At 45.3% G+C, this 117920-nt stretch overlaps 1 protein-coding gene across 3 annotated transcripts; it reads left to right on the forward strand.

Moving 5' to 3' along the window:
• Nucleotides 1-41577: 41577 nt before the first annotated feature.
• On the forward strand, nt 41578-98107 carry YDJC (YdjC chitooligosaccharide deacetylase homolog). Of its 3 annotated transcripts, none has more exons than XM_040416357.1 (6): nt 41578-41647; nt 68019-68205; nt 70082-70241; nt 75260-75359; nt 79629-79806; nt 97606-98107. In XM_040416357.1, exons 1-6 carry the CDS (start codon nt 41593-41595, stop codon nt 97940-97942), a joined length of 1017 nt encoding a protein of 338 aa, XP_040272291.1. In that variant the 5' UTR covers nt 41578-41592; the 3' UTR covers nt 97943-98107. The 3 variants fall into 3 exon arrangements, with proteins under 3 accessions (XP_040272291.1, XP_040272293.1, XP_040272292.1); XM_040416359.1 differs by lacking the exon at nt 41578-41647 and adding an exon at nt 41737-41798; XM_040416358.1 differs by lacking the exon at nt 41578-41647 and adding an exon at nt 53467-53502.
• The last annotated feature ends 19813 nt before the right edge of the window (nt 98108-117920 follow it).

Here is a 117920-nt window from a genome sequence, read left to right on the forward strand (position 1 = left end):
TGTCCAAAACCGGTTCTACACAGTCTTTTGTCCTGGAGACAATTGAGAAGTGATCCACTTATCTCCCAAGGACAGAGGCAAGACTCCATTAGCCACATGGTAGCAAAAGACAGCAAAATGCATGAACTTATATAACTATGCAGCTATTGCATAAAACCGGTGCATTCAACATGGGACTGTAATCAGATGGTAAGAGGCTGGCAAGTAGTTCTCTCCAAGTACTCGTGGCAAACTCAAAAGAGGGGAGTTTGTCACATATCTTCCCTTTGGGGTTAAGACTAAACAGGTATCTGACCGCCTGTCGGTCAGTACTTAGATTAGTCGGGAAGCCCACCCACAAAGAAACATTAGCAGAGTTGCCCACCCACGGTAAATAGTTAACAGGGTAGCTCACCCACAAGGGACAGTACTGGTCTGTAGGTCCCAGGTTGTGGTGAAACAGTTCAGCATCCTCAGTCTCCCTGGTGCAGCTAGGCAAACCGCTGGGGCTACTTGGGGGCCAGCGGCCAGCAGCGTTCTGCACTGATGCCAGCACTTCTGCTGGGGCGAGGGGGGTGCAAGCCAGTCCTGTAACAAGGGGGTCGGTGGAGCAGAGGCTAGCGGCGCTCTGCCCGGATGCCAGCTCTTCCGCTGGGAAGGGATCAGTGGGTATCGCAGGCTCATCCCCTGGCCCCAGAACTCGGTTGGAGGGATCAGTGGGTATCGCAGGCTCATCCCCTGCCCCCAGAACTCGGTTGGGAAGTAGCTGGGAAGGGGAGGGCTCGCTTACCTCCTCCTCCTGGTATCCCTGCGGAGATGGCTGGGGATCTGGACCGACCGTCCAGCATCCCTGTAGGACTGGCACAGAGCCCGCGGTCTTATCTGCGCCTGTGTAGTGGGGTTTGTGTTCCCCTTTTCCCGGTATCTCCGGCTGCTGTTGGAAGGTGAGGCCGGTTGCCTCTCCTCCCCAGGACTTTGGTTGCTGTAGGGCAGAGGGACCCAGCATCTCCTCCCCCTGGAACTTAGGTTGCCGCTGGGGAGAGAGACCGGTTGTCTCCTCTCCCTGTGATATGCACTGCCGCTGGAGATCTGGGCAGGTGGCCCAGCATCACTGTAGGGCCGGTAGAGAGACCTCGGTCCCATCTCCACCTGCCATTTGTGGGTCCTCCCAGGACAAGTCTATGAGGTTGCTCACCTCTGAGGTTGGTTGGGCAAAAGAGGGTATAATTTCCAGGCAATCCTCTGGGCTGAGGTATGGTGGTTGAGCTAGGTTGAACAGTTGACGGTAGCTCTGCTCCAGCTCCCACTCCATGGTGACTAGATGAATCAGGTCTGGTCCAAGGTCGTCCGCTCGGGGAAGTTCCAGCATGGTTTCCCTGATGTCGTGGATGTCCCAGAACCGACATTCTGTGGGGCATCCAAAGTCATCGCCCTCCTCAAAGGATTCCCACAGTAAGCCCGGACCATCATAATCCTCTCCTTTCGGCAGATAGTGGTTAGTCATCCATGGGTTGCGCTGGGTGGCATACCACTTTAGTGCCCGGTACGCTTTGTCCAGCCACAACTCCTTCCAAATCAGGTTCCATAGTTCTGTCACCCACTCAGCCAAGGGTTGCTCTCCTAGGAAGGGTGACCACAGGGCCACGAGTACCTGGAACCTCTGTTCCTCACCGGGAAGGCTCTCTCTCCGCCGCTGCTGTACATTCTCTAAGCCGTCATACCACAGCCCCTTTCGAGTGGCATCTCTTAAGTCCATTATGCCCTCCTCTGATACAGTAGTATGCCAGTAGTATGCACCGGGGTGATTCACAGCATAATAGCCCATATAATATGACTATTCTGAATGGTAATTCATATGATCATCACCCTGGTGCATAGCCACCAGATGAATCTCAGCTCAACTCAGAGTGTAAATAAGAAGAAATAATCAAACAATAGGAACAAGATGGTCCTAAACCCAATCCACAGCATGGGTCGAAATTGCAGACCATCTCATATAAAGTGCACTGTGCATAAAAACAATAAACAATAATACAGGGGTGATCCTACTTAGTCACTAGGTGAGAAAAAAATTGTATCGCCAATGTGATTAAGGCTGCAAAGCCAATACACAGTAACGTGATATGTTGTGTATAGCCACACAAACATTGTGATAGCTAGCATCACAAATCACATTAGCGAAACAATGCAAATAGTGTTATGAAGTGCTATATTATAGCCAATCGTTGTACAAACTAATATTGGCGTCAAAAAGGCCTAATAATAAACAATAAACCCAAAAATACATAAAAGTGAACAAAATGCATCAGGCACAGATCATAAATGTAAAGGTCCGTCATAGTGTTTCCATGATGGTCCGTCTTCAAGTTTACAATGTATATGAATCATCTCTCTCCTCACACTTCTCCAATCATCAGGTTATATGGCCACACAAGAAACTATGTAAATAAGAAAACAATTTAAATCACTAAAAAAGTCAACATAAAAACTAAAGAAAAATTACACTAAATGAATGTCACTGATATTTAGGATGCACAAACGTTATACAGGAGGTATAGCGCAAGTAATGTCGCTGTCACCAGCTGCTAAAAAAAAATTACACTAAATTAATGTCACTAATATTTAGGATGAACAAACGTTATACAGGAGATGTAGTGCAGGTAATGTCGCTGCCACCAGCAGCAAAAAAATTATACTGAATGTCACTGATATTTCAGATACGCAAACGTTATACAGGAGATGTAGTGCAGGTAATGTAACTGTCCGCAGCGGACACCGTCTACAGAAAAAGTACACTGGATGTCAGATATTTTTAGGCCCCTTTCACACGGGCGAGTATTCCGCGCGGATGCGATGCACGAGTTGAACGCATTGCACCCACACTGAATCCCGACCCATTCATTTCTACGGGGCTGTGCACACGAGCGGTGATTTTTCACGCATCACTTGTGCGTTGCGTGAAAATCGCAGCATGCTCTATATTCTGCGTTTATAGAATGGGGTTGCGTGAATGGGGTTGAGTGAATGGGGTTGCGTGAAAATCGCAAGCATCCGCAAGCAAGTGCGGATGCGGTGCGATTTTGACGCACGGTTGCTAGGAGACGATCGGGATGGAGACCCGATCATTATTATTTTCCCTTATAACATGGTTATAAGGGAAAATAATAGCATTCTGAATACAGAATGCATAGTAAAATAGCGATAGAGGGGTTAAAAAAAATAAAAAATAATTAGACTCACCTTAATCCACTTGATCGCGCAGCCCGGCATCTCCTTCTGTCTTCAGCTTAGCTGTGTGGAGGAACAGGACCTGTGGTGACGTCACTCCGGTCATCACATGGTCCATCACATGGTAAAAGATCATGTGATGACCGGAGTGACGTCACCACAGGCCCTGTTCCTCCACACAGCTAAGATGAAGACAGAAGGAGATGCCGGGCTGCGCGATCAAGTGGATTAAGGCGAGTTAAATTATTATTATTATTTTTTTAACCCCTCCAGCGCTATTTTACTATGCATTCTGTATTCAGAATGCTATTATTTTTCCCTTATAACCATGTTATAAGGGAAAATAATACAATCTACAGAACACTGATCCCAAGCCCGAACTTCTGTGAAGAAGTTCGGGTTTGGGTACCAAACATGCCGATTTTTCTCACGCGAGTGCAAAATGCATTACAATGTTTTGCACTCGCACTGAAAAATCGCGAATGTTCCCACAACGCACCCGCACATTTTTCCCGCAATGCCCGTGTGAAAGAGGCCTTAGGCTGCGCACACGTTACACAGGAGATGTAGCGCAGATAATGTCACTGTCACCAGCGGCAAAAAAAATTACACTGTATGTCACTGATATTTCGGATACGCTAACGTTATTGTCACGGCCTTTGGTTTTCGCTGTGACACTGTTGCCACACTTGCGGTTGCCCATGGCAACGTGTTGCTGTGAGAGCATGCGGTGGCAGTGTCTTGGCCTTCTGGGTGATTGCCGGGATATGGTTGCCACGCATGCTGTTGCCGGTGGTAACATGTGGATTGGTATGCTTGTGTGTGCACTTCCCCTTTATTTGGCTTCCATCCCTTGTCTGGTGTTGGAAGGGTTAACTCCCTTCCTAGTGTTTTGTTAACACTGGGTTTATGTGTTTGTGGGTGTGGATGCTTGGGCTATTTAGTGTCTGCTGGAAGCCTGTAGCAGATTGTTCCTCCAGGCTTGGTGTGTGCTGGTGGTTCACCGCTCCTGGCTTTACCATCTTTTCAGTGAGGGCCACCCTTGTGGTCATAGATGTACTTATGGTGTCTCATGTTTATTGCAGCTATGGGTGTCCTAGGTTCCTGAGTGTTTTGTGGTGTGTGCTGTGTTTTTTTAATGTTGGTGTGGACACCAGCACTTGTGCACGGGTTCCAGTCAGTGTGTCTGTGGCAGGTAAGTGTGTTACTAGTCTCGCTTACCTGCCATCTCTATAGCTGTATGTGTTCTTCTCCTTGCAGCCTAGCCTCAGATAGAGACTCCTGTTCCTCCATGACTGGGATGAACAGGTTGTCTCTCCCCTGCTCCTAAGTGAGGGATTACCAGGGCGACTAAGGCCCCTTTCACACGGGCGAGTATTCCGCGCGGATGCGATGCGGGAGGTGAACGCATTGCACCCGCACTGAATACTGACCCATTCATTTCTATGGGGCTGTGCACACGAGCGGTGATTTTCACGCATCACTTGTGCGTTGCGTGAAAATCGCAGCATGCTCCTCTTTGTGCGTTTTTCAGGCAACGCAGGCCCCATAGAAGTGAATGGGGTTGCGTGAAAATCGCAAGCATCCGCAAGCAAGTGCGGATGCGGTGCGATTTTCACACATGGTTGCTAGGAGAAAGTCTATAAACTGTATTATTTTCCCTTATAACATGGTTATAAGGGAAAATAATAGCATTCTGAATACAGAATGCATAGTAGGTGATCAATTGAGGGTTAAAAAAATAAATAAAAATTAACTCACCTTCTCCTCTTGTTCGCGTAGCTCCCGGTCTATTCTTTACTTCTCAAAAGATGAACTATCGGCTAAAGGACCTTTGGTGACGTCAGATCACATGCTCCAATCACATGGTACATCACCGTGGTGATGGACCCGCACCTTTTCCCGCAACGCCCGTGTGAAAGAGGCCTTAGGGTTTCTAGGAATCCTGAGTATGAGTCGTCCTACCATCGGGGTCCGCTCATACAGTGAGGAGTCAGGGAGAGGATTAGGGACGCGGTAGGAGGTGACCTGCTCCCTTATTACTCCTTTTGGCCAGGCTTATCCCCTTTTTCCTTTGACACCGCACGGTGGGGGGGGGGTTTCCCTCATTCCCCGCCGTGACAGTTATACAGGAGATGTAGCACAGTTAATGTCGCTGCCACCAGCAGCAAAAATTTTTTACTAAATGTCACTGATATTTCGGATACGGAAACGTTATACAGGAGATATAGCGCAGGTAATGTAACTGTCCACAGCGGACACCGTCTACGGAAAAAGTACACAGGATGTCACAGATATTTTTAGGCTGCGCACACGTTAGACAGGAGATGTAGCGCAGATAATGTCGCTGTCTGCAGCGGCCAAACAATTGCAAGCTATTTAGCGCAGGTTGTGCTAAAAATATATATTGCTGCCAGATACAACTATAGTCCTTAAAAGGACTTTTGGGTCTCTAACAAGTCTTAGCTATTTAGCACAGGTTGCGCTAAAAATATACAGGGTGGGCCATTTATATGGATACACCTTAATAAAATGGGAATGGTTGGTGATATTAACTTCCTGTTTGTGGCACATTAGTATATATGAGGGGGGAAACTTTTCAAGATGGGTGGTGACCATGGTGGCCATTTTGAATCCAACTTTAGTTTTTTCAATAGGAGGAGGGTCATTTGACACATCAAACTTATTGGGAATTTCACAAGAAAAACAATGGTGTGCTTGGTTTTAACGTAACTTTATTCTTTCATGAGTTATTTACAAGTTTCTGACCACTTATAAAATGTGTTCAATGTGCTGCCCATTGTGTTGGATTGTCAATGCAACCCTTTTCTCCCACTCTTCACACACTGATAGCAACACCGCAGGAGAAATGCTAGCACAGGCTTCCAGTATCCGTAGTTTCAGGTGCTGCACATCTCGTATCATCTGAAGGCAATCGTCTATGCTGTGAAGATACGAGATATGCAGCACCTGAAACTACGGATACTGGAAGCCTGTGCTAGCATTTCTCCTGCGGTGTTGCTATCAGTGTGTGAAGAGTGGGAGAAGAGGGTTGCATTGACAATCCAACACAATGGGCAGCACATTGAACACATTTTATAAGTGGTCATAAACTTGTAAATAACTCCTGAAAGAATACAGTTACGGTAAATTCCCAATAAGTTTGATGTGTCACATGACCCTTTTCCTATTGAAAAAACAAAAGTTGGATTCAAAATGGCCGACTTCAAAATGGCCACCATGGTCACCACCCATCTTGAAAAGTTTCCCCCCTCACATATACTAATGTGCCACAAACAGGAAGTTAATATCACCAACCATTCCCATTTTATTAAGGTGTATCCATATAAATGGCCCACCCTGTATATTGCTGCAACACACAACAATAGTCCTTAAAAGGACTTTTGGGTCTATAACAAGTATAAAAACTTAAATATTCCTATTTCACTCCCTACACTATCAGTCCCCCCTACACTATCTGTCCCTTCTGCTCCCCAGCTCTCTGTAAGGCCTCATGCACACGACTGTTCCGTTTTTGCGGTCCGCAAAACAAGTAAGCCGTCCGTGTGTCTTCCGCAATTTGAGGAATGAAACAGGCGGCCCATTGTAGAAATGCATATTCTTGTCTGCAGAATGGACAAGAAAAGGACAAGTTATATTTTTTTTGGGGGGCCACGGAACGGAGCAATGGATGCGGACAGCACACGGAGTGCTGTCCACATCTTTTGCGGCCCCATTGAAGTGAATGGGTCCGCACCAGAGCCACAAAAACTGTGGCTCAGATGCGGACCAGAACAACGGTCATATGCATGAGGCCAAAGACTGAGATGAACACGTGTCATCGGGTGCTATATAGCACCCGATGACGCGTTCCAGCCAGCCAATCACTGTAAGGCCAGTAGCCAACATGGCTACGGCATTACAGTGAATGGCAGTACTTACCTGCACTTTTATTGGCTGCGTAGCAGCCAACGAATGTGCGGGGAGGAGACTTGAGCAATTGCGCTCGAGCACACACGGTATTCGGACGAACACCGCGATGTGCCGAGCATTGCGATGCCCGAGTAAAATTAGTGTTCGGCCGAGCATGCTCGCCCAACACTAATCATAACCCCCATATCACATCTCAGATCAGATCCCCATATCAGATCCTCAGATCAGACCTTCGTTAGACCCCCCCATATCAGACTTCAGATCAGACCCCCATGACAGACTTCCCCAATATCAGACCTTAGATCAGATCCCCATTAGACCCCCATGTGAGACACCCCATATCAGACCTCCTTTAGATCCCCATGTCAGACCCCTGCATCGGACCTCAGATCACGACTCCATGTCAGATATCCCCCCCCATATCAGACCACAGATCAGACCACCATTAGATCTCCATGTCAGACCTCAGATCAGACCATAAAATAAATAAATTAACTTACATGTACCTACCTACCTATATTGGGCAGACTAGATGGGCCAAATGGTTCTTATCTGCCGACACATTCTATGTTTCTATGTTTACCTTACCTGTTCCGACGCTCCTCTCCAGGTCCGGCGGTTTGCCCTGCATTCTTCGCTCGCTGACCTTCTCTAGGCCCGCACTGTGCTGTCACATGACTATGTGCAGCGTCAGCTCATGGTGCACACACTACGTCCTGGCACTGTATGCAGTCAGGACAGTGCAGCGCGGCCTGGAGAAAACCAGAGAGGAGTTATGAGTATAGCTCTTTGCTCCCCCTGACTCCTGCAGACTAGTTAGCACTTCCATAAAGGAAGCGCTCACTAGTGTTCGCATTAAAAGATACACTGCATATTATAAAGGGAAAAATGTGGGCCCCCCTGGCTTAGGGGCGCAGTCACAACTGTGATCGATGCGACCCCTATAGCAACGCCACTGCCTCATACTGCTTGGTGAACGTAAAGTTAGTGCACAATCCAGTAATCTTGATAGACTGGAATACTGTCGGGGGGTAATAATTCAATTAAGAATTATTAATTATGGTCATAAAAATAATTAACCATAAAAAAATTATATTTATAAAATTTGTCATAAATTCTTAAAATCATGACCTGGTGAATTGTAGACAACCTAATTGATACAATTCACATCTGAGTCCGACTATTTCCTCAGATAAATAAGTTCTTTTTGACGTGAGATGACGTTAATGATAAAATGTAGTTCTGCATTATACAATAATACACAGGTATTATAAAAATATGCAGATTTATTGGTTACAAGATTATAAACATATATAAGTAAATAAACACAATGATACATGCAAATGAATATATATAGCGTTAATATAAAGCATTACAAGCTTAACAATACATGTGAGTGGAAATAACTTGTCAAATATATATATTATTATATCAAAATATGAACATACCGTATTTTTCGCTTTATAAGACGCACCTGATGATAAGACGCACCTAGGTTTTTGAGGAGGAAAATAAGAAAAAAAATATTTTGAACAAAAAGGTGTGCTTTTGGTGGGTTTTGAACTATTGGTGGTCTGTGGATGACACTGTTATGGGGGATCTGTGGATGACACACTTATGGGGGGGATCTGTGGATGACACACTTATGGGGGGGATCTGTGGATGACACTTATGGGGGGGATCTGTGGATGACACACTTATGGGGGGGATCTGTGGATGACACACTTATGGGGGGGATCTGTGGATGACACACTTATGGGGGGATCTGTGGATGAAACACTTATGGGGGGGATCTGTGGATGACACACTTATGGGGGGGATCTGTGGATGACACACTTATGGGGGGGATCTGTGGATGACACACTTATGGGGGGGATCTGTGGATGACACTTATGGGGGGGATCTGTGGATGACACACTTATGGGGGGGATCTGTGGATGACACACTTATGGGGGGGATCTGTGGATAACACACTTATGGGGGGGGATCTGTGGATGACACACTTATGGGGGGGATCTGTGGATGACACACTTATGGGGGGATCTGTGGATGACACACTTATGGGGGGATCTGTGGATGACACACTTATGGGGGGATCTGTGGATGACACACTTATGGGGGGATCTGTGGATGACACACTTATGGGGGGGATCTGTGGATGACACTGTTATGGGGGATCTGTGGATGACACTGTTATGGGGGATCTGTGGATGATACTGTTATAGGGGATCTGTGGATGACACTTATGTGATTATAACACCCATCATCCTAAAGAATACACTGATGTACTGTACATTGGTGTATTCTCAAGGATGAGGGGAGTTATAGTCAGAATAAATATAAACACTATCCAGGGACTGTTCTGTAATTGGCATGTGTTTATATTAAATATGACTATAACCCTCTCATCCATAGGAATCCACTCATATACTGCAGTACATGGGTGGATTCCTATGGATGAGGGGGGTTATAGTCATATTTAATATAAACACATGCCAATTAAAGAACAGTCCCTGGGCAGAGTTTATATTAAATACTATAACCCCCCTCATCCATAGGAATCCACTCATACACTGCAGTACATAGGGGCTGTATGAGCATAGAGCAGCAGGGCTGGCAGGCACAATAACAGAGGAGCTGGAGCACACAGTGTGACAGGCATCCAGCACATAGACGAGAAGACCGGGACTCTGGAGCTCAGGTCAGTGCCGGGGTCCCCAGGCAGCAGCTGGAGGGGACAGGGAGGAGAAGATTATACACTGCGTGCAGAATTATTAGGCAAATGAGTATTTTGACCACATCATCCTCTTTATGCATGTTGTCTTACTCCAAGCTGTATAGGCTCGAAAGCCTACTACCAATTAAGCATATTAGGTGATGTGCATCTCTGTAATGAGAAGGGGTGTGGTCTAATGACATCAACACCCTATATTAGGTGTGCATAATTATTAGGCAACTTCCTTTCCTTTGGCAAAATGGGTCAAAAGAAGGACTTGACAGGCTCAGAAAAGTCAAAAATAGTGAGATATCTTGCAGAGGGATGCAGCACTCTTAAAATTGCAAAGCTTCTGAAGCGTGATCATCGAACAATCAAGCGTTTCATTCAAAATAGTCAACAGGGTCGCAAGAAGCGTGTGGAAAAACCAAGGCGCAAAATAACTGCCCATGAACTGAGAAAAGTCAAGCGTGCAGCTGCCAAGATGCCACTTGCCACCAGTTTGGCCATATTTCAGAGCTGCAACATCACTGGAGTGCCCAAAAGCACAAGGTGTGCAATACTCAGAGACATGGCCAAGGTAAGAAAGGCTGAAAGATGACCACCACTGAACAAGACACACAAGTTGAAACGTCAAGACAGGGCCAAGAAATATCTCAAGACTGATTTTTCTAAGGTTTTATGGACTGATGAAATGAGAGTGAGTCTTGATGGGCCAGATGGATGGGCCCGTGGCTGGATTGGTAAAGGGCAGAGAGCTCCAGTCCGACTCAGACGCCAGCAAGGTGGAGGTGGAGTACTGGTTTGGGCTGGTATCATCAAAGATGAGCTTGTGGGGCCTTTTCGGGTTGAGGATGGAGTCAAACTCAACTCCCAGTCCTACTGCCAGTTTCTGGAAGACACCTTCTTCAAGCAGTGGTACAGGAAGAAGTCTGCATCCTTCAAGAAAAACATGATTTTCATGCAGGACAATGCTCCATCACACGCGTCCAAGTACTCCACAGCGTGGCTGGCAAGAAAGGGTATAAAAGAAGAAAATCTAATGACATGGCCTCCTTGTTCACCTGATCTGAACCCCATTGAGAACCTGTGGTCCATCATCAAATGTGAGATTTACAAAGAGGGAAAACAGTACACCTCTCTGAACAGTGTCTGGGAGGCTGTGGTTGCTGCTGCACGCAATGTTGATGGTGAACAGATCAAAACACTGACAGAATCCATGGATGGCAGGCTTTTGAGTGTCCTTGCAAAGAAAGGTGGCTATATTGGTCACTGATTTGTTTTTGCTTTGTTTTTGAATGTCAGAAATGTATATTTGTGAATGTTGAGATGTTATATTGGTTTCACTGGTAAAAATAAATAAGTGAAATGGGTATATATTTGTTTTTTGTTAAGTTGCCTAATAATTATGCACAGTAATAGTCACCTGCACACACAGATATCCCCCTAAAATAGCTAAAACTAAAAACAAACTAAAAACTACTTCCAAAAATATTCAGCTTTGATATTAATGAGTTTTTTGGTTTCATTGAGAACATGGTTGTTGTTCAATAATAAAATTAATCCTCAAAAATACAACTTGCCTAATAATTCTGCACTCCCTGTACATACTGGAGCTGCAGGCTCCGGTCCCGGGTGCGCACCAGACGCGCGGGCTGGCAGCCGAAGGAGGGGACAAGGGGAAAAATTTTCACTTACAGGAACAGAGGACTCCTGTGCCGGGTGCGCACCGGACGTGCGGGCTGGCGGCTGGAGGAGGGGACAGGGGGGAAAAATTTTCACTTACAGGAACAGAGGACTCCGGTGCCGGGTGCGCACCGGACGTGCGGGCTGGAGGAGGGGACAGGGGGAAAACACTTTCACTTACTGGAGCTGCGGGCTCCCGTCCCGGGCGCTGGCAGCAGTGGAGCATAAGTGAAGCCGCCAGCCTGCCCATCCCTGGTGCGGTCTTGTTAAGGAAGCGCGGGCTGGCGGCAGAAGCCTTCAGTGAAGCCGCCAGCCCACCCAACAGTTTAATGGCCACCTAATTTGCATCGCATTCGTTTTATAAGACGCAGTGACTTTTTCCCTCCAATTTGGAGGGAAAAAAAGTGCGTCTTATAAAACGAAAAATACGGTAAGTTATATACATTACTTCTGTTCAGAGAAAACCTCATGATATCAGGATGGGCATGTCTAATCCTAGACATCAATATAGAATGCTAAATACATTCTGCCCCCCCTAACCAACTACACATCACATGGCTTCAAGATGGGCACTTCCATCCAAGGATATAACTTAGAAGAGATAAATGTATCTTTCCGCCCCATCCTGGACTATTTTCACATATATAACTTTGGTAAGACTATTAAGACAAATAACAGGGATCTAGGATCTTAAATGGGAAGGACTTGAAACAAGTCTTTCCTGTGGGAATCTATCTCTTAACTTGGCGAAGAATGTTCTATCAATAATATATATATATATACACACTCACCTAAAGAATTATTAGGAACACCATACTAATACGGTGTTGGACCCCCTTTTGCCTTCAGAACTGCCTTAATTCTACGTGGCATTGATTCAACAAGGTGCCGATAGCATTCTTTAGAAATGTTGGCCCATATTGATAGGATAGCATCTTGAAGTTGATGGAGATTTGAGGGATGCACATCCAGGGCACGAAGCTCCCGTTCCACCACATCCCAAAGATGCTCTATTGGGTTGAGATCTGGTGACTGTGGGGGCCATTTTAGTACAGTGAACTCATTGTCATGTTCAAGAAACCAATTTGAAATGATTCGAGCTTTGTGACATGGTGCATTATCCTGTTGGAAGTAGCCATCAGAGGATGGATACATGTTCTCATTCTGTTTACACCAAATTTGGACTCTACCATTTGAATGTCTCAACAGAAATCGAGACTCTTCAGACCAGGCAACATTTTTCCAGTCTTCAACAGTCCAATTTTGGTGAGCTCGTGCAAATTGTAGCCTCTTTTTCCTATTTGTAGTGGAGATGAGTGGTACCCGGTGGGGTCTTCTGCTGTTGTAGCCCATCCGCCTTAAGGTTGTGCGTGTTGTGGCTTCACAAATGCTTTGCTGCATAACTCGGTTGTAACGTGTGGTTATTTCAGTCAACGTTGCTCTTCTATCAGCTTGAATCAGTCGGCCCATTCTCCTTTGACCTCTAGCATCCACAAGGCATTTTTGCCCACAGGACTGCCGCATACTGGATGTTTTTCCCTTTTCACACCATTCTTTGTAAACCCTAGAAATGGTTGTTCGTGAAAATCCCAGTAACTGAGCAGATTGTGAAATACTCAGACCGGCCCGTCTGACACCAACAACCATGCCACACTCAAAATTGCTTAAATCACCTTTCTTTCCCATTCTGACATTCAGTTTGGAGTTCAGGAGATTGTCTTGACCAGGACCACACCCCTAAATGCATTGAAGCAACTGCCATGTGATTGGTTGACTAGATAATTGCATTAATGAGAAATAGAACAGGTGTTCCTATATATATATATACACACACACACACACATACAGGGTGGGCCATTTATATGGATACACCTTAATAAAATGGGAATGGTTGGTGATATTAACTTCCTGTTTGTGGCACATTAGTATATGTGAGGGGGGAAACTTTTCAAGATGGGTGGTGACCATGGCGGTCATTTTGAAGTCAGCCATTTTGAATCCAACTGTTGTTTTTTCAATAGGAAGAGGGTCATGTGACACATCAAACTTATTGGGAATTTCAAACGAAAAACAATGGTGTGCTTGGTTTTAACGTAACTTTATTCTTTCATCAGTTATTTACAAGTTTCTCTTTGTTTACAGCCATTGACATGTCGCCGAGGTTAACACGTGAGGAGCGGATAGAAATTGTGTTGATGTCTGGAGATCGCAGTAACCGGGTCATTGCAGCAGATTTCAATGCAAGACACCCTACGAGACCACCCATCTCTCATGCTACAGTTAGCAAACTGCTTGCTAAGTTTCGTGAAACTGGTTCAGTGTTGGATTTGCCAAAATGTGGACGCATGAAATCTGTCTCTAATGAAGAAACATCAGTGGCTGTCCTAGCTTCATTCAGCAAGAGCCCACAGCGTAGCACTCGCCGCATGTCACTGGAGAGTGGCATTAGTCGAACATCCCTTCGGCGGATATTAGCTACTCACAAATGGCACCCTTACAAACTCCAGCTACTGCAGCATCTCAACGAGGATGACCCAGATCGGCGCACTGAATTTGCAGAATGGGCAAAACAAAAATTGGAACAGGACCCTCCGTTTACGCAGAAGATTTTGTTCAGTGATGAGGCAAACTTTTATGTGAATGGTGAAGTTAACAAACAAAACCACCGCTATTGGTCTGACACTAACCAACATTGGATAGATCCCCCCAAGACTGTTGGAACAAAAAAATTGATGGTATGGTGTGGTATATGGGGTACAAAGATAGTGGGGCCATTCTTCATCAATGGAAACCTCAAGGCCACTGGATATGCGAAATTGCTACATGATGATGTGTTTCCCTCTTTATGCACTGAAGCTGGCACGTTCCCTGAGTTTTTCCAGCAAGATGGTGCACCACCACATTATGGGCGTGTCACGACTGTGACTGATCCAGACAGGTCTGGGAGGAGAAGGTCGCAGCAACTTGCTACTCGCGATAGCTTGTGAGTTTGCTCCATGGTTCAGGGTATGTCATCTGGGTTTTGGCTTGTGAACCTTTTGGTCCTGACTGGGAGTTTTTAGGCATCCTTCTCAGGTAAGTCCTGTCTGCCACTCCCAGCTACTATATTAGTTTCACTTTCACTTGCAGTCATTGCCAGATATAGTCCTTACTTCCAGTTCTATTCTGACCTTTGAAGGAGATCGTTTGATGGTGTTGCTGTGGAGCTCTTGTCCGGCGTGGACTGTCGTGATTGGGATCGCCTTCTCTGCTCGTGACTGGATAAGTCTATCTCTGATATAGTTTGTTGCTGTCTTCCCCTGCTGTTCTCCTAGACATGAGTGATGGTGACTAGTGCTCCCATCGGCCTTTCCCCACTCTAGGCTTTAGGGTGACTGAGGGTTTAGGCATCCTGCTCGCCGCACGGGTTCACACCCCGTCTAGGGTATCAGGGCAGACAGGTGCCAGCTTAGGGTTAGTCAGGGGTGGCCATACTATTCCCATCCGTAGATAAGGGTCCCCCTTCCCCTCCGTCTGGTGCGACACGACTGCTGCTGGGGTAGCGGTCGTGACAGCCAGATGTCTCGCTTCCTTTTATTGTAGAGGTTGACGCATCAGAGGTGGGGGTGGGAGCGGTACTATCTCAGGGCCTGTCCCCTGGTGAATGGCGTCCGTGTGCTTTCTTTTCGAAGAAATTGTCTACTGCAGAAAGGAACTATGATATTGGCAACAGGGAACTTTTGGCTATTAAGTTGGCTTTTGAGGAGTGGCGTCATTTTTTGGAGGGGGCGGTTCATCCCGTCACAGTGATTACTGATCACAAAAACTTATTATATCTGGAGTCTGCTAAACATCTCACTCCTAGACAGGCTCGGTGGTCGTTATTTTTTACTAGGTTTAATTTTGTAATAACCTATCGCCCGGGGGCAAAAAATACTAAGGCGGATGCATTGTCTCGAAGTTTTCCTGGAGGGGGTGATGTTGAGGTACCAGAGCCCATTTTGCAAAAGGGGGTGGTGGTCTCTGCATTACACTCAGGTTTGGAGGGGAGGGTGTTGGAAGCTCAGGGGGACGCCCCGGCCTCCTGCCCCTCGGGTAAACTGTTTGTGCCAGAAAATTTACGACTGGAGATACTAAATGAACACCATAACTCCACACTGGCAGGACACCCAGGTAGTAGGGCAACCTCTGAGTTAGTGTCTCGTCGGTTCTGGTGGCCTAAATGGCGCCAGGAGGTGTTGAATTTTGTGTCTGCATGTGCTACCTGTGCTCGTTCTAAGGTAGATCATACTCGTCCGGCAGGGCGTCTTTTACCTCTGGCCATCCCCAACAGGCCTTGGACGCACCTGTCAATGGATTTCATTACGGATCTACCTATATCAGCGGGGAAGACTGTTATCCTTGTAGTTGTTGACAGATTCAGTAAAATGGTGCACTTTATTGCTCTTGCCGCATTGCCTAATGCTAACACACTGGCTCAGGTTTTTATTGACCACATCGTGAAGCTTCACGGGGTCCCTTCCGATATTGTTTCGGATCGTGGTACCCAATTCGTTTCTAAATTTTGGAAAGCTTTTTGTTCTCGTTTAGGGGTTCATCTGTCGTTTTCTTCATCTTTCCATCCACAGTCCAACGGTCAGACTGAACGTACCAATCAAAACCTAGAGACATATTTGAGATGCTTTGTTTCCGAAAATCAGGAGGAATGGTCATCTTATTTACCGTTAGCCGAGTTTGCCATTAATAATCGTCGTCAAGAATCCACCGATAAGTCACCATTTTTTGGTGCGTATGGTTTCCATCCTCAGTTTTGTACGTTTAGTGAGGGGGGGCCGTCTGGGATTCCCGAGGAGGAACGATTTGCGTCTTCACTTTCTTCAGTGTGGCAGAGTGTGCAAGAAAGTTTGAAGAGAATTGGTGGTAGATACAAACGTGCGGCTGATAGGAAGCGCTCTGAAGGTCCGGAATGACTTGGTGTGGTTGTCTACCAGAAATATCAAGTTGAAGGTTCCCTCGTGGAAATTAGGTCCGAGATTTATTGGTCCTTATAGGGTAATTAAGATCATTAACCCGGTGGCTTTTCGTCTGGAGCTACCTCAGACTCTAAGGATCCATAATGTCTTCCACAGATCTCTGCTTAAGAGATATGTAGAACCTCCTGAACCATTGCCACTACCGCCTCCACCGGTGGTTGTTGATGGCAGTCTTGAGTTTCAGGTAGAAAAGATTGTTGATTCACGATATGTTCGCCGCTCTCTTCAGTACCTGGTGCACTGGAAAGGTTATGGTTCCGAAGAGAGAATGTGGGTTCCAGCATCAGAGATAAAAGCGGACAGACTCATTCAGGCTTTTCATAGCTCCCATCCGGAGAGGCCTGGTCTTGAGGGTCCAGGGGCCCCTCGTAGAAAGGGGGGTACTGTCACGACTGTGACTGATCCAGACAGGTCTGGGAGAAGGTCGCAGCGACTTGCTACTCGCGATAGCTTGTGAGTTTGCTCCATGGTTCAGGGTATGTCATCTGGGTTTTGCCTTGTGAACATTTTTGTCCTGACTGGGAGTTTGTAGGCATCCTTCTCAGGTGAGTCCTGTCTGCCACTCCCAGCTACTATATTAGTTTCACTTTCACTTGCAGTCATTGCCAGATATAGTCCTTACTTCCAGTTCTATTCTGACCTTTGAAGGAGATCGTTTGATGGTGTTGCTGTGGAGCTCTTGTCCGGCGTGGACTGTCGTGATTGGGATCACCTTCTCTGCTCGTGACTGGATAAGTCTATCTCTGATATAGTTTGTTTGTTGCTGTCTTCCCCTGCTGTTCTCCTAGACATGAGTGATGGTGACTAGTGCTCCCATCGGCCTTTCCCCACTCTAGGCTTTAGGGTGACTGAGGGTTTAGGCATCCTGCTCGCCGCACGGGTTTACACCCCGTCTAGGGTATCAGGGCAGACAGGTGCCAGCTTAGGGTTAGTCAGGGGTGGCCATACTATTCCCATCCGTAGATAAGGGTCCCCCTTCCCCTCCGTCTGGTGCGACACGACTGCTGCTGGGGTAGCGGTCGTGACAGGGCGTCAGGTCCGAGCATTCCTAGATGAACAGTTTCCTGGAAAGAGGATTGGTCGTCGTGGGCCAGTTGAATGGCCCCTAAGGTCTCCCGATCTGACCCCCTTAGACTTTTATCTTTGGGGTCATCTGAAGGCAATTGTCTATGCTGTGAAGATACGAGATGTGCAGCACCTGAAACTATGGATACTGGAAGCCTGTGCTAGCATTTCTCCTGCGGTGTTGCTATCAGTGTGTGAAGAGTGGGAGAAGAGGGTTGCATTGACAATCCAACACAATGGGCAGCACATTGAACACATTTTATAAGTGGTCAGAAACTTGTAAATAAATCATGAAAGAATAAAGTTATGTTAAAACCAAGCACACAATTGTTTTTCTTGTGAAATTCCCAATAAGTTTGATGTGTCAAATGACCCTCCTCCTATTGAAAAAACTAAAGTTGGATTCAAAATGGCCACCATGGTCACCACCCATCTTGAAAAGTTTCCCCCCTCACATATACTAATGTGCCACAAACAGGAAGTTAATATCACCAACCATTCCCATTTTATTAAGGTGTATCCATATAAATGGCCCACCCTGTATATTTTTAGCGCAACCTGTGCTAAATAGCTAAAACTTGTTAGAGACCCAAAAGTCCTTTTAAGGACTATAGTTGTATCTGGCAGCAATACATATTTTTAGCACAACCTGCGCTAAATAGCTTGCAATTGTTTGGCCGCTGCAGTGAACTGAGTATGCTGCCATATAGAGCGGCGCCCGGGGATCTCACTGCACTTACTATTATCTCTGGGCGCCGCTCTGTTCTCCCGTTATAGGCTCCGGTACCTTTGCTCCTTAAGTTATAGTAGGCGGGTCTTCCCTTGTCCTGTGGGCGTCTCCTTCTCCTAGGCTGCAGCGCTGGCCAATCGCAGCGCACAGCTCACAGCCTGGGAGGTTTTTTTCTCCCAGGCTGTGAGCTGTGTGCTGCGATTGGCCAGCACTGCAGCCTAGGAGAAGGAGACGCCCACAGGACAAGGGAAGACCCGCCTACTATAACTTAAGGAGCAAAGGTACCGGAGCCTATAACGGGAGAACGGAGCGGCGCCCAGGGATAATAGTAAGTGCAGTGAGATCCCCGGGCGCCGCTCTATATGGCAGCATACTCAGTTCACATAGTTTATACAAGTGAAAGGTCCTCTTTAAATCACAAAAAGTACAACAGCAAGCGATCAAAAAGGCGTTTGCCCACCAAAATAGTGACAGGTGCACTCTGCGGTCTTACTAAGCCCTCAAACTGGTGTTAAAATGGAGAGATTAGCCAACATGTCCTACATGAGGACATGTCTGAGCCCAAGCACCGCGCCAAGGTTTCTCAAGTAGCTCGAGCTCAGACATGTCCTCACGTAGGACATGTTGGCTAATCTCTCAATTTTAACACCAGTTTGAGGGCTTAGTAAGACCGCAGAGTGCACCTGTCTTTGTTTTTGTTATATTATATATACTGTTTATCACATCCACACATTTGCTATCCTGTGTAGGATGTCCATTGTGGTACTTGTGGTCCGCTGCAGGCATCCTCCATTGTATGCATTTTTGCTGGGGATTGCCATTAGCAGAGGACCACAAGTGCAGGATCTGCCCCCCCCCCCCCCCCCCGGTATGAAGTGAGAGATGACTAAAAACACAGGTTATGTACACCATCAAACAAATTAAGATGGGAACCAAGGAAGAAATTTACAGTAAAATATGAAAAATGCACTCTATAGTATGAATTCCAAAAAACCGCATAGAAATCCTATAACAATATTGCAATCACTACAAGAGTCCACTAACAAGTACTAGCAACACAATAACATACCCATACCTGCAACATAAAGCATTTAACCCCAAACTAACGGTTTAAAAAAAACCCGCACTGAAACCGCAACAAACTGCAAGTACCACACAATGCGTTCAATATAATAGAAATGGCTCTTAGAACTCACTGTTGAGTCTCACAATATAGGAACATATTCCATTTATATTTGCAGCATGAAACAATTCCAACATACTACTATTTTCTCCATTACATCTCAAAATAAATAAGGTTACCAAAAGATCATTCAGCTGCTAATGCAATCCAGTCCAGGATTTCTAACCAACTCAACAGAATTAGGGCAACACCCCTTAAAGAAGACCGCACATAAATCCTCACTTGTTCCGGACATACCATTAATTGACCACTGAGGAAGGGACCAGAAAGTGTCCCGAAACGCGTCTGGTCTGAGGAAGCAGTGAGGACTCTAAAAGGATACAGCGACTTTAAAGGAAGATCATCCGATGAAAATATTCGCTACTGCGATATATATTTTTTCTAATTTCCCACAGATAATAGGATTGGCCAATCAGGCACCAGGTCCCGTGTGACGTCAAGCTGCATCACCATCACGTGCAGCATCACATGGTAAGGCAAGCGATCCCGTGGGGCGCCACGCAGGTCCTTGCAGGAAGGAAGACACCGCAATAGACAGAAGAGGGGTAAAGTACATCGCACCCTTTATTGTTCATTTGCATTTTATTGAATATACTTTGACAATGATATTGGCAACATTCAATAAGACTATCGGGAAAGCTTGTATGTAAATTCGAGTGAACCAGAAATCTATCAGAAGAGTCGCTCTCTCTTTAAAAGGCGGGGGTTTCAAGACCTGGAGAACCCGGTGAACACAAGATACTGCTACGTTCACATTATCAGTCAATCTACAGTATTTCATTACATGAACACTGCCTATGTGGCATATGTTTTATAAATTTTCTTAAAGGGCACTTTTATGCTTATTAATATTTTTGTTGTGCACAACACATTTTTACTCAATTGAGCATTTTTCACAACTTTTTTGCACGGACATTATACCTATATTCTATTGGACTTTTATATGTGAAGACATTGCACACCTTTCAAAAGATTACCACTACTCTACAGAATTGAATCAACGCAGTATGCACTACTTGTGTGACCATATATCCACAGACTCTAGAGCCTATTGAATGAACCACTTGAACACTTGAACATTTGAATACCAGCCCTATTAGGGATACTTTGATCCCGTCTATCATCGCCCACTTTGAATATATATTCCAGTCTAAACAGACTTCATCCCAAGTAACACTACGAATTGTTATCCTACTATTTTTATATATATATATATATAATTTTATCATCATTTCCAATTTTCTCATTTTTATCTACTATGATTCATTTCAAAACAAATAACATTTTTAACAAAATACTTTAATTAACAATATTAAATACCTTTTAATTTAAACCAAATGCGAGTGTGCCATCACAATTTCTTTGTCCTATAAAAATATAACATGATCTAACCTGTCAGATGAATGTTGTAAATAACAAAAATTTAAAACGGTGCCAAAACAGCTATTTCTTGTTACCTTGCCTCACAAAAAGTGTAATATAGAGCAACCCTAAACCCATGTACCCTAAACTAGTACCAACAATACTGCCACCCTATCCCGTAGTTTCTAAAATGGGGTCACTTTTTGGGAGTTTCTACACTAGGGGCGCATCAGGGGGGCTTCAAATGGGACATGGTGTAAAAAGAAAACAAAAAACAAAAAAAACAGTCCAGCAAAATCTGCCTTCCAAAAACCGTATGGCATTCCTTTCCTTCTGAGCCTTGCCGTGTGCCCGTACAGCAGTTTACGACCACATATGGGGTGTTTCTGTAAACTACAGAAACAGGGCCATAAATATTGAGTTTTGTTTGGCTGTTAACCCTTGCTTTGTTACTGGGAAAAATGGATTAAAATGGGAAATTTGCCCAAAAATTTAAATTTCATCTCCATTTGCCAATAACTCTTGTGGAACACCTAAAGGGTAAACAACGTTTATAAAATCTGTTTTGAATACCTTGAGGGGTGTAGTTTCTTAAATGGGGTCACTTTTATGGAGTTTCTACTCTAGGGGTGCATCAAGGGGGCTTCATATGGGACATGGTGTCAAAAAAAACCAGTCCAGCAAAATCTGCCTTCCAAAAACCGTATGGCATTCCTTTCCTTCTGCGCCCTGCCGTGTGCCCGTACAGTAGTTTACGACTACATATGGGGTGTTTCTGTAAACTACAGAATCAGGTCCATAAATATTGAGTTTGGTTTGGCTGTTAACCCTTGCTTTGTGACTGGAAAAAAATTATTCAAATGGAAAATCTGCCAAAAAAGGGAAATTTTGAAATTGTATCTCTATTTTCCATTAATTCTTGTGGAACACCTAAAGGGTTAACAAAGTTTGTAAAATCAATTTTGAATACCTTGAGGTGTGTAGTTTATAGAATGGGGTAATTTTTGGGTGGTTTCTATTATGTAAGCCTCGCAAAGTGACTTCAGACCAGACCTGAGTCCCTAAAAATTGGGTTTTTGAAAATTTCAGAAAGATTTCAAGATTTGCTTCTAAACTTCTAAGCCTTGTAACATCCCCAAAAAATAAAATATCATTCCCAAAATGATCCAAACATGAAGTAGACATATGGGGAATGTAAAGTAATAACTATTTTTGGAGATATTACTATGTACACTGCTCAAAAAAATAAAGGGAACACTTAAACAACACAATGTAACTCCAAGTCAATCACACTTCTGTGAAATCAAACTGTCCACTTAGGAAGCAACACTGAGTGCCAATCAATTTCACATGCTGTTGTGCAAATGGGATAGACAACAGGTGGAAATTATAGGCAATTAGCAAGACACCCCCAATAAAGGAGTGGTTCTGCAGGTGGTGACCACAGATCACTTCGAAGTTCCTATGCTTCCTGGCTGATGTTTTGGTCACTTTTGAATGCTGGCGGTGCTTTCACTCTAGTGGTAGCATGAGACGGAGTCTACAACCCACACAAGTGGCTCAGGTAGTGCAGCTTATCCAGGATGGCACATCAATGCGAGCTGTGGCAAGAAGGTTTGCTGTGTCTGTCAGCGTAGTGTCCAGAGCATGGAGGCGCTACCAGGAGACAGGCCAGTACATCAGGAGACGTGGAGGAGGCCGTAGGAGGGCAACAACCCAGCAGCAGGACCGCTACCTCCGCCTTTGTGCAAGGAGGAACAGGAGGAGCACTGCCAGAGCCCTGCAAAATGACCTCAAGCAGGCCACAAATGTGCATGTGGCTGCACAAACGGTTAGAAACCGACTCTATGAGGGTGATATGAGGGCCCGACGTCCACAGGTGGGGGTTGTGCTTACAGCCCAACAACGTGCAGGACGTTTGGCATTTTCCAGAGAACACCCATATTGGCAAATTCGCCACTGGCGCCCTGTGCTCTTCACAGATAAAAGCAGGTTCACACTGAGCACATGTGACAGACGTGACAGAGTCTTGAGACGCCGTGGAGAATGTTCTGCAGCCTGCAACATCCTCCAGCATGACCGGTTTGGCATTGGGTCAGTAATGGTGTGGGGTGGCATTTCTTTGGAGGGCCGCACAGCCCTCCATGTGCTCGCCAGAGGTAGCCTGACTGCCATTAGATACCGAGATGAGATCCTCAGACCCCTTGTGAGACCATATGCTGGTGCGGTTGGCCCTGAGTTCCTCCTAATGCAAGACAATGCTAGACCTCATGTGGCTGGAGTGTGTCAGCAGTTCCTGCAAGACGAAGGCATTGATGCTATGGACTGGCCCGCCCGTTCCCCAGACTTGAATTCAATTGAGCACATCTGGGACATCATGTCTCGCTCTATCCACCAACGTCACGTTGCACCACAGACTGTCCAGGAGTTCGCAGATGCTTTAGTCCAGGTCTGGGAGGAGATCCCTCAGGAGACCGTCCGCCACCTCATCAGGAGCATGCACAGGCATTGTAGGGAGGTCATACAGGCACGTGGAGGCCACACACACTACTGAGCCTCATTTTGACTTGTTTAAAGGACATTACATCAAAGTTGGATCAGCCTGTAGTGTGTTTTTCCACTTTAATTTTGAGGGTGACTCCAAATCCAGACCTCCATGGGATGAAAAATTTGATTTCCATTTTTTAATTTTTGTGTGATTTTGTGGTCAGCACATTCAACTATGTAAAGAACAAAGTATTTCAGAAGAATATTTAATTAATTCAGATCTAGGATGTGTTATTTTTGTGTTCCCTTTATTTTTTTGAGCAGTGTATTATAGAAGTAGAGAAATTGAAACTTGGAAATTTGCAATTTTTTACATATCTCAGAATGGCCTGGATAAGTCAAAGCCTTTTAAAGTTATCAGCACTTAAAGAGACACTGGTCAGATTTGCAAAAAATGGCCAAGTCCTTAAGGTGAAATAGGGCTGAGTCCTTAAGGGGTTAAAATAGGTGATCAATTAGATAATGGAGGGTTTAGGTCCTTCATGGAAATTCAAGAGAAGTTCCAGATCCCTAGCACAAGCTTCAATTATGTCATGCGTATGACACTACACTGAAAAAAGGCACTAGCATCATTAAATGAGATACGGCCCAAAATTTATTGCTCACAAGGGGAGATAAGAGAGGTCTGATATCTGCGCTATACACATTGCTAATGGATACGTTTTTGGATTCTCACCTGCTGTCACAAATGAAGATATGGGAGAGAGATCTGGGGGAGATTTCACAAGACGAAGGGGAAGACATTCTAGAGGCGGTCCCGCTGGTGTCATTGAGTGAACAGGGGAAACTGTCCCAACTTTTTATTATTCATAGAGTGTACAAAACGCCAATATTTTTACACCGTATTGGAGTCAGAACAGACCCAAGATGCTCACTGGAGCCAGCTGACTTACTTCACATGTTGTGGCAGTGTCAGAGTCTGGACGGGTACTGGAAGGGAATACTGGAGATAATATATCAGGTATTTTCGGTGAGAGTGGATAGAGATCCCAAAATATGTATATTAGGATATGTCTCTGAAGTTCGGACAGATGACTATAGAAAGGTCGCGTTGGGTAGGCTGTTTTACGTAGCCAGAAAATGTATACCCCTGCATTGGATACAAGAGAGTCCCCCAACACTGGAGGAATTCCGGATAAAAGTTCATAATATGCTGGTGTGTGAAAAAGCTATATTCCTCAAAAGAGGATGCCCACAAAAGTTTGATAAACTATGGAGTGACTGGTTGTCTTATAATCATATTAGGATCTAGAGGACGAAGTAGGAGGTGCACCATTACCGGAGTGAGAAAGGGTTTGGGATGGAAGGTTAGATTCAACTGTAAGTACAAATATTTTATTTAATGATATGCTTCAGTATGTTTATTGTGTATCTGATTAATCTTGTAAATAAAATGATTTGATAAAAAAAAAAAAAAAAAAAAGAAATGGCTGGCTATTTCTTCCACAGAATGCTAGTGTCACGATGGGGAGTGGGGGAACTCCCCACCGTACAAAGAGGAGGCAACTGTGAAGCAACAAGGCCAGGAGGAGGAATAAGGGAGCAGGTCACCTCCTACAGCGTCCCTAATTCTGACCCTGACTCCTAACCGTATGAGCCAACCCAGATGATAGGAGGGCTCATACTCCGGAACCTCGGGGCCCTACTAACCCTCAAGAAATCCCTGGACTAGGAGCAGGGTAAAGACGACCTGTTCCTAAAAAATACGGCAAAGCTGCAAAGAAAGGGGACCGAATACAGCATATGGAATTGGCAGCTAAGCAACGAATACAACACACTTACCTGCCACAGGCACACCGACTGGAACCCGTGCACAAGAGACCCCCTTCCGGACAGGGCCGGACTGGGGATAAAAACCAGCCCTGGAAAAAGTTGCATACCAGCCCCACAGCGTTGTGTCATTATTTACTTGTTTATAAAAGGGGAAAGCATTAATTTTAAAACACGTGTGTAAACATGAATATGAACTTTGCCCCACAATAGCTCTTTTGTAGAACCCATTGTTCATATTACCGTTTTACTGGCTAGGGCAGCGCTAAATCCCGGTCATCAGTAACGGTGACGTCACTGGGCTTCCTGGCAGCCCCATGGAGAGCCCCTGTACGTCACCAGATTTTCAAAAAATGCCTTTGCCCTGCGCGATTTAGCGCAGGGCAAAGGAGAGCATAGGAGCATTAACTGCTCCGATGCTCAAGTCAGGGGGGCTGCCTGGGTGAAAATGGAGGTATGTCCGGGTTCAGCTCTGAACCCGAACAACCCCTTTTAATTTATACTCAGATATAGTCCTCCTGTAAGTACCTGGCCTCCCCCCTCTTCCTCACCCCCCTCTTCCTTACCCCCTTCCCCTTCTGTCCCCCTTGAATGTATGTCAGCAGTAGCACCAGTAGAAGAACTGGAGCTGCAGGCAGCACAGGGGTAAGTGAGTGACTGGCAACCCCTTCCTGCTGTCACAGAGTTGCTAGATTCTCCTGGAAAAGTTGTTGAAGTGCAGCTGGTGGGCTCCAAGCTTCTCACAGCCACTCTGACCATCATGCATGGAGTTTCAGCTGCCTGGAAGTGACCTCCAGGCTTCTATATATGAAGGCACAGTAGACTGCTGGGAGCTGCCTATGTGGAGGCTGAGCAGCCTGCTGGATGCAGAGAGCTGTGTGATCACTGTCCCCTCCTGTACAGAGAGCAGCAAGGGAATCTCCAGGAGTGACATCGGCTGGGCAGATCCGCTTCTAGCTCTGTAGCCCTCACATGCTTCTTTATGCATCACAGCAAGGAGATTGGGGCAGTTGACAGCAGGGCTCTGGCTGGAGGTAGCAGTTTGTGAAAGGTTGTCAGGGGCTGGGAGTGGAGAACATCTTGGTGTGTAACCTGGTGTCACTGTGCTGTACAAAGGATCTGCTGGGCATGGTGCCTCCACAGTGGTCAGGGAATCAGATTGACTGAGGAGGGCTTGTACTTTGGAGAAGAATATGTGGCTTCATGTGACAGAGCAGAGGAATCGCACAGAAGAGTGTGTGGATGAGGATACGTCGTGTCTCCAGGAGCTCTGCCCCTGACATCTCCAAGTGACAGACACTGCTGGACCCCCCTGGCACCTTGCACACAGAGCTTTCCTGTATGTATGGCTGGTGCCAACTTGTGATCAGATCTGACAGTCTGAAGCCAGGAAGCGCTGCCACCCTGTCCCCAGGTCTGCTCTGTGCATGCACCCGGAGCCCTCTGTGCCCACGCCGGTGATGCCATGTCCCGCAACCATAGTGGAGGTGATGTGGGAGGCTCTGGGCTCTGGATAAAAAGCAGATCTGGAGGTAAAAGCAGGGGCAGGAACCGTTACTACGGCATGAAAGATGTGGAGTCGGGTCGGGGCAACAGGGTGCTGTTGAACTCCAGTAGAGGGGACGGGCTACTTCTCCTGGGCACCAGTGACACTGGCAAGGGCAGCGGTGTGGGACCGGGAGGGGGCTTGCAGGAGAGCCGCCGGGGGAAGCAGGGAGCTTGCATGAGCTTATTGGGGAAGCCGCTGTCGTACAACAGCAGCCAGAGCTGCCGGAGGAACGTGAAGTACCGGAGGCTGCATAACTACCTGTACAACGTGCTGGAGAGACCCCGGGGCTGGGCATTTGTCTACCACGTCTTTGTGTGAGTACCGGACACCGTGCTGCTGTGTATAATGCACCGCCACTCGCCACACGTGGGCATGGCCCTGGCATCCAATACATATCAGGGAAAGCTATACTGTGCATTTATAATGTTTGCAGGGTGCCAGGGGGGTCCAGCAGTGTCTGTCACTTGGAGATGTCAGGGGCAGAGCTCCTGGAGACACGACGTATACTCATCCACACACTCTTCTGTGCCATTCCACATGAAGCCACATATTCTTCTCCAAAGTACAAGCCCTCCTCAGTCAATCTGATTCCCTGCCCTCTGTGGAGGCACCATGCCCAGCAGATCCTTTGTACAGCACAGTGACACCAGGTTACACACCAAGATGTTCTCCACTCCCAGCCCCTGTCAACCTGTGTGACAACCTTTCACAAAGTGCTACCTACAGCCAGAGCCCTGCTGTCAACTGCCCCAATTTCCTTGCTGTGATGGCTACAGAGGGCCCATGGAGCCCAGATCCTAGAAGCGGATCTGCCCAGCTGATGTCACTCCTGGAGATTCCTGTAAACTGTATGTAAACTAATAGTATACATTACATAACCATGACAGCCTGCACAGTCACATGTGGGCACAGCCCTGGCATCCAATACATATCACAGAGAGCTATACTGTGCAGTATAGCTTATAATGCACAGTATAGCTCTCTGTGATATGTATTGGATGCCAAGGCTGTGCCCACATGTGACTGTGCAGGCTATCAGGGTTATGTAGTGTATATTAGTGTACATACAGTCTTATAATTTATAAGACCTTATGTAAATAACATACACTACATAACCCTGACAGCCTGCACAGTCACATGTGGGCACAGCCTGGCCCCTTCTTACCCCCAGTATTTGAGGCTCCTCAAGTCCTCTCAGGCTGTTTACATCGGTGACGGCGGCATACACACGGGTCGGGCTCTGCTTCCGGTCTGCGGCCTGGGCCCGGCATATTGAATGATGAATCTGGACTCCTGGAGGTGAGGCGGCGGGAGCCTGAGGCCACTTGCAGGAAGAGAGGGGCGGCCACACACAGGACAGCCAGCCAGGCCGGGCCAGGAGGATCACGGGCTGCCGCTTCGGTACTGAAAGGGACGAGCGAGCCTGCAAATCACAGCGACACCAGGTGGTCGGAGGGAGCAGTGCCGCTCCCACGGAGGCCGGCCTGCTCAGCTCCACCCACCACTACATCAGAGCTTTCGGATTCGGCCCACCGGCCGCCGAAAAAGTGCAGGCACATCTTAAAGCGGCCCCAGGGTCGGCAGCCAGTAGGCCAGACCGGCCCTGCTTCCGGAGGATACAACGTGAGACAGGGGAATGTCTAGCAAACATGCTGGACACCAAACACCACCAGACATGTAACACCAAACTAGACATACAAACACCCAGAACATAACCCACTCCAAACAAATAAGGAAAGGAAGGGAAGGAGACACCAGGATGACAAAGAGCTAGACGCATGCTTCGTACTGGTTTCCCGGCCCACCAAATAAGCCCACCGGAGCCCCCTGCCGATGAACTTAGCTGGTGTCCCCCAGTGGACTTTGAGCCCGAGATTCCGGATTTTGCTGGCAATCCAGGAATCCAGATTCCCACAGTGGGGTTTACTGAAATGGACTTTTTTAGTTTTTTTTTCAGTAACCCACTGGTGAATCTGATGGTGGAGCAGACGAATCTGTACGCCCAACAGTTCGTCGCTCAAAACCCGGGCTCATTTTTGGCTAGACCCGGTGGCTGGACGCCGGTCAGTGCAGCCGAGATGAGGACATTTTGGGGCCTCGTGCTGCATATGGGTCTAGTGCAAAAACCCAGTGTCAGGCAATACTGGAGTGGGGACATACTCTACCAGACCCCACTGTACAGTACGGCCATGACACGCTCCCGGTTTGAGGCCATCCGGAAATGTCTGCATTATTCCGATAATGCAGCATGTCCCCCCCGAAGTGATCCTGCCTATGACCGGCTGTACAAGATACGGCCGGTCATCAATCACTTTGGGGCCAAATTCATGGAGGCCTACGTACCTGGAAGGGAGGTCGCGGTTGATGAGTCTCTCGTTGCGTTCAAGGGGAGACTCAGTTTCCGCCAATACATTCCCACAAAGCGGGCGAGGTATGGCGTGAAGCTATACAAAATTTGTGAGAGTACCTCAGGGTACACTTACAAATTTCGTGTGTACGAGGGGCGAGATTCCCGGATTCAACCACCAGAATGTCCCCCCACTCTGGGTGTTACCGGGAAACTCGTGTGGGACCTTATGTACCCACTGCTGGATAAGGGTTACCACTTGTACGTGGACAACTTTTATACCAGCATTCCCTTGTTCAGGTCCCTTGCCGCCAGATCCACGTTCGCTTGTGGGACCGTGCGGAAAAATTAACGCGGCCTCCCTGCCCACCCCCTCCAGGTACCCATCCCCAGGGGTGAGACCCGTGCCCTTACCAGTGGAAGCCTGTTGCTGGTCAGGTATAAGGACAAGAGGGATGTCCTTATGCTGTCCACAATCCACGGTAACAGCACCACCCCCGTCTCTGTGCGAGCTACCGCGGCAACGGTCCTCAAGCCCGATTGTATCGTCGCCTACAATCGGTATATGGGAGGAGTTGATCTCTCTGATCAAGTCCTCAAGCCATATAATGCCATGCGCAAAACCCGGGCATGGTACAAAAAAGTTGCGGTCTACTTGGTACAGGTTGCCATGTACAACTCTTTTGTACTATCCCGAAGCGCTGGCAGCACAGGGACATTCCTCCAGTTCTATGAGGCAGTCCTCAAAGACCTGATCTTTTCGGACCGGGAAAGAGCAGGCCGGAGTACCTCGGGAACTGGAGGCGCCCGGATCGTCCCTGGCCAACACTTTCCAGGTGTGGTCCCCCATACTGGAAAGAAGGGACGAACCCAAAAAAGATGCAGAGTGTGTCACAAGAGGGGGATACGGAAAGACACCACCACTCAGTGTGACACGTGCCCCGATCATCCGGGCCTCTGCATTATCGATTGCTTCAGGGAGTATCACACTTCCATGGAGTACTAAATTTTTATAATCCCCAACAGTCCACTAGAGAACATAAAAAACTATGTCTCTCAGACTTTGGAGACACAGAAACAATTTTTCTTTCCCCAAAAAATATTAGTTTTAGTGCAGGCATCCTCAAACTGCGGCCCTCCAGATGTTGTAAAACTATAACTCCCAGCATGCCCAGACAACCTACAGCCATCAGCAGGGCATGGTGGGAATTGTAGTTTTACAACATCTGGAGGGCCGCAGTTTTAGAATGCCTGCTTAGTGTCTCCAAAGTCTGAGAGCCATACATATTGGGCATCGTCGCGTGCGTAAAAGTCGTCGCTATAAAAATTACTTTTGACCAAACGCCTCGGATGAACGGTGTTAAAAATATAAAATAAAAACGGTGCCAAAACACCTATTTTTGGGCAAAATTTCAATTTGAATCCATTTTGCCGGTAATAAAGCAACGGTTAACAGCCAAACAAAACTAAATATTTATTGCCCCGATTCTGTAGTTTGCAGAAACACCCCATATGTGGTCGTAAATGGCTATATAGCCGCACGGCAGGGCATAGAATGAAGGGAACTCCATATGGTTTCTGGAAGGCAGATTTTGATGGACAGTTTTTTTTTTGACACCATGTCCCATTAGAAGCCCCCCCTGATGTAGCCTAGACTAGAAACTCCAAAAAAGTGACCCCATCTAAGAAACTACACCCCTCAAGGTATTCAAAAGTTACTTTACAAACTATGTTAACCCTTTAGGTGTTCCACAAAACTAAATAGCGAATGTAGAAACAATTTTAGAATTTAATTTTTTTGTTACATTGCCTCAAAAAGAGTAATATAGAGCAACCAAAAATCAAATTTACCCCTAAAATAGTCCCAAAACAACAACCACCTTATCCCGTAGTTTCCTAGATGGGGTCACTTTTATGGAGTTTCTACTCTAGGGGTGCATCAGGGGGCTTGAAAGGGTACATGGTGTAAATAAACCAGTCCAGCAAAATCTGCCTTCCAAAAACCATATGGCGTTCCCCTTCTTCTATGTCCTGCCGTTTAGCCAAATAGTAGTTTACGACCACATATGGGGTGTTTCTGCAAACTACAGAATCAGGGCAACCCATTTTGAGTGTTGTTTGGCAGTTAACCCTTGTTTTACTCCTGGAAAAAATTGATTATATTGGAAAATTTTCCAAAAAATAGAAATTTCAAAATTGTTTCTCCATCTGCCATTAACTCTTGTGGAACACCTAAAGGGTTAACAAAGTTTGTAAACCCAGTTTTGAATACCTTGAGGGGTGTACTTTCTTAGATGGAGTCACTTTTTTGAAATTTCTATTCTAGGGGTGCAACAGGGGGCTTCAAATGGGACATGGTATAAACAAAACCAGTCCTGCCAAATCTGCCTTCCAAAACCCATATGGTGTTCCCCTCCTTCTATGTGCTACCGTTCGGCCAAAACAGTAGTTTACGACCACATATGGGGTGTTTTTGCAAACTACAGAATCAGGGCAACCCATTTTGAGTGTTGTTTGGCAGTTAACCCTTGTTTTACTCCTGGAAAAAATTTATTATATTGGAAAATTTTCCAAAAAATAGAAATTTCAAAATTGTTTCTCCATCTGCCATTAACTCTTGTGGAACACCTAAAGGGTTAACAAAGTTTGTAAACCCAGTTTTGAATACCTTGAGGGGTGTACTTTCTTAGATTCTAGGGGTGCAACAGGGGGCTTCAAATGGGACATGGTATAAACAAAACCAGTCCTGCCAAATCTGCCTTCCAAAACCCATATGGTGTTCCCCTCCTTCTATGTGCTACCGTTCGGCCAAAACAGTAGTTTACGACCACATATGGGGTGTTTTTGCAAACTACAGAATCAGGGCAACCCATTTTGAGTGTTGTTTGGCAGTTAACCCTTGTTTTACTCCTGGAAAAAATTTATTATATTGGAAAATTTTCCAAAAAATAGAAATTTCAAAATTGTTTCTCCATCTGCCATTAACTCTTGTGGAACACCTAAAGGGTTAACAAAGTTTGTAAACCCAGTTTTGAATACCTTGAGGGGTGTACTTTCTTAGATGGAGTCACTTTTTTGAAATTTCTATTCTAGGGGTGCAACAGGGGGCTTCAAATGGGACATGGTATAAACAAAACCAGTCCTGCCAAATCTGCCTTCCAAAACCCATATGGTGTTCCCCTCCTTCTATGTGCTACCGTTCGGCCAAACAGTAGTTTACGACCACATATGGGGTGTTTTTGCAAACTACAGAATCAGGGCAACCCATTTTGAGTGTTGTTTGGCAGTTAACCCTTGTTTTACTCCTGGAAAAAATTGATTATATTGGAAAATTTTCCAAAAAATAGAAATTTCAAAATTGTTTCTCCATCTGCCATTAACTCTTGTGGAACACCTAAAGGGTTAACAAAGTTTGTAAACCCAGTTTTGAATACCTTGAGGGGTGTACTTTCTTAGATGGAGTCACTTTTTTGAAATTTCTATTCTAGGGGTGCAACAGGGGGCTTCAAATGGGACATGGTATAAACAAAACCAGTCCTGCCAAATCTGCCTTCCAAAACCCATATGGTGTTCCCCTCCTTCTATGTGCTACCGTTCGGCCAAACAGTAGTTTACGACCACATATGGGGTGTTTTTGCAAACTACAGAATCAGGGCAACCCATTTTGAGTGTTGTTTGGCAGTTAACCCTTGTTTTACTCCTGGAAAAAATTGATTATATTGGAAAATTTTCCAAAAAATAGAAATTTCAAAATTGTTTCTCCATCTGCCATTAACTCTTGTGGAACACCTAAAGGGTTAACAAAGTTTGTAAACCCAGTTTTGAATACCTTGAGGGGTGTACTTTCTTAGATGGAGTCACTTTTTTGAAATTTCTATTCTAGGGGTGCAACAGGGGGCTTCAAATGGGACATGGTATAAACAAAACCAGTCCTGCCAAATCTGCCTTCCAAAACCCATATGGTGTTCCCCTCCTTCTATGTGCTACCGTTCGGCCAAACAGTAGTTTACGACCACATATGGGGTGTTTTTGCAAACTACAGAATCAGGGCAACCCATTTTGAGTGTTGTTTGGCAGTTAACCCTTGTTTTACTCCTGGAAAAAATTGATTATATTGGAAAATTTTCCAAAAAATAGAAATTTCAAAATTGTTTCTCCATCTGCCATTAACTCTTGTGGAACACCTAAAGGGTTAACAAAGTTTGTAAACCCAGTTTTGAATACCTTGAGGGGTGTACTTTCTTAGATGGAGTCACTTTTTTGAAATTTCTATTCTAGGGGTGCAACAGGGGGCTTCAAATGGGACATGGTATAAACAAAACCAGTCCTGCCAAATCTGCCTTCCAAAACCCATATGGTGTTCCCCTCCTTCTATGTGCTACCGTTCGGCCAAACAGTAGTTTACGACCACATATGGGGTGTTTTTGCAAACTACAGAATCAGGGCAACCCATTTTGAGTGTTGTTTGGCAGTTAACCCTTGTTTTACTCCTGGAAAAAATTGATTATATTGGAAAATTTTCCAAAAAATAGAAATTTCAAAATTGTTTCTCCATCTGCCATTAACTCTTGTGGAACACCTAAAGGGTTAACAAAGTTTGTAAACCCAGTTTTGAATACCTTGAGGGGTGTACTTTCTTAGATGGAGTCACTTTTTTGAAATTTCTATTCTAGGGGTGCAACAGGGGGCTTCAAATGGGACATGGTATAAACAAAACCAGTCCTGCCAAATCTGCCTTCCAAAACCCATATGGTGTTCCCCTCCTTCTATGTGCTACCGTTCGGCCAAACAGTAGTTTACGACCACATATGGGGTGTTTTTGCAAACTACAGAATCAGGGCAACCCATTTTGAGTGTTGTTTGGCAGTTAACCCTTGTTTTACTCCTGGAAAAAATTGATTATATTGGAAAATTTTCCAAAAAAAAGAAATTTCAAAATTGTTTCTCCATCTGCCATGAAGTCTTGTGGAAGACCTAAAGGGTTAATAAAGTTTGAAAAAACTGTTTTGAATACCTTGAGGGGTGTAGTTTCTAGAATGAGGTCATTTTTGGGAGGTTTCTATTATCTAAGCCTCACAAAGTGACTTCAAACCTGAACTGGTCCATATAAAGTGGGATTTTGAAGATTTCTGAAAATTTCAAAATTTGCTTCTAAACTTCTAAGCCTTGTAACATCCCCAAAAAATAAAATATCATTCCCAAAATGCTACAAACATGAAGTAGACATATGGGGAATGTAAAGTCATCACAATTTTTGGGGGTATTACTATGTATTACAGAAGTAGAGAAACTGAAAGTTTGAAATTTGCTAATTTTTCAAAATTTTTGGTAAAAATTGTATTTTTTTATGCAAAAAAATTAACTTTTTTGACCCAATTTTAGCAGTGACATGAAGTACAATATGTGACGAAAAAACAATCTCAGAACGGCCTGGGTAAGTCAAAGCGTTTAAAAGTTATGAGCACTTAAAGTGACACTGGTCAGATTTGCAAAAAATGGCCTGGTCCTTAAGGTGAAATAGGGCTGTGTCCTTAAGGGGTTAAATAAAAAGTTTAAAAAAACACCAAAATACTAAAAGTTTAAATGGCCCCCTTCCCAGTTTTACATAAAAAATTTACAAACAATAAAGAATAAACATATTACATATCGCCACATCCCAAAAAGTGTGAGCTATTAAAATATAAAAAAATATTTCCGCTCGGTGAAGGCCGTAACAGAAAAAAAAACCTAAACCACGCAATTCGCCATTTTTAGTCACCGTGTCCCCCAGAAGATGTCCCTGGATGTGAGAGGCATGTGGTGCTGTATTCTCCTATATGTAGTGCTGGCTCACTACTGTCACCTGCGTCTCATCTTCTCAAAGTCCTTTTTTCAAATTATATGCATTTTAAATTTGGCGACTAAAAAATGTAATTTGGCTCCTAAATTTTTTAGTTTAGGAGCCAATGGCTCCTGGTCATTTTTTTTTGTCTGGAGCACTGCACTGAATGAGGTGAGTTCTTTTTTTTTTTTTGCAAAAGCAGAGAAGGGGGCATTATTTATTATGGGCGCATTACTATGGGGCACTAATGGGCGCATTACTATTACTGGTGGCATTATTAATTCTGGGGGCACTAATATTACTGAGGGGCACAAATGGGGGCATTATTAATTCTGGGGGGCACTAATGGAGGCATTATTAATTATGGGGGCACTAATGGAGGCATTACTATTACTGGGACACTATTAATTCTGGGGGGCACTAATAGAGGCATTATTAATTATGGGGGCACTAATGGAGGCATTACTATTACTGGGACACTATTAATTCTGGGGGGCACTAATGGGGACATTATTGATTCTGGGGGGCACTAATTACAATTACTGGGGGCGCTAATTGGGGGCATTGTCAATACTGGGGGCACTAATCGAGGCATTAATATCACTGAGGGGAACTAATGGGGGCATTATTAATACTGGGAGCCACATGGCTACATAACACCTGTGTTAAATCATGCCCACACAACCACACCCCCTTTGGGTGTAGTTTATTTTGATATTTTTTGTTGGGAGAGGTGGCGACCTTAACCACTTCAGCCCCCAGTGCTTAAACACCCTGAAAGACCAGGCCACTTTTTACACTTCTGACCTACACTACTTTCACCGTTTATTGCTCGGTCATGCAACTTACCACCCAAATGAATTTTACCTCCTTTTCTTCTCACTAATAGAGCTTTCATTTGGTGGTATTTCATTGCTGCTGACATTTTTACTTTTTTTGTTATTAATCGAAATTTAACGATTTTTTGGCAAAAAAATGACATTTTTCACTTTCAGTTGTAAAATTTTGCAAAAAAAACGACATCCATATAGAAATTTTGCTCTAAATTTATAGTTCTACATGTCTTTGATAAAAAAAAAATGTTTGGGTAAAAAAAAAATGGTTTGGGTAAAAGTTATAGCGTTTACAAACTATGGTACAAAAATGTGAATTTCCGCTTTTTGAAGCAGCTCTGACTTTCTGAGCACCTGTCATGTTTCCTGAGGTTCTACAATGCCCAGACAGTACAAACACCCCACAAATGACCCCATTTCTGAAAGTACACACCCTAAGGTATTCGCTGATGGGCATAGTGAGTTCATAGAACTTTTTATTTTTTGTCACAAGTTAGCGGAAAATTATGATTTTTTTTTTTTTTTTCTTACAAAGTCTCATATTCCACTAACTTGTGACAAAAAATAAAAAGTTCTATGAACTCACTATGCCCATCAGCGAATACCTTGGGGTCTCTTCTTTCCAAAATGGGGTCACTTGTGGGGTAGTTCTACTGCCCTGGCATTCTAGGGGCCCAAATGTGTGGTAAGGAGTTTGAAATCAAATTCTGTAAAAAATGACCAGTGAAATCCGAAAGGTGCTCTTTGGAATATGGGCCCCTTTGCCCACCTAGGCTGCAAAAAAGTGTCACACATCTGGTATCTCCGTACTCAGGAGAAGGTGGGGAATGTGTTTTGGGGTGTCATTTTATATATACCCATGCTGGGTGAGAGAAATATCTTGGCAAAAGACAACTTTTCCCATTTTTTTATACAAAGTTGTCATTTGACCAAGATATTTCTCTCACCCAGCATGGGTATATGTAAAAAGACACCCCAAAACACATTCCTCAACTTCTCCTGAGTACGGGGATACCAGATGTGTGACATTTTTTTGCAGCCTAGGTGGGCAAAGGGGCCCATATTCCAAAGAGCACCTTTCGGATTTCACTCCTCATTTTTTCCTGAATTTGATTTCAAACTCCTTACCACACATTTGGGCCCCTAGAATACCAGGGCAGTATAACTACCCCACAAGTGACCCCATTTTGGAAAGAAGACACCCCAAGGTATTCCGTGAGGGGCATGGCGAGTTCCTAGAATTTTTTATTTTTTGTCACAAGTTAGTGGAAAATGATGATTTTTTTTTTTATTTTTTTTTTTCATACAAAGTCTCATATTCCACAAACTTGTGACAAAAAATAAAAACTTCCATGAACTCACTATGCCCATCAGCGAATACCTTGGGGTCTCTTCTTTCCAAAATGGGGTCACTTGTGGGGTAGTTATACTGCCCTGGCATTCTAGGGGCCCAAATGTGTGGTAAGTAGGTAAATGACCTGTGAAATCCGAAAGGTGCTCTTTGGAATGTGGGCCCCTTTGCCCACCTAGGCTGCAAAAAAGTGTCACACATCTGGTATCTCTGTATTCAGGAGAAGTTGAGGAATGTGTTTTGGGGTGTCTTTTTACATATACCCATGCTGGGTGAGATAAATATCTTGGTCAAATGCCAACTTTGTATAAAAAAATGGGAAAAGTTGTCTTTTGCCAAGATATTTCTCTCACCCAGCATGGGTATATGTAAAATGACACCCCAAAACACATTCCCCAACTTCTCCCGATTACGGAGATACCAGATGTGTGACACTTTTTTGCAGCCTAGGTGGGCAAAGGGGCCCATATTCAAAAGAGCACCTTTCGGATTTCACAGGTCATTTTTTACAGAATTTGATTTCAAACTCCTTACCACACATTTGGGCCCCTAGAATGCCAGGGCAGTATAACTACCCCACAAGTGACCCCATTTTGGAAAGAAGAGACCCCAAGGTATTCGCTGATGGGCATAGTGAGTTCATGGAACTTTTTATTTTTTGTCACAAGTTAGTGGAATATGAGACTTTGTATGAAAAAAAAAATAAAAAAAAAAATCATCATTTTCCACTAACTTGTGACAAAAAATAAAAAATTCTAGGAACTCGCCATGCCCCTCACGGAATACCTTGAGGTGTCTTCTTTCCAAAATGGGGTCACTTGTGGGGTAGTTATACTGCCCTGGCATTTTCCAGGGGCCCTAATGTGTGGTAAGTAGGTAAATGACCTGTGAAATCCTAAAGGTGCTCTTTGGAATATGGGCCCCTTTGCCCACCTAGGCTGCAAAAAAGTGTCACACATGTGGTATCGCCGTATTCAGGAGAAGTTGGGGAATGTGTTTTGGGGTGTCATTTTACATATACCCATGCTGGGTGAGAGAAATATCTTGGCAAAAGACAACTTTTCCCATTTTTTTATAGAAAGTTGGCATTTGACCAAGATATTTCTCTCACCCAGCATGGGTATATGTAAAATGACACCCCAAAACACATTCCCCAACTTCTCCTGAGTACGGCGATACCAGATGTGTGACACTTTTTTGCAGCCTAGATGCGCAAAGGTGCCCAAATTCCTTTTAGGAGGGCATTTTTAGACATTTGGATACCAGACTTCTTCTCACGCTTTGGGGCCCCTAGAATGCCAGAGCAGTATAAATACCCCACATGTGACCCCATTTTGGAAAGAAGACACCCCAAGGTATTCAATGAGGGGCATGGCGAGTTCATAGAAATTTTTTTTTTTTGGCACAAGTTAGCGGAAATTGATATTTTTAATTTTTTTCTCACAAAGTCTCCCCGTTCCGCTAACTTGGGACAAAAATTTCAATCTTTCATGGACTCAATATGCCCCTCACGGAATACCTGGGGGTGTCTTCTTTCCGAAATGGGGTCACATGTGGGGTATTTATACTGCCCTGGCATTCTAGGGGCCCTAAAGCGTGAGAAGAAGTCTGGAATATAAATGTCTAAAAAATTTTACGCATTTGGATTCCGTGAGGGGTAGGGTGAGTTCATGTGAGATTTTATTTTTTGACACAAGTTAGTGGAATATGAGACTTTGTAAGAAAAAAAAAAAAAAATTCTGCTAACTTGGGCCAAAAAAATATCTGAATGGAGCCTTACAGAGGGGTGATCAATGACAGGGGGGTGATCAATGACAGGGGGGTTGATCAATGACAGGGGGGTTGATCAATGACAGGGGGGTTGATCAATGACAGGGGGGTTGATCAGGGAGTCTATATGGGGTGATCACCACAGTCATTGATCACGCCCCTGTAAGGCTTCATTCAGACGTCCGGATGCGTTTTGCGGATCCGATCCATCTATCAGTGCATCCGTAAAAATCATGCGGACATCTGAATGGAGCTTTACAGGGGGGTAATCAATGACAGGGGGGTGATCAGGGAGTCTATATGGGGTGATCACCACAGTCATTGATCACTCCCCTGTAAGGCTTCATTCAGACGTCCGGATGCGTTTTGCGGATCCGATCCATCTATCAGTGGATCCGTAAAAATCATGCGGACATCTGAATGGAGCTTTACAGGGGGGTGATCAATGACAGGGGGGTGATCAGGGAGTCTATATGGGGTGATCACCACAGTCATTGATCATGCCCCTGTAAGGCTTCATTCAGACGTCCGGATGCGTTTTGCGGATCGGATCCATCTATCAGTGCATCCGTAAAAATCATGCGGACATCTGAATGGAGCTTTACAGGGGGGTGATCAATGACAGGGGGGTGATCAGGGAGTCTATATGGGGTGATCACCACAGTCATTGATCACGCCCCTGTAAGGCTTCATTCAGACGTCCGGATGCGTTTTGCGGATCGGATCCATCTATCAGTGCATCCGTAAAAATCATGCGGACATCTGAATGGAGCTTTACAGGGGGGTGATCAGGGAGTCTATATGGGGTGATCACCACAGTCATTGATCATGCCCCTGTAAGGCTTCATTCAGACGTCCGGATGCGTTTTGCGGATCGGATCCATCTATCAGTGCATCCGTAAAAATCATGCGGACATCTGAATGGAGCTTTACAGGGGGGTGATCAGGGAGTCTATATGGGGTGATCACCACAGTCATTGATCACGCCCCTGTAAGGCTTCATTCAGACGTCCGGATGCGTTTTGCGGATCCGATCTATCTATCAGTGGATCCGTAAAAATCATGCGGACGTCTGAATGGAGCTTTACAGGGGGTTGATCAATGACAGGGGTGTAATCAATGACAGGGGGGGTGATCAGGGAGTCTATATGGGGTGATCACCACAGTCATTGATCACGCCCCTGTAAGGCTTCATTCAGACGTCCGGATGCGTTTTGCGGATCCGATCTATCTATCAGTGGATCCGTAAAAATCATGCGGACGTCTGAATGGAGCTTTACAGGGGGTTGATCAATGACAGGGGTGTAATCAATGACAGGGGGGTGATCAGGGAGTCTATATGGGGTGATAACCACAGTCATTGATCATGCCCCTGTAAGGCTTCATTCAGACGTCCGGATGCGTTTTGCGGATCCGATCCATCTATCAGTGGATCCGTAAAAATCATGCGGACATCTGAATGGAGCTTTACAGGGGGGTAATCAATGACAGGGGGGTGATCAATGACAGGGGGGTGATCAGGGAGTCTATATGGGGTGATCAGGGGTGATCAGGGGCTAATAAGGGGTTAATAAGTGACGGGGGGGGGGGGGTGTAGTGTAGTGTAGTGGTGCTTGGTGGGACTTTACTGAGCTACCTGTGTCCTCTGGTGGTCGATCCAAACAAATGGGACCACCAGAGGACCAGGTAGCAGGTATATTAGACGCTGTTATCAAAACAGCGTCTAATATACCTGTTAGGGGTTAAAAAACACACATCTCCAGCCTGCCAGCGAACGATCGCCGCTGGCAGGCTGGAGATCAACTCTCTTACCTTCCGTTCCTGTGAGCGCGCGCGCCTGTGTGCGCGCGTTCACAGGAAATCTCGCCCATCGCGAGATGACGCATATATGCGTGACTCTGCGCAGGGCTGCCACCTCCGGAACGCGATCCTGCGTTAGGCGGTCCGGAGGTGGTTAATGGGCTTCTGTCACACCCAAAACACATTTTTCATTTTTGGGCTTGTTAAAATCCTTATTGAACGACTATTCCCTATATAGGGCTCTTACCTTTGTCTGTGGCTTCGTTTCATTAAAAATTTATCTTTTAAAATATGCAAATGACTTCACAACCAGCAAGTAGGGCGTCTACTTGCTGGTAGCCGCCGCATCCTCCTTTTAAAAAACCGCCCCCTCCTCCTGTTGATTGACAGGGCCAGCGAGCGCTCTCCTCCTCCAGCTGGCCCTGTCAGCATTTCAAATCCCGTGCCTGTCTTCATTCGGCGCAGGCGCTCTGAGAGAAGGACGCTCGCCTCCTCAGCACTCCCTCAGTGCGCCTGCGCCGATGACGTCACCGAAAGAGAAGAATGCGCCTGTTTGCACTCTACTTTTACGCCTGTTTCAAGGAATGGTAAACGTGTCGGGCCTGATACACGCAGAGGCTTTTTTCTGCCCATAACCCAGCACTCATACTGGAAAGCGGCCAGATCCCATTATAGTCAACAGGGTCTTCCTGTGAACGGCAGCATCCGGCTAGGCTGGATTCGGCAGAGAGTTAAAATGAAATGACTCCACTCTAATATTAAACTTGGGGTAAGCTGCAATACCAGTTACAGACCATGGATAAAAGTGGCGCTGTTTCGGTAAAGATAAGCAGAGCCTTTTAGTCCTAATGGAGATGGACAACCCCTATAACTGTGTATTGCAGACACCAGCCACGTGCAGAATAACTCCATGTCTCCTCACACAAATCCTGTCACTGGCCCCTGTCAGACTGTCAACGCAGAACGTAAGCGCTAAGGGGCGGGGCTGGTGTGACGTAAGCGAAAAGGGGCGGGTCTATACAGAAGCACTGTCCTGCAGTTGGAGGAAATGAAAGCTTCAGTTCGAAGAAAGCTGAGGAGAGCGCTGTGACCGCTGTAGTGTGCCACTGCCTGGAGGTGAGGAGCGGAGAGCAGCAGGGAGAGAGCGGGCGGAGGCCTTCACTCCCGTAATCCTGCTCATTCAGACATCTGCTGGCATAGCTCTGTCCGTCTCTGCTGTACTCTGTATCTCTGCACCCAGACCTGCTCCTGCTGTACTCTGTATCTCTGCACCCAGACCGGCTCCTGCTGTACTCTGTATCTCTGCACCCAGACCTGCTCCTGCTGTACTCTGTATCCCTGCACCCAGACCGGCTCCTGCTGTACTCTGTATCTCTGCACCCAGACCGGCTCCCTCTGTACTCTGTATCTCTGCACCCAGACCTGCTCCTGCTGTACTCTGTATCCCTGCACCCAGACCGGCTCCTGCTGTACTCTGTATCTCTGCACCCAGACCGGCTCCCTCTGTACTCTGTATCTCTGCACCCAGACCTGCTCCTGCTGTACTCTGTATCCCTGCACCCAGACCTGCTCCCGCTGTACTCTGTATCTCTGCACACAGACCTGCTCCCGCTGTACTCTGTATCTCTGCACCCAGACCTGCTCCTGCTGTACTCTGTATCTCTGCACCCAGACCTGCTCCTGCTGTACTCTGTATCTCTGCACCCAGACCTGCTCCTGCTGTACTCTGTATCTCTGCACCCAGACCGGCTCCTGCTGTACTCTGTATCTCTGCACCCAGACCGGCTCCCTCTGTACTCTGTATCTCTGCACCCAGACCTGCTCCCGCTGTACTCTGTATCTCTGCACACAGACCTGCTCCCGCTGTACTCTGTATCTCTGCACCCAGACCGGCTCCCTCTGTACTCTGTATCTCTGCACCCAGACCTGCTCCTGCTGTACTCTGTATCCCTGCACCCAGACCTGCTCCCGCTGTACTCTGTATCTCTGCACACAGACCTGCTCCCGCTGTACTCTGTATCTCTGCACCCAGACCTGCTCCTGCTGTACTCTGTATCTCTGCACCCAGACCGGCTCCTGCTGTACTCTGTATCTCTGCACCCAGACCTGCTCCTGCTGTACTCTGTATCTCTGCACCCAGACCTGCTCCTGCTGTACTCTGTATCTCTGCACCCAGACCTGCTCCTGCTGTACTCTGTATCTCTGCACCCAGACCTGCTCCTGCTGTACTCTGTATCTCTGCACCCAGACCTGCTCCTGCTGTACTCTGTATCTCTGCACCCAGACCTGCTCCTGCTGTACTCTGTATCTCTGCACCCAGACCTGCTCCTGCTGTACTCTGTATCTCTGCACCCAGACCTGCTCCTGCTGTACTCTGTATCTCTGCACCCAGACCTGCTCCTGCTGTACTCTGTATCTCTGCACCCAGACCTGCTCCTGCTGTACTCTGTATCTCTGCACCCAGACCTGCTCCTGCTGTACTCTGTATCTCTGCACCCAGACCTGCTCCTGCTGTACTCTGTATCCCTGCACCCAGACCTGCTCCTGCTGTACTCTGTATCTCTGCACCCAGTCCTGCTCCTGCTGTACTCTGTATCTCTGCACCCAGACCTGCTCCCGCTGTACTCTGTATCTCTGCACCCAGACCTGCTCCTGAGCTACCGGCTCCTGCTTTCTGCTATGTGTCTGCCACCTCTCTGTACCCAGACCGGCTCCTGCTTTCTGCTGTATCTCTGCCACCTCTCTGTACCCAGACCGGCTCCTGCTTTCTGCTGTATCTCTGCCACCTCTCTGTACCCAGACCGGCTCCTGCTTTCTGCTATGTGTCTGCCACCTCTCTGTACCCAGACCGGCTCCTGCTTTCTGCTATGTGTCTGCCACCTCTCTTCCCACTATTTTCCTATGTATCACGTTGTACCGGATTGTTATGCAGCTGTATAGGTGATGAGGGCACTTGCCTTGGCTTCCCCTGTGACTGGAGCATATGGCACCATAGAGGTGTCCTTGTCCTCAGGGTAATTCTGCCTGACAAACCTGTGTAGCCCTGATGTCTGTAATAGCAGATGGAAAATACAAGCCCTGTGTAAGGCTCATGCACGCGAATGTTTGCCTTCCAGGTCCACAATGCATGGGCACCGACTGTAGGGCCGCCGGACATGGACCCGTTCACTTGAATGTAATTCGCATCCAATAGTCCGCACCACAACAAAGTAGTGCATGCATGGAGAGAACCTAGTGCTTCTGTGGAGTTCCGTGCCTCTGTATATGTTGCGATTCCCCTTATGCTGTTTGGGGCTGCAAACTGCACTGTATTAAAACTGAAGCCTCACGCTGCCCCCCGACATGTTTCGCCGTGAGGGCAGAGTGTCTAACCCCTGAAGACGCCGGTCACGGCGAAACATGTCGGGGGGCAGCGTGAGGCTTCAGTTTTAATACAGTGCAGTTTGCAGCCCCAAACAGCATAAGGGGAATCGCAACACTGAATATACAGCATGCTGGCAGCGCGCAGCCAGCCGCATCAGTGGTGATTAGTAGTGACCTGTACCCTACACTAAGTAAGGGGATGCTGTACAACACTATAGCAAATGAAGAAGATGAGGGAGGACTGCGACACACTGGAATTTTAACATATAGTTAAGTTAGCAATCCGTTTTACTAGCATACTAATAAAAGTTAAGTATTAGGTATATTGGAGTAGGTGCTGGATTAACAGGTGTAAATTAGTCCTTTGGACATCAGTAATTATTATTTTGTGGAAAAACGCTGCATCCAGCACTAAGGGAAAGTTTAGTTTTGCCGTCTGTATATTGCGGACCCGCTGTTTGCCTGGCCAGCACATGAGCCCTAACTGTACTGGTTACAGCAGGAGGCATGCTGCACTTCACTGCAAGGGTCGTGGTCTGCATGGTCATAGAGCTAACTATAGAGCCTCATTCACGTGACGAAGAACCAATTAAAGTCTATGGCGCCAGTGAATAGCGGCCGTAAAAAATTAGAACATGTCCTATTTTGGCCTGAAAAATAGACAGACTTGCACCAGGACACTCGTTCTTGCGTAATGATGACAAAAACGCGCTGGGAGCGCAGGTCCTGCAGCTTCCAATAAGGAACCATTGCCACTGCAAGTTCAAGTGGGTGAGGTCAGTATATATTTTTTGTCTGCACTGTTGTGGGTTGGGAGCTAAAGTGGGAATTTTATGATACTGGGGGGGCGCAAAGGGGGCCCATTATCTATACTGGGGGGGAAGGCGGCGGCGGCAAAGGGGGCCCATTACCTATACTGGGGGGGGGCAAAGGGGGCCCATTATCTATACTGGGGAAGGGGGGGGCGCAAAGGGGGCCCATTATCTGAACTGGGGGGGCACAAAGGGGGCCCATTATCTGAACTGGGGGGGCACAAAGGGGGCCCATTATCTGAACTGGGGGGGCGCAAAGGGGGCCTATTATCTATACTGGGGGGGAAGGCGGCGGCAAAGGGGGCCCATTACCTATACTGGGGGGGCAAAGGGGACCCATTATCTATACTGGGGAAGGGGGGGGGGCGCAAAGGGGGCCCATTATCTGAACTGGGGGGGCACAAAGGGGGCCCATTATCTGAACTGGGGGGGCGCAAAGGGGGCCCATTATCTATACGGGGGGGGCGCAAAGGGGGCCCATTATTATCTATACGGGGGGGGCGCAAAGGGGGCCCATTATTATCTATACGGGGGGGGCGCAAAGGGGGCCCATTATCTATACTGAGGGGGGGGTGCAAAGGGGGCCCATTATCGATACTGGGGGGGGCGCAAAGGGGGCCCATTATTGGTACTGGGGGCACTGCAGGGGTTTGGATTTAAAAAAACAAAACAAACCTATGAAATTCTTCCTTTTTAATAGCTGTTTTGAAAACTGGTAAATGGCCAGGAGATGGACGCACACAGTGATGCAAAATGGCCACAAAAACTGACATTGTATCAATGTTTAACAGTGAGAAATACATGAGCGTGCACTGAGGACTTTGTATTTACAACGTAAGGGCTCGTTTATACGAACATTCAGTTTTTTTGCGGTTTGCAAATTGCGGATCCGCAAAAAACGGAAGCCGCCCGTGTGCCTTCCGCAATTTGCGGAACGGAACAGGAGGCCCATTAAAGAAATGCCTATTCTTGTCTGCAAAACGGGCACAGAGTGCTGTCTGCATCTTTTGCGGACCCATTGAAATGAATGGTTCCGTATACGGACGGTATGCGGAACGCAGAAAACGGCCCGTATACGGAACGCAAAATACGTTTGTGTGAATGAGCCCTAAGTGTGTTTATTAGTGCAGCCTGGTCACTTATATTTTATCATCTTACTATGAGCTGTGTGACATTTGACGCAGTAACTAATTACTGTTGTTAAACCTGCCCCTAGGAGAGTATTAATAAATCTATGTACTGCTTTCTTTAACCACCTCAGCCCCCATAGCTTAAACACCCTTAATGACCAGGCCACTTTTTACACTTCTGACCTACACTACTTTCACCGTTTATTGCTCGGTCATGCAACTTACCACCCAAATGAATTTTACCTCCTTTTCTTCTCACTAATAGAGCTTTCATTTGGTGGTATTTCATTGCTGCTGACATTTTTACTTTTTTTGTTATTAATCGAAATTTAACGATTTTTTTGCAAAAAAATGACATTTTTCACTTTCAGTTGTCAAATTTTGCAGAAAAAACGAGATCCATATATAAATTTTGCTCTAAATTTATTGTTCTACATGTCTTTGATAAAAAAAAAATGTTTGGGTAAAAAAAAAATGGTTTGGGTAAAAGTTATAGCGTTTACAAACTATGGTACAAAAATGTGAATTTCCGCTTTTTGAAGCAGCTCTGACTTTCTGAGCACCTGTCATGTTTCCTGAGGTTCTACAATGGCCAGACAGTACAAACACCCCACAAATGACCCCATTTCGGAAAGTACACACCCTAAGGTATTCGCTGATGGGCATAGTGAGTTCATAGAACTTTTTATTTTTTGTCACAAGTTAGCGGAAAATGATGATTTTTTTTTTTTTTTTTTCTTTTCTTACAAAGTCTCATATTCCACTAACTTGTGACAAAAAATAAAAAGTTCTATGAACTCACTATGCCCATCAGCGAATACCTTGGGGTCTCTTCTTTCCGAAATGGGGTCACTTGTGGGGTAGTTATACTGCCCTGGCATTCTAGGGGCCCAAATGTGTGGTAAGGAGTTTGAAATCAAATTCAGTAAAAAATGACCTGTGAAATCCGAAAGGTGCTCTTTGGAATGTGGGCCCCTTTGCCCACCTAGGCTGCAAAAAAGTGTCACACATCTGGTATCTCCGTACTCAGGAGAAGTTGAGGAATGTGTTTTGGGGTGTCTTTTTACATTTACCCATGCTGGGTGAGATAAATATCTTGGTCAAATGCCAACTTTGTATAATAAAATGGGAAAAGTTGTCTTTTGCCAAGATATTTCTCTCACCCAGCATGGGTATATGTAAAATGACACCCCAAAACACATTCCCCACCTTCTCCTGAGTACGGAGATACCAGATGTGTGACACTTTTTTGCAGCCTAGGTGGGCAAAGGGGCCCATATTCCAAAGAGCACCTTTCGGATTTCACAGGTCATTTTTTACAGAATTTGATTTCAAACTCCTTACCACACATTTGGGCCCCTAGAATGCCAGGGCAGTATAACTACCCCACAAGTGACCCCATTTTGGAAAGAAGAGACCCCAAGGTATTCGCTGATGGGCATAGTGAGTTCATGGAAGTTTTTATTTTTTGTCACAAGTTAGTGGAATATGAGACTTTGTATGAAAAAAAAAAATCATCATTTTCCACTAACTTGTGACAAAAAATAAAAAATTCTAGGATCTTGCCATGCCCCTCACGGAATACCTTGGGGTGTCTTCTTTCCAAAATGGGGTCACTTGTGGGGTAGTTATACTGCCCTGGCATTTTCCAGGGGCCCTAATGTGTGGTAAGTAGGTAAATGACCTGTGAAATCCGAAAGGTGCTCTTTGGAATGTGGGCCCCTTTGCCCACCTAGGCTGCAAAAAAGTGTCACACATCTGGTATCTCCGTACTCAGGAGAAGGTGGGGAATGTGTTTTGTGGTGTCATTTTACATATACCCATGCTGGGTGAGAGAAATATCTTGGCAAAAGACAACTTCCCATTTTTTTTATACAAAGTTGGCATTTGACCAAGATATTTATCTCACCCAGCATGGGTATATGTAAAAAGACACCCCAAAACACAGTCCTCAACTTCTCCTGAATACAGAGATACCAGATGTGTGACACTTTTTTGCAGCCTAGGTGGGCAAAGGGGCCCAAATTCCTTTTAGGAGGGCATTTTTAGACATTTGGATACCAGACTTCTTCTCACGCTTTGGGGCCCCTAAAATGCCAGGGCAGTATAAATACCCCACATGTGACCCCATTTTGGAAAGAAGACACCCCAAGGTATTCAATGAGGGGCATGGTGAGTTCATTGAAAAAAAAAAATTTTGGCACAAGTTAGCGGAAATTGATTTTTTTGATTTTGTTCTCACAAAGTCTCCCTTTCCGCTAACTTGGGACAAAAATTTCAATCTTTCATGGACTCAATATGCCCCTCAGCGAATACCTTGGGGTGTCTTCTTTCCAAAATGGTGTTATTTGTGGGGTGTTTGTACTGCCCTGGCATTTGAGGGTCTCCGCAATCATTACATGTATGCCCAGCATTAGGAGTTTCTGCTATTCTCCTTATATTGAGCATACGGGTAATGAGATTTTTTTTTTTCCGTTCAGCCTCTGGGCTGAAAGAAAAAAATGAACGGCTCAGATTTCTTCATTCGCATCGATCAATGTGGATGAAAAAATCTCTGCCAAAAAAAGAAAAAGGAGGGGAAAGGCGTCTGCCAGGACATAGGAGCTCCGCCCAACATCCATACCCACTTCAGCTCGTATGCCCTGGCAAAGCAGATTTCTCCATTCACATCAATCGATGTGGATGAATAAATCATTGCCGGGATTTTTTTTTTTATATATACAAAGTGTTTGCCAAAGTATATGAACACCGCCACCTCCTCAGCTCATATGCCTCGGCAAACGTATCTTTTACTGCAGAGGAGAAATCTCGTCTTGCAGCGCCGCATACACCGACTTGCGTGTAATCTGACAGCAGCGCAATGCTTCTGTCCGAATGCACATCAGTGCTGCAGCTAGTCGATCGGTTGGTCCACCTGAAAGGTAAAAAAAACAAAACAAAAAAGAAAAAACCAGGCCGCAAAGCAATAACTTTATTAACTTTAGAACAGAACATATTAACTTTTTTTAACTTTTTAAACTTTTTTACTTACCGGTAATTTTTTTTTTGTTTAGTTTTTTTTACTTTTATAGAACAAACCTCTCCTTCCCCATGGGACAATGTGCAAAGCGCAAATCGCCCAAAGATGTGGCGAAGTACGTTATGCACTTTATCCCAGGTGAAAGGAGAGGTTTGCAGCAGCTGTGAGAGAAAGGGCCCTAATAGCCCTGTGTGCCTGTCCTGGTGAGATGTGATCCCTATGCTAGGTGTACCTGTGTGTGGTACTTCCGGAAACACTCACCATAGCATAGGGCAGGGTGGTCCGGACAGTCAGGACAGAAATAGCGGGTGTCACGCCTTATTCCACTCCTGCTACAGACACGACATTTTTTTCGGGGTGGCGGTTGGGTGGAGGTACCAGCAACGACACTGGGGAAATGTCGCTCGTGTAGACGGCTAACTACACTGGTGGATGGGGCCACGGAACCTCCCGGATAAATGAGGTTCTCGATGATCTCTTCCTGGAATTTGAGGAAGGATCCTGTTCTCCCAGCCTTACTGTAGAGAACAAAACTATTATAGGCAGCCAATTGAATTAAATATACAGACACCTTCTTATACCAGCGTCTGGTTCTGCGGGAAACTAAATAGGGAGCCAACATCTGGTCATTGAAGTCCACCCCTCCCATGAGCGCATTATAGTCGTGGACTGAGAGGGGCTTTTCAATGACACGGGTTGCCCTTTCAATTTGGATTGTCGTGTCTGCGTGAATGGAGGAGAGCATGTAAACGTCACGCTTGTCTCTCCATTTCACCGCGAGCAGTTCTTCGTTACACAAGGCAGCCCTCTCCCCCCTTGCAAGACGGGTGGTTACAAGCCGTTGGGGGAAGCCCACGCGACTAGTTCGCGCGGTGCCACAGGCGCAAATCCGTTCTAGAAACAAATGCCTAAAGAGGGCCACACTTGTGTAAAAATTGTCCACATAAAGATGGTACCCCTTGCCGAATAAGGGTGACACCAAGTCCCAGACTGTCTTCCCACTGCTCCCCAGGTAGTCAGGGCAACCGACCGGCTCCAGGGTCTGATCTTTTCCCTCATAGATCCGAAATTTGTGGGTATAGCCTGTGGCCCTTTCACAGAGCTTATACAATTTGACCCCATACCGGGCACGCTTGCTTGGGATGTATTGTTTGAAGCCAAGGCGCCCGGTAAAATGTATTAGGGACTCGTCTACGCAGATGTTTTGCTCGGGGGTATACAAATCTGCAAATTTCTGGTTGAAATGGTCTATGAGGGGCCGAATTTTGTGGAGCCGGTCAAAAGCTGGGTGGCCTCTGGGACGGGAGGTGGTGTTGTCGCTAAAGTGCAGGAAACGCAGGATGGTCTCAAATCGTGTCCTGGACATAGCAGCAGAGAACATGGGCATGTGATGAATCGGGTTCGTGGACCAATATGACCGCAATTCATGCTTTTTAGTTAGACCCATGTTGAGGAGAAGGCCCAGAAAAATTTTAAGTTCGGAAACTTGGACTGGTTTCCACCGGAAAGACTGGGCATAAGAGCTTCCCGGGTTGGCGGATATAAATTGTGTGGCATACCGGTTTGTCTCTGCCACGACTAAGTCCAAGAGCTCCGCAGTCAAGAACAGCTCAAAAAATCCCAGGGCCGAACCGTTTTGAGCCGTCTCAACCCGAACTCCAGACTGGGCGGTGAAAGGGGGAACTACAGGTGCGGCTGAAGTTGGTGACTGCCAATCAGGGTTTGCCAGCACCTCAGGGATTCTAGGGGCTCTACGGGCCTGTCTGCGCGGTGGCTGCGACGGGGTAACTAGTGCACGTGCCACCGTACCAGCTTCAACTGCCCTTCTGGTGCTCGCCACTTCACCATGTTGTACGGCAGTGCTGGTACTAGGTCCAGGAAGGGCTGCGCTGCTGGTGTATGCCTCACCACGTGATCCGGCAGCAACAGCCCCACTCTGCTGCTCTTGAAGCGGATCCTGCATAACCTGTGGTCTAGCGACACGGGGCCGGGTACGCCTGGTGCTGCCAGGGACCTCCACCTCCTCGTCCGAACTTTGGGTCAGAGAGCCACTGCTTTCCACAGGTTCATATTCTGACCCGCTAGATTCGTCAGATGAGGGTTCCCACTCCTCATCCGACTGGGTCAGAATCCTGTAGGCCTCTTCAGAAGAATACCCCCTGTTTGACATTTTGGACTACTAAATTTAGGGGTATTCCCTGAGACTACCCAAGAAAAAAAGCAAGCCTGTCTTACAAAGGGGAGGCTAGCGAAGTACCGGAGGCCGCTGCGGTTGATAAAAAATATCAAAACTGATTTTTTTTATCGCCGCAGTGCGTGTAAAGTGAATGTGCAGTGATCAAAAAACTATTTTTTTTTTGTCACTGCGGTGGGGCGGGCGTGGGTGAACGCACGTGTGGGCGACCGATCAGGCCTGATCGGGCAAACACTGCGTTTTGAGTGGAGGGCGAACTAAGGTGACACTAATACTATTATAGATCTGACCGTGATCAGTTTTGATCACTTACAGATACTATAAAAGTACAAATGCTGATTAGCGATACGCTAAACAGCGAATAAAAGTGACTGCGGTGGGCTGGGCGCTAACTGATCGCTAACTACCTAACCAAGGAGCCTAAACTATCCCTAAAACCTAACAGCCAATACTAGTGAAAAAAAAAAGTGACAGTTTACACTGATCACTTTTTGTCTTTCACTAAGTGATTGACAGGGGGCGATCAAGGGGTTAATTAGGATGATGGGGGTGATGGAAGGTGATCAGGGGCTAAGGTGTAGTGTTGGTGGGTACTCACAGTGATCTCTGCTGGATCCAACCGACGAAAAGGACCAGCAGAGAAGCCATATAACAGATCATATTTACTAATATGATCTGTTATCTGGCTTCTGATTTGATTTTTTGAAAATCGCCAGCCTGCCAGCCAATGATCGTGGCTGGCAGGCTGGTGACGAAATACTTCTTTAACTTTTGCCGGCCCGCGATGCACGAAATCTCGCGTCTCGCGAGAGGACGCACCGGCGCGTCCACCCAGAACAACAGGACCGCCGCAAAGACGCAATCCTGCGTACGGCGGTCCTGAGGAGGTTAATAAAGTGGCAAACGCTGGCCAAATAAGTCATTGTAATTATTATGAATGAGACCAGAAATTACAATAAATATTTAACATACAAATATTTATGTATATAATATTTATAATAAGTATATAATATGTTATAAAATAATGTATTATGTAATATTTCGAAATGTCTGAACAAGTACAAGACTTGTTCCACTGCCGTTACTTAATCTACTGTTGTAGCATGTGATCAGCTGCCGGAGGAGGAAATGCTTGCGATTACGTGACATTTGGTAGAGTGGGCACGGCTTTATACATAGATACTAGGCAAAGAAACTGCAGCACTTCTTGTCTCTTTCTCTTTTTGTGGTAGTGGTTTATTTGAAACCTCGTCCTTTGGCTACTTTCACACTCGCATTTGGTGCGAATCTGTCATGGATCTGCACAAATGCATCCGTTCAGATAATACAACCGCATGCATCCAGAACGAATCAGTTTCAGTTTTTATTATCCGTAACATGGCCAAAATAGATCCGTCTTGAACACCATTGACTTACATTGTGTGCCAGGATGGATCCGTTTGGCTCAGTTTCGTCAGACGGACACCAATACGCTGCAGGCAGCGTTTTGGTGTCCGCCTCCAAAGCGGAATGGAGCCAAACTGATGCATTCTGAGCCAATCCTTATCCATTCAGAATGCATTAGGGGCAAAGCTGATCCGTTTAAGACCTCTTGTGAGATCCCTGAACAGATCTCCCAAACGGAAACCAAAAAACAGTGTGAAAGTAGCCTAAGGCCTCCTGCACACGACCGTACGGCTTTTTCAGTGTTTTGTGGTCCGTTTTTCACAGATCCGTAGTTCCGTTTTTTGTTTCCGTTGTGTTTCCGTCTCTGTTCCGTTTTTTCCGTATGGCATATACAGTATACAGTAATTACATAGATAAAATTGGGCTGGGCATAACATTTTCAATAGATGGTTCCGCAAAAAACGGAACGGAAATGGAAGACATACGGATGCATTTCCGTATGTGTTCCGTTTTTTTGTGGACCCATTGACTTGAATGGAGCCACGGAACGTGATTTGCGGGCAATAATAGGACATGTTCTACCTTTGAACGGAAAAACGGAATGCATACAGAGTACATTCCGGTTTTTTTGCGGAACTATTGAAATGAATGGTTCCGTATACGGAACGCAAAAAAAACGGCCAGTAAACGGGGAAAAAAAACGGTTGTGTGCAGGAGGCCTAACTTGGTGAATAAACCACCATGTTTCTTTGCTTTAGATCGTTGGCTAGGGCCAGGGTCTAAGGCCTCATGCACACAGCCGTGGCCGTATTGCGGCCCGCAATATGCGGGCACCGGCCGTGTGCTCCCCGCATCACTGATGCGGACCCATTCACTTGAATGGGTCCGCAATCCGGAGCTGCGGTGTGGAACAGAGGTGTGTAACCCCACTCCGGACCCGTTCAAGTTGAATGGGTCTCGATCTGTCCCGGCCGCCGCACGGACTTTGCCTGTGCATTTGGTCCCCAATGCACGGAACGGCCGTGTGCATGAGGCCTAACACTGTGTGCACCGCCACCTATTGCATATACATGGTAATACACGGTAGTGCTGCTATAGCCTCTTATCTTTGGTTTATAGACGGATATTCATTCCAGTCATTACCGGTATCTGCAGTGTAGGTTCCTTAGTTAACCAGGATCCGTGTAATTGAAAATAAGAGACCACCGGGCAGATCTGCAGGTACCTGGCTGTGTAGACTCCTATCATAATTCAGTTCACACTTCAGTTATCTGGTCAGTTGTTGTGCGCCAAAACCAGTAGTGAAGTCTCCACAGAGATCAGATGTAATTAAGGGCAAAACTGATCTTTTTTTTTCGACCTGCACCTGGTTTTGGCGCACAATAACGGATGGAAATAACTGATCAAATAACTGAAGTGTGAACTTGGCCTTACAGGGGTTGGCCTGCTCCCCTTTACAGAGCAGCCATTGCTCTTATGTCTTTTAGGCTACGTCTACACGACAACATTTGTCGCACTAATGTCGCGTGACGATATTTATAATGGCAGTCTATGGTGTCGCACTGCAACATGCTGCGACTGCGACGCAACAGTCGCACAAAATCCATTCGAGATGGATTTTTCTGCGACTGTTGCGTCGCATTTGCAGCATGTTGCAGTGCGACACCATAGACTGCTATTATAAAAATTGTCGCGCGACATTGGTGCAACAAAATGTTGCGCTACAAATGTTGCAGTGTAGTTGTGCCCTATCTGTCGCGCGACAAATGTCTTCGTGTAGACCAGTGCTTCTCAAATAGTGGGGCGTGCCCCCCAGGGGGGGCGCCAGGCTCCGTAAAGGGGGGATCGTTCAGGGCCGGACTTTGAGGTGTGCGAATTTCTTCTGTATAATGCCGGCAGGCAGGCCGGGCGGCCGGCGCGTCCCTCAGTGATGTCACGTGCCTGCGCCGCCTGCTTTATGAATGAAGCAGGCGACGCAGACAAGTGACGTCACTGAGGGACGCGCCGGCCGCCCGGCCCGCCTGCCGGCATTATACAGAAGAAATTCGGATATACGGTACTATTAGGAGTGAGGGGGGCATGTTTAATAACTTTAAACGGCGGTGGTGGGCACACGGAATCTGTGGATGGCACAGTTAAGGGGTGGGGGTCTGTGGATGGCACTGTTATGGGCTGGGGGGCACTGTGGATGGCACTGTTATGGGGTGGGGGGGGGGGGGGTCTGTGGATGGCACATATATAACAGTGCCAGCCACAGATTCCCCTGTAACAGTGCCAGCCACAGATCCCCCCATAAGTGTCCGTCATCCACAGATCCCCCCCATAAGTGTCTGTCATCCACAGATCCCCCCCATAAGTGTCCGTCATCCACAGATCCCCCCCCATAAGTGTCCGTCATCCACAGATCCCCCCATAAGTGTCCGTCATCCACAGATCCCCCCCATAAGTGTCCGTCATCCACAGATCCCCCCCCATAAGTGTCCGTCATCCACAGATTCCCCCCCCCCATAAGTGTCCGTCATCCACAGATTCCCCCCCCCCATAAGTGTCCGTCATCCACAGATCCCCCCCCATAAGTGTCCGTCATCCACAGATCCCCCCCCATAATTGTCCGTCATCCACAGATCCCCCCCCCATAATTGTCCGTCATCCACAGATCCCCCCCCATAATTGTCCGTCATCCACAGATCCCCCCCCCCATAATTGTCTGTCATCCACAGATCCCCCCCCATAAGTGTCCGTCATCCACAGATCCCCCCCCCATAAGTGTCCGTCATCCACAGATCCCCCCCCCATAAGTGTCCGTCATCCACAGATCCCCCCCCCATAAGTGTCCGTCATCCACAGATCCCCCCCCATAAGTGTCCGTCATCCACAGATCCCCCCCCATAAGTGTCCGTCATCCACAGATCCCCCCCCATAAGTGTCCGTCATCCACAGATCCCCCCCCATAAGTGTCCGTCATCCACAGATCCCCCCCCATAAGTGTCCGTCATCCACAGATCCCCCCCCATAAGTGTCCGTCATCCACATTTCTTTCTTTTTTTTTATTCTCTTATACGTTAATAAGGATACAGTGTTATGCAGAGGTGTACTTATAACAATTTTATAGACAAATGATACTATTTACAGTCGCGCGGGGGGCGCAAAATTTTTTCTTCTTCCTAGGGGGGGGGCATGACAGAAAAATAATTGAGAAGCACTGGTGTAGACGTAGCCTTAAAGTGTCATCTGGCCACCTCCGCCCTGGTGTCAGGACTAATTATCATGAATTACGGAGCATGTAATGGTAATGGTTTTCACACTAGTGAAACAGGCCCCTCTTATGCTCCCAAACCCTGCCCTGAGTGTGGGTCCTCTGACCCAAATTAACAGCCTCATAGATTAAATATGCACCTGTATTACTCATCTAATTCCGGTTGGTTTTACAGTTAGTTTTTTTCATGCTGGGAATTTTTGCCATTATTCTTCTTTGTTACATATGTTCTATGGGACAGACGGGTATTTTTTTTATTTTTTTTTGCAGAGGCATTTTTCTTTCTGCGTTCATGATGGTGTTTTTTTGTAATCTCAGCATGCATTTACATTTTTTTTTTTTTTTATTCCTCATAGCTATCATAGCTTTAAAAATGCATATGCAATGTGTTTCACGTTTTTTGCATTTTTTTAAAAAAATTGTTTATTTTATTAATTTTTGTCAATGAAAAAGTAATACAAATACATTGTCTCATTGCATATCCGTGAGAAGCAATACAGGTACAATGTTATATTGCATAACGTCAATATCAAAAATGTACATTAGTATACAAAACATACATTTTGCATCAGAAGCCAAAAGACGCATTGAGAGTTGAAACAACGAAAGGACATAGAACAATTACAACGATACGACACATAAGGAAAAAAAAAAGATAAACTGATATTCAGAGATCTCTTATTGTAAGTGGTCAAAAGCGTCATCCCATGCTTGCCAGGTCTTTGTAAATCTATCGACTGAGTTAGTAATGCATGCAGTTAAGTATTCCATTTTCCTAACTTCCCCCACACTGTGTATGAGGTCCATTCGGGTAGGCGCGTCTGCCCTCAACCAAAACCTCGCAATTAGGCGCCTGGCCGCCGTTAACACCTGAAGGACTAAAAGCAGGAATTGTTTCTTTAATGACATTTTTGGCATATTCAATAAGTAAAAAAAAGGTGTAAAAGGAAAATGAATTGCGAGGAGTTGAAAAAGGACCGACCCCATTATTCTCCAAAAGGGCACAATCACAGGACATTCCCAAAAAATGTGAAGGTGAGTCCCCTCACCTGTCATACACCTCCAACATCTATCAGAGATATCTTGGCTAAAGTGTTTTAATAGCTGTGGTGTATGATACCAAAACATAAGCACTTTATATGTGTTTTCCCTATATGTGACACATGAAGACGACTTCGCTGCTCGTTCCCATATCTGTTTCCATTCTGCATGTGCTATAGGATGGCCTAAAATTGCTTCCCATTTAGTCATGTAGGAGTGAGTAACAGAGGAGGATGATAGGATAAGGTAAACATCTGAGATGAGACCCTTCGTTGTAACAGTCATCTTACATAGTTTCTCAAATGGTGTAGGGGTTGACACCTTCATTGAGTGAAAAAGGTCCGAGAAAAAATGGCAAATCTGCAGATATTGATACCTAGAAGACTCCGGCAATTGATGCAAGGAACGTACCTCATCAAATGATAAAAAACCCAGAGACCTATAGTTTACAACATCCGCAAATCTGAACAGTTTCTTAGGAAACCATATTTTAAGAAAAGCTATGTGTGTTCCCAACTTAAATAGTGGATTATACAGAAAGGAGATCATAGAAGATTTTTCCGATGCAAGTGAAAACAATCTATTACATCTCAACCATATGTTACAGGTAAAAGACATGGGGCCTAATAGCTCAGGTCTAAGTGAAGGTTGCAGGGAATACCAAATGAGTGAATTCGGATGTACAGGGGCTATCCACAACTTCTCTATTTCCATCCATCTAGAGTACGCATACAAATTGGACCAGGCTGGCAGTCTTCTAAGGTGTGTAGCCCAGTAATATTTTTTAATATCTGGAACTGCCAGAGATTTGGGTGACATTAAAATTGAGCAAGCTATGCGATGCCTCCTTCCATTCCAGATGAACCTAAGTATACACGATTGAAAATCATGCAGCTCCTTCTCAGGAACAGGAATTGGAAGAGTTTCAAACAGATACAGTAATTTAGGCAAAATATTCATCTTAACTGATGCTATACGGCCCAATAAGGAAATGGGAAAAGGCATCCATTTAATCAGTAAGGCTTTGAGTTCTCGGAACATAGATGGGAAATTTTGAGCATACAACGAGGAATAAGTAGGGGTTAAATTTACCCCCAAATACCTCAGGGACGTTTCCTTCCATTGAAAGTGAAAGCTGGATTTTAAGGTGGTCAAATTATCAGGGGATAGGTTAAGGGGGAGAGCCTCCGTTTCTGTGGCATTAATTTTATAACCAGATAATCTACCATAAGTCTCTAGCAATTTAAAGAGGTTGGGGAGCGAAATATGCATGTCAGTTAATGTTAGCAGAATATCATCAGCGAATAGTGAAAGTTTGAATTCAACTGCATTCACTTTAATCCCATGGATATCAGGGTGAGAACGTATGGCCGCCGCCAGGGGTTCTATGCATAGAACGAAAAGCAAAGGGGATAGCGGACATCCCTGACGCGTACCATTTTTTATAGGAAAAGGCAAGGAATGAGCATGCTTCATTTTCACCATCGCTGTAGGTTGGGCATATAAAACATGGAGGGCTGTAAGGAAGGGGCCTTTCAAACCAAAAGCCTCCATGGCAGAGAACATAAAAGGCCACCCTAAGCGATCAAACGCTTTCTCTGCGTCAAGACTTAGCAACAAAGCCGAGTCTCTGCGCCTATTCGTGATGTCAATTAGATCAATGGTCCGCCTTGTATTATCTCCGCCTTGTCGGTCTCGGACAAAGCCCACTTGATCCTTATGGATCAGTTGGGGTAACCAGTCTGAAAGTCGGTTAGCCAAAGTTTTCGTGAAAATTTTCAAATCCGAATTAAGAAGTGCAATGGGCCTGTAATTTCCAAATTCTAGGGGATCTTTACCTGGTTTAGGTATTAACCACCTCCGGACCGCCTAACGCAGGATCGCGTTCCGGAGGTGGCAGCCCTGCGCACAGTCACGCATATACGCGTCATCTCGCGAGACGCGAGATTTCCTGTGAACGCGCGCACACAGGCGCGCGCGCTCACAGGAACGGAAGGTAAGAGAGTTGATCTCCAGCCTGCCAGCGGCGATCGTTCGCTGGCAGGCTGGAGATGTGTTTTTTTTAACCCCTAACAGGTATATTAGACGCTGTTTTTATAACAGCGTCTAATATACCTGCTACCTGGTCCTCTGGTGGTCCCCTTTGTTTGGATCGACCACCAGAGGACACAGGTAGCTCAGTAAAGTAGCACCAAGCACCACTACACTACACTACACCCCCCCCCCCCCCGTCACTTATTAACCCCTTATTAGCCCCTGATCACCCCTAATCACCCCTGATCACCCCATATAGACTCCCTGATCACCCCCCTGTCATTGATTACCCCCCTGTCATTGATCAACCCCCTGTAAAGCTCCATTCAGACGTCCGCATGATTTTTACGGATCCACTGATAGATGGATCGGATCCGCAAAACGCATCCGGACGTCTGAATGAAGCCTTACAGGGGCGTGATCAATGACTGTGGTGATCACCCCATATAGACTCCCTGATCACCCCCCTGTAAAGCTCCATTCAGATGTCCGCATGATTTTTACGGATGCACTGATACATGGATCGGATCCGCAAAACGCATCCGGTCGTCTGAATGAAGCCTTACAGGGGCATGATCAATGACTGTGGTGATCACCCCCCTGTCATTGATTACCCCCCTGTAAAGCTCCATTCAGATGTCCGCATGATTTTTACGGATGCACTGATAGATGGATCGGATCCGCAAAACGCATCCGGACGTCTGAATGAAGCCTTACAGGGGCGTGATCAATGACTGTGGTGATCACCCCATATAGACTCCCTGATCACCCCCCTGTCATTGATTACCCCCCTGTCATTGATTACCCCCCTGTAAAGCTCCATTCAGACGTCCGCATGATTTTTACGGATGCACTGATAGATGGATCGGATCCGCAAAACGCATCCGGACGTCTGAATGAAGCCTTACAGGGGCGTGATCAATGACTGTGGTGATCACCCCATATAGACTCCCTGATCACCCCCCTGTCATTGATTACCCCCCTGTAAAGCTCCATTCAGACGTCCGCATGATTTTTACGGATGCACTGATAGATGGATCGGATCCGCAAAACGCATCCGGACGTCTGAATGAAGCCTTACAGGGGCGTGATCAATGACTGTGGTGATCACCCCATATAGACTCCCTGATCACCCCCCTGTCATTGATTACCCCCCTGTCATTGATTACCCCCCTGTAAAGCTCCATTCAGATGTCCGCATGATTTTCACGGATGCACTGATAGATGGATCGGATCCGCAAAACGCATCCGGACGTCTGAATGAAGCCTTACACGGGCGTGATCAATGACTGTGGTTATCACCCCATATAGACTCCCTGATCACCCCCCTGTCATTGATCACCCCCCTGTCATTGATCACCCCCCTGTCATTGATCACCCCCCTGTCATTGATCAACCCCCCTGTCATTGATCAACCCCCCTGTCATTGATCACCCCTCTGTAAGGCTCCATTCAGATATTTTTTTGGCCCAAGTTAGCGGAATTTTTTTTTTTTTTTTCTTACAAAGTCTCATATTCCACTAACTTGTGTCAAAAAATAAAATCTCACATGAACTCACCATACCCCTCACGGAATCCAAATGCGTAAAATTTTTTAGACATTTATATTCCAGACTTCTTCTCACGCTTTAGGGCCCCTAGAATGCCAGGGCAGTATAAATACCCCACATGTGACCCCATTTCGGAAAGAAGACACCCCCAGGTATTCCGTGAGGGGCATATTGAGTCCATGAAAGATTGAAATTTTTGTCCCAAGTTAGCGGAACGGGAGACTTTGTGAGAAAAAAATAAAAAATATCAATTTCCGCTAACTTGTGCCAAAAAAAAAAAATTTCTATGAACTCGCCATGCCCCTCATTGAATACCTTGGGGTGTCTTCTTTCCAAAATGGGGTCACATGTGGGGTATTTATACTGCCCTGGCATTCTAGGGGCCCCAAAGCGTGAGAAGAAGTCTGGTATCCAAATGTCTAAAAATGCCCTCCTAAAAGGAATTTGGGCACCTTTGCCCACCTAGGCTGCAAAAAAGTGTCACACATGTGGTATCTCCGTATTCAGGAGACGTTGGGGAATGTGTTTTGGGGTGTCATTTTACATATACCCATGCTGGGTGAGAGAAATATCTTGGTCAAATGCCAACTTTGTATAAAAAAATGGGAAAAGTTGTCTTTTGCCAAGATATTTCTCTCACCCAGCATGGGTATATGTAAAATGACACCCCAAAACACATTCCCCAACTTCTCCTGAATACGGCGATACCACATGTGTGACACTTTTTTGCAGCCTAGGTGGGCAAAGGGGCCCATATTCCAAAGAGCACCTTTAGGATTTCACAGGTCATTTACCTACTTACCACACATTAGGGCCCCTGGAAAATGCCAGGGCAGTATAACTACCCCACAAGTGACCCCATTTTGGAAAGAAGACACCCCAAGGTATTCCGTGAGGGGCATGGCGAGTTCCTAGAATTTTTTATTTTTTGTCACAAGTTAGTGGAAAATGCTTATTTTTTTTTTTTTTTTTCATACAAAGTCTCATATTCCACTAACTTGTGACAAAAAATAAAAAGTTCCATGAACTCACTATGCCCATCAGCGAATACCTTGGGGTCTCTTCTTTCCAAAATGGGGTCACTTGTGGGGTAGTTATACTGCCCTGGCATTCTAGGGGCCCAAATGTGTGGTAAGGAGTTTGAAATCAAATTCTGTAAAAAATGACCTTTGAAATCCGAAAGGTGCTCTTTTGAATATGGGCCCCTTTGCCCACCTAGGCTGCAAAAAAGTGTCACACATCTGGTATCTCCGTAATCGGGAGAAGTTGGGGAATGTGTTTTGGGGTGTCATTTTACATATACCCATGCTGGGTGAGAGAAATATCTTGGCAAAAGACAACTTTTCCCATTTTTTTTATACAAAGTTGGCATTTGACCAAGATATTTATCTCACCCAGCATGGGTATATGTAAAAAGACACCCCAAAACACATTCCTCAACTTCTCCTGAGTACGGAGATACCAGATGTGTGACACTTTTTTGCAGCCTAGGGGGGCAAAGGGGCCCACATTCCAAAGAGCACCTTTCGGATTTCACAGGTCATTTACCTACTTACCACACATTTGGGCCCCTAGAATGCCAGGGCAGTATAACTACCCCACAAGTGACCCCATTTTGGAAAGAAGAGACCCCAAGGTATTCGCTGATGGGCATAGTGAGTTCATGGAAGTTTTTATTTTTTGTCACAAGTTTGTGGAATATGAGACTTTGTATGAAAAAAAAAAAAAAAAAAAAAAATCATCATTTTCCACTAACTTGTGACAAAAAATAAAAAATTCTAGGAACTCGCCATGCCCCTCACGGAATACCTTGGGGGGTCTTCTTTCCAAAATGGGGTCACTTGTGGGGTAGTTATACTGCCCTGGTATTCTAGGGGCCCAAATGTGTGGTAAGGAGTTTGAAATCAAATTCAGGAAAAAATGAGGAGTGAAATCCGAAAGGTGCTCTTTGGAATATGGGCCCCTTTGCCCACCTAGGCTGCAAAAAAGCGTCACACATCTGGTATCCCCGTACTCAGGAGAAGTTGAGGAATGTGTTTTGGGGTGTCTTTTTACATATACCCATACTGGGTGAGATAAATATCTTGGTCAAATGACAACTTTGTATAAAAAAATGGGAAAAGTTGTCTTTTGCCAAGATATTTCTCTCACCCAGCATGGGTATATATAAAATGACACCCCAAAACACATTCCCCACCTTCTCCTGAGTACGGAGATACCAGATGTGTGACACTTTTTTGCAGCCTAGGTGGGCAAAGGGGCCCATATTCCAAAGAGCACCTTTCGGATTTCACAGGTCATTTTTTACTGAATTTGATTTCAAACTCCTTACCACACATTTGGGCCCCTAGAATGCCAGGGCAGTATAACTACCCCACAAGTGACCCCATTTTGGAAAGAAGAGACCCCAAGGTATTCGCTGATGGGCATAGTGAGTTCATAGAACTTTTTATTTTTTGTCACAAGTTAGTGGAATATGAGACTTTGTAAGAAAAAAAAAAAAAAAAAAATCATCATTTTCCGCTAACTTGTGACAAAAAATAAAAAGTTCTATGAACTCACTATGCCCATCAGCGAATACCTTAGGGTGTGTACTTTCAGAAATGGGGTCATTTGTGGGGTGTTTGTACTGTCTGGGCATTGTAGAACCTCAGGAAACATGACAGGTGCTCAGAAAGTCAGAGCGGCTTCAAAAAGCGGAAATTCACATTTTTGTACCATAGTTTGTAAACGCTATAACTTTTACCCAAACCATTTTTTTTTTACCCAAACATTTTTTTTTTATCAAAGACATGTAGAACTATAAATTTAGAGCAAAATTTCTATATGGATCTCGTTTTTTTTGCAAAATTTTACAACTGAAAGTGAAAAATGTCATTTTTTTTGCAAAAAAATCGTTAAATTTCGATTAATAACAAAAAAAGTAAAAATGTCAGCAGCAATGAAATACCACCAAATGAAAGCTCTATTAGTGAGAAGAAAAGGAGGTAAAATTCATTTGGGTGGTAAGTTGCATGACCGAGCAATAAACGGTGAAAGTAGTGTAGGTCAGAAGTGTAAAAAGTGGCCTGGTCTTTCAGGGTGTTTAAGCACTGGGGGCTGAGGTGGTTAAAGTTATATAGGAGTGTGACATTGAAGTGGGTATTGGGGACCCTTGTAAGAAGGAGTTGAACAATAGTGTCATATACGGCAGAAGAATATCGGAAAATGTTGCGTAATAAATGTATGGTAGACCATCTGGCCCAGGGGCTTTATTATTGGGCAGTTGTTTCAGCACCTCCTGCAATTCCTCTACAGTAATAGGAGCGTTCAATGAGGCAAGAGCTTCTCCAGACAACTGAGGAAGATTGCATTTAGAAAGAAAGGAATCCAGAAGGAGTCGACTTCGCCCTGGGTCAGATGGGAGTTGTTGAGGAATAGAGTAAAGCGCCTTGTAATAGTCCTGAAATAAGTTGGAGATGACCTCTGGATCATATACTATTGCACCATCACTTCGCCTCATAGCAGTCGGAGTGTTTATAGTGCTAGACTCCCGAAGCTATCGAGCCAAGAGGGTATGTGGCTTGTTCCCCCACATATAAAATCTTTGTCGCGAGTATAGTAATTTTTTCTCAGTTTTATAAAACATTAGTTCCTTCAATCTGGCACGCAGAGTGATAATGCGTCTAAGCAAAGGTCGCGAGCATCGGGATTCGAGCATTCTCTCTAAATCCTTCAGCTGTGAGGTGATAATGTGTTGTTGCATAGTACGATCTTTTTTTAATCGAGACCCCATAGCTATACATGTGCCTCTAAAGACTGCCTTGTGGGCTTCCCATATCATAGATATAGGGGGACCTGAGGACTGATTTAAGGTAAAGTATTCTGTAAGGCCCTCACGTAACTCCTGCCTAAGCGGCAGCTGATGTAAAAAGGACTCGTTAAGCCGCCAATGGCAAACTCTACAGTGGTAACCTGAAGTTTTAATGTTAATTGAAACTGGTGCGTGGTCCGACCAAGAAATTGGTCCTATATCAGCATCTGCAAGCATCCTTAAAATTGGGACATTACCAAAAAAGTTATCTATACGGGAATGCGTATTATATGGATGTGAGAAGAAAGAAAATGTTTTTGCAGTGGGATAGTTAATTCTCCAGAGGTCATATAATTCGAATTTTCTAATAAGACGCCTAAAAAGACGTGAGTTTCGACATTGATCCCTAGTGGGCGGTCTATTCTGAAGGGTTAATCTATTTAAGCGCTCGGAAAAGGAGAGATTAAAGTCTCCTCCTACTAGCAATGCAGCTGGGAGCAACTTAGATAATTTCAAAAACACCTTATTAAGAAAAGGGATTTGAGCAGTATTTGGAGCTATAGATTGCACAGTACATGTGGGCTACCATTGAGTGTGGCTTTTAGTATAATATACCTGCCAGCAGGGTCAATAATAGCGTCTTCCACCTGTAAGGGGCAGTCAGCAGACATGAGAATGGCAACACCTGCCGCCTTCCTCCCAGAGGAAGCAGAATATATACGAGGGAATAAATATTGCGCAAACTTGAAAGAGCCCTGGTGATCAAAGTGGGTCTCCTGAAGAAAAACTATGTCAGCTTTTTGAGACTTGCACTCAGTAAGTGCCAAGCGTCTCTTCACATTAGAGTTAAGGCCTTTTACATTAAGTGAGACATACTTAATCATTTTCAAAACATGGGGTAAATGTACTTGCTATGTGGCTGTCACAGACCCTCTTCAAGGACAATGCCATAGATGAAAACACTTTAATGCGTTCAGTCGTTTGTGGGTTGGATTCTGAAGACCTGAATATAGAAAACAGTGAGAAAAGACACAAGAGGGAAGGGGGGGGGGAGACACAAGAGGGAAGGGGGGGGGGGAGACACAAGACCATACAAACAATAAAGATACACCATATAGTATCAGAACATTGGGTGCTGTCACCCAGATACAGATCAGTAAGTAGCAACTAGTAATAATAATATCAGCAAACTGCCGTCCCTCCGTCCCAACCAACAAAAGCTGGGGGGAGAGGGCGAAACTACTGGTCTGCTTAGTGGAAGCATGACTGGACTGGCACAGGATGGGCCAGGTTTCAAAGCTTATTAGAACTTGAAAGAACCAAAGAATTGAACAATAAACCAATTCTACTATCATAGGACCTTAAACAAAGAACCATAAGGCCGTCGCCTCTCGGCGAGTGAAAACAGTAGGAGATATAAGTTGAGCAAGTGAAGTCCATGCAGCAATCATGGGGGATCATCTTGTGGCTCACGTGAAGGAGTCCCTCCAGCAGAGGACGATCTTCTTCTCTTTTGTCTGGCAGGTTGCCAAACTGGACCCAGGGCAGGCTGTGGATCCGGTAGTTCCCAGTCCGTGATGGATGGAATCTCAATGCCCAAAGCAGCACAAAAATCAGGGAGGTCTGCATGCTGACGCAGGATGGAGGACCTGCCATTTTTCGTAACTATTAATGCAAACAGGAACCCCCATCTATAAGGCGTCTTCTTTTCCTTCAGCAGTTGCAATAAGGGCTGTAAAACTCTTCTTTTCTGAAGTGTCCACCAAGATAAATCCTGGTATAAATGAACAGAAGTGCCATGAAAATCAATGGAGCGTAATTCCCTGGCTTTGGACATAATGTTTCCTTCGTCTGGAAATCATGCACACAGCAAATGACGTCTCTGGGCTGCGTGGACGAGGACTTAGGCCGCAACGCTCTGTGAGCTCGATCAAGCTTGATAAACTGGGGTGGCTGTGTGCCTAATAAAGCATTAAAAAGCTCAGATAATATTTCCTGCAGATTTTCTTCCGCATTAGCTTCGGGCAAACCCCGCACACGAATGTTATTTCTGCGTCCTCTGTTATCCAGATCTTCTAAATGACGTGCATTGTCCCTGATAACTTGGGATTGAGAGGCAATAACAGATTGTAAATGTGCAACACTTCTACGGGTGTCATCATGATCTATTTCAATAGTGTCCATGCGATCTGCTAAGTGCTTCAGATCCTGCCTCAAAGATGAAATTTCAGATTTACAGGCGTTTCTGACTTCTGAGACCAGCATTTTAAAATCTTCCTTAGTAGGCAGATGCTGTAAAGTTTGCTGAAGTATTGCAGAGCCCTGGGTAGGTTGCAGAAGATCTTCCTCTCCCTCGTCCATATATTCATTCCCCTGCTCCCAAGTAGCAGCTTCTCCTCCCTCTCCTCTTCTATGAAGCGTTTGGCTAGGGGGATCATCAGAAGATTCGGCCCAGTCACGCCGCTTCTGGGACGGAGTGGCCATTTGCTTAGCCTGCTTAGCTGCCGATAATGGCGGCAGTGTCTCCTGCTGAGTATAACCCCTCTCTTGCTCCTGTGGGATTTAGCTGTGCCCCCTCAGCGCTGCTGGGTAGGAAAGTCCTTGCTAATGGGGACAGGGAGGAGGTAGGAAGCCGTAAGGCTGAATTGTAGCTTGTACCTGGTGGCGGCTGTGCGCTCGTCTCCTCACTCCCACACGCGTCGGAGGCCTGAGATGGAAGTAGGCCGCGACCAGACAGGACCGTGTGGAGTGGACGGCTGAGGTAGGAATCAAGCGTCTTGTTCACCCAGGCGGACGATCGGGACGAGCTAGAGGGCTTGACCGGCAGTTTTTTCCCCATGTGCTGCGCTGGCGTGGCAGGAGAGTCTCCTTTAGCGGCTAATGGCGGCGGAGCTCTGTCTTCACGCGGCCATTTCTGAAGACGTGCAGGCCACGCCCCCCGTTTTTTGCATTTTTTACCAATGCTTTTCTCCCTTCATCCAGCCCTCTAGAGTGGACACATACTTTCTTCTTCTTAAAATAAAAAATACTAGGCATGCAAAAACCGTCATCAAGAACGGCAGGTACCAAAACATGCTATATGGGCAAAAATGCCTCAAAAAGCAGCTGATCAAGTCAGGCGTGTTTTGTGGCTTTATTTTTTTTTACCTAAAAATAAGCTCTGAAAAAAATACTGCGCTTGGTTGATGTATTGTTAGCCGAATGCAGTTACCGCGGCTTGGTCGCTCCATACTGTGTAATTAAAGGGTTTTTCTCATCTCAGACATTTTATGGCATCTTCACAAGATATGCCAATATATACAAATGTCTGATGGATGTGGATCCCACCTTTGGGATCTGCACCTTTCTCTAGAATGCCGTCCACCGATCCTATCTGGTTTGGATACAGCAGCCAGAGGTGATCAAGACTATGCAAACGGCTGAGGGAATGGTGTAACGCTGTTTCCATAGGCGTGACCACCATATCCGGGGAGGGGGGGTCCCTGTTGTAGAGGTATGTGTGGGTCCCAGAGGTTGTTTGAGCCAAGCACGTCTTCTGCTGCGTGTGCATGGATTTCTTGCAGAGGTGGACTGTCCCATCTACTGTCTATTTAATGTCATCGGGTTGTGGGATTGGTGGAATTGTAGTGTTTGGCATAATGAACGTATGTAAGTTGTCACTGAGTCAGTACCATCCTTGACACATTTTACACCGCAGTAATGTGGGGAATGAGAATAATGAAACTTGTTGTGTATTCTTCACTTTTTTATGCCCACAGTCACCCCGGGCTGCAGACAGATGTCTGTGAACACCAGGGTCAAGCTGGTGGTGACAGGAGATGACTTTGGTTACTGCCCTCGCAGGGATGTTGGCATTGTGGAATGTTTCAACACCGGCGCCATTACGAACGTCTCTCTTCTGGTGAATGGCAGCTCTGCAGCGTGTGCGGCAGACCTAGCACGCAGGTAAGTGGCATGAACACGCTGAACAGTTTCTGAATGAGATGAAAGACAAACATTTGAAGGCTGATGAGTTCATGTTTACAGGAACACGTACGCAGGTGACTTGTGGCACCTCACATCACCACTGACGACATGTTTACCTCACTCCCAGTGACTCCACACTCGTGAAAAGAACAATGCCGGTCAATTGGCTGGAAAATCCCCGTAGGGGTCCTACCTATGCTTTATAAAACGACATACTTTATTGCTATCATTGAAACCACAATCCTATACTAATACAAATTAAAACTAAATTCTGGGATTATTTAGTTGCGATGCACCAGTGTGAATTACGGAGCCTTAGTCAGGAATTACTCCTATAATATTTGCCGCACGGTGAGCGATTGTGTTATTGTATATCACACAATGTTTGTGCTATGAGTGTTTTAGTACTGTATGATATACAAGAATTCTGTATACAGTGCAGCTACTCGGCGTATCCTCTTAATTTCCACTGTTTGCCACATTCTAAATGCAATTGAGCAGTTGCACTCTTTGTATTTGTATAGGATTGTGGTTTTAATGATAGAAATAAAGTATGTAGTTTTATCAAGCATAGGTAGGACCCCTACAGGGATTTTCCGGCCAATTGACCGGCATTGTTCTTTCCACACCCATGTGTCGCAAATATGTCCAACGTACAGCCCTTTTTCCATTTTTTTTATTACTACTAAAACCAAAAAGTGGAAGGTTTCCCCCAATCCCAAACATTGCCATATTATATGTCCATTTTGTATGCAGCCATAATTGAGCTCCCTTTCAAGTGCTTAGATCTAGGGCTGGGCGATATGGCCTAAAATCTATATCGCAATATAATTTGAAGCATGTGTGATATGATACATCGCGATAGATTATTTTCTTCTGTACGTATACAAATTACAAAACTCCATCAGCCCCATGCAATTGCCACCATCATCATGTCCCCCAGCCAGCGCCATCAGCCCCATGCCATAGCCATCCGACGACCCCCCTTCCGTCCCCCCCCCCCCCCCCCCCCCCGGTAGATTCGGGCCCCTGCTACTTATCTTTCCTGCACGGCTGGCTGATGGAGTCCGCAGGAGACGGGCCGCATCTTCTTCCCAGCATGCACTGGGAGGGTCCTGACGTCACACACAGCGTCAGCCAGCGCGCTGACAATGTGTGAACGCAAGGCCCTGCAGCGCGGTGCAGGGTCGGGAGACCACGGAGCGGTGAGTGAGAAGCTTCTTCAATTTACTACCGTTCCGTGGTCATCTATCACCATATGGCGATATAACTAAAATCTATATAGTCGGCCGAATTAATGACGATATTATTGTATATGGTTTATATCGCCCTCCCCTACTTGGATCCCTTAAAGGGGATCTGTCAGCAGTCTTCTGCTGCCCTAACAGCTCCAGTGCATACCGAGTCCTGATATTCATGAGCTCACGGCTCTCCCTGCCCACCTATGACAGTGTTTGTTTGTTTTTGTTTTGTTTTTTACAAGTGAATCAGCAGCAGGTGAGCAGGGAAAGCTAGGAGATTATGAAGAAACCAGGCGCACTACCAGATAGGTTTATCCTGCTGATTAAAATGATACCTGTCTTCTGAAGATCGAAGTCAGAAAAGACTTGCAAATGAGGGCTTCAGGGCACAGAGTGCACCTCAGCTCCTCATGTTTCCTGCGCCTCATACCCTTAAGTCTAACCAGCAGGCTCAACCCCACCAGGCAGTATACTTGGTTTCATAGAGTCGATCCTGCTGAAAGTGCTCTTTAAAATTAAAGTGTCAATTTGTTATCTTGCTTGTGGTTACATTCTGAGTGTGAAATGTGCCGAGAGCTGTCGTCACTGTTAAAGGGTCATGATTTATTTTTTAGGTCTAATATTCCTATAGGTTTGCATGCTAATCTCTCAGAGGGCATACCAGTATGTCGAGAGCTTCGTCAGAACTCCACTCTTGTCAATTCTCGAGGAGTCTTTCTTGGAAAGATGGGCATACGAAAAGCACTGGCACAAGGGCTCCTTATCATGTCAGAGGTGAGTCCATGATTGGATGTGAAGTCAAATAGATTGTGTAGAGCAAGCCAAAACATGTATTAAAAGTCTGAACAAGATGGCAGCCGATGCCGATTCTCATTTTCAGTAGTCTATGGATAGATATATTCTGACATGTATGCCAATTAACATCAATGCCTCCAGTGACTTTCTGACCATGTAATACATGGACAAGGTACGTCCACCATAACTACCCTCTATTCTAACTCACAGAGGGGGTCCTGAGTTTTCAACATCTTTTAATAGGTTTACTTTGGATACTTGGGGAGGGGAATATTTATCATTCCTTATGTCAGTTTTCTGGCATAAAAACCCTGTTTCTATGCCACCCTCTCCACTTTCCAAGAAGGGGGCATAATGAAGATGGAAAGGGGACAGGGCCACTGGGCACATTTATCTTTTACATTTCTGGCTCCAAGCTGCTGTACATTTCAGTTTAGGCGCACGGACTGCCGGAGGATGTGCCTAAGGTCTCATGCACACAACATTATTTTGCGTTCAGTATACTGGCCGTTTTCTGAGTTCAGTATGCGGTACATATACTGAACCATTCATTTCAATGGTTCAGCAAAAAAAACTGAAGTGTCTCCGTGTGCATTCCGTTTCAGTATTTCCGTACCGTGAAAAGATAGAGCATGTCCTATTCTTGTCCACAAATCACGTTGCTTGGCTCCATTCAAGTCAATGGGTCTGCAAAAAAACGGAACACATACGGAAATGCATATTTTTTTCTATGTAATTACTGTATACTGTATATGGCATACAGAAAAACGGAAACAAAAAACGGAACAACGGATCGCAAAACACTGAAAAAGCCATACTGTCGTGTGCATGAGCCCTAATTTACACCTCGCCATAAATTGGGTGCATCCTCCAGCAGTGGAACAGGAAAAAAAGTGCTGCATCTGGAGGAGGAGCCCGCAGCGTGTGACAGCGCAGCAGAGACGTCGGCATCCGGGGAGCGAGGTAGTGCAAGCTGGCACCATGTGCAGATTAGACCAAAAACCTGGGGAGCCCCTTTAAGACCAGGGTGCTTTGTGACCTGTGCCTGAAGCAATGTTTGTACTGAAAAGTACTTTATGCAAAGGTGTTCTTATCTGTTCAAAGGTAAATAATACAAAGTAAAGGTCAGACCTGTATGTCATATTGCTGCTCTGGGTCGATCTCCCACATCTTTAACCCCTTCCTGACTTTCTCCGTAAATGTATGGCGCAAGTTGGGTCTTTAAAGATGGCGCCTGCTCCAGAGCGGGCACCATAGCTGCCCAGTTTCTGCTGTTTCACAAATGCGATCAGCAGGCAGACATTTAACTCCTCGATTGTGACCATGGCGTCTGAGGCGCTGAGATGGGGGAAACGGTTGGTTGTAATAGGCTGGAGTCAGTATGAGACTACTGGATCTAACACTGTTATATGCAAATGTAGGGCTGCACGTGGCAGTACTGCATTGGAGTATGCTGAATTACACATAAACTACTGTGAATTATTACAATAGTAGATGTGAGAAGCACTCACATTGCCCAACAGAGAAGGAGCTCTAACACAGCTCCCTAGGTGGAAATAAAAAAATAAAAAATTATGGGGGTCAGAATAAGGTAATTGTTAAAGGGGATATTAATCATTGAAATTTATGCAAATCTCAATAATTAATATTCATAAATAGGCGTGAGTCATCAAGTGATGACTCCGCCTATTTATGCCTAAAATATACAAACACTACTGATTACCTAACTCTACACTGAACTCCCTGTGGCTATTGCTGCGACGCCTTACTACTACAAAAGACTACACACTGTGCTTAAATAAAAGGTATTTATTAACACACTACACGTCACAGTCTAATATTTGCTTATAATTATATATATATATATATATATATATATATATATATATATATATATATATATATATATATATATATATATAGCAAGCAGCACACAGCAATATAAGTAAATAATACATAAGTAAACAAACACACTAATACGGTCCTAACTACGCTAACACAGTCCCAAGTCCTCCCCAGGATCTAACTACAATTACAATACACTTACGTACATTCATTAGCAGCAACCCACCCGCCTGGCTACTCACTATCCCTATGGGGATAACAAGGGGTCAAAAACACAATTGTGGCACTGCAGGGGTAAATACATGCAGGCCAAGGAACACAGGGTTGTAGCTGGGAAATGCAGGGGTTAATGCTCTGCAGGGGTTAATGCTCTGCAGGGCAGAGCAGGGGCTGCAGGGGTACAGGGGACTGTGGGCTGGGGCAGCAGAGCAAGGTACAGCAGGAGTTACTACTGGGGTACGGGGCAGCAGGGGTTACTACTGGGGTACGGAGCAGCAAGGGTTAAGGAAGAGGCAGGGAAAGCGATACTTAGCCAGCTGCTCAACTTCTCAGTCCCTCTGGCTGCTCCGTCCTTCTGCTCTCCTCCTCTGGGCTGCTCTGGGTTCAACTTCTCTGGACTCAGCCCCCTCCACCTCTCTTCTGGGCGCTGCCAGCCTCTTCCTCCAGTTTGGGATGGTCGAGTATGTGGGTTAGCGCAGCTCCTTCCTTTTCAGCGCTGCCTGCGCTCCCTCTCTGTGGGGGGGGGGGGGGGCGGTCTTCTGAGCGCAGCACATCGCTGCCTGCGCTCTCCTTCTTGCAGGGGATGTCGGGCTGGAGACTGCTCCTGAGCGCAGCACAGCGCTCTGCTTCCGGGAGGAGGGTAGGGGTTGAGAGTTTTAGCGCCGGATGTGCTCTCCTTCAGGGGGGGTGCCGGGGTTCCTGTGTCTGAGCGCCGGATGCGCTCTCCTTCAGAGGGGGGTCCCGCTCTCTCAAGCGCAGTGCCGCTGGGATATTTAAACCCCGCGGCGCTCACTCACGTTTTCCCGGCCTGCAGGCGTGCGCACGCACGCCTGCAGCCAGAACCACGTGGGCTGGCGTGGTGATATGACATCACCGCACCAGCCCGTGCTCCCAGGTGGGGGGATCCTTTGATCCTCCCACCTGTAGAGATATCGCACATCTCTGGCGCTGTAATTACAGCGCCGGAGGTGAGCGGACACAGGGGCATGGGAACTCTTTGTTCTCATGTCCCTATTAGGCATACCATCTCCGGCGCTGCCGGAGATGGTGACAAAGGGCAGAGGATCTTTATTGATCATCTGTCCTTTGAAGAGGCTGAAACTGGACATAATTATCCAGTTGTCGGTCTCTTTCCCCCCCAGCAGGCACATTCCAGAGGGGGGGCATCCATGGGAGCTTCTAGGCACAGTTTAACTGTACATATATACTTATTAGTGTTGAGCAAACTTGTGTTTTAAGTTCGCGTCTAAAGTTCGGGTTCGGGTTATCGAAGTATCCCGTTATGGATTCCGCTACCATGGACCATAACGGAATTTTGAATCCATAACGGGATACTTCGATAACCTGAACTCGAACTTTAGACGCCGAACTTAAAACACAAGTTCGCTCAACACTAATACTTATAGATGCTTGGGGCACATCCATAAATATATGTGTATGTATGTGTGTATATGTATATGTATGTATATATATATATATATATATATATATATATATATATATAAAATATATAAATAAACAGGGCGTCTGAATGAGCAGCAATAAGCCCACCTACACATATATATTATATACATAGAGATGTATGCTGACGAGAGGGCAAACATACATCTCTATGTATACACCTACCACCTGGACTGGCCCATGCAAAAGGGCCAATATATATGCATATATGTAAGGGTATATATTTAAATCTAACACTTCACTCAACAGTAATACAAAGAATTTTTTTTTTTTTAAAGTTTATATATATTTTTTGCATTAAAACACAAGAAAAACTATATAAATGTGGTATCGCTGTAATTGTACTGACCTGGAGAATGAAGGGAGATCAGATTTTTGCTGCATGGAGAAGGCCATAAAAAAGGAAACCCATAAAACTATACTACCATTGTATGGCATTGATATATATATTTTTTTTATTGCGGGGCTGCGGAATGGACGAGAGGATGCGGACAGCACACGGTGGACAGTCCGCATCTTTTGTGTCCCCGTGGAAATGAATGGTTCCGCATTCAATTCAATCCGCAAAAGCTGCGGATCGAATGTGGACAGAAACTATGTCTGTGTGCATGAGCCCTTAGAGAATTGGATTTCTACAAGAAAGGTAGGCTATGTTCTCGGGCACCTGCCCTCCATGACTGCATGCTTACTTTGAAACTGAATTTGGAGGTGATAGACTCCCTTTAAAGGGAATCTGCAAAAGGGGATGTGTGAAAGGCCTTAGCTAGCATGTGATTGCAGGTGCCGTGTTACCATAAAATATATATACGCAGTTTTGATATAGGGTATATATATTTTATGGTAACACGGCTAGCTAAGGCCTCTTTCACATGAACGCTGTGTGCCTGTGGCTGTATTGCGGCCCGCAAACAGTGGGTCCGCAATACACGGGGCACCGGCCGTGTGCATTCCGCATCACGGATGTGGACCCCTTCACTTGAATGGGTCCGCAAATCTGGAGGTGTGGAATGTAAGCACTACGGAGTGCATCTATGAGGTTCCGTTCCGTTCTTCCGTTCTGCAAAAAGATAGACATTGTTCTATCTTTTTGCGGAACGGAGGGATCGCGGGACCCATTCAAGTGAATGGGGTCGCGATCTGCATGCAGCTGGCCCACGGTCGGGGCCTGTGCATTGCAGACCGCAATTTGCGGTCCGCACACGGCAATGGGGGACACATGTTCGCGTGAAAGAGGCCTAAGACTGTATGGCTGTTTCCTGATCTGTATACAGAACTCTCATTAAGCTCTGTGTGGGCAGGGATGGTAAATGTAGACCCTATTCAGTTGTATGTGAATTTACTGCCGCGCTGTGACTGCGATCCAATGAATAGGCTTTTTTTTTTTTTTTTTAGCAAACTCGAATTTTTCTTCTATCTTTGTTTAGCATATTTATAATGCAAAACTGTACAACCAGTGACCATCTTATTGGCAGGTTCGTCAAGAATTGAATGCCCAGGTCAAGCTGTTTCGTGAGTTGACCGGAGAGAACCCCCAGCATATGGATGGACATCAGCATGTTCATGTTTTACCAAGTAAGGCTTATTTAAAAAAAATTTAAGCAGTAAGTTTTGTTGGAAGCTAGTTGTTTTTAGGCCGTTGCCTTACGTCAGACATTCTAGATGTATAATGGGGATAACTGTATACAGTACACATCTGGAACTTGTACATATACTAACTTCCAAAGCCTTGTATATACATTACACACAAGTATATACCATCCATTACATTGAGCAGTCTGTCATTTACCTTGAGTGATTTCTTTTAGAAATTAATTTAGTAGAATATAATGTATGGCATCCTAACAGAATTTTAGATGCACAAAAAGTGGTGTCAAATGAAATTATTTTCATACACAGCAGCCAGTCTGAACGAGAAGAGCTGCAATGAAAAGTAGTGAGGAACTACAGTCTGTGGCGTAACTAGAAGCCAGACGGGGAGTTTTGATTCCAATCAACTCCTATGAGCCCTGTAGATAAGTAGCTACTGATCATAGCTCCTAACAGAGCTTAAAGGGGTTGCCCACCTTTGTTGTCCTTTTTTTCACACCTCCCCATAGTGGCCAGACCTGCAGTAGTAAGTATGCTTACCTGATCCTCACAGCTGCGTTATGACTCCATTGCTCTCCCTTGTGTGTCGGTGGTCCTGGATGTACCCATGTCAATATCTTGTTTCGCAGGTCACCTGGCCATGGTGGTGACATGTCACTCGTGTCGCGTCACTGGATCATCTGGAACCAGCGACGGGGATCAGGTTTGCTCACCACCATGTGTCTGGCCATGGAAAAAAAGCACAACAAAGGTGGACAACCCCTTTAAAGAGTAGCCACGAGCAAAAAAAATATAAAAAAATTGCAGGTAAGCACCACCTAAAATATAGTAAATTATATATATTTTAACTACTTAAGGACTGAGCATAAATGTGGCAGTAAAGGGGTTATCAGACTCTTTTGAAACTGGTGACCTATCCTCTGGATAGGTAATTAGCATCTGATTGGTGGGAGTCCGACATTCAGCTGTTTGAGAAAGATTCACCTGATGGTCCTGATGTCACTGGCCTAGGGTAAGCATCGAGAAGGCCCCGTCGCTCACAGGAGTGCTGTGGCTTTCTCAAATAGCTGATCAGACAAGTATAGGACATGTTTTATCTTTTTGTGGAATGGATGTAAAGTTGTGTGCCTTCCACATTTGTATGTCAATTCTGCAAAAAGATAGACTAAGTGGACCATAGACCCATCGAAAACAAATGGTCCACAAGTTAAATGTGGATGACACATGGACCGTGTCCGTAGTATGCGTATCTGAATGTAGTGATACCTTTCACTTAGGGCTCATGCACACGACAGTATTTTGCGTTCAGTATACTGGCCGATTTTTGAGTTCAGTATGCGGTACATTGAAATGAATGGTTCAGCAAAAAAAACTGAAGTGTCTCCGTGTGCATTCCGTTTCAGTATTTCCGTACCTTGAAAAGATAGAACATGTTCTATTTTTGTCCGCAAATCACGGTGCTTGGCTCCATTCAAGTCAATGGGTCCGCAAAAAAAAACGGAACACATACGGAAATACATCCGTATGTCTTCCGTATCTGTTCCGTTTTTGCTGAACCATCTATTGAAAATGTTATGCCCAGCCAAATTTTTTCTATATAATTACTGTATAATGTATATGACATACGGAAACACAACGGAAACAAAAAACGGAACAACGGATCCGTAAAAAATGGACTGCAAAACACTGAAAAAGCCATACTGTCGTGTGCATGAGCCCTTAGCAATCTGTTTCAGGAGAAAATGCTTTTAATTCTTATGCAGTTTTGTGCACCCAGAGGTGGGCCCAAGACAGTCTGTGCACCCTCACTCCTCCTACCTCCTCTTCCAGCAGCTCTCTCACCTTCTTGATTAACAGGGCCAAGTTCCTGCATAGTCATGTCGACTGATCGTGCCAATTAAGGCCTCCTGCACACGAATGTGCCGTGTTTTGCGGTCCGCAAATTGCAGATCCGCAAAACACGGATGCCGCCCGTGTGCCTTCCGCAATTTGCGGAACGGAACAGACGGCCCATTATAGAAATGCCTATTCTTGTCTGCAAAACGGACAATAATAGCACATGATCTATAATTCTTGCAGGGCCACGGAATGAAAGTAAACAGGTCTGCACCCAAGCCGCAAAAAATGCAGCTCTGATGCGGAACCAAACCACGGTCCTGTGCAAGAGGCCTAAGGCCCCATTCACACGTCCGCAATTTTGCGGAACGGAATTGCGGACCCATTCATTTCTATGGGGCTGCACGATGTGCGGCCTGGCTCCGGAAATGCAGACCCGCACTTCCGGGTCTGCATTTCCGTTCCTGAAAAAAATAGAACATGTCCTATTCTTGTCCGCAATTGCGGACAAGAATAGGCATATTCTATTAGTGCCGGCAATGTGAGGTCCGCAAAATGCGGAACGCACATTGCCGTGTCCGTGTTTTGTGGATCCGCAAAACACGTTACAGACGTGTGAATGGACCCGAAGAAGGAGAGGGAGGGTCTGCCAGAAGCAGGGGCGCTCCGGTGCATGTATCAGCTCATTTGCATATGGATTACAAATACATTTTCTCCAGAATGAAGCAACAGATCACTAAGGGCTCTTTCACACTTGCGTTCTTTTCTTCCGGCATAGAGTTCCGTCGTCGGGGCTCTATGCCGGAAGAATCCTGATCAGGATTATTCCCATGCATTCTGAATGGAGAGAAATCCGTTCAGGATGCATCAGGATGCCTTCAGTTCCGGACCGGAACGTTTTTTGGCCGGAGAAAATACCGCAGCATGCTGCGCTTTTTGCTCCGGCTAAAAATCCGGAACACTTGCCGCAAGGCCGGATCCGGAATTAATGCCTATTGAAAGGCATTAATCCGGATCCGGCCTTAAGCTAAACGTCGTTTCGGCGCATTGCCGGATCCGACGTTTAGCTTTTTCTGAATGGTTACCATGGCTGCCGGGACGCTAAAGTCCTGGCAGCCATGGTAAAGTGTAGTGGGGAGCGGGGGAGCAGTATACTTAACGTCCGTGCGGCTCCCCGGGCGCTCCAGAGTGACGTCAGGGCGCCCCACATGCATGGATGACGTGTCGCATGGATCACGTCATCCATGCGCATAGGGCGCTCTGACGTCATTCTGGAGCGCCCCGGGAGCCGCATGGACGGTAAGTATACTGCTCCCCCGCTCCCCACTACTACTATGGCAACCAGGACTTTAATAGCGTCCTGGGTGCCATAGTAACACTGAACGCATTTTGAAGACGGATCCGTCTTCAAATGCTTTCAGTTCACTTGCGTTTTTCCGGATCCGGCGTGTAATTCCGGCAAATGGAGTACACGCCGGATCCGGACAACGCAAGTGTGAAAGAGCCCTTAGTGAAAGGTATCATTACATTCAGCTGCACTAGCCTTACCAGTCTGTGGGGGAGATTTATCAAGACAGACACTTTCTGCTCCAGTCTTGATATTCCCTGCACTGCTGGAGGATGCACCACATTTATGACTAGGTGCGGGCCTGATCATAAATTGGGCACATCCTTCAGCAGTCCGTTCGCCTACACGGAAATCTATGATGGCTCAGAGCTGCCGTAGATTTCTGGCTTCAAAACTGATAAATGTGTCTCGGCTGTTGGCCATGCCCCTTACCTACCCGCCTTTGCTGTATCTTGTTTTGACAAGCCCCCTCCCCCCCAAAAAAAAGTCACATTTGAAAAGTCAAACCTACAGCTTGCGACTTGTTAAAGCCACTTTTCTGGCGGAAGGGAGATGATAAATCTCCCCCATTGTGCCTGGTTTAACAGTGAATTTCTTGGTGACAGACTCCCTTTAAGACAGTGAGTTTTTATTTATTTCTTGTTAATGTATAAGGGTTGTACAAGGGTTTGTTTTTTGCAGGGTGACTGGTGTTTATCAATGTCACTATTTTGGGTAATAATTTTTTTTTTTAAATGATGTTCACCATGCAGTTTAAATAATGTGTTAACTTTATTATACCAAATTGCGATTGTGGCAGAACCATATACAGATTAGCAAGTTAAACACGCTGTTGCATTACCATAATTTGCCTACGTAATTTACATAGCGCCCAGTTCATATACTTGAGATGCGCCGCATAAATAGCATAGAGAAGTTTGCTGCGTTAATATTTTAGCACGCATTCTTACTACATATGTTTTTATGTAATTTTTTTATTTATTTTGTTTTACCTTTTTGCCAAGTAAAACTATTTTTATGGAATATATATATAATTTTTATATATTTTTCATATATTTTTTTAAACTTAGAAATCCGAGACGAATTTGCGCAGGTGCTGAAGGAACATGGTATTCGTTACACGCGTATTCCAGTGGAGGTAGGACTGCACAGATGTAACTGGATCAAGGAGGAACTAATGGAATTTTATCGAAGCGTGGAGGAGGATGCGTTAAATAGTGTGGAAATCTTCAGAAGCCAAGGGATTCGGTGAGAATAAATTACATTTATGAGGGCACAATAGGTGTATTGAATCCTACAGGTATTGACCAGTGAACACATCACTGTAGAAGTGATAACCACTCTCTAATATACTTTGCTTTCAGTGGTTAGCGCTGTTGTCTTGCAGTATTTGGGGTTCTGGGTTTATATTGGACCAAGGGCAACATCTACATGGTGTTTTTGTCAAATCTTTTAGGCTTAAAACAGAACAGGACCAAATACAAAATAAGCCAGGGCTATTACACAGGAGCCACAAGTAAGTCCACAAGAAAAACGGTCTAGTAGAAAACAGCCTATACAAACATACCATATAAGGGGAAAGGGCAATAAACATGCCAGACCCACCCATAACCAATCATTGGGAAGATAAAAAAGGAAGGATCTCTTGACCCTCAGCGAACTCCAGCCATGGAGACCATATACGCCTATGTTTAGATATTGTACGGTTTGCCAGATGGCACAGCTCCTCCAGACTACCAATCTGAGCGACCTTCTGAAGCCAATGAAAAATAGAGGCAGCTGAAGTCTGTCTCCAATATAGTGGGACCATAGCCTTAGCTATCGGAGAGTCTTGTTATGTAGTACGAGAAGCAGGGAGGAGATTCAAAAATATGAACTTAGGGGTTAGTATAGGATAAGACTTGGATAAGACTTTGCGGATCTTAGTTCAGTAAGGCCGAATCAAGGGACAATCTTACCAAAGATTTAAATAAGAATCTACCGATCTAGAACACCGCCAAGCTGGTATAGCGGGCTGCATGGCGATTGTAATCTCTCCCCTTCTTTGTATAGATTTCCTCCCACATTTAAAAGACACTGGCAGTTCAATTTGGGATTTAGATTGTGAGCCCCAGTGGAGGCAGGGGCTGATATGAGTGGTGACAGTGGATGTACAGTGCTGCTATAAAAATAGTAATAATTTGTCACCAATTTCACAATGTTTATTTGCTGCCAGGGAATGAGCACACTGTGAACTAGACAGCCCGGATTCCAGATTCATTGTGGCATTTCTACATGTCTACAGCTTCGACTTGATACAGTTGTATCCACTTCTCAGCTGAGAGCAGAACTAGGTATAAACAGGGTTTCCAGCCTCTGATTGTAAATTGGTATACTCGTTCACTGACAGCAAGCACATCTTAAAATTGGTGAGGAACTGAAACACAAAGGGGCAGACTTAGGCCTATTGCACACGACCGTATGGCTTTTTCAGTGTTTTGCGATCCGTTTTTCACGGATCCGTTGTTCCGTTTTTTGTTTCCGTCGTGTTTCCGTTTCTGTTCCGTTTTTCCGTTCCGTTTTTCCGTATGGCATATACAGTATACAGTATTTACATAGATAAAATTGGGCTGGGCATAACATTTTCAATAGATGGTTCAGCAAAAAACGGAACGGAAACGGAAGACATACGGATGCATTTCCGTATGTGTTCCGTTTTTTTGCGGACCCATTGACTTGAATGGAGCCACGGACTGTGATTTGCGGGCAATAATAGGACATGTTCTATGTTAAAACGGAACGGAAAAACGGAAATACGGAAACGGAATGCATACGGAGTACATTCCGTTTTTTTTGCGGAACCATTGAAATGAATGGTTCCGTATACGGACCGTATACGGAACGCAAAAAACGGCCAGTAAACGGGGAAAAAAAACTTCCGTGTGCAATAGGCCTTACTAAACTTATAGATGGTGTAAGTGTAGCCAGACTGTCCAGACCTGCAGCAGATTTATCACAGCGATCAGGCTGGATGATGAATCTGGCGCAGGGAGAGACTCTATACCAGTTTGTGACAGAATTGTATGCCAGAATTGTGGTCAATTTTGGTGCACACTCTTTTCCTATGAAGAAACACCTTTATTCTTGCTAAACCCCACCTCCCTTTTTGAGCAATCCTGAAAAAATTGTAGAAGCCCTAGTTGCGCCAATTTGTGCCACTTTTTAGACAGTTTCTAGGCACAGATTCATTGTTAACTCTAAGGCAAAATCTCAAACCCCTTTAATCAATGCAAAATGAAAAGTTATACAGCTTCATAATATACTTTCACTTAAAGGGACACTTCTATCAGATTTTTTGATCACCTATTAACAACCTATATGTGAATATTCTAAATATAAATATATATATATATATATATATATATATATATATATATAATATATATATATATATATATATATATATATATATATATATATATAAAAAATTTTTTTTTTTTATTTAACTGCCTCCGGACCACCTAACGCAGGATTGCGTTCTGGCGGTGGTCGATTTGTTCCTCCTTCACGCATCGGCGCGTCATCTCGCGAGACGCAAGATTACGCGCATAGCCGACCCACGCATGCGCAGTGCGGGCCGGCAAAGGTTTCAGGAGGAGTTCGTCACCAGCCTGCCAGCCAATGATCATCGCTGGCGGATTGGTGATTTTTAACCCCTTAAGGACACAGCCTTTTTACACCTTAGGACCAGGCCATTTTTTGCAAATCTGACCAGAGTCCCTTTAAGTGCTGATAACTTTAAAACGCTTTGACTTATCCAGGCCGTTCTGAGATTGTTTTTTCGTCACATATTGTACTTCATGACACTGGTAAAATAAAGTCAAAAAAATATTTTTTTTTGCACCAAAAAATACCTAATTTAACAAAAATTTGGAAAAATTTGAAAATTTCAAAGTTTCAGTTTCTCTACTTCTGTAATACATAGTAATACCCCCAAAAATTGTGATGACTTTACATTCCCCATATGTCTACTTCATGTTTCAATTGTTTTGGGAATGATATTTTATTTTTTGGGGATGTTATAAGGCTTAGAAGTTTAGAAGCAAATCTTGAAATTTTTCAAAAATTTACAAAAACTCCATTTTTAGGGACCAGTTCAGGTCTCAAGTCACTTTGCGAGGCTTACATAATAGAAACCACCCAAAAATGACCCCATCTAAGAAACTACACCCCTCAAGGTATTCAAAACTGATTTTGCATACGTTGTTAACCCTTTAGGTGTTGCACAAGAGTTATTGGCAAATGGGGAGGAAATTTGAGAATTTCATTTTTTTTGTCTAATTTTTCATTTTAACCCATTTTTTCCACTAACAAAGCAAGGGTTAACAGCCAAACAAGACTGTATCTTTATTGCCCTGACTCTGCCGTTTACAGAAACACCCAATATGTGGCCGTAAACTACTGTATGGCCACACAGCGGGGCGTAGAGTGAAAGGTGCGCCGTTTGGTTTTTGGAGGGCTGATTTTTATGGACCGGTTTATTTATACCGTGTCCTGTTTCAACCCCTCTGATGCACCCCTGGAGTAGAAACTCCCTAAAAGTGACCCCATTTTGGAAACTACGGGATAAGGTGACATTTTTTTGGGGACTATTTTTAGGGTAAATATGATTTTTGGTTGCTCTATATTACATTTTTGTGAGGCAAGGTTACCAAAAATTGAAATTCTGAAATTTCATCTCCATTTGCCATTAACTGTTGAGGAACACCTAAAGGGTTAATAAAGTTTGTATAATCAGTTTTGAATACCTTGAGGGGTGTAGTTTCTTAGATGGGGTCAGTTTTGGGGAGTTTTTACTCTAGAGTGCATCAGGGGGGCTTCAAAAGGGACATGGTGTCAATAAAAAAGGCCATCAAAATCGGCCTTCCAGAAACCATGTCGGTCCTTTCCTTTTGCGGCCTCCCTTTTACTGATACAGCAGTTTACGACCACAAATGTGGTGTTTCTGTAAACTGCAGTATTAGGGTAATAAATATTAAGTTTTGTTCGGTTGTTAACCCTTGTTTTGTTACCGTAAAAAACGGATTGAAATGGAAAAGTGCCAAAAATAGCGGTTTTGGCACCGTTTTTTTTTTTTTTTTTTTTTTAACCGTGTTAATCTGGGGGGTTAGGTAATGGGATATTTTTATAGAGGAGATTCTTACGGACGCGGCAATACCTAATAAGTCTACTTTTTTTTTTTACAATTATTTAGGTTTTAGACTATTATCTTTTTTGATACAAATTATTTTTTGGGTATCTCTAAAGTCTAAGGGTCATTTTTTAATTTTTTTTTTATCCAATTATCTCATGTGGGGGCTAATTTTTTGCGGGATGAGCGGACGGTTTTATTGGCACTATTTTGGGGGCTTTATGACTTTTTGATCGCTTGCTATTAAACTTTTTATTATGTAAGGTGACAAAAAAAAACTTTTTTTGCACCTTTTTTTTTTTTTCCCTTGACCGTGTTAATCTGGGGGGTTAGGTCATGGGGTAGTTTTATAGAGGAGATTATTACCGACGCGGCGATACCTAATATGTCTACTTTTAATACATTTTTTTTTTGGGTGTCTCAAGTCTGAGAACCATTTTTTTTTATCCGATGTCAGTGCTAAATTGGGATATAAATTTAGTACTCCATGGAAGTGTGATACTCCCTGAAGCAACCGTCAATGCAGAGGCCCGGATGATCGGGGCACGTGTCGCACTGAGTAGTCGTGTCCTTCCGTATCCCCCTCCTGCGACACACTCTGCACTTTTTTTGGGTTCGTCCCTTCTTTCCAGTATGGGGGACCACACCTGGAAAGTGTTGGCCAGGGACGATCCGGGCACCTACAGTTCCCGAGGTACTCCGGCCTGCTCTTTCCCGGTCCGAAAAGATCAGGGCCTTGAGGACTGCCTCATAGAACTGGAGGAATGTCCCTGTGCTGCCAGCGCTTCGGGATAGTACAAAAGAGTTGTACATGGCAACCTGCACCAAGTAGACCGCAACTTTTTTGTACCATGCCCGGGTTTTGCGCATGGCATTATATGGCTTGAGGACTTGATCCGAGAGATCAACTCCTCCCATATACCGATTGTAGGCGACGATACAATCGGGCTTGAGGACCGTTGCCGCGGTACCTCGCACAGGGACAGGGGTGATGCCGTTACCATGAATTGTGGACAGCATAAGGACATCCCTCTTGTCCTTATACCTGACCAGCAACAGGTTTCCAGTGGTAAGGGCACGGGTCTCACCCCTGGGGATAGGTACCTGGAGGGGGTGGGCAAGGAGGCCGCGTTGATTTTTCCGCACGGTCCCACAAGCGGACGTGGATCTGGCGGCAAGGGACTGGAACAAGGGGATACTGGTATAAAAGTTATCCACGTAAAGGTGGTAACCCTTATCCAGCAGTGGGTACATAAGGTCCCACACGAGTTTCCCGGTAACACCCAGAGTGGGGGGACATTCTGGGGGTTGAATCCGGGAATCTCGCCCCTCGTACACACGAAATTTGTAAGTGTACCCTGAGGTACTCTCACAAATTTTGTATAGCTTCACGCCATACCTCGCCCGCTTGGAGGGCACATACTGGCGGAAAATGAGTCTCCCCTTGAACGCAATGAGAGACTCATCAACCGCGACCTCCCTTCCAGGTACATAGGCCTCCATGAATTTGGCCCCAAAGTGATCGATGACCGGCCGTATCTTATACAGACGGTCATGGGCAGGATCACCTCGGGGGGGACATGCTGCATTATCGGAATAATGCAGACATTTCCGGATGGCCTCAAACCGGGAGCGTGTCATGACCATACTGTAAAGTGGGGTCTGGTATAGGACGTCCCCACTCCAGTACAGCCTGACACTGGGTTTTTTGACCAGGCCCATATGCAGCACGAGGCCCCAAAATATCCTCATTTCGGCTGCACTGACCGGCGTCCAGCCACCGGGCCTGGCCAAAAAGGAGCTCGGGTGTTGAGCGACGAACTGTTGGGCGTACAGATTCGTCTGCTCCACCATCAGATTTACCAGTGGGTCACTGAAAAAAATGACAAAAAAAGTCATATTCAGTGTAGCCCACTGTGGAAATCTGGATTCCTGATTGGCCTACAAAATCAGGAATCACGGGCTCGTATCGCTCTGGGCTACACCAGACAAGTTCACCGGCAGGGGGCTCCGGTGGATTTAACTGGTGGGCCGGGAAACCAGTACGAGCCCCAGAGCTGCTCGTACTAGTGTGGGCCACAGGGTCCCTAACATGGCGGTCCCCTTGCTCCGCCTGGCGGCGTCTCCGCAGCCTTGGGGGCTCATCATCATCGCTAGATGATGAGGAGGATGCGGATGACAACAGGAATGTGGGGTCATCCTCATCCTCACTGGGACTCTCTGAGTCGGAGGCAAGCTGGGCGTATGCCTCCTCGGCCAAGAACGTCCGGCGGGCCATAGGGTAGTGTGTGTCTGCGTGTATATGTGCGTGTGTGTAACTCTTTATTTTGTGTGCGTGTGTGTGGGGGCACGGGTGTTCGCGGACTTAACCCTAAAACTAACAGAAAAAAAAATATAAACTAACTAAAAAAAGGGCAAAAAAACTGGGAAAAAAAATTCAAAACCGCTGATCAACCGTCCGAAGTTGATCAGCGGTGGGGTGTGCGATGCGCTAACAGTGGCCGGACACTAAGTGCCGGCCACAGTCAGCGTACACAAAAAAAATAAAAAATGCACCCCAAAAAAGGTGGGGGGGGGGGGCAGGGGGTGGGGGGGGAGGCGCAAGTGGCAGCACCCCTGGGGGGTCTAGGGTCACACAGCTGTGCTGTGGACCCCAGACACCCTAACCTAGGGTGATGCAATCAAAGTTTAGAAAAGTTCAGAAACTAACTTTCCCTTTTTTTTTCCCTGCCTAAACCAAACTTTCCCTGTGCTGTCCCTATGTACCTGATGGGGGGTCCTGGGGGCACAGATCGGGTCCTGGGGGCACAGATCGGGTCCTGGGGGTGCTGGCAGCGATTGCAGACACACGTGCAGGCAGCTCCTCTCTCCTCCGGCTCTGGAACACAAAAGGAGGAGGAGAGGAGCGCCTGCCTCTTTTGAATCTGCCGCCGGACCGCCTACAGACCAATCAAAAAGCGATCCTGAGTGGTGATGTCACCATCACCACTCAGGATCGCTGGATGGTGATTGGTGGGGTGAAATCACACCACCATCACCATCCTGTTCCGGGTTATCGGGTCTTCAGAGACCCGAACAACCCGGAAACGCAGAAAACCGCAGGTCTGAATTGACCTGCGGTTTTCTGCGATCGCATACATGGGGGGGGTCACCGGACCCCCCGGCGCATTTGCCCCAAGTGCCTGCTCAATGATTTGAGCAGGCACGGGGTTCCGATCACCGCCCGCAGCGCGGCGGTGATCGAAAATACACAGGGTGTACAGGTACGCCCTGTGTCCTTAAGTACCAGGGCACAAGGGCGTACCTGTACGCCCTATGTCCTTAAGAGGTTAAAAAATCTAATCACAAGCCATTTAACACATTATATTTATAAATATAATGTGTTAAATGGCTTCTGTGCTCTCTGCTGGTTCCTTTTCGTCGGTTGGTCCCAGCAGAGAGCACACATCACTGGGAGTACACCAAACACTATACATTTAGCCCCAGATCACCCCCCATCACCCCAATTAACCCCTTGATCACCCTTGTCAATCACTAGTGAAAGGGAAAAAAGTGATCAGTGTAAACTGTTTTTTTTTCCCCCACCAGTATTGACTGTTAGGTTTAGGATAGTTTAGGTCCCTTTGGTAGGTAGTTAGCGCCCAGCCCACCACAGTCACTGATTCGCTAATTAGCGTATCGCTAATCAGCATTGGTACTTTTATAGTATCTGTAAGTGATCAGAACTGATCAGTCAGATCTATAATTGTATTAGTGTCACCTTAGTTTGCCCTCCACCCAAAACGCAGTGTTTGCCCGATCAGGCCTGATCAGTCGCACACACGTGCGTTCACCCACGCCCGCCCCGCCGCAGTGACAATTTATTTTTTATTTTTTTATCACTGCACATTCACTACACAAGCGCCGCGGTGATAAAAAAAATCAGTTTTGATATTTTTTTATCAATCGCAGCGGCTTCCTGTACTTCGCTAGCCTCCCATTTGTAAGACAGGCTTGCTTTTTTTCTTGGGTAGTCTCAGGGAATACCCCCTAAATTTAGTTGACCAAATGGCAAGGAAGGGGTATTCTTCTGAAGAGGCCTACAGGCTTCTGACCCAGTCGGATGAGGAATGGGAACCCTCATCTGACGAATCCAGCGGGTCAGAATACGAACCTGTAGAAAGCAGTGGCAGTCTGACCCAAAGTTTGGACGATGAGGCTGAGGTCCCTGATACCACCAGGCGTACCCGGCCCCGTGTTGCTAGACCACAGGTTGTGCAGGATCCGCTTGAAGGGCAGCAGAGTGGGGCTGGCGCTGTCGGATTACGTGGTGAGGCATACACCAGCAGCGCAGCCCATCCTGGACCTAGTACCAGCACTGCCGTAGAACATGGTGAAGTGGCGAGCACCAGAAGGGCAGTTGAAGCTGGTACGGTGGCACGTGCAGTAGTTCCCCCGTCGCAGCCACCGCACAGACAGGCCCGTAGAGCCCCTAGAGTCCCTGAGGTGCTGGCAAACCCTGATTGGCAGCCCCCAACTTCAGCCGCACCAGTAGTTCCCCCTTTCACCGCCCAGTCTGGAGTTCGGGTTGAGACAGCTCAGATCGGATTGGCACTGGGGTTTTTTGAGCTGTTCTTCACTGCGGAGCTCTTGGACTTAGTCGTGGCAGAAACAAATCGGTATGCCACTCAATTTATAGCCGCCAACCTGGGAAGCTTTTATGCCCAGTCTTTCCGTTGAAAACCCGTCCAAGTTTCCAAATTTAAAACTTTTCTGGGCCTTCTCCTCAACATGGGCCTGACAAAAAAGCATGAATTGCGGTCATATTGGTCCACAAACCTAATTCATCACATGCCCATGTTCTCTGCTGCCATGTCCAGGACACGATTTGAGACCATTCTGCGTTTCCTGCACTTTAGTGACAATAGCACCTCTCGTCCCAGAGGCCACCCAGCTTTTTACCAGCTCCACAAAATTCGGCCCCTCATAGACCACCTTAACACCAAATTTGCAGATTTGTATACCCCTGAGCAAAACATCTGCATAGACGAGTCCCTGATACATTTTACCGGACGCCTTGGCTTCAAACAATACATCCCAAGCAAGCGCGCCCGGTATGGGGTCAAATTGTAAAGCTCTGTGAAAGGGCTACAGGCTATACGCACAAATTTCGTGTCCTATGAGGGTAAAGATCAGACCCTGGAGCCAGTCGGTTGCCCTGACTACCTGGGGAGCAGTGGGAAGACAGTCTGGGATTTGGTGTCACCCTTATTTGGCAAGGGGTACCACCTTTATGTGGACAATTTCTACACAAGTGTGCCCCTCTTCAGGCATTTGTTTCTAGAACAGATTGGCTGCTGTGGCACCACGCGACCTAGTCGCCAGGGTTTCCCCCCAACGGCTCGTTACCACCCGTCTTGCAAGGGGGGAGAGGGCTGCCTTGTGTAATGAAGAACTGCTCGCGGTGAAATGGAGAGACAAGCGTGACGTTTACATGCTCTCCTCCATTCACACAAACACGACAATTGCGTTTTGGGGTGTCTTTTTACATATACCCAAGCTGGGTGAGAGAAATATCTCTCTAAAATGACAACTTTGTATAATAAAATGGGAAAAGTTGACTTTTACAGAGATATTTCTCTCACCCAGCATGGGTATATGTAAAAATACACCCCAAAACACATTGCCCTACTTCTTCTGAGTACGGTGATACCACGTGTGACACTTTTTTGCAGCCTAGGTGCGCAAAGGGGCCCAAATTCCAAAGAGTATCTTTACGATTTCACAGGGCATTATTTACGCATTTGGATTCCAGACTTCTTCTCACGCTTTAGGGCCCCTAAAATGCAAGGGCAGTATAAATACCCCAGAAGTGACCCCATTTTGGAAAGAAGACACCCCAAGGTATTCTGTGAGGGGTATGGTGAGTTCATGTAAAAAAAATTTTTTGTCACAAGTTAGTGGAATATGAGACTTGTAAGAAGAAAAAATAAAAAATAAATCATATTCCGCTAACTTGTGACAAAAAATAAAAACTTCCATGAACCCACTATGCCCATCAGCGAATACCTTAGGGTGTCTACTTTCCGAAATGGGGTCATTTGTGGGGAGTTTCTGCTGTCTGGGCATTGTAGAACCTCAGGAAACATGACAGGTGCTCAGAAAGTCAGAGCTGCTTCAAAATGCGGAAATTCACATTTTTGTACCATAGTTTGTAAACGCTATAACTTTTGCGCAAACCAATAAATATACACTTATTGCATTTTTTTTTTTATCAAAGACATGTAGAACAACAAATTTAGAGAAAATTTTATATAGAAATGTAGTTTTATTTGAAAAATTTTACAACTGAAAGTGAAAAATGTCAATTTTTTGCAAAAATTTCGGTCAATTTCGATTAATAACAAAAAAAGTAAAAATGTCAGCAGCAATGAAATACCACCAAATGAAAGCTCTATTAGTGAGAAGAAAAGGAGGTAAAATTCATTTGGGTGGTAAGTTGTATGACCGCGCAATAAACCATGAAAGTAATGTAGTGCAGAATTGTAAAAAGTGGTCTGGTCATTAAGGGGGTTTAAGCTAGGGGAGCTGAGGTGGTTAAATAAAAATCAGGTGGATGTTTTTTTGTATACGTGCTCATTGACAAAACATTCCGCACCAAGAAGTAGTTGTTGGAATCAAATGAAACTTTCTATGTGTCTAATTATAATATTACAGTGAAAGAATGAGTTTATTGGGAAAAACTACACTTAAAAGGAGACTGCTAGGGATGAGCGAATTTCATATTTTGAAGTTCGGGTTGTGGTATTTACTGAATTGCGTTATGGATGCCGTTACCACGGACGATAATGCAATTCCATGACGGAATGCCTCTAAATTCATTCCGTCATAATAGAAGTCTATGGCCTGCATAACGGACCCGTCCGGTTTCCGTTATGCTGGAGTCCTCTCAAGGCCTCTAAAGGCATTGCATCATGGAATTGTGTTATGGTCCGTGGTAACGGAATCCATAACGCAATTCAGATTATACCAGAACCCGAACTCAAATATGAAATTCGCTCATCCCTAGAGGCTGTTGATGGAGGGGCATGTGACTAGACCCGTCAATTGATGATGTCCATTGAATAACACGTGCTAGTCTTTCTTGCCATAAGCAGTATTAGGGCTCTTGCACACTGCCGTTGTTCGGCCGTTCCATGCATTGGGGGCCGCAATTTGCAGTCCCCAATGCATGAGCAACATCCGTGCAGCTGCTGCAACGGATCCAAACCCATTCAACTTAAATGGGTCTGTGATCCGTCCACACTGCAAATAAATAGAAATTTTTTTTGCAGTGCGGAGTGTGCCTCCGCACTGCAAAAAAGAAAACCCACAGAAGAACTCAGTTCCGCACCGACCTTCCAGATTGCAGACCCTTTATGTTAAAGTACCCACTCCCTTTAACCCTTTCTACCTCTGAGGTATTTTCGTTTTGCGCTCCCTGCATTCCCAGAGCCACAACTTTTTTTTTATTTTTCATTCACAGCCGTATGAGGGCTTGTTTTTTTGTGTGACAAGTTGTACTTTCCAATGCCACCATGTAATATTGCATATTATGTAGCGGGAAGCAGGAAAAATATTCCAAATTGGGAGGAAAAAAGCAATACCGCCACAGTTTTGCATTTATTTATTTAAAATTTTTATTTACATTCGATATGCGATAAAACTGACCAGTTACTTTCATTATCCAGGTCAGTACGAATCCAGCGATACCTTGTGTCCTGTTTCTTGCGTTTTGATTCTGATAAAATAATGAAAACCTTGAAAACTCATTTTCCCATTTCACCACCATGATGGCAAGATAGGAGATTGACCCCTGACCTCTGTAGGGCCAGGAAAACAGATTAAATTGCCCCTGCCCCCTAGCCACATCAGTGTTTTCCTGCCCCTATAGGCCGCAAAAATGAAACTATGTTCCATTGCTTTTTCGGGAGACTATGTCTTTGGTCCGGTGGAAAAAACGACTGATAAGAAAAGAGGTTTTCCTGAAGAAAAACCTCAGAGGTTTTTCCTTTCGTCCCTATGGAGGTATAGACAGACCCTACAGGGGAAAAAGGAAAAACGGGGAGGTGGAGCTACCCAAAGGGCGGTCGAGGTAGGGGCTTCCTTCTTAATCCCCAAAATAAAACCAGTGACAAGCGATGACACCAGGATTGGGGAAAGACTGAGGGGGTTCTTCTCTCAGTGGGAAGGAATCACATAAAATCCCTGGGTTCTAGACATAGTGGAGAAGGGATACAAGATAGAGTTCTCCTCTCTTCCCCCAAACAAATATGTGGTCACATCCCCATCATCAAAACGGTTAAAGGGGTTGTCCGGGTTCAGAGCTGAACCCCGACATACCTCCATTTTCACCCAGGCAGCCCCCCTGACTTGAGCATCGGAGCAGTTCAAAGGCATTTTCAAGAGTTCCAGTGATGAACTGGGCTCTCCATGGGGCTGCCAGGAAGCCGTAGGTGTCACCGGCACTGATGGGCGGGCTTTAGCGCTGCCCTAGCCAGTAAAACGGGTAGGGCAGTGCTAAAGCACGCCCATCAGAGCCGTTGACGTCACCGAACACACTGCCGGGTGGAGGCCTCCGCCCGGCAGTGTGGTGTTGTAAACAAAAGAGCCCTTGCGCGCAGGGGCAAAGGAGAGCATCGGAGCATGAACTGCTCAGATGCTCAAGTCAGGGAGGCCGCCTGGGTGAAAATGGAGGTATGTCCGGGTTCAGCTCTGAACCCAGACAACCCCTTTAAGGGAAAGACTCTGGAAGGGATGCCTAGAAATGTTAAAATGGGGCAATTACGCAGGTTCCCCCTTCTCAAGAAAAGGAGGGTTTCTACTCTACTCTCTTCTTGGTGGACAAACCAGACGGGACATTCAGAACCATAATGAATCTAAACGGACTAAACAAGAACATCCTATACAGGAAGTTCAAGATGGAGTCTCTGGCGTCCACAATCCCGCTAATAAGACAGAACACGTTAATGTGCACAATTGACCTGAAGGATGCATGTTACCATGTACCGATCAGACAACAATCTGAAAAGTTCCTAAGGTTTGCGCTAAGAGACAGTACAGGAAAAAATTGTCATTTCCAGTTTAAGGCCCTCCCATTCGGTATTTCCCTGGCCCCCAGGGTTTTTACCAAAGTAGTTGTGGAAATGGTAGCTCATCTAAGGAATCAAGGTCTAATAATACCTTATTTATCGACTTTCTAATACTGGCAGATTCCAAAAAACTGATGGAAAGCGACCTAAATTCCTTCCTAGCCTTGCTGGAAAATCTGGGATGGATAGTAAATTTAAAGATGTCTTTTTCCCCAAACAAGTATAAAATTCTTGGGAATCCTCCTGGACTCTGAAATACAGTCCTCGTTCCTTCCAGAAGAAAAAGCAGTTTGGTTAAGAGGGAAGGTCCAAAAAAGAAACTCATGCTCCATCAGAGAAGCAATGAGCCTCCTAGGTGTATTAACAACATGCATAGCGTCAGTTCCTTGGTCTCAGTTCCACTTCAGAACTTTTCAACTATGGCTACTAAGATGCTGGGACAGGAGACAGACATACTTAGACCGAAATGTCCTGATCTCACAGCATGTAAAGTCGTCATTAACATGGTGGACCCAGTCAGCAAATCTAGTAAAAGGAGTGACTTGGTGGAAGACTCCGTTTATTCAAATTCAAACAGATGCCAGCAAAACAGCAAATATAGAAGGACAATTTTTTCAGGGTCTTTGGCCGGAAGCCATGTCAGATCACTCGTCAAACTAGAGAGAATTAAGGGCTGTATGGGAGATATTGAAAGCCACATTGGATTTCACAGAGGGCCATCACGTAAAAATTCTATCCGACAATGTAACAACGGTGTCTTATTTGCGACAACAAGGGGGAACGAGATCAAAACAACTAATGAAGCTGTCAGGGAAAATATTTTGATCAGCCGAAGAAAATGTAAAATCAGTATCGGCAGTGCATCTATAAGGCTCCCAGAATCAGGTGGCAGATTTTATGAGCCGCAAAACCTTGGACCAGGGCAAATGGTCGCTAAATCCAGAGACATTCAGCCTGATAGAAGAGAGATGGGGCTTTCCAGTCATAGATCTGTTTGCCTCAAGGGTAAACGTAAAAGTGAAAAAATTCTGCTCCTTGAAACAACCCTTGGGCTATAGATGCCTTCTCCCAGACTTGGGGTTGGACTTTGGCTTACGCGTTCCCTCCGTTTCAACTGATTCCAAAGGTTATGAGGAAAATTATCCAGGACAGACCAAATCTTATCCTAATAACACCATTTTGGCCAAAGTGAAGCTGGTTTTCGATTCTCAAAAATCTGACTGTATCGGATCCTTGGGTACTTCCCTTCAGGACGGACATCCTGACTTAAGGTACATTAATACACCCACGTCCAGAATTTTTTAGGCTGACAGGCTGGATCCTGAGTCGGAAATCTTTAAAGGGCCAAGGGTTGTCACTCGGTCATCTCCACACTCAAGGCCTGTAGGAAAAAAGCTACATCTGCGATTTATTTAAAAATCTGGAAGTACTGCTCCTGGTGGGGATAAGAGGATATAAACCAGTCAGCTCCAAATATACAGAGAATTCTGGACTTCCTACAACAAGGGCTAGACTTAGGCCTCCGTCCTTCGACCCTGAAGGTGCAGATTGCAGCCCTAAGCGTTTTTTTATATTTTTTATTTTTTTTACAAATCTCTCTTTATCAAGATTTTACAGAGAAAGAAAAAAGTACGCAATGACATAAGAGTAATGTTGATACATCAGATGCAAAATATCACAAAGTATGTCATGTAGCATATAGCACAGGGAAAGGGAGAGGGGGAGGAGAGGGGCTAGAATGGGGAGGGACATAGGAGAGGGGTAGGTGTTTTAACCCTAAGTTCACACTTGCGCGTTTTACAGTGCGTTCGAACGCGCTGTAAAACGCATAACCGATGCAAACCAATGCTTCCCTATGGGACTGGTTCACATTTTCACGTTTTACAGCGCGTTCGAACGCGCTGAAAAACGCCTGACGCATAAACAAGTTCTTGAGCTTTTTTGGGGCGTTTTGTCGCGCGTTTGCGGCCATAGGACACTGCTGTCAATCACACAGTAATACGTGCGTTGACTATGGACAAATACGCTCAGGTCTGAACCCAGTGTAAGGCATAAAGTTGCATATGTTGAATCAGCAGTGGCCTACTATTCAATGGCTGAGACAAAACATTTTATAACATGTAAAATAACATATAAAATATAGTATGCAGTCTAATGGATGGCCTAAATACGACCATCATGGTACAGAACAACACACAAGGGTGTCCCTTTTAAAGATGGTCAATGTGCCCAACCACCCTCTCACTGAGGGAAATAGTATTGGTAACACCAACAATAACATGCAATAAATCAAATATAAATATCAAATGGCCGTGGACGATCCGCTCTATACTATATAAGAGTGAAGAATAAGAGAGAGCTTAAGATTGAATGGGTTTAAACTAAGCGTCTTTTTTTTTTTTTTTTACTTAGCTGAGCACAGGTGGATCAAAAGGTTCTTCAGAGCAGCGGGACAGTTAAGACCCTTTGTCAGACCTAGAATCCCAACCTGGGACTTAAACATAGTCCTACAGTGTCTAACAAAAAGCCCCTTTGAGCCTCTGTAAGATGCTTCAGTCAAAATGCTCTCACTCAAGACAGCCTTCCTGATCGCAATTACGTCGGCTAGGAGAGTAGGGGAAATTCAGGCCCTCTCTATCAGACATCCACATTTAACCATTTTGGATGACAGAATAATATTTAAACCAGATCCAGGGTTCCTTCCAAAGGTAGATTCTGAATTCCATAGAAACCAGGAGATGGCGCTGCCTTTGTTCTGTAATAACTCGAAAAACCTAAGGGAGGAGGAATTTAATTCCTTTGATGTCAAACGGATTGTGCTAAGATATTTTGGGGTGTCTAAAGAATTCAGGAAGGTTGACAATCTGTTAGTCCAGTTTGGAGGGAAGAATAAGGGAAAGGCTGCTTCTAGGGCCTCCATCTCTAGGTGGATAAAGCAAACGATGTATGACTTCTACCGACTTCAAAATCTTCCATGCCCCATTAAACTTGGGGCCTATTCCACCAGGGCTGTCTCTTCATTCATTGCAGAAAAAGCTGGCGCATCGTTGGAGCAGATATGCAAAGCTGCAACCTGGTCCAACGTCCATACCTTTATTAAGCATTATAGGCTTGACTTGTCGGGATCTTCAGAACTATTCTTTGGTAGGCAGGTCCTCAAAGCCATAGCTCCCCCTTAATTAGGTAATCTGGTAGGTCTCCTATCTTGCCGTCATGGTGGTGAAATTGGGAAAAACTGAATTAGGCTTACCGGTATTTCCTTTTCCATGAATCCTACCATGACTGCATGGAATTCCCACCTCCCAAAAAAATAAAAGTAGTGTGCTTAAATCATGTTAGTATCTTTTAGTTTTCCTGCCCCTACAGAGGTCAGGGGTCACTCTCCTATCTTGCCATCATGGTGGATTCATGGAAAAGGACTTACTGGTAAGCCTAATTCATTTTATTTTTTATTTTGGTGGGGGGGGTGGGGGGGGCGGGGGGTGTTAGTGTCAGACCTCCGCAAATTGGATAGTGATGGTCTGTCTTGAGGAAAGACTGTCACTTGTAATTGGGTGAACAACCCCTTTTAAGATTTACTGGAACAACTTTCAAAAAGGACCGGTCACCATAAAAAATAAAAAAAAGTGTGAAATATCATATCTTTGTTCCTGTGGTTCCCCTGTTACTGAAGCCACTTTTTCCTGAGTTGCTATGTTACCCACTATTCCCTCTATTTTTCATTCTCAGAGCAGTTTGACTAGAAAGATCCAGTTATATTTCTTAGATACTATATGATCTCACTCTCCTGTCTTCACATATCGAGTCCAGCAACTCATTGTTGGCAGCATGAGCAGGAGGAGAGCAGGATCACGTGGTATCTCATTCTGCTCAGACACCGTCCTCCCTTATTGGACAGAATAGGGAAACTCCACATCCAGTGGGCAGCTAGATGACAAGATTAGCAGACCAATAGGCCCAATTCAGCATTTTGGGTTGCAAAATTAACAGTGGGATTAGTGCAGAACAGAGCAACCTTTGAAAAAAAATAAAAAATAAAGTTGCTTCAGTAACGGGAACCAGGAGATCCATAGGTAATGCTATATTTTATACATTTTGGAAGGTAACAAATCCTCTTTAATCTCAGTTTAATGGGGCAGCCTCAGGATAGGCCATCAATATCTGCTTGGCGAGTGAGCTGCAGTTACCCGCTCCATCCACTACCCGGAACCCCCATTGATTACCAGTTACCTTGTTACTCTGGTGCTGGGACTACACAGCTCTGACATCAATATTAAAATCCTGGAATACCCCTCTAACAAAGCGACTAATGGTGCATGTTAATGACTATTAATTATGGAGATAAGTCATTACATAATAATACATATTTTTTTCCCCACCTATTAAGCAGGACGATAAACCACATACAGTCACTTGATCGTACATCAAAAAGGAATAATAAATGTTAACATTCACTGTGGTTCGTTTTGCAGTACTTGGCAATATTATAATACAAGGTTCAGCAACCTTAAGCACTCCAGCTGTTAAACTACAACTCCTAGCATGCACATTTGCTCAGCTGTTCTCAGAAATTCCTTAGAGAATGGAGCATGCTGGGAATTGTAGTTTCATGACAGCTGGAGTGCTGAAGGTTGCCAACCCTTGTGATACTTGCTTGGAGCTGAATCATCCTTTGTACAGTGTATGGGGAACTGTTCTATTCCAACATCAGAACTAGCAAGCGAGGTGTAAGATGCTTTATACTCAATTATTGTTGTTTTTATACAGGTGGCCTGATGTATACATTGGTCTGAGTACCATGGGGGAGAACATGACCGTAAAGAATATTCAGCGAGCCCTCGATTACAGCACTGAGTCTTTTCACAGCTGCCGAACACAACAGAGCTCCCTGTACAGTCCGACGTCTGGCTCCAGTACCAGTATTGAACTAATGACCCACCCTGGCTACCCCAGTATATTATCTGAAGGGGGCTGTGGGGAGGGCCCTGATGACTTTTCCCAGTCTTGGGAAAGATTACATGAAATGAAAATTCTTAAAGACCCATTATTGCATAGTTCCTACAGTGAAAGAGGTATACAACTGTGTGCCTTTAGAGACTTATGATAGAGGATTTATGATGTGCATTCTGTTGAACAGCAAATGGTAACATACTAGCATACAAAAAAATTGGGAAAGGGAAGAAATGTTTGTTTTTGTGAAACATTTAAAGGGGTATTCCAGCTTAAACACCCTGCTTATATAGGGCCAGGACAGATATGTACCTAAAGTAAAAAAAAAAAAAAAAACACTAACTTTCTTTATGATGCTCCATTCTAGCATCGAGGGTCCAGACAAGGCCCCCTCCATGTAAACTCCCAGATGGGGTCAAGTGTGCTGTTGCTGCAGCCATTTACTGTCTCGTGGTGACATGTCACCCAAGTGGCACGTCACTGCTGAGTCATGTGCGACTAGCTAAAATGGAGGTTGAAAATGGAAACGCCCTTTAAGATACCATTGTTTTCAATAAATGTTATATTCAGCAAAGACTCCTTTACATCCAGTAATTATCTGCAATTTCAACCCATAATGTCATGTCAAAACCCTTTTAATGACACCTGGATTTTAAAAAATGGATTACAGATTTGTGTATGCTAGTGTGTATCATTAGCATGGTCTGCAAAATAAAGTTAATTTAAAAGTAATTTAAATGTAAATTCTGTATAAATATATTAGATATTTTTAAAATTGCAAACCATTACCAAGGACAATGTTCAAATATCTACTATTACCAGTGTGAATGCTGATGTTGCTGCCTAACAAGTGTGCAATTCAGGGTCTATGAAACTTCACTGCATTTATCAATTTGCATTGAGGAAATCATTAAAGTTTTTTATTCTGTATCGCCCTTTGCCTGTATACATAGAAGGGTCATTGGTATACATTCAGTATATAGGGTATAATCTTGACATCCAGCAATGTAAAAAAATGCCATCACTAACAGCAAGAAGAAATCTTGAAGGTAGTTATGACTTAAGTTACGCAACTTTCTAAACTACTAAAATTTGAAGTGCGTTTTGCTTGAGTCTGCGTTGGAGTACTTTTATGCCATATTTATCAAATGTCTCATGTTATTTGTCTTATCTTTAGACCTAGCTACTCCAGTTTTCCTACTCCACCCTACTGGAGTAAGATTGCAATAATAAATCTGGAGTGAAACTCATTAACCACACCCACTTTTCCACCCACATTACAAAACGGGAACGAGTGGTGTAAAAATGGTAAATTTTGTGCAAAAAGTTGCAAGATCCCTGTTTTTGGGACTTTTTGATGTCAATTCTAGAGGGAAGGTATGCTAAATCGGGGCCTATTAGGCTGGTCAGTCCCTATACCAGGGATCAGCAACCTTTGGCACTCCAGCTGTTGTGAAACTACAATTCCCAGCATGCTCCATTAATTTCTTTGGGAGTTTGGAGAAGAGCAGAGTAAGTATGCATGCTGGAAGTTGTAGTTTCACAACAGCTGGAGTGCTGAAGGTTGCCTATGCCTGCGCTATACTCATTGTATAATGTGAGTCTAGTACAGTAATTCCCAACTGGGGTGTCAGTACAATCATATTGGAAAATTAGAAGCCCTGGCCTGGGCTTACAAAATGTTGTGACACTGGTGGAGTCAGGATGTTGTATAAGAAGCTGCTCCTAAACCCTCCTGATGTTGACAGGTGTCAGTATGTTCGTCTTCACCGTGAGGTGGGGCAGGGCACCAGTGCAGTGGTGGGAAGAAGAAAGTGGAAGTAAGTATCTCTTTTTTTTTTTTTTTTTTTTATCTAAGCTAGGGTCTGAGGTGTGACGGGGAGGGGCATACATTATATATAAAAGGGTTGTCTGAGATTTTGGTATTGATGACCTATATTTTCCCCCGCGTCCCCAGGACAGGAAACAACGCAGAAGCACATGATTTAAAAAGGCCTCCTCCACTTCCCTATTCAGTCGTTGATTCCTGTCCTCGCGATCCGTGGGAGCCTCTCCTGGAGAGTCAGGAATGTTCTACTATTCACACAGCCTTACTACTTTTCCCCACAGATTGTGGGAGGGCTAGTGCAGGGAACGGGTACGCCAGGGAAGCACTGCCTCCCTTACCTGGTACTCTGAGTAAGCCCTGCATGCAGGCCTCCCCGGGCTCGCGATATTCCCAGGTAAGGGGAAATCTCGTGGGAATTGACTCATGACATCACCTTGGGCAAGAGAATCTCAGCGGCTGGGGATAAGAGCGTGACTGCAGAAGAATTTAAATTCATGGAGCTTGCTGAACAGATGTAGCGCTCACTGCCTGCAGTCATGCTTGCCCGGGGGACCCCGACGCCGCAATCTGCTCACTCAGCGCGGTAAGACTCCTCCCAAGTGGGACTTGTATATATTCTATCCTTTCTTATTGTGTGCTAATAATCTACACAGCAGCTGCTGTTATCTTTATTGGCGGCAGTAAATTTCCACCCTGGTGAAGGTGTTGGTCTTTTAGATTCATGGCCCTATTGTCCTTTTTTCCTTTTAATTCTTAGGGCACAGAGACCATGACACCTAAACCAGCCAGTGGAGATTCGGCATGCAGAAAGTTCGCCATCTGCAGTAGGTCCTTTTCCGCTAAATCTAAAAAAGCCTTAGGTCAAAAGTGCACCAAAAAGTGGTTACAGAGGAGTAGCCCTCCTTCCTTGATTCCATGAGAGCTATGATTAAGGAGGAAGTTAATGCGGCAGTGAACTTGAAAATTGCACCACAATCCCCACGTCCATCCATGTCTGAGATCCCATACTTCTGAGTTTGCATTTGATCTGGATGAGCTGGTATCTTATCCAGACTCTGCTTCTTCAGATGACGGCTCGGGGTAGACCTTTGTTTCTCCCGGAAGAAACAGACTGTCTTCTAAAGACCATTAGAGCCACCATGGACATTGAAGACGTGGAGGAAGACGGGCGTGGCCTGACTGGAGGATGTGAGAGGACGTGCAGAGCTGAGCTCACGGCTGAACATCCTGTAATCCATTCTTCTCCCCTTCCATCTGGGGCTGTAACGGCTCACCGATACAACGAAGTGCTTCCCCAGGGGTCCTGCTACCGTACCGCTCCACCATGCGCCGTCAAAAGGCCAAAGAGAAGGAGGGAAAGGACTGTGAAAGAGCCACCCCAGCAAAGCAAGATGGCCCTGGACAGTCAGTGAAGCTGCTGGATGTGGCAGCGCGACTGGAAAAGTTTGCTTACACCACTGAATCTGTTCATCCTGCACCAGCCCCGAACGCATACGCTGCCGCTGTTAAGAGGAATCCTCCAGTGCCTCCATCGCAAGATGACAACATTTCAGAGGACTCTGAGGTTAGAGATCTTAATGGCAGGATGGCTGCCTCAGCGCTTGAGCCTACTATCAAGGATGTCTTTTCGGCGGAGTTACAATGCAATAATGCAATCACTGCGCTTACTACTAATGTGGGTGGCCTGAAAGAGGATATTGGGCTACTAAGGCAAGACATGAGGCAAGTCAAAGAGCGTATGAGTGAAATGGAGGGCTGCTTAAGTGATTTGGAAGACCAAATGCTGCCAGTTAAAAGGGACATGCAGTGGGTGATTCACAATGTCACCATGCTTATCTCCAAAACTGTCGACCTGGAAAACAGGCTGCGGCGAAATAATGTGCGCATGATTGGTGTGCCAGAACGTACCGAAGGAACAGATGCTGTTACATTTGTGGAAAAGTGGCTAACAGAAAAAATAGGAAAGGAAAAGCTGTCTCCTCTGTTTGCTGTGGAACGAGCACACAGAGTGCCGTTTCACCCCCCACCACCAGGTGCACCACCGCGCCCTTTATTGCTTAGAGTCCTCCATTTTCTGAACGGGATGCCATTTTGAGAGGAGCAAGAGACTGCACTGATTTGTCTATTGATGGGAGCCGGATCTCTTTGTTTCCTGACTTCTCAAAGAAGCGTGCACGTTTTATTGATGTTAAACGCAGACTGTGACTATCACAGCTTCCATATTTTGCGAGTCGTGGCGAAAGATAAAATGCACTTGTTTGGGGGCTGTGAGACCTTATTGACTAGACACCAGTGGTTATATGTGTATGGTCGGGGCGAGGCCGCTTACGGTCCTGTACTACGGTTTAAAAACATAAATGGGTACCCTTAGAATAATTGCCTTGAATGTGAGGGGGCTGAACCAACCTGCTAAACGCAATGCCGTCTTTTATGCCTTGCAAACGTATCAACCGGCAATTCTGTGCCTCTCAGAAACTCATCTCACTTCTGAGAGAACACATCTTATTCATAAGGCTTGGGTGGCACAGAAGTTTTAGTCCTCCTATTCCACGCAATCGAGAGGGGTGAACGTGTTGGTGCATAGAAATGTTCCCTTTATATCGAGGGAGGTACACGTGGATAAGGAGGGTCGCTTTATATGTATTAACTGTTCCATGTTTCATTACCAAATGATACTAGTGGCCGTTTTTATATACCTCCCTTCACTTCCAAATTTCCAGATCTGCCAGTTCTCATAATTGGTGATTTTAATATGTTCTTGGACAAATCCCTAGATAAATTCCAATCTGATAGTGGGGCCTCTGGCCCTTCTCTATCCTCATTAGCCAAGTCGCTCGCTGAAATAGACTTGTATGATTTGTGGAGGTCCAGAAATCCCGGTGTGAAGCAATACTCCTGCTACTCGTCATCACATAGTTCTCTTTCTAGGATAGATCTCGCTGTGGGATCTAAGGGAGTGTTAGATAAGGTCCAGGATGTTAGGTACTTACCCCGTAGTATTTCTGACCACTCCCCGTTATTAATAGTACTCGATTTAGGGAAGAGAGTTATTGGGTCCGAGACAACCATGGCGACTAAACCCTTTTTGGATCCAGTTAGTTGATACTGGTACTGTGATATCTGCTGCTCCGATTGACTTTTTTATTTACCAATAATGAAGGTTCAGCTAGTCACTCCATTATCTGGGATACAATGAAAGCTTATATTGGAGGGATATACTGTACATTAAACTGACTAGTTCCCATAAAACTAAAAGCAGGGCACTTACGACAGAACTGCTGGATAGAGTTCAGACTACGGAAGCTAAATACATCTCTGACCCCCTCCCTAGAAAATTCCTCGCACTGGACGGAGGCACAAGATGTACTGAAGGAACATTTGATTAGTAGAGCTAGGGACAAAAATTTTTTAAGACTCAACATTATTTTATGGAAGGGGAATGTACGGGCCACCTACTAGCTACTATTATTAAGACCCAATCGGGCCCATCTTGTGTATTGGGAATCACTAATAAAATGGGCGTACAGGTATCGGGAGATGATAACATAATGAACATATTCCATGAGCACTATGCAGATGTCTATAAGTCCAGACTAGGGATTGACTGTAGTGACAGAGAGCAATACCTGCACAATATCCAGATGCCCAGCCTGTCTGATGATCAGAGATTATTAGTCGATGGGGACATTCAATTGGAAGAGATGGTATTGGCGGTGCAGTTGCTTCCTAACAGAAAAGCACCTGGGGGAGATGGTCTGCCTGGGGAATTCTACAAAAAACATCAAGAAGTTTTGCTCCCGCAACTCCTACAGGTGTTTAATGAATCTTATAGGACAGGTATTTTACCTAGCTCTATGAGAGAAGCATTGGTGGTGGTGATCCCTAAACCAGATAAGGATCCCAATATGGTAGATTCATATAGATCCATTTCACTCTTGACAGTAGATATAAAAGTGTTGGCCAAGGTACTTGCTAATAGGCTCCTGAATGTTATCTCCCACATTATAGATGAACAGTGTGGGTTTATGCCAGGAAAATCCACGTCATTAAACCTTAGGCGTCTGTTCCTCAATATTCAGATGAGGGGAACAGAATGGGATGTGGGATGCCCTGCAGTGGTCTCTTTAGACGCTGCAAAGGCCTTTGATAGTGTTAAATGGGAATACTTATGGGCGGTTATGGCAAAACTAGGATTCGGCCATGGATACATTAATTGGGTAAAATTGCTCTATAGTCAACCGAGAGCTAGGCTGCGAATAAATGGTAAGCTATCCCCAATGATGACACCAGGCAGGGATGCCCTTTGTCACCCCTCCTGTTTGCCATTGCTATAGAGCCCCAGGCTTGTATTTTGCGTTCTACGCCACTGATTCGAGGTCTGGAGAGGGGGATGGTGGAGGAAAGAGTCTCGCTATATGCAGATGATATGTTATTATATGTGTATGATCTGACATCATCAATAGATCCCATTATATCGCTAATCTCAGACTTTAGAAAACAGTCTGGTTTATTAATCAATTGGAATAAGTCAGTTATTCTTCCGCTGTCCCCTCTTCCAGAATCTCTTTGCTTAGATCATGTTAACCTGAAAGTGGTCTCCTTTAAATATCTTGGAGTCACTATTTCAGTACAGCCCCGATCTTATGTAGCGAATAACCTAGTACCACTAATGGACAGATTTAAACAGAAAGCGGTCACTTGGGATAAGCTTCCATTGTCAATGATAGGTAGAGGTAATCTTCTTAAGATGATATGGATGCCGCAATTGCTCTACATATTGCATAACTCACCAGTATGGATTCCCATGCATTATTATTATAAGTTACAGAGAATATTTAAATCCTTGTTATGGAAAAATAAAAAATAGTAGAATCCGATATGAAACATTACAGCATGGTAAAGAAGCGGGGGGACTGGCGTTACCTAACCCCTTTATGTATTAGCAGCTCAGTTGCAACACTTTAAGGGCTGGGGGTCCCTGAGAGAGATGGGAAGATGTGGAGAATTGGTGAAGTGGGCATCTGGGGTCTGCCAGCCTATTTCGATTATGGAGAAAGATTTACCTGACTCTTTTAAACCCCTCCCAGTAGTAGGATTAATGAGGAGGGTCTGGGGGAAAGTTAGGGAAATTCTGGGTGTTCAGGAACTATTGGACCTGTCTCCTGTTTGGAATAACCCTCATTTAATAGAATTGTCCAAACTGCAGGGATTTTCTGATTGGGAACGTAAAGGACTATGGAATTTAGGTCAACTATATTCACAAGGTATCCTAAAATAATTTGCACAACTTTGCACTGAATATGGCCTAGTGTCTACCCATATAAATACCTTCAGTTAAGGCACGCTATTAGTTTGCAGGATAAAGTGCGCCCCCTACAATTTGTATCACATCTCATGCTTAAAAAACTGATAGTTCCTTTTACAGGACCTAGTTCTATTTCGGATGCTTATAATACTTTGCTATATGCTATAAGTTAAGTTGAAGTGGGAGAGGGATGTGGGCCCCATCTCAGACAGCCAATGGGAAGAAGTCCTTGCACAGATTCCTACTCTAACCCTTAGCGAAGCGGCTAGACTGTCTCAACTCTATGATACACAGGGTATATATAACTCCAATCTTCTTATGGAAGGTGGGATATAGATCTGACTCAAAGTGTCTGAAATGTGGGGAAGAAGGGGCCGGATTGCTCCATATGCTGTGGAATTGCAGTGCGCTACAGGGCTATTGGACAGATCAATTTATTAAACAAAATTTATAGCGCTAATTATAAACTGGATCCTAGGTTTTGCTTGCTTGGTATGTTAGATTCGGATAACTGTAACGTTTGGTGGCAAATCGGAATCAACAGAATCTTATATCAGGCAGGCAAAACCCTAGCTGCTAAATGGATACAGCTGCTTCCCCCAAGCATATCGGAATTCATTACCAGAATGAATACAGTCATAAGACTGGAAAGAGGAGTATACATGAAGCGTAATAGCATGTCAAAATTTGATACCGTTTGGGGCCCCTGGATTGACAGATCTGGAGTTTGTAGTATATGGCTATCTAGTCTGAGGATCTTCTCGGGCTAGCCGAAGGGGGAGAGATGGGGCTGATTGTGTTTGTTTAAGCCTAGTGTGCTGAAGCTTTATAGTGCATAGGTGATGTCATGGTCTGCTACTAAAACAAATAGGTTTTACACATGTTTATGCTTATCTACTCACAACAAGGTCTCACAGTGGGGGGGAGAGTTTGGTTGTTGGATCTTTATGTTAAGGATCCTGTTTATTGACTATCCTGTTTTGTACAATGAGTATTTTTGCACTGTGTTTAACATAATATATGACACAAGAATTTTGTAAAATAATACATTTTTATTATTTTGTAAAAAAGAAATATCTGATTTAAAAAGAAGACGTGGAGGAAGCCCACTCCATCCAGGATCAAATGTTCCAGGGTCTGGGAGAAAGAAAGAAAGAAAGAAAAGAGTCTTCCCCATCCATAATAACATTAAATCCCTAATAGCCAAAGAATGGAGGAATCCTGAAAGGAGAACGGCTGTAACAAACTCCTTTAAGAGAAAATATCCTTTTGCAGAGATTGAGTCTGATCTGGGGGACAAAACGTCAAAAGTGTATGCCCCAGTTGCCTGCATTTTTTAAGAAAACCTCTCTGCCGTTTGAGGATATGGGTCTATTACGAGATCCCATGGACAAACAAAATCGTAAAGTTTATTTAAAAAAAGGCCTGGGAGACAAATACGGCTATGCTGCGCCCTAGTATCGCTTTGACCTACACAGCCAGAACACTATCTGTCTGGCTTGATCAGTTAGAAGAGCACTTGGCTGGAAGTACCCTAAGGGAGGAGATCGTAGCCTCCTTGCCTATGCTAAAAAAGCATCAAACTTTTTAGCTGATGCGTCTGTCAGATTTTCCGCCAGGTAAGCTGCTCTGTCTAATGCGACTCGTAGAGCGGTCTGGCTTCGGTCATGGTCAGGTGCCGCGAGTTCAAATAGCTGCCTGTGCTCAATCCCCTGTGAGAGAGATTTGTCTGGCTCAGGATTGGATGATATCCGTAGAGAAGGCCTTGGATAAGAAAAAAGGATTCCCCCTTGAGAGCTGATACTTTCAGAACCAGAAAAGAACAAGGCTTGATTAGAAGAAGAAAGAAGGATCGAGGAACTGGCAGCCTTCTAGTGGCAGAGGGAGAGGATTCCTATTTAATCCTGAAAGCTCCTCCCGCTCCACTCAATGACACCAGCAGTCATGTGGGAGGCAGGTTAATAGACTTTGCCTCGGCCTGGGAACAAATAGGAGCCTCCCCCTGGGTATTATCTACTCTAAGAGAAGGTTTAAAACTAGAGTTTTTATCCCCTCCAGATTGATTTATAATAAACAGAAAGCTGCCTCAAAAAGAAAAACAGTCTCGTTTAGAATCAGAAGTCTCTGGTAGAAAAAAAAAAAGAGTGTTCCTTCCAGTCCCAGAAGATCAATGCGGCAGAGGTTTCTATTCTCCGATATTTCCGGTACAAAAACCAAACGGATCCTTCCGTTTGATAATTTAAAATCCCTAAACAAATCCATTATCTACAAGAAGTTCAAGATGGAGACTATAAAATCGACCATCAACTTACTCCAGGATGCTTACTATCATGTTACGATATGTCCAGGTCATCAGAAATATTTGAGAATAGCTGTCTTCATAGGAGATCATCTAAGCCAGTGGTGCCCAACCATTTTTCGTCTGAGGGCCGCACTAGACTTGGTATAAATTTAGCGGGCTGGAACCAGGTAGCTTTGCCAGAAAGAAATGCAAATGCTGTGAGGGGGCACGTGTGAGCATTACTACTGTGAAGAGGGCACGTATCAGGGTATAACTACTCTGAGGAGGGCACATCAGGGCATAACTACTGTGAAGAGGGCACATATCGGGGCATAACTACTGTGAGGGGGCACATATGTGCCCCCTCACAGTAGTTATGCCCAGATATGTGCCCCCTCACAGTAGTTATGCCAGATATGTGCCCTCTTCACAGTAGTAATGCTCACTCGTTCCCCCTCACAGTAGTTATGCCCAGATATGTGCCCTCTTCACAGGGCATAACTACTGTGAAGAGGGCACATATCTGGGCATAACTACTGTGAGGGGCCATGTGTGAGCATTACGTCTGTGAAGAGGGCACATATCTGGGCATTATTACTGTGAGGGGGCATGTGATGTATACATGTGTGTAATGTATGTAGTGCAGTATGTGATCAGACACTGCACTACATACATTACACACATGTATAAATCACATACTGCGCTGTCACCTTTTTCTGCAGGTCTACCTTGATGTCTGGTCTTTAGGCTTCAGTCAGATCCTCCACCGCCATGCTTGCACCGTGTGCCCGACACCACCAGGAGCTGGCCCCTCCTCCTTTCATCTCCCGTCGGCTTCTCCTACAGCAGGGAGCTCTATCGCTCCAGTGCCCGCCCAATCAGGGGCGTAGCTAGAAATGACTGGGCCCCATAGCAAAAAATTATATGGGCCCCCCCTCCTGGATCTCCCACCCGCGCATACCTATTGGACCTCCCACCCCTTCCAGAGCTCCCACCCAAACATCCCCACACCCCTCCCTAGATCCCTCTAAGTGTCAGCTACGGCTCTCCTCCTCAGTGTCATCCACGGATTCCCCCCCCTCAGTGTCATCCACGGATTCCCCCCCCTCAGTGTCATCCACGGATTCCCCCCCCTCAGTGTCATCCACGGATTCCCCCCCCTCAGTGTCATCCACGGATCCCCCCCCTCAGTGTCATCCACGGATCCCCCCCCTCAGTGTCATCCACGGATCCCCCCCCACCCAGAGCCACTTCCTAGCTAATTTATTCACTGAACTTGCCTCTGTGAAATTGAAGAGAAACGCCGTAATCTTGCACAGGCGCACTGGCAGAGGCCAGGAAGACAGTGCATGCGCACTTCGATGCCTCTGCCAGTGCGCCTGTGCGAGATTACGGCGCTTCTCTTCAATTTCACAGAGGCAAGTGCAGTAAATAAATTAGCTAGGAGGCGGCGCTGGGCGGGGAGATTGCAGGCACAGGCAGCATCGCTTTTCTACCTGTGCCGTTCGCATCGCGCCCTGTGCTGTTACTGCGCGGGCCACATGACACGGCTTCGCGGGCCGCAGGTTGGGCATCACTGATCGAAGCCATTTTCAGTTCAGAGATCTTCCATTCGAACTCTCCTCAGCCCCAAGAATATTTTCAATGATGATGTCAGAAGTCACAAAATACTTACATCTGAAGGAGATTCTAATTATACCATATCTGGACAACTTCCTGATCGCTTCACCCTCAGAAGAAATCCTGCAATCCCACCTCTCTCTGGTTCAGAAATGCTTTACCACCCTGGGGTGGATTATAAACTTCAAGAAGTAAGACCAGTCCCCGGACAGAAGAAAAATCTTCCAGGGAGTACTCTTAGACTCTCGTCTACTAATGTTCTTTTTACCCATAGAGAAGAGGAACAATCTACTTCAAAAGGTCTCTCGCTTCTGCAGCCAGAAGACTTTCTCCATCAGGAATATCATGACTGTCTTTGGCCTTCTGACAGCTGCAATCCCGCCTGTCAGATGGGCTCAGTTGCACAAGGATCCTTCAGGCCTTCCTCTAATCCTCCTGGGACAGAGCAAATTCCGCTCTAGAAAAGCGTGTTTACATTCCCAATACTGTAAAAAAAAAAAAAAAAAAAAAGTCCCTGATGTGGTGGAGAATGGGGAAGAACTTGCAGCCGGGGGTTCATTGGCGACAGGAGAAACAAATGATAATAACCACAGACGCCATCACATCAGGATTGGGGGGTCCTGCAGAGGGAAAGATAGTTCAGGGCAAATGGGGAGAAGACATGTTACAGGCTTCCTCCAATCTAAAAGAACTTACTGCCATCTACAAAGTCATTACTTCCCTTCACACTCCCTCCTCTTAAAAACACAAACAAAACAATAGCTGATCTTAAGGAGACCAGCTAAAGAAAACACTGTGGAGCCTAATTTAGTCTCAACACAGCAATCCAAAATGCAAAGCTCCCTGGGAAGCAGTAATATGCAAAATAACTGTGGCGCCCCAGTTATGGGTCCTCAACACAGAGAAAGCCAGATATCCTTCAAAGGAAGGAAAACCAAGCAAAGGGGTGTCTCCATTGCAGAGATCACAAGATCCACCATATTAAGTGGCCCCTATGTCAAGATCCCGTTCTTTTACAAGCTTTAAGGATGTGACGGGGAAGACCTAAGCTGGTTATCCATCCACAGACAGCTGTTTCGGGGTGTGGCCCCTCACCAGTGTGGAGTAGGATTCTGGCTAACCAGGAGCAGTGCCTTGGATACTACGCAAACAAAACAATAGCTGAGCTAAAGAAAACACTCATCTCAAAAACACATGAAGGTGTTCTCAGACAACACCCCAGCTGTTGTTTACCTGAACAAACAGGAATGGGGGAGGACAAGGCAGAAAAAAATATTACTTTAACTGCGGTCCATGTTAAAGGAGAAAACAATATAATAGCCGACCTCCTCAGCCGCAAAACTTTGAAGATAGGAGAGTGGTTCCTAAATTATCGGATATTTCAGCTGATCTGCGAAAAATGGGGAGTACCAGACCTAGATCTATTCGCCACAAGGGACAACAGACATAGACCAAGAAGTTTTGCTCCCTCTCCCGTCAAGACCAGCCTTTATGGATAGATGCTCTAGCCCAGCCATGGCTGAAGAGTCTTTGTGTTCCCTCCCTTCAGCTTGATTCCAAGAACTCTAATAAAGGTGGAGGAGGAAGGTGCTCAAGTAATTTTCATTGCACCATTTTGGCCAAAAAGGTCTTGGGTTCCCCTACTGCTCCGACTGTCTGCGGGAATATTCTGGACCTTTCCTTCGATCCCGGACCTTCTCCATCAAGGTCCGGTATTTCATCCAAAGATAAACCAACTCAACCTGGCGGCTGACCGCCTCAGCTTTAAGAAGAAAAGGTTGTCGGATGATGTCATTGCCACATTAATGTTGAGTCGTAAGCCTCTTACATCCAAAATGTATTTAAGAACATGGAATGCTTTTCTATCCTTCTCAAATAATAGCCTTTATCCAGACATCCCTCAGATTCTTAGTTTCTTGCAAGCAGGATTGGATAAAGAGCTCAGGCCTGCTACACTCAAAGTAGAGATATCAGCTTTAGGTGCTTTCCTAGATAAAAAAAAATTGTCAGACTCCCAACTTATTTAACGTTTTTTAAAAGGGGCTACGAGATGCCTAATGCCTACCATCCGTTCCATCATTCCACTCTGGGACCTAAACTTGGTCCTCTCAGTCTTGATGGAACCTCAATTTGAACCACTGGATCAGATCCCTTTAAAACTAGTTGCCTACAAAACAGTTTTTCTTGTAGCAATAACAACCGCAAGAAGGATTGGAGAAATCCAGGCTTTTTCCTACAAGCCTCCATATCTTACGGTCCTGGACGATCACATAATTCTCAGGCATTGTCCTTTCTTCCTTCTCAAGGTTGTCTCCAGGTTTCATTGTGAACAGGATAGAGTTGAGCGAACACCTGGATGTTCGGGTTCGAGAAGTTCGGCCGAACTTCCCAAAAATGTTCGGGTTCGGGATCCGAACTCGACCCGAACCCCATTGAAGTCCATGGGGCCCCGAACTTTTTGGCACTAAAAAAGGCTGTAAAATAGCCCAGGAAAGGGCTAGAGGGCTGCAAAAGGCAGCAAAATGTAGGTAAATCCCCTGCAAACAAATGTGGATAGGGAAATTAATAAAAAAAATTAACCAATATCAATTGGAGAGAGGTCCCATAGCAGAGAATCAGGCTTCATGTCACTCACCACTGGAACAGGCCACTGTGAGCTATTTTTAGGCCCTGGCACCCAGACAGAGGAGAGAGGTCCCATAGCAGAGAATCAGGCTTCATGTCATAGCAGAGAATCAGGCTTCATGTCACCCACCACTGGAACAGGCCATTGTGAGATATTTTTAGGCCCCGGCACCCAGACAGAGGAGAGGTCCCATAGCAGAGAATCAGGCTTCATGTCACCCACCACTGGAACAGGCCATTGTCAGATATTTTTAGACCCCGGCACCCAGACAGAGGAGAGAGGTCCCATAGCAGAGAATCAGGCTTCATGTCACCCACCACTGGAACAGGCCATTGTCAGATATTTTTAGACCCCGGCACCCAGACAGAGGAGAGCGGTCCCATAGCAGAGAATCAGGCTTCATGTCACCCGCCACTGTCAGATATTTTTAGGCCCAGACAGAGGAGAGAGGCCCCATAGCAGAAATTCAGGCTTCATGTCATCCACCACTGGAATAGGCCACTGTCAGATATTTTTAGGCCCCGACACCCAGAGGAGAGAGACCCCATAGCAGAGATTCAGGCTTCATGTCATAGCAGAGAATCATGCTTCATGTCAACCACCACTGGAACAGGCCACTGTCAGATATTTTTAGGCCCCGGCACCCAGACAGAGGAGAGAGGCCCCATAGCAGAGAATTAGGCTTCATGTCACCCACCACTGGAACAGGCCACTGTCAGATATTTTTAGACCCAGACAGAGGAGAGAGGCCCCATAGCAGAGATTCAGGCTTCATGTCATCCTCACTCGACCCGAACCCCATTGAAGTCCATGGGGACCCGAACTTTTTGGCACTAAAAAGGCTGTAAAATAGCCCAGGAAAGGGCTAGAGGGCTGCAAAAGGCAGCAAAATGTAGGTAAATCCCCTGCAAACAAATGTGGATAGGGAAATTAATAAAAAAAAATTAACCAATATCAATTGGAGAGAGGTCCCATAGCAGAGAATCAGGCTTCATGTCACCCACCACTGGAACAGGCCACTGTCAGATATTTTTAGGCCCCGGCACCCAGACAGAGGAGAGAGGTCCCATAGCAGAGATTCAGGCTTCATGTCATAGCAGAGAATCAGGCTTCATGTCACCCACCACTGGAACAGGCCATTGCCAGATATTTTTAGACCCCGAGAGTTTTTCTTCTGTAATGGTGGAGAAGCGGGTTTTGGGAGAAGAGGACTGAGCAGTTGTTTAGCGGGTCTGTGTAGTAAAGCTTTCTCTGATGTTGGCTATCTTATGTTTGAAATATTTGGCAAAGTCCTCAAGTGAGAAGAGAGGAGGGGGTGGGGGCGCTGGGGGACGGAGAAGGGAGTTAAAAGTGCTAAAAAGTTGTTTAGGGCTATGTGACAGGGAAGATATGAGAGATGAGAAGTAGGCCTGTTTTGAATCAGCGAGCGAGGATTTGAATATGAGGAGGGATTGCTTGTATGCGGTGAAATGATCTTGTCTGAGTTTTTTGGTCAGGTTGGTGTGCCAGGGTTGTCTGTTGGTTTTTCTGGTTTTGTTGTGTGTGAGGGGGGGGGCAACAGTGTCCAGAGCTGTACTTATTCTGTTGTTATATAGGGTGGTAGCAGCTTCTGGGTCTTGGAGGGAACAGATGGTAGAGAGTGAGAAAAGAGAGAGTAAGAAAGCAAGCGAAAGTTGAGATGTTTAAGGTTCCTGCAAGGGGGGGGGGGGGGGGGGCGCGGGTGCTAGTGTGTGGACCGGGGGAGCAGCAGAAGAGACCAGTGAAGAGAAGGTGAGTAGGTTGTGGTCAGATAGGGGAAGAGGCGAATTAGAAAGGTTAGATAGGGAGCAGAGGCGGGTAAAGATCAGATCCAGAGTGTGACCATCTCTGTGGGTGGGGGAGCTGAAGACCACTGTGATAGGCCAAAGGAGGAAAAGAGTGACAGGAGTTTAGAGGCAGCCGAGTGGGATTTTGAAGTCACCCATGATGATAGTGGGGATGTCGGCAGAAAGAAAGTGTAGTAGCCAGGTGTTAAAGTGGTCAAGAAAGATGGTGGCTGGGCCTGGAGGGCGGTAAATGACGGCTACTTGAAGGTTGGAGGGAGAGTAGATGCGAACAGAGTGTACTTCAAATGAGGTGAGCGTAATGGAGGGTGGCAGTGGAATTGGGCTGTAGGAGCAGGTGTCTGATAGGAGAAGACCAACTCCTCCACCATGTTTGCAGCCAGGGCGGGGGGTGTGAGTGAACTGAAATCCACTATAAGAGAGTGCAGCAGGGGAGGAGGTATCTGAGGGTGTCAGCCATGTTTCTGTGAGACCCAGAAAGGAAAGGTTTTGAGAGATGAAGTTTGTGAATGTACGACAGTTTGTTACAGACAGAGCGCGCGTTCCATAATGCTCCTGCAAGAGGAACCAAAGGAGCAGGGGTCAGAGGAATGGTTATTAGGTTTAAGGGGTTGCAGAAATTTGTAGAAGGAGATTTGTAGTGGGACATGGAGGTGATAGTGGTACCTAGTATACAGACAGGAGAAAACACAGAAGAGGTGTGAAGTGAATTTCTATCATCTACTGGGACCCGCATCTATCTAAAAAACGGAGCCCCCAGACTAAAGGGGAGCAGACTGCCCTCCATGCATTCAGGCTTACGAAAATAGCCAAGCCCCATAGAAGTGAGCGGAGCAATGGCCGCACATGCGTGGTGCACTTTCCATTAATTTGGAGGGTGTGAGACAGTTCACATCAAAACAGCAGCTCTGGCCATGTGAAGAGCTGCATAGATTTTAATTGGTTTTAAAAATTAGCTGTGTGATGGCTATAAGCTAAATGGCCGTCACACTGACATTTTTCACGTTTGTGTACATGTAGCCTAAATAACATGGCTCCCCTCAGCCACCTCTGACATACAATCCCATGTAAATATCACCACTTCATTCAGCCCTTCTAACATACAGCCCCAGGTGAACATCATCACTCCCTACCTCCAGCCAGGAAAGGGGTATAAGAGGAGAGAGCTAGAACTCCCAGGATTTCTCCAGTTCTGACACTGAATCCCATTTCCTCTTCACTTACCTTTCATGTCAGACATCATCACAGGTTCTTCACTGCTGAGCTCCAGCCCCTCCTGCACTGGGCACATGATGGTGATGTCATCGCAGGTCCTTAACCACCAATAAGCTCCGCCTATAACTGCACTAATCACATGATGGTAACTTCAACGCAGGTCCTCCAGCTCCTGCTGTGAAAATCCTGTCCCTAGTCACTGCGGTTTCAGAATGACCTGGATACCAACCCCAATAGGACTTTTTCGCCCATCAAAAATAACTGATCTGTGATGGAAGTGACAAACTGATCATAACTGATGCTCAAAATAAGGAATCTTTTTTTTTCCTTTATTTTTTTTGTTCTTCTGATGCATCAGAAGAATGGAAAGCTAAATGGTGATGTGAACTAAGCCTAATTCACGTCAGTGTTCCACATACGTGTGCCCCACAGACAGCACATGTCCCCATTCATTTTAATGTGTGTATTCACACACCAGTGTTTTAGCACGGGAGCATGCTCTATTAGAGTCTATGGGTCTGTCAAAACCACGGATGCCATCCATGTTTCATGTATTAGGAAGAGATGCTTTGAAAAAAAATAATAATTTAGCTGTGCAGTGTCCATGAAACATGGATCCATCACTGACCACCTTTTCACGGATTCAAGCACGGACGTGTGAATAAGGCTCAACTCTTACTTAGGACTCTATTTTTAGGCTTTCCTTTTAAAATCTCTTTTCAACACTAAGTAATGTACACATTGCATTTTGTTAGACATATACAAGTATATATATTTTTCATTAAAAAACAAATCCATAAAACCAAACATGATTGCATAATTGCACACAACCACATTTTGGATGAAGGTGGGGTGTTCAGTAACTTAATACTTTGCCTGCCATTTTATTAACCATCAGATCCATGACCCAACAACTCAGTTGTAAAGGCATATATGGTTATATGCACTCCCACCATGTATATTTTACTTGTACTTTAAAGCTGTTGTCTCACTTCAGGAAATGGCATTTATCATGTATGGAAAGTTAATATAAGGCACATGTTTTGCAATTGTCCATATTGCTTCCCCCCCATCATATTGTACACTACTTGTTTCCATAGTTACGATCACCTTCAATCCAGCAGCAGTGGCCGCGCTTGAAGACTATAGGAAAAAGCTCAGGCCTATGTGCACTTCTGTGGTCCAAATCACCAGAGAGGCCAGTGCTTTTTTTTTTTAATGTAGTGTGCCCACACGACCACTGCTGCTGAATTGCAGGCTGGTCGTAACCATGGAAACAAGAACTGTATCGTGATGAAAAATAAATAAATCAAGTAAAGGAGGTAATATGGACAATCACAATACATTAGTAGGTGCCTTGTATTAACTTTCTCCACATGATCAATGTAGAATGTATTGGCTCAGATGAGCCCAAGTTATTACTTTGCGAAGTCTTGCGTGACTAATAACTTCATAAATACATTTTTACTGGAAAAAAAAACATTTCCCGAACTAAGGTACCACTTGGAACCGAACTGGAGTTCAGGAAATGTTTTTTTTTTTTGTTTTTTTTTTAATACAGTTAAAAATTAATCTATGAAGTTATTATGCAAAGTCACGCAAGACTTCGCGAAGTAATAACTTCAGCTCATCTGAGCCAATACATTTTAATACTGTACGGCGCGCTCGCTCTGTACAGTATTGGACCACAGTTTTATGGAAATAGTCTTCAGATGTTTTATCCGAAGTCGATTTGCTCATCTCTACTATACACCTACCAAGAGAACAGAACTTTCATACTCTTATCCCATTTCTACACCAACTATTTTAATAAATTACCCTTCAAACAACATTTCCCTCACAGCTGCAGTAAGCTAACAAGATATTCCCTGTCAGTATGGGGGTTTTATCTCTGACAGCTGCTAAAGGACATTTAAAATCTCATTTTCCATGGTATAGTACGGCTTTTTTTTTAAATTTTTTTATTGTTTTCTGACGGATAAGTTTCTTTTAACAAAAAGGCTGTCTGCAGCAACAGGAGACTATAAAAGACAAACTGATTTCATAGTCCTATATTCTGCTGACAACTTTCTGCCTATGCACAGTGTCAATCAGCAGTGGGAACGCATTGACAGAGCTCAGCACTTGGCTTCCTCCCGCTTTCTGTGAAAGATTAAACCAAAAAAAAAAAAAAAAAAAAAACACCTGGTGACAATTTTTTACCCGATACATAAAACTGGCTAAAAGAAATGCAGAAGAGCAGTATTTTTTTACTGACTGATAGCTAGTTTTGTCAGTAAGGCTACATTCGCACGACGGACATGTGACGGATGTCTTTTTTTTTTTTTTACCAGCCATTACATATATTTTAAGAATAGCCTGTAGGGTTATTCACACAGCCAGTAAATAATGACTGAACAATAGCCCCTAATACAATTGAAGGGGACCATTTTTAATCTGTTTCTCAGAAAGGCATCAGTTAAAAACAGACCACTTTGCAGTTAATATAGTTTTTTTTTCACTTTCGTGTGAATGTAGCCTTAGGGTACCTTGAGTTTAGTTTTTTTTTTTTACAATTCTGCAAAATAAAAATAATATATATATATAAATTTTATTATTAATAATAATAATAATAATAATAATAATAATAATAAGTATACCAGATCCTAACTAAAGCCATCGGCATCATGCCAATGAAACATTTGCTATACACACCAGAAGCTTTCACAGCCCATGTGTCAAACAAAATGGCAAATACCGTGTGAAAGCAGCCTTATTGAGAAGCAAATTCAAAAGTACAGAAAAAAAAAAAAAAAAAAAAAGAGAATAGAATACTTTAAAAAGTACTTATCATAAAAACCAAGCTTTACTAATTGCTATAACCTCTGATTTGGTGCCAGCAAATATACTAAAATAAATAAAAAAAATCCATACCCATCTCTTGATACAGTACTTTATTGCTGTCATTCTAACAACAAAGACTGATGACAGACCACCACAGCCTCAGCAAGGAACTGAACGGCTGACTAGTGATTTGGTGCTTTTTTTTGTAAGCTTTAGAACAGGCATCAGGCAATCTCTGGCACTCCAGTGGTTGTAAAACAGCAACCCCCAGCATGCTCACTTGTTCAGCTGTTCTTGGAACTCCCACAGAAATGAAGAATGCTGGGAGTTGAACTTCCAAAACAGCTGGAGTTCCAGAGGCTGCTGACCTTTGCTCCTGGACAATCCCTTTAATGCTGGTCTCTGGGAATGAGGTTTTTAGCAAGTGCCTGCAGCCTGCCTCTCTGAACAGAAGATTCATACTTACCTGCTCCCCACCACTTTGGTCCTCCGCGCCACCTTCACTGTGTCCATGTTTCCCGGTCCCAGCAATGACTGGCTTCAGCAGTTACAAGGACACAAGCAGCATGTCAATGCTCAAGCCAGTCATTGGCTGCATTGAAGCATGTGAC

The sequence above is a fragment of the Bufo bufo genome, chromosome 2 (assembly GCF_905171765.1).
Source record: "Bufo bufo chromosome 2, aBufBuf1.1, whole genome shotgun sequence".
Lineage (NCBI taxonomy): Eukaryota > Metazoa > Chordata > Amphibia > Anura > Bufonidae > Bufo > Bufo bufo.

What these genes read in the sequence shown, in the direction of transcription:
- YDJC (XM_040416357.1), top strand. Translation starts at nt 41,593, where the DNA reads ATGTCTCCTCACACAAATCCTGTCACTGGCCCCTGTCAGACTGTCAAC. An exon ending in TCAGACTGTCAACGCAGAAC is followed by an intron (nt 41,648 to 68,018) that starts GTAAGCGCTAAG and finishes TTATGCCCACAG; the next exon opens with TCACCCCGGGCTGCAGACAG. An exon ending in GCATGTTCATGTTTTACCAA is followed by an intron (nt 75,360 to 79,628) that starts GTAAGGCTTATT and finishes TTTTAAACTTAG; the next exon opens with AAATCCGAGACGAATTTGCG.